The 144,179-nt window shown below is 43.5% G+C and overlaps 1 protein-coding gene across 3 annotated transcripts; it reads right to left on the minus strand.

Moving 5' to 3' along the window:
- Window positions 1-12,985: 12,985 nt before the first annotated feature.
- On the minus strand, window positions 12,986-103,157 carry LOC117512622 (fibulin-2-like). Of its 3 annotated transcripts, XM_034172765.1 has the most exons (17): window positions 103,056-103,157; window positions 93,325-94,726; window positions 58,467-58,581; window positions 57,434-57,563; window positions 53,934-54,135; window positions 51,549-51,767; window positions 49,660-49,770; window positions 46,136-46,237; window positions 39,091-39,222; window positions 34,011-34,148; window positions 31,451-31,591; window positions 27,261-27,389; window positions 26,821-26,946; window positions 15,603-15,719; window positions 15,389-15,517; window positions 15,061-15,184; window positions 12,986-13,424 (listed from the first exon to the last, which is right to left on the minus strand). In XM_034172765.1, the coding sequence occupies exons 2-17, from the start codon at window positions 94,631-94,633 to the stop codon at window positions 13,067-13,069; spliced, it is 3,582 nt and encodes a 1,193-aa protein (XP_034028656.1). In that variant the 5' UTR covers window positions 94,634-94,726; window positions 103,056-103,157; the 3' UTR covers window positions 12,986-13,066. The 3 variants fall into 3 exon arrangements, with proteins under 3 accessions (XP_034028656.1, XP_034028657.1, XP_034028658.1); XM_034172766.1 differs by lacking the exon at window positions 39,091-39,222; XM_034172767.1 differs by lacking the exon at window positions 31,451-31,591.
- Between the last annotated feature and the right edge of the window lie 41,022 nt (window positions 103,158-144,179).

Genomic DNA, 144,179 nt, shown 5'->3' on the forward strand with positions numbered 1-144,179 from the left:
GCCAGTGGCTGAAGACACCTGGCTGTTATGGGCATACTCGATCCAGGCCAAATGGGTACTCCAGGCCGCCGGGTGCGCGGCAGTCACGCAGCGCAAGGCCTGTTCCACCTCCTGGTTTACCCGTTCTGCTTGCCCGTTGGTCTGAGGGTGGTACCCGGACGAGAGACTCACCGTGGCCCCCAGTTCCCGGCAGAAGCTCCTCCAGACTTGCGAGGAGAACTGGGGACTGCGATCGGAGACGATGTCTGTTGGAATCCCATGCAGCCGGACGACGTGGTGGACCAGGAGGTCCGCTGTCTCCTGGGCTGTTGGGAGCTTCGGGAGGGCCACGAAGTGGGCCGCCTTGGAGAATCGGTCCACTATCGTGAGGATGGTGGTGTTACCCTGGGACGGTGGGAGGCCCGTGACAAAATCCAGGCCGATGTGGGACCAGGGGCGATGAGGCACAGGCAGCGGCTGGAGTAGTCCTGATGCCCTGCGATGGTCAGCCTTGCCCCTGGCGCAGGTGGTGCAGGCCTGGATATAATCCCGGACGTCGGCCTCTAGGGACGCCCACCAGAAGCACTGCCGGACAACTGCCACGGTTCTTCGCACCCCTGGATGACAGGAGAGCTTGGAGCTGTGACAGAAGTCCAGGACTGCAGCCCTAGCTTCTGGTGGGACGTATAGTTTGTTCTTCGGCCCAGTTTGGGGTCCGGGCTTCGTGCCAGGGCCTCCCGGACGGTTCTGTCTACGTCCCAGGTGAGGGTGGCCACGATAGTGGACTCCGGGATGATGGGTTCCGGTGGATCCGACAACTCCGCTTTGACTTCATCTTCATGTACCCGGGACAAGGCATCCGATCTCTGGTTTTTGGTCCCGGGACGGTAGGTGATCCGGAAGTCAAAACGGCCGAAGAACAGTGACCAGCGGGCTTGCCTGGGGTTCAGCCGCTTGGCGGTCCTGATATACTCCAGGTTCCGGTGGTCAGTGAAAACCGTGAATGGCACGGACGTTCACTCCAACAGATGTCTCCACTCTTCAAGAGCCTCTTTCACCGCAAGGAGTTCTCGATTGCCGACGTCATAGTTCCGTTCGGCCGGGGTCAACCTGCGGGAGAAATAGGCACACGGGTGAAGGACCTTATCGGCCTCTCCGCTCTGGGAAAGCACAGCTCCTATCCCTGAGTCCGAGGCGTCCACTTCAACCACTAACTGGTGACTAGGATCGGGCTGCACCAGAACGGGTGCAGACGAGAAGCGCCGTTTCAACTCCTTGAACGCGGCATCGCAACGATCCGACCAGGTGAAGGGGACTTTTGGTGAGGTCAGGGCTGTCAGGGGGCTAACTACCTGACTGTAGCCCTTAATGAACCTCCTGTAGAAATTTGCAAAGCCGAGGAACTGTTGCAGCTTCCTATGGCTAGTGGGTTGGGGCCAGTCTCTCACCGCCGCAACCTTGGCCGGATCAGGAGCGACGGAGTTGGGGGAGATGATAAACCCCAGGAAGGACAAAGATGTGCGGTGAAACTCACACTTCTCGCCCTTCACAAACAGCCGGTTCTCCAACAACCGCTGCAGGACCTGACGTACATGCCGGACATGAGTCTCAGAATCCGGAGAAAAGATGAGTATATCGTCTAGATATACGAAGACGAATCGGTGCAGGAAATCCCGCAAGACATCATTAACTAATGCTTGGAACGTCGCGGGGGCGTTTGTGAGGCCGAACGGCATGACCAGGTACTCAAAGTGACCTAAGGGGGTGTTAAATGCCGTCTTCCACTCGTCTCCCTTCCGGATCCGAACCAGGTGATACGCATTTCTAAGATCTAGCTTAGTGAATATTTGGGCTCCATGCAGGGGCATGAACACTGAATCCAACAGGGGCAACGGGTATCGATTACGAACCGTGATTTCGTTCAGCCCCCTATAACCAATGCATGGACGAAGTCCGCCGTCTTTTTTACCCACAAAAAAGAAACCTGCACCCATCGGGGAGGTGGAATTCCGGATCAACCCGGCGGCTAAAGAGTCCCGGATGTAGGTCTCCATTGATTCGTGCTCAGGTCGTGAGAGGTTGTACAGCCTGCTGGACGGGAACTCAACGCCTGGAACCAAATCAATGGCACAATCGTACGGACGGTGGGGGGGAAGGGTGAGCGCCAGATCCTTACTGAACACATCCACAAGGTCATGGTACTCCACCGGCACCGTCCCTAGATTGGGCGGGACTCTGACCTCCTCCTTAGCCTGGGAACCGGGAGGAACCGAGGAACCTAAACATGCCCGATGGCAGGTCTCGCTCCACTGAACCACTACCCCGGACGGCCAATCGATCCGGGGATTGTGTTTTAACATCCAGGGGAACCCTAGAATCACACGGGAGGTGGCAGGAGTCACAAAAAACTCGATCTCCTCCCGGTGATTTCCTGACACCACCAGAGTTACTGGTGGTGTCTTATGTGTGATTAGAGGGAGTAGGGAGCCATCTAGTGCCCGCACCTGCACAGGCGAGGTAAGCGCCACCAGAGGGAGCCCTATCTCCCTGGCCCATCTGCTGTCTAACAGATTCCCCTCAGAGCCCGTGTCCACCAGTGCTGGGGCCTTCAGGGTTAAATCCTCATAAAGGATTGTCACTGGGAGTCGTGTGGCAATATGGGTATGTCCCACGTGAATGTTTTGGCCCACCCCTAACCCAGTGTCTAGGGGCGGGCGTTGGTGTTTTAACCGCTCGGGGCAGTCCCTCACTTGATGCTCTATTGAGCCACAAACAAAGCACGCTCCGCGGGCCAGCCTCCTCTATCTATCTGGTGCCCTAAATGTGGCCCTGCTCGTGTCCATAGCTTCGTCAGCAGGGGGAGCTGTCACCACACGGAGCATAGAGGCCGTGGAGTGTGGGGAGGGCGGAACTCGGTCGGAACCGGAAAGGAGAGGGACGGCGCGTGCCCGGCCACGCCCTTCGTCTCGTTCCCGACGGCGTTCTTCTAACCGATTGTCTAATCGTATAACGAGATCAATAAGCCCGTCTAAATCCCGCGGTTCGTCCTTGGCCACCAGGTGCTCCTTCAGGACTAACGATAGTCCGTTTACGAAGGCGGCGCGGAGGGCAGTGCTATTCCAGCCGGACCTCGCAGCCGCGATGCGGAAGTCGACTGCATAAGCAGCTGCGCTCCGGTGCCCCTGTCTCATTGACAGCAGCACGGCTGAAGCGGTCTCTCCTCTCTTTGGGTGATCGAACACTGTTCTGAACTCCCTCACAAACCCATCATATGTCAGAAGGAGCCGTGAATTTTGCTCCCAGAGCGCTGTAGCCCAAGCGCGTGCCTCGCCGCGAAGCAGATTAATCACATAAGCTATCTTACTAACATCAGTCGCGTACATGACGGGACGTTGTGCGAAGACGAGCGAACACTGCATAAGAAAGTCCGCGCATGTCTCCACACAACCCCCGTACGGTTCTGGAGGGCTTATGTATGCTTCAGGGGAAGGTGGGAGGGGTCGTTGAACGACCTGTGGAACGTCACTATTGCGCACAGGATCGACAGGAGGGGGAGCCGCAGCAGCGCCCTGAGGGCGCGCTTCCACCTGCGCGGCGAGAGCCTCCACCCTGCGGTTAAGGAGGACGTTCTGCTCGGTCATCAGATCCAGCCGAGCCGTAAAAGCGGTGAGGATTCGCTGCAACTCACCGATCATTCCTCCTGCAGACGCCTGTGCGCCCTGCTCTTCCATTGGCCGTTCAACGGCCGGTTGACGCCCCTCGGGGTCCATGACGTTGGCCGAGATATCCTGTTGGGAAAGTGTAGGTACACGGACCCACAACAGGGGGCGCAAATGAACGGACAATGGAGGAAGTCAAATAACAACACTTTACTGTTGTGAATGGGCACAACAAACACAACAGATTACAACAATAGACAAAAAGCCAAATCACAAAAGGTGTCGTGTGGGCAGGCTCGAAGATAGAAGACGTCTGTCCAAAGTAGAACCAGAACCACACGATTTCCTCCGCCACCAGACCCCGGGAATACTGGAGCCACCAAGTCCCGAACTCCCAGGTGGCCACTGCCTCCGCGTGTCGGACCTGGTACTGCTGGCGAGGAACAAAAAAACAATTAAATGTGGGCGCGTTTGCACCCAGCAATCCACACGGCAGGAAAACTACCTCCACCTCTCGTTGGAAAAAGAGTCTGCTATACAATGCACAAAAGTCACAAAAGGTTACTGTCGAAAGATCACACAGTCGGCTGAGAACGTTACCTTCCAGGTAGAGCGATATCTCGGCAAAGAGGTGGAGACGTCATCCTGCTGATGTACCCCTGCTGATCAGGTGATTGGTAACAGCTGTTGCAGGTGATGCGTGACAGCTGTCACCCTGGCTGCTCCTGTGAGGCGGCTGCGCCCCCTGGTGCCTGGAGCCCGCACTCCAGACAGGGCGCCCTCTGGTGGTGGGCCAGCAGTACCTCCTCTTTTGGCGGCCCACACAACAAGCCCTATCAGTTTTCAGTTGTTCATGTCTAACTTTTGTAGGTGTCATTTTTAAAAGTTGTCTCTAATATTATATGGTTTTAGCAACATGTACTCTATGGGTAAGGGTGAAAAAAATGAAAAGATATAATACAGTGCTGTAACACCAGCCTTAAAACAAACCTTTGATCTCACAGAACAGCAACAAAAATATAAATTAAAAGATTAACAAAGAAGTATTTATAGTTGTTGGGTAGGATTGTATTAGAATAAGCAGGTGTTCCTATTTTTCCGCTCACTGAGGGCACGTTTAGTGAAAGGTTTTTGTTGCAAAGACTCAAAACTGTAGAGCAACACGCATCCTGTAGGTGGGAGTGTAACTCTTTCATTACATATGTGCCCAACTGAACATAAATTTAAGGAGAATATAATAATAATAATAATAATAACTATATTAATAACTGCTCAGATTGACCAGACTTATGACTGCCCCAAGTTCAAGAGATGAACTCATAAGAGAAAAAAGCAGGAATTCAAAGAAAATTTTTTTTATATATATATATATATATGTGTGTGTGTGTGTGTGTGTGTGTGTATGTATGTATGTGGAAAATCTGCAAGTATCACTCCAGATTTCTCCTTATATCAGATGTGTGTATGTATAAAGTAAAAATCACTGACAACAGTGGATTATCAAATTTAATGATATTTATAGTTTTAATTATATTTGTAGTGCATGATCTATGTTTGGCAAATTCAAAATCATTCAGAAATTTACTTTAAAAAACAGACAGAAAGAAAGAAAATCGAAAAAGTGCAGTATTGTGTCGTTAAACACACAAGACCAGTTTGGCATTTAAAAAAATATCTCTATTTGACTAAAACAGTTTTAGCATAAAAATGTTACATCCAAACACACTACAATAAGCATGGTTACATGAATATACAAGAATAATACAAAATGCACAATATAAAGTGATATTAAATTAGCTTTTAAAATACTGTGAAGAAAACACACTGAAGACATGCTAATACACTATTTTAGTTGCTTTCATCAGTGTTGCCTAATCATGCCTTCAGATTACAGAGTGATGAGAGACAGAGAGATGTTATGAACAAAAAAAGAGGAATGAAGAAGGTAATTGCTGCCTATTTTAATACATGTGGTTCAAATCAATTATAGTGGCAAAATTCTCATTGATTCTGATCCATTTTGGGGTCCAAACATTTTGGATGAGATTGTTTACACTTCTAAAATACTCTCTTCATTACAGTGTGGAAAATGCACTTTCATATGCCATTAAGTAACACTGTCCTCACAAAATCTGATTATAGGCCTTGAAGCTTGTTGGTGGTCGGTGACACTGAAAACAATAATAAAAAATGAAACAAACATTTAAAAAATACCTAACTTTAAAATCAGGTGGACGTCCCTTGGACGTCCCCGGCCGAGGCAGGTACCCATTTGCAGCTGGGTGAACTGAGACAACGCAGATGAGGTGTCTTGTTCAATGGCATGGAGAGTTAGCATGACTGGGAATCAAACCCAGCCCTACATGTTAACACTGTCAAAGAGTTCATATCAGAAGTGTAACTTTAACTCAGAACCAGTGAGAATTATACAAACTCATGTATGTTCTTTTGGCTTCATCAGATGGATCACATCTTTATTTGGTACAAGATTTATACCAGATGCCACTTATGACCCATTGCCACATTACACCAAGAATAAGCAGCCTTGACCCCAGAACCTCCTGTTTTAGAAGCACGTACACTGACACCTTCGCCATCATGCTGCCAAATTACAAAGCCTCATGAATAGCGACAACTTCATTACTGTGTGAGTTGGAGGACTTTGATGAGAGCAATTACAGGCAACAAACACACAAAATGACAATTTCTTATCAAATATACTCTTAAACTAATGTGATAATATTAACAACACCTGGACATACGCAACATTAATTACAAACCCATTATGGTTTGGCAGTGATGCATTAAGTGACATCAGTCAGACAACGCTGATCAGAACTGCAATGTTGAGTTGTCTGTTCCTCGTGCACATTCTGCTGTGCTTGAGCAGTTTGAGCCCATTTTTTTCATCCCTTGCTGAAGTTGTGAAACACATAAAACCTACAAGTTGTCCTTTAGATGTTGTTCCAGCTAAGGTGTTGAAAGAGGTTTTTAGTACTGTTGGGGCGGGCCTCTTAACTTTAATCAATGCTTGTCTTAGATCAGGGTTTGTTCCAGCTGCTTTTTAAACATGCTGTGATTCGACCTCGTCTTAAAAAGCCTCACCTGGACTCATCAGTTTTATCCAATTTTAGACCTGTGTCTCATCTGCCATTTCTGAATAAGGTTTTAGAAAAGGTTGTCTTTTCACAGTTAGTCATTTTTAGAAGACAATCACATCCTTGAAAAATTCTGATCCCAGTTTAGATCGCGACACAGCACTGACATCATTTTGTGGATAGATGCAGGGAATCCTGCTGTGCTGGTTCTGTTGGACCTCACAGCAGCCTTTGATACTGTGGATCACACAGTACTTGTTTCCCGGTTAGAACATTTTATTGGCATTCAGGGTACTGCACTTAAGTGGTTTAGATCATATTTGGCTGAAAGATACTTTTCTGTTATGATTGGGGACCTCTCCTCATCAACTGCTCCTCTGTGCTGTGGAGTGCCGCAGGGTTCTGTTCTTGGGCCTATTCTATTTTCTTTGTACATTCTGCCATTGGGGTCAATTATAACCCAGCACAACCTGTCCTTTCATTGCTATGCGGATAATCTGCAAATCTATCTGCCTGTGAGGACTAATGGGAGTGATGCTTTGTCATAATTTTTTAACTGTATCCACGATGTAAAGCAGTGGCTGTCCCAGAACGTCCTTTACCTGAATGATGGTAAAATGGAGATCATGGTGTTTGAGCGCTCTGGCATACCAAATGTGGTAACACCAATTTTTGGTGCTTTGGCCTACTATGTAAAACCAGCTGTCAAGAATTTGGGAGTGATATTTGACAGCTGCTTGAGGTTCGATCAACAGATAAACTTTTCCAGCTTAATTTTTTGGCTAAAATAAAGCACTTTCTCAGTAGACGTGATCTTGAGACGGCCATTCATGCTTTCATCAGCTCCAGACTTGATTATTGTAATGCACTTTATTCTGGCATTAATCAGTCTTCTCTTGCACGTCTCCAGTTGGTGCAGAATGATGCTGCTCGTCTTTTAACAAACACTTTTAGATGTGAGCATATTACGCCCATCCTGTACTCACTCCACTGGCTTCCAGTTTGTTTTAGAATTGATTTTAAAATTTTAATGTTTGTTTTTAAAGCTGTTTATGGCCTTGCACCTCCCTACTTGTCTGAAATTTTAACTTTGCGCACCTACAGTAGGACGTTACGGGCATCTGGCCAGCTTTACTTAGATGTTCTAAGGTCAAGATACAAACGCTGGGGTGGTCATGCTTTCGCGGTAGCTGGCCCCAGACTGTGGAATAAGTTACCTCTTGAGTTACTTACTATTCCTGACCTAGCATTTTTTAAATCTAAGTTAAAGACTTATTTATTTAAAAAGGCTTTTAACACCTAGTGGGGAGGTGACATGTTCTGTTTGTTATGTGCTGCTTTAAAATTTTATTGTATATGTGTTTTATTTTTGTGACTTTGTGTTTTTGATGTTAAGCGCTCTGGACACCAGTCGGTGCTGTAAAGCGCTCTATAATCTATTGTTAGACTCGATTGGCTTTGCTCAAAATGTAAATGAGTCCACCCACCACTTTAATCATACCTTAGACCTTGTTCTGACTTATGGTATGGAAATTGAAGACTTAACAGTATTCCCTGAAAACCCCATTCTATCTGATCATTTCTTAATAACATTTACATTTACTCTGATGGACTACCCAGCAGTGGGGAATAAGTTTCATTACAGTAGAAGTCTTTCAGAAAGCGCTGTAACTAGGTTTAAGGATATGATTCCTTCTTTATGTTCTCCAATGCCATATACCAACACAGAGCAGAGTAGCTACCTAAACTCTGTGAGTGAGATAGATTATCTCGTCAATAGTTTTATATCGTCATTGAGGACAACTTTGGATGCTGTAGCTCCTCTGAAAAAGAGAGCCTTAAATCAGAAGTGCCTGACTCCGTGGTATAACTCACAAACTCGCAGCTTAAAGCAGATAACCCGTAAGTTGGAGAGGAAATGGCGTCTCACTAATTTAGAAGATCTTCACTTAGCCTGTAAAAAGAGTCTGTTGCTCTATAAAAAAAAAAGCCATCCGTAAAGCTAGGACATCTTACTACTCATCACTAATTGAAGAAAATAAGAACAACCCCAGGTTTCTTTTCAGCACTGTAGCCAGGCTGACAAAGAGTCAGAGCTCTATTGAGCCGAGTATTCCTTTAACTAGTAATGACTTCATGACTTTCTTTGCTAATAAAATTTTAACTATTAGAGAAAAAATTACTCATAACCATCCCAAAGACATATCGTTCTCTTTGGCTGCTTTCAGTGATGCCGGTATTTGGTTAGACTCTTTCTCTCCGATTGTTCTGTCTGAGTTATTTTCATTAGTTACTTCCTCCAAACCATCAACATGTGTATTAGACCCCATTCCTACCAGGCTGCTCAAGGAAGCCCTACCATTAATTAATGCTTCGATCTTAAATATGATCAATCTATGTTTATTAGTTGGCTATGTACCACAGGCTTTTAAGGTGGCAAATTAAATTACAGACATAAAGACATGGATGACCTCTAATTTCCTGCTTTTAAACTCAGATAAAACTGAAGTTATTGCACTTGGCCCCACAAATCTTAGAAACATGGAGTCTAACCAGATCCTTACTCTGGATGGCATTACCCTGGCCTCTAGTAATACTGAGAGAAATCTTGGAATCATTTTTGATCAGGATATGTCAATGCGCATATTAAACAAATATGTAGGCCTGCTTTTTTGCATTTGCGCAATATCTCTAAAATTAGAAAGGTCTTGTCTCAGAGTGATGCTGAAAAACTAATTCATGCATTTATTTCCTCTAGGCTGGACTATTGTAATTCATTATTATCAGGTTGTCCTAAAAGTTCCCTGAAAAGCCTTCAGTTAATTCAAAATGCTGCAGCTAGAGTGCTGACAGGGACTAGAAGGAGAGAGCATATCTCACCCATATTGGCCTCTCTTCATTGGCTTCCTGTTAATTCTAGAATAGAATTTAAAATTCTTCTTCTTACTTATAAGGTTTTGAATAATCAGGTCCCATCTTATCTTAGGGACCTCATAGTACCATATCACCCCAATAGAGCGCTTCGCTCTCAGACTGCAGGCTTACTGTAGTTCCTAGGGTTTGTAAGAGTAGAATGGGAGGCAAAGCCTTCAGCTTTCAGGCTCCTCTCCTCTGGAACCAGCTCCCAATTTGGATCAGGGAGACAGACACCCTCTCTACTTTTAAGATTAGGCTTAAAACTTTCCTTTTTGCTAAAGCTTATAGTTAGGGCTGGATCAGGTGACCCTGAACCATCCCTTAGTTATGCTGCTATAGACTTAGACTGCTGGGGGGTTCCCATGATGCACTGAGTGTTTCTTTCTCTTTTTGCTCTGTATGCACCACTCTGCATTTAATCATTAGTGATTGATCTCTGCTCCCCTCCACAGCATGTCTTTTTCCTGGTTCTCTCCCTCAGCCCCAACCAGTCCCAGCAGGAGACTGCCCCTCCCTGAGCCTGGTTCTGCTGGAGGTTTCTTCCTGTTAAAAGGGAGTTTTTCCTTCCACTGTTGCCAAGTGCTTGCTCACAGGGGGTCGTTTTGACCGTTGGGGTTTTTCCGTAATTATTGTATGGCTTTGCCTTACAATATAAAGCGCCTTGGGGCAACTGTTTGTTGTGATTTGGCACTATATAAATAAAACTGATTTGATTTGATTTATAAATAATTGTTGATTGATTGATTGATTATATGACACAGATGTAAATAGATCCTTGTTATTTGACTGATGGATCACCTGACATCATTTGTTCTATTGCATTAAAAAAAATAGTTCACTGTATGACTGACGCCATTTTTCGTGCATTTTGTTTCCATAAATTTTGCTCCATTGAATGACTGCACTACCTTTATCAGTCTAGTACACTGTAAACTGATTGAAGTTTGCATGGTCTTTTTGCGGACATCTCTAGAGGCTTTCAGTTTTTGTTGGATTAAGGAAAGCAAAGGTGTGCTTCTACACACTCTGCTTCAGTACTCAGTTGTGCTCAACGGTACGTTGGCACCTTGCGCGCCGTGCAGATTGAACTGCTGTTCGGACACAAAGCTGTCTTTGCCCTGTTGCTTTCAGCTTCCTGTTCCAAGATGAAACAGCAGTGTAATTTTAAGTAAAAAAAAAATAAATCTAATGACAAGGAACTATTTAGGTACAAAATTAAAAAAAAAAAACAAAAAAAAACGGCCTGATTTACTAAAATTGTAACAAGTGCATGATTTTGTGAGTTGGGTTGGTGAACGTTTTGTGGATGATTTGCTCAGAATAATTGGGCACATGACAGTGGGCATTAACACGATGTAACCAGCAGGATTTTGCATGTGTTAATGACATAACACAATTATGGGCAGCATAACACAACCACATTTTAACTGAAAATGTAATTTATTAAATATTTACCAAATCAAAAATGAATGTGCCTTGAAAACGGTTTGTCTACTCTTTCACGGGAGATGCAACGTGTGTGGCACAAGCCCAGATTCAGCACCACTGCTGTGAAAAGCACCTGCCTGCACAAACAAAGATGATTTCGATTTTATTAATTTAAGTCATCCTGGTTTAAATAAACTCAGTGTCCATTTCTTGTGTTTTGATACTGTGACAAACTAGTATATCTTGAATAAATATATTTATTTTTATCATTATTAATATTATTATTAAACAGGGCAGCACAGAGGCTTAATATTGTTACCTCACAGCAAGAAGGCCCCAAGTTCACGTCCAACCTGGTCGTTTTTGTGTGGAGTTTGTTCTCCTCAGGTTTGTGTGGGTTCCCTCTGCGTGCTCCGGCTACCTCCCACTTCACAACACAGGTTAGGTGAGGTGGTGTCTCTAAATTGACAGTAGGTGTGAGTATACATGTGAATGAGTTTGTCTGTCTATATGTGTTGGCTCTGTGCTAGACTGGTGGACTGTCCAGGATGTATCCTGCCTCTCACCCAGTGACAGATATCTGGGGGTTTACTTCGATAACAACTTAAGCTGGCACATGCAAGTGTCAAGCGTTTGTGCCCGAATCCACTAGCACATGCACTTTCTTCGTCAACTCCGACTGTTTGGTGTATGTAGGAATATTATGCTGATTTTCTACAGAGCAACGATTGAGTCTGTGTTACGGTATGGTATTACTAGCTGGTTTTGTAATTTAATGGTTAAATCAAAAACTCAAATATTAAATCTGATTAAGACAGCTGGTAAAATCATGGGTATGGTGGTACCTGTAACTCCCCAAGAGTTGTTTGAACAGGCAGTTCTCAGATGTGCTGACAATATTTTAACCGATGCGTCTCATGTACTGCACTCTGAATATACTTTACTTAACTCAACTCAGGAAGGAGGTACAGGGTTCCTATTTGTAAATAGAATCAATATAAACATTTCATTTATTCCATTATCAGTGAAGCTCATAAATCAGCAGATAGTTCAGGGAAGATAGCATAAGGGTATGTATTGCGGAATTTGCACAAAAATGTTGTGTATTTATATTTTCTCCTTTGATTTACTGTGTTGTTGTTTTTGATGTATGGGTGCTATGTACTGGATGTGTTGTTGTGTAGCAGACCCTGTCCAAGGCAAATTTCTCCTTAGGGAGACAAATAAAGACACTTTGACTTTGACCACTGAGATGGGCTTTAACAGGCTTCTGTGATTGTGGTCGGACAAACTGTTATAAAATGATGAGAATCATTTGGAAGTGGCTGTCTGTAGGGCTGACACACAGAGCTAACAGATGCACAGGACAAACTGGACAGATGTGCACAGGACTTTCTACCTATAGTTCTGTTACACAGAAAGACATAATAAATGTCAAATTCTGTCTTATTTATGCAGTGGATGTTTCATTAAAAGCAGGTCGATATATACGTGTTGTATAATCATAGCGTTTTCTGTGTTCAATTAGATTATTGACTGAAAATAAAGAAATGCATACACAAACAGCTCATGAGGAATGACTTTGAATCAGACTTGTGTATGTGTCTGAATTGAGTGCAGTAGTGGGTAAGCTTATGTTCAACACCCACAATTTGGTGCACTCATGTGGACACACCCCAAATTGCATGTTCACGAAGGCAAACATGTTAAATGCCCTATTTTGCACAGTTGGAAATTGCAGTTCTCAATGCACACTGTTAGTAAATAAGTATGCATATTTTTGTGGGAGCTGTGGTGTTTGCACAGGATTTTCACAAGAATGTTTACCAGTCATGTAATGGAAAGAATATTGACATGCATTTGAACGCATGCAAATATTTTTACCATTGCACCCATAAACATACATTTTTTACTGTTAGGCAGCAATATGAAAAGTTCATATGAACTGTATTAAGGTCCATCATGGCCACAGAGTAGCTCTGGCTGTTACAGTGAGTTGGCTGTGATGAAGACATAGATTTTGGCCTGAAAAGTAGTAAATGTCCCCTGTCTCCACAGCTTCATCTCAACATTAATCAGGAAGTCCTTGGGACCCTCAACCTGTCGGTGCAAGTACACAGCGCCTGTGTAAGCATTCAGCTTCCGAGTGCTGAAGTAGTTTTCCTCATTTCCTTGAGGGATACTGATGATAACGTTGTCTCCAGAGTAGGCAGGAGACGGTCCAATGCGGAAGATCTGAGCAGGAATAACAATGTTGGACTGGAAACTGAGGTAGTAGTAGGTGATTCTGAGAGGGGACTTTTGACACTCCAGGTAGTTTGGACAGCTGATTCGCTCACAGCGCCTATGAGATAGATAACAGCATTCAGAGATTCATTCCAGCTTTAGAAATCCCCACATTCATCATTAAGAATAATAAAAATCACCTCCAAAATTAAGACTGATTATATTTTGTCTCCCACACAGAATCCTTTCCTAGCCAGACTAGGAAAGGATTCAATCACTTATCTCTTAAACACAATGATAGGTGACAACCTGATTAATAAATTTCATATTATGCCCAAAACATGCAAATTGCCCTGCTGGACTCTCCTCAATTTCCCTCAGGGAGTCTTCCCAAGGGATTAATAAAATTCTATGTAATCTAATCTAATCTAAATGACTAATTAAGGGACTAACTACAACCCCTTTGCACCATATGCTTTACTTTGCACTGAAATTATGCTTCCTATATAAATAGGAAAGTGGAACTGGACATAAACCAAATGCACTTGCATTGTAAACTGTGCACTATACATCACCAAGATATGGTGCCATTATCACTCCAATCCTTGATGGCCTTCATGAGTTACTTTTAGAGTTGATTTGAAATGGTTTTGTTTGTTTTAAAAGCCCAATGTGGTCAGGCACCTTTTTATTTACTTATGAGCCTGACTGCTGCTTGAGATTGCCTGGCAGGAACATTTTGCCATACAAAATCTTCATGGGTGTGTTTTAGTATTACAGAAATTTCTTTTTGTCAATTTGTCTTGGCTTTTATGTGACTATCCTGTTGTTGTTTTATCTTGATTTTTACAATTATTTGAATTATTTTCCCAGTTTTCATCTCTTGCATGTAATTTTACAATTATTGTTTATATTAAATTGTATTGTGGTTAGCACTGTTGCCTCACAGTGAGAAGGTCATGGGTTCAGTTCCCACCTGTGGCCTTTCTGTGTGGAGTTTGCATGTTCTCCCCGTGTTTGCGTGGGTTTCCTCCGGGTGCTCCGGTTTCCTTCCACATCCAAAGACATGCAGGTTAGGTGGATTGGAATCTTTAAATTGTCAGGTGTGCGAGTGGGTGTGAATGTGTTTGTATGTCTGTTTGTGGCCCTGCAACAGACTGGCATCCTGTCCTGGGTGTACCCTGCCTCACGCTCTATGACTGCTGGGATAGGCTCCAGCCCCCCGTGACCCTTAATTGGACTAAGCGTGTGTGTGTGTGTGTGTGTGTGTGTGTGCGTATTGTATTGTATTCTAAAGCACCTATTCACCTTGGATTTGAAATGCCCTATATACAGTAAATAAAGTTAAAACGAGGATCCTCAGTTCAAATCCCAGCCTGACCGGAAAATCACTAAGGGCTCTTGGACAAGGTCTTTAATCCCCTAGTTGCTCCCAGTGTGTAGTGAGTGCCTTGTATAGCAGCACACTCACATCGGGGTGAATGTGAGGCATCATTTGTAAAGCGCTTTGAGCGTCTGATGCAGATGGAAATGCGCTATATAAATGCAGTCCATTTACCATTTACTCCATTTTAAATAATTTAAAAAAACTGAAAAAGCAGTTACACTAAACTGATTCATAAACATTTCAGAGTGGAAAACAGGGTTCCAGCATCTGTCTCTCTAAAAAAAAAAAATCAGCTCTGCGGCATCTTAGACACCCAGTGAGGTACAAATGTAGAACTTCAAGCTTTTAAATCGATGTCATAACTTACGTGTCAGACACTTTGCGGTAGTTTTGCGGACAGTTGAACGCAAGGCAGTGGTAACTTCCTTGGATGTTGTAGCAGGTCTCAGCTAGAGAGCAGTTATGGACCCCAGTGGCACACTCGTCAATATCTAAAACACATAAAAGCTGCATTTACAAAGGAAAATGTCTAATTAAGTAAGATAAAATTGTGGAAAATGCACAACTGACAAAATGGCCAAGGCAGAAAACTTAAAACAATGAAACTGCATATGCTCTGTGTTTATTAAGTCATTTTAAATTGAGTGATACACACGTATAAACTTTTGCGCAACGTGGTGCGATTTTGGGCTTACCTCGACACGCGTGGCCTTTAGCAGACATGGTGTAGCCATGTTCAGGACATGCACACTTATAACTGCCAGGAACGTTGACACACTTATAGCTACACAGATGGCCGATGCTCTGGGAGCATTCATCAATATCTGGAAAATTACGAGAAACTGATTCACAAACATGTCCAAATGTAAGCGTGCTATGACGATTAAAGTGTTGAAACACGTGGCACACCTTCACAGGTCTGCCCATCCTCCCTCAGGTAGTAGCCCTCTCTGCAGTAACACTGATATGACCCATAGATGTTGGTGCACTCCTGACTGCATGGGCTGGTCAAGCACTCATTCACATCTGCAGATTAGAGATGAAGGCTCATTACTGTCACTGGATCAAAGTACTGTAATACCATAATACTATAATTCTGTAATGGCTCAAACCACCATCCAGTACACAGCAGGACACTGTGCACATGCCAATTTGGAAATCAGTCAAAATTGTTTGGGCTTTTTTTTGGGGGGGGGGGGGGGGGGGGGGTAGTGTAGGAATTTTGCATCAACTTCATGTTAAATAAACAAATAAAGTACAAAACACCCTTACCCGAATTCACCTTAATTTTACTTAAACGCTGACCAAACCTTACTTGTACCCCAAAATATTAGTATTTATGTCATCAGGGCTTGATTTGTGTCTGGAGTTTGGTACAGGAGCTTGTGCTGGTGCCACATCAACTACACACAAACCACCTTGGGTCATGGATGGCTGACAAATGATACCTCCCAAAAGTAACCATCTATCTACCACAGCCAGGTGATACACGGATGTCCCCTTGGCCTTCTCCAGCCACTGTGGTCCTCAACACTGAGGCAACTGCATGCTGGGACAACTCACCGCATATCCAATATCAATCAATCAATCAATCAATTTTTTTATATAGCGCCAAATCACAACAAACAGTTGCCCCAAGGCGCTTTATATTGTAAGGCAAGGCCATACAATAATTATGTAAAACCCCAACGGTCAAAATGACCCCCTGTGAGCAAGCACTTGGCTACAGTGGGAAGGAAAAACTCCCTTTTAACAGGAAGAAACCTCCAGCAGAACCAGGCTCAGGGAGGGGCAGTCTTCTGCTGGGACTGGTTGGGGCTGAGGGAGAGAACCAGGAAAAAGACATGCTGTGGAGGGGAGCAGAGATCGATCACTAATGATTAAATGCAGAGTGGTGCATACAGAGCAAAAAGAGAAAGAAACAGTGCATCATGGGAACCCCCCAGCAGTCTACGTCTATAGCAGCATAACTAAGGGATGGTTCAGGGTCACCTGATCCAGCCCTAACTATAAGCTTTAGCAAAAAGGAAAGTTTTAAGCCTAATCTTAAAAGTAGAGAGAGTGTCTGTCTCCCTGATCTGAATTGGGAGCTGGTTCCATAGGAGAGGAGCCTGAAAGCTGAAGGCTCTGCCTCCCATTCTACTCTTACAAACCCTAGGAACTACAAGTAAGCCTGCAGTCTGAGAGCGAAGCGCTCTATTGGGGTGATATGGTACTACGAGGTCCCTAAGATAAGATGGGACCTGATTATTCAAAACCTTATAAGTAAGAAGAAGAATTTTAAATTCTATTCTAGAATTAACAGGAAGCCAATGAAGAGAGGCCAATATGGGTGAGATATGCTCTCTCCTTCTAGTCCCCGTCAGTACTCTAGCTGCAGCATTTTGAATTAACTGAAGGCTTTTTAGGGAACTTTTAGGACAACCTGATAATAATGAATTACAATAGTCCAGCCTAGAGGAAATAAATGCATGAATTAGTTTTTCAGCATCACTCTGAGACAAGACCTTTCTGATTTTAGAGATATTGCGTAAATGCAAAAAAGCAGTCCTACATATTTGTTTAATATGCGCTTTGAATGACATATCCTGATCAAAAATGACTCCAAGATTTCTCACAGTATTACTAGAGGTCAGGGTAATGCCATCCAGAGTAAGGATCTGGTTAGACACCATGTTTCTAAGATTTGTGGGGCCAAGTACAATAACTTCAGTTTTATCTGAGTTTAAAAGCAGGAAATTAGAGGTCATCCATGTCTTTATGTCTGTAAGACAATCCTGCAGTTTAGCTAATTGGTGTGTGTCCTCTGGCTTCATGGATAGATAAAGCTGGGTATCATCTGCGTAACAATGAAAATTTAAGCAATACCGTCTAATAATACTGCCTAAGGGAAGCATGTATAAAGTGAATAAAATTGGTCCTAGCACAGAACCTTGTGGAATTCCATAATTAACTTTAGTCTGTGAAGAAGATTCCCCATTTACATGAACAAATTGTAATCTATTAGACAAATATGATTCAAACCACCGCAGCGCAGTGCCTTTAATACCTATGGCATGCTCTAATCTCTGTAATAAAATTTTATGGTCAACAGTATCAAAAGCAGCACTGAGGTCTAACAGAACAAGCACAGAGATGAGTCCACTGTCCGAGGCCATAAGAAGATCATTTGTAACCTTCACTAATGCTGTTTCTGTACTATGATGAATTCTAAAACCTGACTGAAACTCTTCAAATAGACCATTCCTCTGCAGATGATCAGTTAGCTGTTTTACAACTACCCTTTCAAGAATTTTGAGAGAAAAGGAAGGTTGGAGATTGGCCTATAATTAGCTAAGATAGCTGGGTCAAGTGATGGCTTTTTAAGTAATGGTTTAATTACTGCCACCTTAAAAGCCTGTGGTACATAGCCAACTAACAAAGATAGATTGATCATATTTAAGATCGAAGCATTAAATAATGGTAGGGCTTCCTTGAGCAGCCTGGTAGGAATGGGGTCTAATAAACACGTTGATGGTTTGGATGAAGTAACTAATGAAAATAACTCAGAACAATCGGAGAGAAAGAGAGAATATAACAAAGGTGACGCGATACTCCTCATCTTAGTCTCCCTAAGTAACAGTTTGTTTGATACAAAGTCATTTCAGCGGTACACAAGAATCCTCTGAAGAGACCTAGCAGCAAAAAACATCTAGTCATTGCCTGGTTAGCATCCAAATCTGACAACCATATACAACCTTAAACACTTCAGCCTTTGTTCTCCAGCAAAGATATTAGCATTGCCAAACAACTCGGTCCAGTGACCTCATGATTTCACAAGCCATTCCCAGACATCTCTCTATGGTAACGGCTGAGGGCTCAGAGACATCAATGTCACTGCCACAGTCTCTGACAGTTGAACACTTTCAGCACATACAGATGCACCCCTGATGGACCAGTCCAGGAAGTCCTTGATAGCCTGGATGATCACAAACCAGACACAGCAATTCCTCACTCAACTTCACAAGTGCTGCAATCAGGGTGTTTGCTGATTGTGAAAGGATCACAGCATTGTCCACAAAGTTAAGGTCAGGAAACCTTTTCTCACAAACAAAGGCACTGAATCCACTGGTTTACACAACCCTATCCAATACCCAGTCCATGCAAGCACTGAATAATGTGACAAATGTCAGATTTCACTGAGAAAATTTCAGACATTTTGTCCCTACTCCACTCAACACTGGCAGCACCTCTGTAGAGCCTGGCTATGATGTCCAGCAACGTTTTGGGAATCCTATAAATTCTCAGGATGTCCCACAAAGACACGCAAGTCCCAGAAATACCTGTCTGAGTCTCCACTGCAACAAATTGAGTGAACCCATCAGCTAATTCTGGAAGACACTTGAGGTGCCTTGCTATACCTTCAGTTGTCGTACCTTCAGTTCTCTTCTCATAATCTACCAAACACTTCCTGCAGTTTGGGCAGGCTATTTAAACCCCGGTCACACGGCACTAACGAAGGACACCTAAGCCAAAAAGAAACAAGAAATCTGGACTTATGCTGACTTTCAGAGACATCGTTTAACTGTCGTCCAGCTTCGTTCCTGTAGTTGGCTCTTCGTTAGAATTTTCAAACTGTTGAAAAATGTGAACGAATCCAGACGACAACCTCAATTTGTCTGTATTCCAGTTTGCTTTCTGTGTTGATGGTTCCTCATCATTTGCGTAGTTCCTGTACTGCCAGCGTTCTGTTTGATTGTTGTCCAACTTCGTCCAACCTCCCAAGTGCGACTTTTTGCAAGAACATTAACAATATCTGAACGGGTCAATAACTAAAACTCAGATGAGCAGAATGTGACTCGTCCATGTGTGGGACAAAGAGCAACATTGTCATACAGAAACAATAGCTGCAAGAACATTTGATCAACTACTTTAACTATTTACGTTCCAGCCATTTGTCTCTGGAACGTGCGTGTGCGCACCCACGTTCCAGCCATTTGTGGTTGGGATGTGCGTGTGCGCACACGTTGTTGTGAAGACAAACCTGTTTTCAAGACAGCCAGATCCTGCACCTGCAGGTGATGCGGACAGCACAGGCCGGCTGCAAGCGTGAGTTATGGGGTTAAAATAGCAAAAAATGGTGACAAAGGTCAATTTCAGTTTGTACAGAGGTCAAAAGTTAAAGTTGCTCCAATTTCAGTAAAAAATGATGCAAATTATTGTTGGGTTGATAGGATTTTAAAAAGGAATAGTTTGCACCATCTGTCATGCTTAGTTATTACGTTACAGGGTAACATATGTCACATGTCATAGAATCCAATGGACGTCGACCATGTTTGACCTTTACTTTGTAACCAAACATTCAACACAGTCAAAACTATTCCAATTATTAATTTTTTTATTTAAACCAATAATTTGCATCACTGTTTTTTTTTTTTACTGAAATTGGAGCAACTTTAACTTTTGACCCCTGTACAAACTGAAACTGACCTTTGTCACCATTTTTGCTGTTTTTACCCCATAACTGTTGGGAAAGTGTAGGAACACGGACCCACAACAGGGGGCGAAAATGAACGGACAATGGAGAAAGTCAAATCACAAAGTTTTACTGTTGTGAATTCACACAACAAACACAACAGATTACAAATACAGCAGTAACCGAATTCCAAAGGTGTCGTGTGGGCAGGCTCGACGATAGGAGACGTCTGTCCGAGTCGAACCGGAACCACCCGATTTCCTCTGCCACCGAACCCCGGGGATACTGGAGCCGCCAAGTCCCGAACCCCAGGTGGCCACTGCCTCTGCTCGTCGGATCCGGTACTGCTGGCAAGGAACAGAAACAGTCAGGTGTGGGTGCGGCTGCACCCAGTAACACACAGGGTGGAACACCACCTCCACCTCTTGTCAGGAAAACACTAAAGTGCAGGAGTGTGAGTACTTATCCAAATACTGTTTCCTGCTGCTCTTCTCTCTCTCTGTATAAAGGCAAAAGGTAATTAAGGTTGATATAATCGGCTGGATACGTTACCTCCTTGGTAAAGCGATATCTCGGCAATGAGGTGGAGATGCCGTCCTGCTGATATACCTCCCTGTTGATTGATATCAGCTGTCTCGTCTCAGGTGATGGGTGACAGCTGTCACCCTGGCTGCTCCTGTGAGGCGACAGCGCCCTCTGGTGCCTGGAGCCCGCACTCCAGACAGGGCGCCCTCTGGTGGTGGTGGGCCAGCAGTACCTCCTCTTCGGCGGCCCACACAACAGGACCCCCCCCTCAACGGGCGCCTCCTGGCGCACGACCAGGCTTGTCCGGGTGGCGACGGTAGAAGTCGGCCAGGAGGGCCGGATCCAGGATGAAGCTCCTCTTCACCCAGGAGCGCTCTTCGGGGCCATACCCTTCCCAGTCCACCAGATACTGCAAACCCCGGCCCATCCGTCGGACGTCCAGGAGCCGGCGTACAGTCCAAGCCGGCTCGCCGTCGATGATCCGGGCAGGAGGTGGTGCCGGACCCGGAGTGCAGAGGGGTGAGGTGTGATGAGGTTTTATCCTGGAAACATGGAACACTGGATGAATCCGCAGTGAGGCCGGGAGCTGAAGCCTCACTGCGGCGGGATTGATGACCTTGAGAATTTTAAACGGACCAATGTATCTTTCCTGCAGTTTTGGGGAGTCCACTTGTAGGGGAATGTCCTTGGTGGACAACCACACTTCCTGCCCAGGACGATACGTAGGAGCCGGGGTCCGCCGCCGGTCTGCATGGTTCTTCGCCCTCGTCCGGGCCTTCAACAAAGCAGAACGGGCGGCACGCCACACCCGACGGCACTTCCGTAGGTGGGCCTGGACCGAGGGCACACCGACCTCTCCCTCAACCACCGGAAACAACGGGGGCTGATACCCCAAACACACCTCAAAAGGGGAGAGGCCGGTGGCTGATGATACCTGACTGTTGTGGGCGTACTCGATCCAGGCCAGGTGGGTACTCCAGGCCGTCGGGTGCGCGGCTGTCACACAACGTAGGGTCTGCTCCATCTCTTGGTTGGCCCGTTCTGCTTGCCCGTTGGTCTGGGGGTGATACCCGGACGAGAGACTGACCGTGGCCCCCAGTTCCCGGCAGAAGCTCCTCCAGACATGCGAGGAGAACTGGGGACCGCGATCGGAGACGATGTCTGATGGTATCCCATGCAGACGGACGACGTGGTGGACCAGGAGGTCCGCTGTCTCCTGGGCCGTTGGTAGCTTCGGGAGGGCCCCGAAGTGGGCCGCCTTGGAGAATCGGTCCACTATCGTGAGGATGACGGTGTTTCCCTGGGACGGCGGGAGGCCCGTGACAAAATCCAGGCCGATGTGAGACCAGGGGCGATGAGGCACGGGCAGCGGCTGTAGCAATCCCGATGTCTTGCGGTGGTCGGCCTTGCCCCTGGCGCAGGTGGTACAGGCCTGGATGTAACCCCGGACGTCGGCCTCCAGGGACGCCCACCAGAAGCGCTGCCGGACGACTGCCACGGTTCTTCACACCCCAGGATGACAGGAGAGCTTAGAACCGTGACAGAAGTCCAGGACTGCAGCCCTAGCTTCTGGTGGGACGTAGAGTTTGTTTTTCGGTCCGGTTCCGGGGTCCGGGTCTCGTGTCAGGGCCTCCCGGACGGTCTTCTCCACGTCCCAGGTGAGGGCGGCCACGATAGCGGACTCCGGGATGATGGGATCCGGGGGATCCGACGACTCCGTTTTGACCTCATCTTCATGTACCCGGGACAAGGCATCCGATCTTTGATTTTTGGTCCCGGGACGGTAGGTGATCCGGAAGTCAAAACGGCCGAAGAACAGTGACCAGCGGGCTTGCCTGGGATTCAGCCGCTTGGCGGTCCTGATATACTCCAGGTTCCGGTGGTCAGTGAAAACCGTGAACGGCACGGACGTTCCCTCCAACAGATGTCTCCACTCCTCAAGAGCCTCTTTCACCGCAAGGAGCTCTCGATTGCCGACGTCATAGTTCCGTTCGGCTGGGGTCAACCTGCGGGAAAAATAGGCACACGGGTGAAGGACCTTATCGGTCTTCCCGCTCTGGGACAGCACAGCTCCTATCCCTGAGTCCGAGGCGTCCACTTCAACCACTAACTGGCGACTAGGATCGGGCTGCACCAGAACAGGTGCAGACGAGAAGCGCCGTTTCAACTCCTTGAACGCGGCATCGCAACGATCCGACCAGGTGAAGGGGACTTTTGGTGAGGTCAGGGCTGTCAGGGGGCTAACTACCTGACTGTAGCCCTTAATGAACCTCCTGTAGAAATTAGCAAAGCCTAGGAACTGTTGCAACTTCCTACGGCTTGTGGGTTGGGGCCAGTCTCTCACCGCCGCAACCTTGGCCGGATCAGGAGCGACGGAGTTGGAGGAGATAATGAACTCCAAGAAGGACAAAGATGTGCAGTGGAACTCACACTTCTCGCCCTTCACAAACAGCCGGTTCTCCAACAACCGCTGCAGGACCTGACGTACATGCTGGACATGGGTCTCAGGATCCGGAGAAAAGACGAGTATATCGTCTAGATATACAAAGATGAACCGGTGCAGGAAATCCCGCAAGACATCGTTAACCAACGCTTGGAAAGTCGCGGGAGCGTTTGTGAGACCGAACGGCATGACCAGGTACTCAAAGTGCCCTAAGGGGGTGTTAAATGCCGTCTTCCACTCGTCTCCCTTCCGGATCCGAACCAGGTGGTACGCATTTCTAAGATCGAGCTTAGTGAATATTTGGGCTCCATGCAGGGGCGTGAACACTGAATCCAACAGGGGCAACGGGTATCGATTGCGAACCGTGATCTCGTTCAGCCCCCTATAATCAATGCATGGACGAAGACCGCCGTCTTTTTTACCCACAAAAAAGAAACCTGCACCCATCGGGGAGGTGGAATTCCGGATCAACCCGGCGGCTAACGAGTCCCGGATGTAGGTCTCCATTGATTCGCGCTCAGGCCGTGAGAGGTTGTACAGCCTGCTGGACGGGAACTCAACGCCTGGAACCAAATCAATGGCACAATCATAAGGACGGTGGGGGGGAAGGGTGAGCGCCAGATCCTTGCTGAACACGTCGACAAGGTCATGGTACTCCACCGGCACTGCCCCCAGATTGGGCGGGACTCTGACCTCCTCCTTAGCTCGGGAGCCGGGAGGAACCGAGGAACCTAGACACACCCGATGGCAGGTCTCGCTCCACTGAACCACTACCCCGGACGGCCAATCAATCCGGGGATTGTGCTTCAACATCCAGGGAAATCCTAAAACCACACGGGAGGTGGCCTGAGTCACAAAAAACTCGATCACCTCCCGGTGATTCCCTGACACCACCAGAGTTACAGGTGGTGTCTTATGCGTGATCGGAGGGAGTAGGGAGCCATCTAGTGCCCGAACCTGTACAGGCGAGGTAAGCGCCACCAGAGGGAGCCCTATCTCCCTAGCCCATCTGCTATCCAACAGATTCCCCTCAGAGCCCGTGTCCACCAGTGCTGGGGCCTTCAGGGTTGAGTCCTCATAAAGGATCGTGACTGGGAGTCGTGTGGCAATGTGGGTGTGTCCCACGTGAATGTCTCGGCCCACCCCTAGCCCTGTCTCTAGGGGCGGGCGTTTGGAGTTTGACCGCTCGGGGCAGTCTCTTACGTGGTGCTCTGTCGAGCCACAAACAAAACAAGCTCCGTGGGCCTGCCTCCTCTGTGCATCTGGTGCCCTAAATGTTGCCCTACTCGTGTCTTTAGCTTCGTCAGCAGGGGGAGCTGTGGCCCCACGGAGCGCAGGGGCCGTGGAGCGTGGGGAAGGCGGAGTGCGGTCGGATCCGGAAGGGAGAGGGACGGCGCGTGCCCGGCCACGCCCTTCGTCTCGTTCCCGCCGACGTTCTTCTAACCGGTTGTCTAATCGTATGACAAGATCCCGCGGTTCGTCCTTAGCCACCAGGTGCTCCTTAAGAACCAATGACAGTCCGTTTACAAAGGCGGCGCGGAGGGCAGTGCTATTCCAGCCGGACCTCGCAGCCGCGATGCGGAAGTCGACTGCATAGGCAGCTGCGCGCCGACGCCCCTGTCTCATTGACAGTAGCACAGTTGAAGCGGTTTCTCCTCTATTGGGGTGATCGAACACGGTTCTGAACTCCCTCACAAACCCATCATATGTCTGAAGAAGCCGTGACTTTTGCTCCCAGAGCGCTGTAGCCCAAGCGCGTGCCTCGCCGCGAAGCAGGTTTATTACATAAGCTACCTTGCTAGCATCGGTCGCGTACATAACTGGACGCTGTGCGAAGACGAGCGAACACTGCATAAGGAAATCCGAACCCCAGGTGGCCACTGCCTCCGCTCGTCGGATCCGGTACTGCTGGCAAGGAACAGAAACAGTCAGGTGTGGGTGCGGCTGCACCCAGTAACACACAGGGTGGAACACCACCTCCACCTCTTGTCAGGAAAACACTAAAGTGCAGGAGTGTGAGTACTTATCCAAATACTGTTTCCTGCTGCTCTTCTCTCTCTCTGTATAAAGGCAAAAGGTAATTAAGGTTGATATAATCGGCTGGATACGTTACCTCCTTGCTAAAGCGATATCTCGGCAATGAGGTGGAGATGCCGTCCTGCTGATATACCTCCCTGTTGATTGATATCAGCTGTCTCGTCTCAGGTGATGGGTGACAGCTGTCACCCTGGCTGCTCCTGTGAGGCGACAGCGCCCTCTGGTGCCTGGAGCCTGCACTCCAGACAGGGCGCCCTCTGGTGGTGGTGGGCCAGCAGTACCTCCTCTTCGGCGGCCCACACAACAATAACTCCAGAACATTCCATCACATCACATCACAGATCGTCCGAATGATACCTTTTTGGAATTGTTATGATCAGACAAATAATATGAAATAGTTTTCAACATGATTGGAGCATTTTTACATTTGTGTAATTCTTCATTGACCCCTAGCTGGCTACAGCTACCACCCTGTGATGTTATCATACATTTTTTTGTAGGCCATGGTACACTGAGGCTGGATTCTAAGTGTTGTTTGGTCACCTTCAGTGGTACCAATCAGGTCAAAATTGATGACTGGCTCCTGGACTAATACCCGCTGTCCAGTCACGTCACCATGAATGTCTTGTTTTGATTTCGTTTAAAGCGTCGAGGTCGCCGTTCACTTCGTTTTTCTTTTGTTAGTTTCAGTTTTGTTTCGTTCTTTTATGCGCTCTGGACTTGCAGGCTTTTCGGTCATGGGAGAAGTGCAGGCTCATTCGTGCACTTTTTCTCAACGATTTGTGACTTTTTTCCTTCGTTCAGCTGTTGTCGTGTGCCGTGTGACCAGGCCCTAAGATGTAATTTCCCAACTCTTCTCTCTGCCTGTGAATCCCACCACTGCTACATCAGCATCGCTACCTGCTGTCAGCCTCATCTCCCCCTCAGCATCCACCTGTGGGCTCCAAGTCCCCAGTATCTCAAATAATAGTCTGTGGGGGTGAGGAGGTGAGATCTTAAAATAATTATTTTCATTCTAAATTAGTTTCTCGGTTAATTTTAAGAGTAATTGGTTAATCATTTGGCTTATAAAACATAGGCAAATATAAAAAACCATGCCTGTCACAACTGACAGAAACCAAGTGGTCAAAACCACCTCATTAGTGAGGTGCAACTTGTTAGTCCATTTTTATGTAATGCATAAATAGATCCTTGTCACCGTAGTTTGACAGTTTAATGTTTATTTTAGTTCTATATATTTTGCTCCATTGAACCACTCTGTCTTTTTTTAAAAATGCATCCACGACACAAGGAAGCCATCCATAGCGGGTGCTTTGCCTTGACTATGATCTTTTTAGGTGTTATATAAAACAAATAATGAATGTTTTTCATTCATATAACAGAATGAATATTTACATTCACTGAATAAAACATTCCATCTTCCAACCCATGCAAATATTCTTACCACTGCACTCATAAACATTCATTATTTGTATAATCACCAATATATCATCACATTTTCCTCATTTGAAAACACATAAATGCGCACATTGTTCCACTTTCATAACTTAACTTCTGTTTTCTGCCTGGCACTCATAACGCTGCCGTGTCTCTCATTATGCCTCTGAGTTTGCATCTCAGTCATTTCTTCTAAATCCAGACACACAAACACATGCACACACACTCACCTTCACAGTTCTTTCCATCTGCAGATATGCGGAAGCCGACCGTACAGGAGCATTGGTATGATCCTGGAGTGTTCTCACAGGTCTGGGCACACAGGCGTCCTGGGTAGTGCCAGCACTCATTTACATCTGAAAGATGTAGAGTCATCACATAAACGTGCACTAAGCGTACGTGGCTGCATGCATGTGCACAGTTGCATGTGTGCAGCCGAGCATGCAGGAGTTAGTTGCCTTGCACCTCTGTGTGCGTGCCTGCGCATGCGAATGAGAGTGTGGTGTGACCAGCTGCCCGCTTATATTTGGGGTTTGCTCTTTGTGGGTCACAAATCAGATCTTCATAATAATGCAGGGTATTGAAAAGTGAGAGTGTTAGAGAGACGGACTTAAAAAAAAACCTCCTTGTAAATGTTGAGTTTGTGGTGCAAGTGATGAGTCCAACCCACCCACACACATCTTTCTGAACGCGTCGTACTGGTAGCCCGTCTGGCAGTCGCAGCGATAGGAACCAGGCATATTGTGGCACAGCTGGCCCTCTCCACATCGATGGAGATGACTCTGACACTCGTCCACATCTATGAAAGACAAGGAAAAGAGGAAGAGGCGGACAAATTCATAGCATGACAAATGTCTTTGCAGTTTCAGTGCAATCAATTTCAAATTCAACCACATTTCTCTCTACAATAAACTTTATCTGTTTTACGGCTGGACAATAAATTAAAGCTACACTGTGTTGGATTTAGTGTCATCTAGTGGGGAGGTGGCAGATTGCATTTGTTTTGGTTTCTTGTCACATTTTTGCACCTTTGATGAATGGGATTCAAGTGCCCTTTCTTTGTGTTGTGATAAGCAACATGTTACACAAAACATCCCTAAAGTCCCACAATTCTTTGTATGTATACATTCTTCAGCTCTAAACAAAAATTTAGGCCTGAATCACATTGTACCATATTTTTGTGAGACATGTGACATCAGAGACATCAGGACGGTCTGTGGGACAGACACTGAGAGAAGCGCCCGCTGTAAATGGAGAAAGGGCGTGGCAACCAACAACTACATTGCATTTAAAGCAACGTGCACAAAAATGGGTTGTTTCTTCAGATGTTTTCAGAACAAAAAGCTCATGTTTGTTTGTTGTGTTTTTGTGCATATTTGTTTCACATTGCACTCATGCACTATACTGCAAACGATAACTGGAAAAATCTTTCAAAAGGTGACGCAAGCACCAAATTTGACACAAATACACCTTTGACATCACCCTTTTGAAAAGGCAAGGTATCCACTTGGATTTTCAATAGGCACCCAGGTAAAGGCCAATTGAAGAATTACACAGGGGTCAAAATTAAAAATGCTCCAATCATATTGAAAACTATACCACATAATTTGTCTGATCACAGAGATTCCAAAAAGGTATAGTTTGGACTATTTGTGACTGAATGTTATGGAGTTATGGGGTAAAAACAGCAGGAATGGTGACAAAGGTCAAAAGATGAAGTTGCTCTAATTTTGGAAAGAATTTATGCAAATTAATGGCTGAGTTAATAGGGTTTTAAAAAGGAATAGTTTGCATCATGTGTCATGCTTAGTTATCATGTTACAGAGTCACATATGTCACATGTCATAGAATCCAATGCACGTCAACATTGTTTAACTGTTACTTTGCAGACCAAGCACTCACACACACAGTCAGAACTATTACATTTATTAATCCTATTAGCTCAACCAATAATTTGCACCACGTTTTACCAAAACTGGAGCAACTTTAACTTTTGACCCCTGCACAAACTGAAATTGACCTTTCTCACCATTTTTGATATTTTTTTTACCCCATAACTCCATAGAATTTAGTGATAGTTGGGCCAAACTACACCTTTTTGGAATCTTTATGATCAGACAAATAATATGGAATACACGTACCTCTCAATATGATTGGAGCATCTTTTACTTTTAATTTTCAATTGACCCCTACGTGGCTGCCTATAGAAAATTCAAGTGGACACGCTTTTTCAAAAGAGTAACGCCTAAGGAGTATTTGAGCCAAATTCGGTTCTTGCATCACCACGTGAAGGATTCCTCTGTAAATATTCTCTTATCTGCTGCACTATAACTTATGTCCAGACATACAGCTGTCCTGTCGTCCTGAAACTTATGAGCTGCAGCACTTTGTTTAATTCCTAGATGAAGGTCAAGCTGATATCAGTGTGTTGTCAACTCCAAGTGCACTAGTCTGACTGAATCCAGAGAGATTTATGTGACTTCATTTTAGCTCTTACTACCAGCAGCACTTCGGCTCAGTGGTTGGCTGAAGGCCTGGGGTTTAATTCCACCCATGCCCAGTTCCTTTGTGGATGGAGTTTGCATGTTCTTCCTCAGTGTTAAATATAATTATGACTCCAGAACAATGTTCCAAAACACAGGTATTGCAAAATTTTGAAATGATTCAGAACTGTAATTTGTAGTACTGACGAAAAGCTTTGGTATCATCCGCAAACCACACTTTCAAATCCTTATTTAATTCTGGAATTACTTTGCCATTCTGATGTATATTCCATTCCGCATTTGACCTTGGAGTGAGCATCATTTCTCCCCTTGGTTGCTAGCCTAACTTCTGAGACAACACTAACCTGAAGGTGGACACCACAGCCAGCAGGGGGCAGTCATGGCTAAGGAGTGCCTAAATTGAGGGAGCAGCGACATAACGAGTTGATTTAAAAAAAAAAAATGGTCACGTGACTCCTGGTGCCATCTTGGGATCAAAATAGTGTTCGCTGTTAATCTGTCTGCATGTAAATCCAACTATTTTATTTATTTATTCACTGAAAACGCCGGGTTGTGCATTTGGATGCACAAATAGACACAACAAGGGCTTCAAGATGTACAGATTCCCTTCAGATCCAAACATTAGAAAAATCTGGGTAAATAAAGTCAGCTGTGTGGGATAGAAGTGACTTCATCGTCAAAGTTTGAGAGGTAAATTTATTGTTCAGTCCCATGTACAGTAAAACTCACCTAAACTGTCATCATATAAACCGGATATTCACAGTCACCTGAAAAAAAGTCCCAAAGTTTATGTATAAACACTGTATATAACGGATTTTGTACAATGGCTTTTCACTCACATTGGATAAAATGTCCCGTCCAATTGCAATGAATTTCCATTAAACCCCTCTCATGTGGGACCAGAGTCATTTCCGTGATTAAAAGTCTGACCATTTTTTTTTCCCACACCGTGCTCAGACTCGGAGCCACAGCCTGAATGTGCACCTGTTAAATCAGACACAGCAAAAGGCTATGATTTGATACTTTGCTGCTTTCACTGCTTCATATTATAATAGTTTTTTGCAGTGCGCACACTGATAACATTTTGATAATGGATCAAATACATTTGGGAGAAAAAAAATTCAGAGGAAATTTTGACCTGGTCATTAAATGAGGTGCACGTCCCGATGCAGGATTCCCTGTAGATGTTCGGCGCCTCCTGACTGTAACTAATCGGTTACATACATACCGCTCACATCGGATCGCAATGTATTTCCATTAACAACCCCGAGCAGTCTGGACGTGCAGAGGTACAAATTAAAGGTCAGCACTCTGACACTCGCCGATTTGAGGAAAGTGGGACCGGAGTAATTTCTGTGATTAAAAGTCTGACCGTTTATTTTTTTCAATCCGTGTTCAGACTGGGACCTGAACCTTGACGTCTACCTGTTAAATCAAACACAAAAGGCTGTGATTTGACACTTTTCTGCTTTGAATCCTTCGTCTCCTATCATATTATAATAGTTTTTGCAGTGCACACGCTAATAAATGGATCAGAAAAGTCCACAAATTTACAGTCAGAAAAAGACGAAATTGTACAGCTTACCTTTGATTACCTTTGGGGTCAAATTAATCCAGAATAAAGTATAATCCAGTCATGGAGAATTTTAAAACTGTCACGCACGTCAATGTATGACACAGAGTTACAGAGCAGCAGCTGCATAAATCAGGCTTTTAATTAATAAAATAAATCATCAGAAATTGTAAATTTATGTAAATTTGATATCTTAACTATTTTTATATTTATTTTGATAGCACCTGTACCTGGATGTGTTGCTGTATGTGGTTAAATGATTTTAAAAAATGTTGAAACCGCTAAAGGTCCATTCAGTAGTTCAGCACAGTTGGAAACAAAATGGCGCCATGTTCGAAGTTGACACCACTCTCTCAATTAAGGCACACTAAGGAATACAACATAGACAAAACAAAGTTGCTTTTTTGACAGACCTGGTGTATCAAAGCTAACCACCGTCTCATCACTTCTTTGTCATTATGTGCTCTTCTAGTTTGGTGGGTTACAAGAAGATAATGTTTTTTGTTTTTAGTCATTGCTGACACTCACCCTCACCCACTCATCAACATTTTTGCTATGCAAGTCGTACCTTGCTACCAATTCAGGGAATAATTAAAATGAACTGACAGAAAATACCTTAGTGGAGTTAATAACCAAACATGACATTCATCACATATTATCTAATATTTTGTGTAAATACGAGCATGCACGCACACGCAAACTATCTAAGCTCATATCAAGCCTTTTTTTTTTTTTTTTTTTTGCAGTTTCATCACCAGCTGCTCATTCCTTGCAGTTTTTTACCAATGCATCTGGATCCATCAGGACTGGCGTGATAGCCTCGACTGCATATTATCCTGCGTTGACAGTTGTAGGACCCTATCGTGTTGATGCAACTGAATCCTGGATTACACGGCTGGACCGCGGCATCGCATTCATCAACGTCTGGAAGAGTGAGAGATGAAGTAAATTACAACCCAACGGCACAATTCAGACGGTGTGATATCAAAGCTGTTTCCCTCTCCTGCATAACTTTGTTGTGTGCGAGTCAGACATTTTCTCTATTTTGTTATTTCTCTTTCGTTCACACTCCCTTTACAGTGGAGTCAGCTGTCTTGACATGTCCTGGTTCCTGTCCCTGGGGGCTAATTCCACAGCATCAGTTTGTACTGGAAGAGGACAGAGGATTGGCTTTTATCCACCCCTCTAAAGCCTCTAACAGCAACATCTCTGATCTCCTGTCTGTGTGGCATTTAACCCTTTTGTCACAGTTACGCTACGGATTCACCTGTGTGCCATACAACCCCCCACCCACTCTTATTATGAACCTCCCTCTGCCCCAAAAGTCCTTTGTTCGGTTAAGTGCCTTCTTCAGTGTCCGTCTGGGCAGGTGCCATCGAGGATCCATAGTGCAGTGTTCAGGATGATGCGTGGCGGCACCAGCGTGCACTCCCAGGCCAGACCTGGCCTTGCTCAGGGACACTCAGCTGCCACCACCGGCTCATGTAGCATTAAGAATTTTCTAAGCTTAAGAAGGTCATTTGGCCTCTAAACCATCCAGCTGCTGTGACTCCCACTGCAACATAAGGTCATGCTCATACTCACTGCTTTTATAGTGCAGCACATGAAAGAATATTTACAGAGGAATCCGTCAAATGGCGATGCAAGCACCAAATTTGGCACAAATACTCCTTTGACATTACTCTTTTGAAAAAGCAGAGTGTCCATTTGAATTTTCAGTAGGCGGTCAGATAGAGGTCAATTGAAGAATCACACAGGGGCCGAAATTTAAAAATGCTCCAATCATATTGAAAAGTATTCCATATTATTTGTCTGATCATAACAATTTCAAAAAAGGTATAGTTTGGACCACCTATGACCAGATTCTATGGAGTTACAGGGTAAAATATAGTAAGAATAGTGAGAAAGGTTCATTTCAGTTTGTACAGAGGTCAAAATTTAAAGTTGCTCCAATATGGTAAAAAGTGGTGCATATTATTAGTTGAGCTAACAGGATTAATAAATGGAATAGTTTTGACTGTTTTGAGTGCTTGGTCTGTAAATTAAAGGTTAAACAAGGTCGATGTCCATTGGATTCTATGGCATCTGACATATGTGACCCCGTAACATGATAACTAAGCATGACACATGATGCAAACTTTTACTTTTTAAAACCCCATTAAATCACCCAAAAATGTACATTAATTTTTTTCCCAAATTGGAGCAACTTTAACTTTTGACCCCTGTACAAACTAAAATCGACCTTTGTCACCACTCTTGCTGTTTTACCCCATAACTCTATAGAATTAAGTCACAGATATTCCAAACTAGACCTTTTTGGAGACTCTGTGATCAGACAAATAATGTGGTATAGTTTTCAATATGATTGGAGCATCTTTTAATTTTGACCCCTGTGTAATTCCTCAATTGACCCCTACCTGGCTGCCTATGGGAAATCCAAGTGGACACCCTGCCTTTTCAAAAGAGTAATGTTTAAGGTGTATTTGTGCCAAATTTGGTGCTTGCATCACCATTTTAAAGATTTTTTCAGTTATCTACTGCACTATGACTGCAAAACTTCATTATTTCAATGTCTCTATTACTTGCCCTGCTTTCCCTATAACTGCATGAGAATACTCACTATATAATAACCAACTAACCAATCAGGCTGTAATATGTACTAGAGCAAGTAGTAGCGAGTACCAGAAACACAATTCAGATGTATTTCTCTGCTGTGAAATTTTCTGTTCCAGCTGATTTTTTTTAAATGATTCCCTGTACTTAATAATGTATATCTGTACAGTGGCACCGCCCCTTGGATACCACTACCATTTTCATCTATATCTGCAATCTTCTTTGAAATTTCCCAGGAAGTTCTCCTTTGGTTATCAGGCTCCATCTGTCTCATGGAAGAGCGCAGTGTACTTTGTGGAAGTAGTCGATCCTCCAGGAACTGTTCAACCAGTACTAAATGCCTACTGAGCATTCACATTACCCTGCAGACTGCAAAATACAGCTCCCCCAACCCCCTATATAGCAACCTAGTCTGAGTATCTGAATGGGCTTCTAGGACTTCTTTTGTAACTTCCACAGAGTAGAACAACAGACAGGACACATGTCCTGTCTGTTGGACAGGACATGTGTCCTCTGTTGGACACATGTCCAACAGAGGACACATTTCCAAATTAAGGCAACACAAGCAAATGCAAAAGACACTAGTGTCAATCCAACAACATGTGACTCAATAATCAGCATGTGACTCAATAATCAGCTTGAATTTAAACCTCCTTTATCACCGGGCCTTCTGTCTAACAACAGCATTAATACTGGATATTTAACTGAAAAACAAATTGTTTTCTCTTACCAATACAGCTGCCTTGTGCATCTTGGGTAAAGCCCACAGAACAGCGAGGCTTCTGGTTGCACCTGAACGAGCCCTCAGTATTCACACAGTCAAAGCCAAAACCACAGTTGTGGCTCCTTTGCACACACTCGTTGATATCTGTGAAATATCATAATAAATGAAAGAATTAGTACAGGAAAATCAAATATAATGGCTTCAGTCAAACATCTGACTTGTATTTGTCTTTCGTGTGAAATACAGGGGTAAAGCTGTGTTTTACCACTGGATGGCAGTAGTGTTAAAGAAGAGATTGTGCATCTCACTTCAGCTGCTATACATCGTCAGGCTAACTGCAGGGGATCAAGACTTTAAATTGCAGAAACAAGGATCCCACAAATCTTAATGGTAATAATCACTGTCATTACTGCACGCTGTAGCTGGATGGTGCACAGGCTGTGGTGGAAACAGGCCTGAATGCATCCTGTACAGTGTGGCTTTGTGTTTCTTAGAGAACAGTGAGGTAGTTTCCCACAGATTCCTCCGGCACCTGCCTACTAATGGACCCAGATTCAGTCAATCACGTTGACACATCTGCTGCTGAGTCATGAGCCAACACTGCCGGGAAATCAATAATGTGAAAACAAAACAAGGCACAGAGCACATGTGGGTGCGTAATGCACAGGTTTGTTATTACCCTATGCAGGTGTTTTGGGCCCCATGAAAAGAACCCTTACTGGGCTACCCCCCCATATTATTTTGTCAGTATTATAACTGTATTAAGGGCATCTCTGGGCCCTTGTCATATCATGGGCCCCTAGAATCCTTCTCCTTATTCTCGCCTTTTTGGCACCCCTGACCTTATGTGCCAGCGAAACAGCAGCAAAGCAGGGTATTGTTTTCACTTCTGTGTGTGTTTACAAGATAACTCAATAACAGTTGGACGTATTTCATTCTAACTTGGTGGGAATATTACTTGGACAGATATCTAGATGTGATTAGATTTTGAAGTAGTTTAGTCAATGGTCAATATCAAGGAAACATGGTTTTATATATATATATATATATATATATATATATATATATATATATATATATACACAACCCCAATTCCATTGGAGTTGGGACATTGTGCAAAATGTAAATAAAACAGAATACAATGATTTGAAAATCCACTTCAACCTATATTCAATTGAATACACCACAAAGACAAGATATTTAATGTTCAAACTGATAGACTTTGTTTCTGTGCAAATATTTGCTCATTTTGAAATGGATGCGTGCAACACATTTAAAAAATGAACATGTTTTCACTATTATTTGATTTCTTTGTGCGACTGACATCATTATTCAAGCATTCAAAAGGAGACTGCTATCACCACACAACTCCAACCACACACGAGAAAGTTTTTTGACAGTTCTTGTTATTGAAAGAAACCTCGTCTCCGTAACCGGATAGAGTTATGATGTCATCACGCGTGCGCTTAGGCGCTGTCTAGCGGGATCTTGAAAATTTCTTTCTTTTTTTTATAGAAATGGAAAAAAATGACATTTTGCAAAAGTACATTTATTTGTAAACACCAACACATGTTACATTGATTCACGTGTGTTGGTTTTTACATAGAATGAATGAATCAAGCAATCAGTATGAGTGGAGGCTTAGTTACCCATAATCCCTTTGGGCATCTATGTGTTAATGGTCAAATCTTCAGAATTAGTGCATTATTTTAAAATTAACAGATATGTGTTTCCAATAAGTTTTTAGGCAGTTTATTGGTTTACCAGTTATTGAAGCTAACTTTTTGGTTAGCTGTGCCCACTACTGCTGTTAGGTGATTAGAGTATGGAGTTGTTTGGTCAAGTATTTGTTGTATATCTCAACAATCAAGCAGACTTGATGGATGAACTCAAGCATATATTGATCAGCAAAATATCTGTGATTGACTGGTCTGAATGACTTCATAATGAAGACACACAGAAGTCATACAGATAGTCAAAAACACCCTTACAGACACAAATATTTGCATGTACAGTGATATCATGGTGTGTACAGCGCAGGAGGCTATGCATCAGCCCTCTGACACCTTTTACATTTTTATGCGCGCGTGTGTGATTTCAACAACTTCACTGGCAGTCGATCAGTGTGAGGCAGCCCTGAAGCTGCACAGGAGGTTTCAGAACGGATTTAGAATATGGAACCTGTAGATGTTGGCTTGATGTCAGTAAAAACATTCAGCCTGACACAGACAGAAAGGTCAAGGAGGATTTATGTGTGAGAGATGCCCGGCGGAGGCAGTGAAGCAAAACTGATCCTAAAAGGGTCGAAGGGTCAAGTCAGAGACAGTGACTATTGATGCAGCAGTGGGCGGTTCTTTCCCGGAGTCATAATAAAACTGAGCTTCTCGCTGTGTGGTAAACGTGCTTCATTTGTGAGACAATGCAAGAACATGAATAGGCAACAGGGGCCAGCTCGCAGAAAGAAAACTGTCAAAGGACTGACGATGCCTCAGTGTGGCGGATTACTGTAAAACCTGCAAAATTGTACACAAAGGGCATTATACTATCTACTTTAGTGCACATTACGCCACATCACAGGCAGATCTTCAGTTCAAATTAGACATGCCAAGTTTCTGTTTGTTTCGATGACCATTTTCCCTGAAACCTTTCAAGTGAAAAAATAGCTCTGACCTTTGACCCCAATGAAATGACCCTTCTTTATAAATGCTAAATTAGCACTGAGGCCAGAGGGCGCATTTTGTGCTTTAAGGCCAAACACTTGTGTTTGTTCCAAATGAACAGTTTTCCTGGAAATAACCAGAAGCACCCGACTGAACCTTTGACCCTGGACAAATAACGCCTCGCTGTATCTCAGTGAGAGCTGAAGCAGCAGCACACATTTGGCCTTAAATGGCTCGAGGACCACGCGTTTCTATTTGTTGCAATGAAACATTTTCTATGGAAAATGAAGGAAAACTCTTGTTTTGACTTTGACCTGATGAAATGAGTCCTCGCTGTATTTTGGTAACGGGTCACCAAAATTATTCAGTAAGAGATAAAACTGACAGAATGTACTAGAATATAAAGAACACAAGCAATCAGAAATTTCTGACGTTCGTCAGTCCAGATCCAGATCACCTCCAAAATTCAGTGGACTCTTCCATGGCTTAATATCTATCTGTGGTGAAAATTTTGTGCAGTAGTTTTGACATAATCCTGCTAACAGTAATCCTTCAAAGCATAAAGTGAAATTTGATCCAGAATCCAGATCTGGTTCACCTCTGAAATTTAAAGGAGTCTGCCATGGCCTGATCATCATACCTATCTGTGGTGAAAATGTCGTCAAAATCCGTGTAGTAGTTTTGATGTAATCTTGCTAACAGACAGACAGACGGGCAGACGGTCAACTAAATAAATGCCAATGATTTTATTACACCTTTGGCAGATGTAATAATAGAAGAATAGCAATCTTTAAATGTATGGTGGCATAATGCAGAAGGGAAATATTTTGAGTTTTTTTTATGTTTGAAATAATCTCACATTAAAGACACTCCAGTCCGAGCTAGTTTGGCGCTGTATTGCATAATAACACTGGTACAAGTTTATTAGAGGTTGTCTTCTTCAGAAATAAAATGTGCTATTTATTTTGGATTTTGGCATGCTGAATGCAAATATGACAATACAAATCACTGACTGGCTACTGTTCCTAAGACATTTAAGCTTTTAATATTAAATTTATTTTTTAACAAAACAGACAAAGCAAAAAACAAAAACAACACTATTTAAATACAGAGATCAGTTCTGGCTGTAGACCAGTGTAACGGGCCGAGCTACACCCTCCGATTGCCTCAGAGCAGTTCCCACTTGGCTGTGTTTCGTACTGACTTCTCCTGAACAGGGGCACCACTTGGAAAAAGTCAGGAAAGTAATTTTTTCCAGCGCTCGGTCGACTCCCAGCCACCTCAGCCACACTTACATTCAGCTCGAGATGGCACCGTCCTCAACTGCTGACATCTCTGAGTAATTTTTCTATGCTCACCATGAAAACTGCACCGAGTCAAAGCAAGCTCCACAAAATTTTGAACATGTTCAAAATCGGCACGAGTTTAACCCAACTCTTCCGAGTTGTGCTGATCTGTGCCGGAGACACAAATCCCAGCCTGACCGGAAACGATGGGGCGAGGAAACCATTGTCAGTTAACACAGTTCATTGCTATACATCTACAAGTACAAGTTAAAAAGGGGAGATGATGGTCTAGTGGTTAAAGCAGTGGGCTTGAGACCAGAAGATCCTGAGTTCAAATCCCAGCCTGACTGGGAAATCACTAAGGGCCCTTGGGCAAGGTCTTTAATACCCTAGTTGCTCCCGGTGTGTAGTGAGCACTTTGTGTGGCAGCACACTGACATGAATGTGTGGCATTACTGTTAAGCGCTTTGAGCGTCTCAAGCAGATGGAAAAGCGCTATATAAATGCAGTCCATTTATTTTACCATTTAAGTGATGATGTATTGGGGATCAGGAAGATTTTGCCTGGTCATTCCGTTATTTGAGAGTGCACATGTTGCTTGATTAAATGTTTGTTAATGTTCACACATAGCTGCAAATTTATGTCCTTGTCCATATAGCTGCAGCTGCAAACAGCGCATTCAGCACATTTAATATCCATCTTGTTGAATGCTGCTGCTGCTGCACTGTGAAAGTGAACTCGACACAGGCCAAGTTTATGATGCATGGAAATAATAAGCCATGCTGGGAGTTTTGCTGCAGCATCTCAGAGTTGCACAGCGCCCACACGGGGATCAACCAAGCAGCTCGGAAAGAAAGGGCAGGAGGTACTTCTGATTACCCCCTCCCACTGTGTTTGCTCATTTATGAAATTACACAATGAATGGTTGAAAAAAAAAAAAAAAAAGAACAGAAAAGAAAAGAAATCAATACTTAATCTCAAGGTCAGCGAGCGAAAGAGATTGTTTGGCTGAACAATGTGCTTTCCTTGCATTGTGAGCGTTCACTAACACGAGTGTTCTCCAGACTCTTGCTGGCATTTACGACACAGTGTGGGAGGGAACGCTTTGATGCTGCTTGGCGCTGATAAGGCGCGGCGTACCTGCACAGATGCCGTTGTTGATCTGGTATCCCGGGGGACAGCTGATCAGTCTCTGGCATGTAAAACTCCCCGCAGTGTTTGTGCAGCGCTCGTTCGGCTGGCAGGTGTGTGCAGACAAACACTCGTTTATATCTAAACAAAGATGTGTGAGAGTTAAGAATTAAAAAGTGCACAGCAGAAGTACGTGAAGGGTAACACAAAAAAAAAGAACAGTCACTGGATGAGAAAGAGAAAAACTGAGTTCTGTTTTGGATGCACTCTTTATTTAGATGTTGACTGAGTTTCTACCATGCTTTTATTTTGAAACCCTTCACTAATGTCACAGTCATGGTTTAGATTTTTCTGCACAGATTTTTCTGTCACAGTCACCTGCAGGTTCCTTATTGATTTACTCGGTCTTTAATATCCCATTATTCACATTATTGAATGTGTTTGCTTCTTCTTTTTTTTTTTGCAAAGTAGATTCCGCAGTGTCAAATTAACACTGCACAGTCCTCAATTAGTGTCGTCGACTTGATTTAATACCCTACTAGAGTATGAGAGAGAGTCGGCGTGGATCTGCATGTTGATTTTGGAACACGTTTTACACCAGAGGCCCTTCCTGATGCAACTCCAATTGGAGATTGGGACACAGATGACTTTGAACCAGAAAGAACATCAGCTTGCATGACATTTTTGCATTTTCTCAGACACTTTGACTACTAATCACCTGACTTTGGCATGGATTTTTTATAAGTCTCTGTACTTTGCATTTTCTTCCCTGAGCCAGTTGGGTAAACTTGACCTCACTGATTATACAGCCTGCAGTTTTACTTTAGAAAAGAACTGTGAATTTTACCTCTGTGTCCAAGGTTTACTTTCAGTTTCACCAACTCATATATTCATGTTTTCACACTATCTGCACATAGTTCTCAGCATTTGATCTGTTGTAATCCAGTCCATTTCATTTTTCATTAAGAACATCCACCTTTGTTAGAAATCCAAACCAGACTTTCTCAAGATACAAAGACCTCAATGCACAAACAATGCTTTTATTGTGAAAAGCAAGTCAAATGTATTTCAGTTTAACAGTGGAGTTTTTTTTTTTTGTAACTAAATTAACATCCTGGTCATTATGGTTATGATTTGAGCTTCACACTGTAACAAGTAGCTTCACTCTGGTTTTTAATCGTATCAAATGGATCTTCTCAGTGAAAAATGACTGAATTTAAAAACAAGATTCTAATATTTTATGTACTGAAATGACAATAACAATAAAAAATATATACTTTTTAATGTACCAAACCAAAGCTGTACCTACTTCTTGTTGTAGTTCATTCTTCAATGAGAACAACAAGGATAAATCTCAGTGACTATTACATCGACATCGATGCTCTGAGGTACCACTACAGTGGACTAGTGAAGGACTTTGCTGTCTGGTGCCACACAAACCATCTACAGCTCAACACCACAAAGACAAAGGAGCTGTTCATTGACTTTCGGAAGTTAAGACCAAGTCCGCGACCAGTTCTGATCCAGGGAGCTGAGGGTGAGGCTACAAGTACCTGCGGCTGTGAATGGACAGCAAACTGGACTGGACAACCCACACCAACCACCTGTACAGGAAGGGACAGAGCAGGCTGGACTTCTTGAGGAGGTTGCAGTCATTAAACATCTGCAGGAAACTCCTGTGGATGTTCTACCAGTCCGTAGTGGCCATTGCCCCCCTTTATACCGTGGTGTGCTGGCAGGGGTGGGGGGGGGCAGCATATCCAAGCAGGACACATCCAGGCTGGACAAAGTGATCAGACGGGTTGGCTCTGTGGCTGGCATGAAGCTGGACTCTCTGGTGCCGGTGGCTGAGAAGAGAACACTGGACAAACTGTTGGACATTATGGATGATGCCAGTCACCCTCTGCACACAGTCACCAGCAACCAGAGGAGCCTCTTCAGCCACAGACTGCTCCTTCCCAAGTGCAGGAACAGCAGACTGAAAAACTCCTTTGTCCCTCAGGCCATCAGACTGTACAGCTCCTCACTCAGGGGGAGGAGGAGTAACAGGAAGACAGAGGACGGGAATGAGAGGAACAGTAGTAGCCAGTAAACCAGTACTGATCCGTATGCCTGGTATTTATATTGTGTATTTGTATTTATATTTTCAAACTGTTTTTCTTTTTTCCACTTTTGATACTCTTACCCTGTGCTTCTTACCCTGTGTTCTGCTATACAATGCTGCTGGAATGTCAATTTCCCTGAGGGAGTCTTCCCAAGGGATCAATAACGTTACAGTGAGGAAAATAAGTATTTGAACACACTGTGATTTTGCAAGTTCTCCCACTTAGAAATCATGGAGGGGTCTGAAATTTTCATCTTAGGTGCATGTCCACTGTGAGAGACATAATCTAAAAAAAAAATCTGGAAATGACAATGTATGATTTTTTAATAATTTATTTGTATGTTACTGCTGCAAATAAGTATTTGAACACCTGTGAAAATCAATGTTAATATTTGGTACAGTAGCCTTTGTTTGCAATTACAGAGGTCAAATGTTTCCTGTAGTTTTTTACCAGGTTTTTGTTATGTGTCGGACGCAGGCGGAGGACCGACCAGCGTTTGAAGTAGGACCCAGTATAAAATAAGCAGAGCACGGTACAAAGGATAACAGAATTTAATAACATAACAGTGAGTGCTGAATAATAACAAATGAGTGCGTGGTCTGGCGAGGTAGAATAACGGTGCGCTCCCAGCAGCACAAACGGTCCGGAGCCAGAACAGTTCGGACCCAAGGACCCCGCCGACACCCCCCAGGTGGCCGCGACCAACCGAGTCTGTGAAAGAAGAAACCATCATGTGAGTCCACCACTCCACACACAGAGAGACCACTCAAATGTGTACATAAACAGCAAACATTTCCTGGCTTAATCACCAATCAGCTTCCCACCCTGCAGGCATGGAACACCCAGTTCAATTCTCCACTGCAGTGGAAGCTGATTAAACGACTAACATAACAGCTCAATATAACAAGGTGTGAGGGACACCACATTTACTGACTGTACTCATGTTAGTCACAAAACCTAAAGTACCTTAGGAAGTGTGCTGACGAGCGTGAGACCTCACCCCCTCCTCTTTCACAGACCATGGCATCAAACCTGGCACGGTCTCTGCATCCATGATGATGAGATGGCTGTCTAGACGACGATCTCACCCGTCTGGTCACAAGGTCGAGTCTCTGGCAAATACACACTGTGTACTCCAGACTTAAATGCAACCATGCCCCAATCCATAAAGATGCACCACAGCTGTGAGTCCTGACGAGCTGCACATGACAAGCTTCAGGTGATCAGGGTGAGGTCCTAATAACTCAGCCACACATCCACTCAGTCCTGAACGCATGCCACCTGGAAGGAAAAACAAAAGACAGAAAACAGAGGACAGAAACAAAAGCCAGCCAGGCACCCCAGCCACAACAGTTTTCACACACTGCAGCAGGGATTTTGGTCCACTCCTCCATACAGATCTTCTCTAGATCTTTCAGGTTTGGAGTTTCAGCTCCCTCCAAAAATTTTCTATTGAGTTCAGGTCTGGAGACTGGCCAGGCCACTCCAGGACCTATAAATGCTTCTTACGGAGCCCCTCCTTAGTTGTCCTGGCTCTGTTTGGGGTCATTGTCATGCTGGAAGACCCAGCCATGACCCATTTTCAATGCTCTTACTGAGGGAAGGAGGTTGTTTGCCAAAATCTCACAATACATGACCCCATCCATCCTCCCTTCAATACGGTGCAGTCGTCCTGTCCCCTTTACAGAAGAGCACCCCCAGAGTATGATGTTTCCACCCCCATGCTTCACGGTTGGGATGGTTTTCTTGGGGTTGTTCTCATCCTCCAAACATGGTAAGTGGAGTTGATTCCAAAAAGCTCTATTCTGGTCTCATCTGACCACATGAGCTTCTCCCATGCCTCCTCTGGATCATCCAGATGGTCACTGGTGAACTTCAAATGGGCCAGGACATGTGCTGGCCTGAGCAGGGGGGCCTTGCTGCCCTGCAGGGTTTTAAACCATGACAGCATCATGTGTTACTAATGTAATCTTTGTGACTGTGGTCCCAGCTCTCTTCAGGTCATTGACCAGGTCCTCCTGTGTAGTTCTGAGCCTTCTCAGAATCATCCTTACCCCACAAAGTGAGATCTTGCATGGGATCCCAGACCGAGGGAGATTGACAGTCATCTTGTGTTTCTTCCACTTTCTAATAAATAATCATAACAGTTGTTGTCTTCTACCAAGCTGCTTGCCTGTTGTCCTGTAGTCCATTCCAGCCTTCTGCAGGTCAACAGTTTTGTCCCTGGTGTCCTTAGACAGCTCTTTGGTCTTGGCTATGGTGGACAAGTTGGAGTGTGATTGATTGAGTGTGTGAACAGATGTCTTTTATACAGGTAACAAGTTCAAACAGGTGCCATTAATACAGGTAAAGAGTGCAGAATAAGAGGGCTTCTTAAAGAAAAATTAACAGGTCTGTGTGAGCCAGAATTCTTGCTGGTTGGCAGGTGTTCAAATACTTATTTGCAGCAGTAACATACAAATAAATTATTTAAAAAAAATCATACATTGTGATTTCCAGATTTTTTCTTTTTTTAGATTATGTCTCTCACAGTGGACATGCACCTAAGATGAAAATTTCAAACCCCTCCATGATTTCTAAGTGGGAGAACTAACAAAACCGCAGGGTGTTCAAATACTTATTTTCCTCACTGTGTATATATATATATATGTGTGTGTGTGTGTGTGTGTGTGTGTGTGTGTGTGTGTGTGTGTGTGTGTCTGTGTGTTTTTGAGTAAAAAATTTTTCACTTGGGCCAAAAATGATACATGTATATTTTATACAATCTAAGCATGTGGGACAAGCTAAAATCCTGACAGTAAATCCCTTCTTATCCTAAAGAATAAGCAGAAAAGCTTACAATACAAGCTTGGGACCCCGACGAGGGCGGTCGCATCTCCTCCACTCTCCCTTATCTTTGTTCTCTGCTTTAACCTTCAAGTCCCTACTTCACCAGACTGTGAATTCCTCAAATTATATTGGATTAACCATGGAACTGATCAGCTGGTCTCTGAACGCTATTGACACCATTTTTTCTACAAGAAGGTCAGGACGGGGGGATGCTGCCTGCCCAGATGGAACGTATCCTGCGGGCTATGTTCTCGACTCCTGGGGCTCTTGGCGTATTGCATGCTTGGCTCCTTTCTCCATTGAGAACGTCGAGGATTATTCATTTTTGGTCTTATGGTAGCAGGGCTGGTACTTTTTGGCTTATGTGCTGCCCTGATCTACCGGAAAATTGGCAAGACGGCGGCATCAAGAACCACGGCCCCTCGATTCATTAACGAGGTTGGCAAGGCAATGCATTCTCAGACTGCGATGACTCTTGAACTCAGATGCAAACTGGATGATATCTTGAAGCAGATGCGTGCCTTGCAGTTGAAGTTGAAACATTTCAGAGGCTGGTGAATATTCTTAATTCATAAATGGGATTTGGTTGTTCAAGTGGAACTGTAAAAAATGTTTTTCACTGTTCAAACCATAACACTACAGGCTTATCAAGCCTGAAGGTCAAATTGCCTGACTGTTTACCCTCCAGAGGAATTTCTTCGGCCTGGGGATCATTTGGCTGTTTCTTATCTCAACTCACAAAGACAATAAACTGCTTTTCACAAGACTGAAGCATGCTCCATTCCTTCCCCCCACCCCCCCTCCTATCCCCCACCAAACACTCCCCACTCCAGCGTCTGCTCACGTCACTCCTTTCCCCTTCTGCGGGGGTGGTGCAGTTTCAGCTGCAGCCCCCGTTCCTCCCCCGAAGCTGACGGTGGCGCATCTTAGGGTTGCTGCATGACCTTCACCCACTTGCCTCAATTAGGAGAACGGACTTCTTCAAACTTAGTGCACATAAACAATGTCAAATGTGTATGTGCTGTCTTTAATTCTGATGTGTGCCATTATTATGGTAAACAAGTAATAATTGTGGACTAATTGCTGTCTGAGGTAACTGGAGTGTAAACATAATTTCTCCACTGTGAGATCAATAAAGTATATCTCATCTCAAAATGTCATGAGAAGTGTCTGGTAGCACAGAGAGAATACAAACAAATGTACATGTGTATATTTACCTCAGTAAAACTTTTTTAAATGATTGTTTGCGCAGTGCCTCACGCCCTATGACTGCTGGGATAAACTCCAGCACCCCTGTGACCCCTAACTGGAGTAAGCAGGTTTATACAGTTAGCAACTTCCATTAGTGTCTTACATTTTGCTATTTTGGAGATGCCGCTCTCCACTGAGGGGACTTGTTCTTCTGCTGATCTCCTCATCGTCAATCGGCCTGTGTGGACTTCATAGAGAGTGGCGGTGCCAAACAGCTTTATGTTGTATAGCTGTTTAGCCTATGACGGTGTTAGCATTCAAACTTAATACTGGACCAATTAAAAGCATTTTTGACCCAGGTTGAAAAAAAATCCCAGAGTACCACTTTAATTTGAGAGTTATGGGATTAAACTGATTGGCATCATGAGAAATCAACAGTGCAGCGTTTCCCAATCCTGGTCTTCAGGACCCAACATACCCCACATTTTCAATTTGTCTGTGAATTAATGAGAGCAGATCAACTCAGTCATGTGTTGATTAGCAGAACCCACCTGGCTATACTGATCTGATCTCATTAGTTTACAGACAAATGGAAAACGTGGAATACTTTGGGTCCTGAGGACCAGGATTGGGAAACACTGTCGTAGTCCATCCATCCATTTTCTCTACTAGTTTATTCCAGTTAAGGGTCACTGGGGAGCTGGAGCTTATTGCAGCAGTCATTGGGGAGAGGTGGGATACACCCTGGACAGGATGCCAGCCCATCCCAAGGCAATGACAAAGATGCACAATGCCAGTGGAATCTTTAAATGTGTGCTGCAAAACAAATCTAATCTCAGATGAAACATGCTGGAATTTGTCATTTTTGTTATTGCACAATATTTCCAATTTTGCCTTCATTTTTTTCTGCTCTGTCTTTCAGTTCTTACCTTCACAGGAGTGTCCATCAGTACTAAGGGAGAATCCGGGGAAACATGAACATTGCACTCTTCCTCCGACTGGGGTGCACTGTTGCTCACATGGGCTGTTTCCTGAACAAAATAAAAATAAAGTTATATCACGGACCCAATTTACCCCCAGTGGGAGGTGTCGTCCCATACATACAATAAACACAGGTGTCACTTTCACACCCCCTGTAAAGTCGTGTAAAATGGGTGAGTTGATCTTAAAGTGAGGTGTGGTCAGGTACAGTGATGGTTGAATGCTATCCCGAGGAAACATAAAGTGACTGACCACAGGCCACCCAAAACCTGATCTGAAGTTCAGACCAGAGTTGTTCTGGTATTTACAGTCAGGTCCATAAGACAGTGAGCGTTTTGCATTAAAATTAGATAGTCAAAGTGTGCCTGTAGCATGGAATAGCTAAATAGTATAGATAAGAGTAATCCAAGATTTCTGACGTCTGCCAATCCGGGTCCGGATCACCTCCAAATTTCTATGGAGTCTTCCATGGCCTAATATCTATCTGTAGTGCAAATTTGATGAGAATCTGTCAAGTAGTTTTGACGTAATCCTTCAAAGCCTATATAAAGTGAAATCTTGAAAATTCAGTGGAGTCTTCCATGCCCTAATATCTATCTGTGGTGAAAATTTCGTCAAAATCCGTGCAGTAGTTTTGACATAATCCTGCTAACAGACAGACATGCTGAAGATTTTATTATGTCCTTGGTGGACGTAACCAAATATAAAGATTATTCTTAGTACAAATCGTCACTTTTACAGCCAGTTTTTTAAACAAGTCAGGGGACAGATGCATGAACATTCCAACATCACTGAATATGTCTCTGACTTCATTTACATCAGTCATTAAGAAATATAAACAGTGTGGCAGTGGATAGTAATCTTTTAGGATTTGGCAGTGTGGAAAATCTGATTTTGTGAGGGAAACCACCAAGACATCCATGACAACTTTGAAGAACTTATAGACTTATAGGCTGTTATTGGAGAAACTGCATAGAGCAAATTTTGTCTGTCACATCACTACTGATACAGCTTCATGGTGGAGCGGCACAAAGAAGGACCTTAATCCAATAAAACAGATCAAATCCTGGATCAAGTCTTCCGTGCACATTCTTCCAGAGCACCCAGGCTCTTACAGGGGATAGCAGGTGACATTTTTGGGTTATGGTGCACTGCAAAAACTGATATCTAAGAAAGTAAAAAAAAAAAAAAAAAGACTTGTTGAAAGAAAATTTGACTAAATCTTTGTCTAAATAGAAAAAATAATCTTGAAAAGCATTTTTTTACATAAAAAAAAAATCTTATTTTGGGAAAATGTATCTCACGTTTTCTTAATAGGTTTTTCCAGCTAATATCAAGCTGCGTTTAACCACTAACAAGGAAAAACAATGGAACAAGATTGTTTTGCTTATTTTAAGACAGACACTAATCTTAAAATAAGAATAATGTCCAGTTTTAAGGCACATTTTGCTTATTCAGTGCCTGGAGATTTTGCTAGTTTTGAGAATTCTAACTGTTGGATGGAATATCTCATGACACCTGTCCTCAGACCACTTCTTGTTACAGACTTCGCTCACCACATCCGCGGCATGGCACCATATTTGTAGGGGATTTTCTGCCTGTTGATCCCCTTCCATTAGTTTTATGTGGTGAGCGAGCTCAAAAACTGACAGGACACGGATTTCAAAAACCAGATGTTGTACTGAAAAGATGCCTACACTGAATAACAGAGTCAGCTAAGGCCTGGTTCACACGTCAGGATAATTAGGCCAATACTGGACCCGATCTTCCCCTTCCGACAATCTTAAGGACGCCCAGACAATTGTGATGACGCTAAAGATAATCTTATCAGATATTCCTGCCGTGTGTGGTGTGTTCAGAGCACTCTGATCTGCTCGGAAGGGTGTCAGGAACGCTCTGATCGCAAATCGGGGATATTCAACATGTTGGATTTTTTTGGCCCGATATCGCAGCGTGTGTTGTGTACTCCGACCAAAACAAGCACACAGCCTGCTGAATGTGACGTGCAAATAAAATCAAAACAGCTGTTCTGACTTAGCAGAAAGTCCAGTGGTCGCGCTGTATCCACTCCTTTAAGGAACGCCTTTTCTTTTTCTTTTTGTATTGTTTTTTTCCCTCTGTTTTAAATAGTCCACAAAGTACCTCCGTTTGTTTACTCTGAAGTCACATTTAATCTCGAGAGATATTGCAAGATTTCCTGTCTGAGCTGGGAATGTTCATGTGTGAAATCTGCTCGTGTGTGATGTTGTTGTCCTTACTGTGTGGCTGAACACCACACACTGTACGACCAAAATTGTCAAATCTATGATTTTTTTTATCTTCACATGTGTGGTATCTCAGGTTTTCGAAACCTAAAGATAATTTTAGAATTCTGTCGTGTGAACCAGGTCTTAGACTGGGATCTTGGAACAAAACGTCACATGTACTGTTGTAAACAACAGCCTCGACATTAAGGTTAGCCTGATTTTTAAGCCTGCATTTGATCCACCCTTAGGTGGGCAGGCCTTGCCCTGCTGTGTGGATCAGTGGAGCTATGCAATTGGTTGAAGAGTGTTGCACTTGACATTGTAAGCGGGTGACCATGATCGTGTTGTTATATACAAGCGGTATGTGTTATATCAAAACTTTGTGATGAATGTGTTTGTGTCAGCGTGATAAGCAAAGAATGAAGATGTTTGTTTTATCAGTTTAGACTGTACGCAAAGGATGACATTTTTGGGCATGCGTCAGAGCTGCACGCAAAGCAATCAGGTCACATCCAGTCTGTAACATGAAGTGGTCTGAGGAAAGGTGTCATGGAACGTTCCATCCAACATAACCAAGTAAATTTTTCTTACCCCATTGCCAGATTTTTTGCTTAATACAAGACAATTTGGTTAGATTTCAGATTATTTGGCTTATTTTGAGAGGCACAGTTTTTGCAGTGTTTACTATGTAAATAGAAAACATGCCCCAAATGTTCTTACACCGTACATTATGGGTCATCAAGATAGGGCCCCGTAAATGCTGAATACACTGTACCACAGCTCTATTCATCAGGACTTAAGTGGCATGAGAATTGTGCGTGGGAGTAATGAACTGTATCACTGTTTACAAATTTCCAGTTTCCAGGTCGATCCCTGACCCTGTCATATTGTGTTTCCTAAGGTTGGCCAGCAGTGTTGGACCTCCACCCTGGTGTTATGGAAACCAAACAGCCAAAAAAAAACACCCTTCTCACATCAGGACTTATAGAAAGTCACTTGTTAAAGGTTATTCTGACAACTTGTGTTTGAAAGCTGCACCACACTTATACTCCATGGAAGTGTTCCGGTTCAATCTACTGCAGCCGGTGGGCAAGTTTCTCTTCTAAACATGTGAGACTGCGTGGAGACGCACGTTCCACTCTCTGATTAAAACATAGGGATGAATGAAAGTGCTCATTGTGTGCCCTCCACCTCCTTCTCTCCTCATTAATCTAAAGGTGCCTAACCTTCACAGGGGTTGAGTAGGACTTGGGGTTGGGTGGGGAGCGGAGGGGGTGAGGTCTGTTCCACCGCTGCTCTGTCACTTTCTTTCACTCTGTTCTCCTTGTCCGGTGTCGCTGCAAAAAACATGAATAATCTCACTGGAGTTAACAATCTCAATGGAGATAATCTCACATCTGTCTGCTGTAGCCTTAGAAACATCAGCTGTATACTGTACATGCTGGACAAACTCTCCGTCATGCCAAGCGGAGGTTTTCTGAAGAGCTAATTCTACGTTCAAATGGGGCAGTTCCCAGTGTCACCATCTTGAAAGTTCTTGATTCTGCCTTAAGACATGAAGTCGTGAAGTGGCTGACGCTAGCCGATGTGGTAGATTCTTAAAACTCTTTGTAAAGGCTGGCTCCAGGGTTCCCGATTTCCTGTCTTCAACGTAGGTTGGCGTAGCTCAGCAGTGAGAGGTTTTACTGGCTGAGCTCCACGTTTGGCGACAGTCCACTGACTTACGATAGGACATTGTTCAACTTTCGGTGTCGGAGGGTGGACGCAATGGTAGTGGACTCAACAGAGCAGTAGTCTACTAACTAATGGTACTAAGATACAAATTAAGTAATAAAACTAATAACACTGCAATGGAAATATGCTTAAATGTGAAGATAAATGATAGCAAATAAAAGATATGTAGACTGTACCCCACCTCTCGCCCTGTTTCTGCTGGGATGGGCTCTAGCCCTCCGGTGACCCTTGATTGGAGTAAGTGGGGATTAAAAAAAATAAAAGAAAGAATGAGAATACTGGAGCACCGACTTCTTAGATCATTTTTTTGTACAATTTACTGCACTACAAGGCATATTATCTCAGATATTTCTAATAAAATACTCAGAAAGGACAAACGCGGTCGACTTCAAAGTAGCTATCAGATACTGCTAGGATCTAGCGGCCTTGATCCGGCACACTAGGTATCACTTAAACAGACCACAATTCTAATTATTCATAACTTTGTGGTTTAAAATAGCTACAAATGAGTTATATAACCCCCCCCCCCACACACACACACACACAGTTGTCATGAGGGGAAAACTAGCTACAGAGACCAAAACTGGGTTTTTTTTTGTTTGTTTGTTTTTGCTTTTCAAACAGGCTGTAAATATGTTTCTTTGTGCTTTAAAATTGCAGTTTTTAATATGGGGTTCTATAGGGAGTGACTTCCTTTTGGAGCGTGCCTCAAATGGCTATTTAACTTCACGATTTGGCATTTCCGGATTGTCTTCATTTTTCAGCACTTGAGGTTGGGGGTTAGCTACAAGCTTAAAACTTGTCCTATTCCATCCAGCTACATGAGCCTAGTGGCTACAGATGAAAGTAGCAACAGCGGTGAAGGTGAGACAGGAAAAAATACTGCCCGCAGACAAACGTTTTTTTATTAGTGAGCTCCATCGCTCACTGTAATTTGCAGAGAACTATGGCATTAGAATCCTGTTGGGACAAGCTCGTGTTGATCAAAGCCTGGCACACTGCAGCGCTACCAGAAGAAGCTTCTCTTAGTGCACATCTGAGCAGGGAAAAAAGAACCCGTGCAAGCCGAGTGTTAATGCATTTTCTTCGACTGGAAACGGGAGAGAGATATGATTAGCTGAAGCCTGCAGTCGGCACAGGAAAGGGATGTTTGTGCACGATTAGAAAAAACTATTATTAGGGTGTATCAGGTCTGGTACACAGGAAGGAACACTCAAGGAGATGGAGAAAATAATACACTTTAAATGTGAAGACAAATGATGACAAATGAAAGGTATGGAGACTGTAAATTATATTTCAAAGACTAAATGGCAGAGGGTCACTTTCCTGCTCTTTAATAATCTGTGACATGGTGAGGAAAAGCGGGTGGTCCTCACGTTACCTTGTGCACAAGTGAATCCGTCCTCCTGCAGGACATATCCAGGGAAACATTCACACCTGAAGGAACCAGGTGTGTTGACACATCTGTGGTTACAGATGCGTCCCTCGTATATAAGACACTCGTCTATATCCTCCCCCGCTGCAGGGACCTCCACCGCGTTCTCCGCTTCTTGCTCCTCGCCGATGGAGAAAGCCTCTTTAGGGAAAGACCTGTCAAACACTGCAGGACACGAAGAGAACGGTTTGCATAATCGCCAGAACACAGCATCAAAACCGTGCCGCAAAACATCCCATTCAACATCTGAGCAAGTGTGCAACAAACTCTCCTGAAGAGTGTTTTTCAAAAACAACCATGCAAATAAGACAGAGCGCACAAGCACATATAGTGAGACCCTTCGGCCGCTCCCTCATTTTCACTCGGGGTTGCCACAGGAGATCCAAGGTGGACCTGCATGTTGATTTGGCACAAGTTTTACACTGGATGTCCTTTCTGAGGCAACTCCACATTACATGGAGAAATGGGGCGGGGGTGAGGCTTGAACTGGGAACCTTCTGAATGGAAACCAAGTGCACAAACCACTTGGCCACCACCCCTACATGTAAGAATTAAAAGGGTTACTTAGAGGGTGCAACACCTGCACCTCAGATATTTGGTACTGATTCATGATAATTCATTAATTCCTCATTCAGTGATGCTGTAATACAGTTAATTGTGACACAATTTTTGTGATTTCTGACTGTGCGCCACCAGAATTAAATTGAACTGAATGATGTGGGAGCTCACCACTCTGAGACTCTAAAAATTAGAAGTGCACATGTTACATAAAGTGATATTAACTCACTTTTAGTGGACAATCAAAATTAAGTAAAAAGGTGCACAACATTCAGACATACCCCACATATTCCTCAGGCTGTAATAACATCAAAGAATGTTTTCTGAACACTAAATGGGCTTATTCATGGGAATATGCATGAAATTATAAGATAATAAACTCAAGCAACTAGTAAAGTTTTATGTGTGAAAGTTCATTCACTGAACAATAATATGAATGCAACACTTTTGTTCTTGCTCCCATTTTCCATGAACTGAACTCAAAGATCTAAAACATTTTCTACACAAAAGACCTATTTCTCTCAAATATTGTTCACAAATCTGTGTAAATCTGTGTTCTCCTTAGCCAAGATAATCCAACCATCCTCACAGGTGTGGCATATTAAGATGCTGATTAGACAGCATGATTATTGCACAGGTGTGCCTTAGGCTGGCCACAATAAAAGGCCACTCAATAAAGGAGCATTTCCCGGGCGGGGCGGGGGGGGTTCAGTCTAAATGGGGGCTGTAAGTGAAAAAGGTTGGAACCCACTTCTAGTCCCTTACAGTAAGTCCTACAGTGGCACTGAGGCCCACTGGTGCTGGTGCTTGTCACCACATTCCATAGTGTGAAGAGAGTCTACAACTCCCTCTGGACAGGATGCAGCTCTCTCACATGTTACTTCCCCAGACGGGGAAGTAAGACGGGAACAAGACAGACGAAGTGCTTTCAAGGACAAAACGGGTATTGTAACTGGGAATCAAATCCAGGTTCATGTTTTGGAAGCTCAACTCCTATTCCACTGAGTTGTCTGCTCTGCAATCATCACTTTTACAGTCGGTTTTCTTTAGACAAGTCAGGGGGTGGAGACATGAACATTTACAAGTCACTGCGTATGTTCTGGACTTCACTTACATCAACCATTATTAAATACAGTATGGTACTGCATGACGATTCTGTCTGCAGTAGGCAGGAGTGAGGGAAGACAACAATGACAACTCTGATTCAATTCAAATGATTTAATTTATATAGCGCCAAATAGGGGGTCTAGAGCCTATTCCAGCGGTCACTGGGTGAGAGGCAGGGTACATCCTGGACGGGCCGCCAATCTGTCGCAGGGCCAGACAGGATCATCAATCTTGTAAAACCTTTTCAATCTGAATTTAAATTGATCCCAGTTTTTCAAAGCAGCCAAACCAAATAAGTGTAAACACACACCACTTTTTCAACAAAATGCTTTACTAAAGCCAAAAGTCAGGCATCAGACGTTTTACAATTACAGCAGAGGAGCAAATTCAGCTATTATACTTTGTTCTGGCAGGAAAAATGAGGTGCACTCTTTTTCCAGCAGGGGTGGGGGACATTATTACAGTACTTCCTTTAACAACCAGGCTAAAGTAATTGGCTTGTCTGTTGTGCAAATCTCTACTTTCCATTGGCAGTGCACTCGTGTGCATTACATCCCCCTTCACCCCACCCATGGTACGACATGTGCAAAACATTGTAGGTTTGTGCATTTGTGTGCATGTGTGTGTGTGTGTGTGTGTCTGTGTGTGACTGCTGCTTGACAATACATTTGGTTGGTGGGGCAGTGGAGTGGAGAACCGGCCTCTTTCTGACGGTATTCCAACCATCCTGACTCCTGGCTTGGTCCTCGTTTCCCTGGCAGCAGGTGACAAAAGCGTGCCTGCAGCGGTAGCTGAGGTACTGGTGGGGTTTGCAACGGAGTCCTTCGCTTCGAAACTGCAACCCCAAAGAGCAGCAGCCGCAGCAGTCCTGCACAGCATTAACACAAACACGGCAGTGAGGCACAGTAACGGATCCCCAGCTCCCCCCATGCTTCCTGCTGCGCTCGGAAAACTGTTGAAAAGTCCAGTTTATGAAAAAGGCCACACACGCTTTCCCGTAACGCTTGCAAACTTTGTACCCTCGCGCACACTGTTTCCTCATTTCTCTCAGCAAGGTCACCACTGAGAGAGCATGTGGTTATAAGGCAAAACATAAAACTGAAGTAATGACCGGTGTAATCTGGAGCAGTTCTCTGTGGCATTTTATTACACAGTCTGCAGGGGTCTTATGGAAAGGTGGTGAAAGCCAATATTTATAACTGTGCTGTGGAGGACAGTCGATAATAGCCTCACGCTGCTTATGAGGCGCTGTGCAGGTCCTGTGCATAATCCTACTGTACTTAACATGGTAAATGAGCAGCTGTGGAAATCTGAACTAACATGATTGTGTTACATAATCAGTATGATCTGACCCTCATTTATCATCGACATCAGTAACAGTTTACTGCTGCTGTTGTAGCACAGCACTTATCAGACTGTTGATATCTGATATTTCCATTTTGTTCTTAGAAGGTTTTTAGAATTATGATAATTTGAAGTTATAGCCTCAAAATCATTTACTTCTTCACATTTTCCCACTTCTCTGTGGGGTCCATGTGTCCATTTCTCCGTGCAGCCTGGTGTCACATCCAATTTTCGCAACTTCGCATTTTGTACAGTGCATCCTGAAAGTATTCACAACGCTTCACCTTTTCCACATTTTGCTATGTTGCAGCCTTATTCCAAAATTGCACACACAATACCCCGTAATGACAATGTGATTTTTTTTTTTTTTTAGCACGTTGGCTTGGTGGCTAGCACTGTTGCCTCACAGCAAGAAGGCCATAGAGGATTAATTCCCACTTGTGGCCTTTCTGTGTGGAGTTTCCATATTCTCACAGTGTTTGCGTGGGTTTTCTCCGGGTGCTATGGCTTCCTCTCACATCCAAATATATGCAGGTTAGATGGATTAGAATCTTTAAATTGTCCGTAGGTGTGCGTGAGCATGTGAATGCATTTGATTGTGTATTTGTGGGCCTGCAACAGACTGGCGTACTGTCAAGGGTGTATCTCGCCTCATGGCCTATCACTGTTGGGATAGGTTCCACCTCTCCTTTACACTTAGTTGGAGTAAGCGGTTGAAGATGAGTGAGTGGTTAAAAAAATAAATATCTAGGAAATTACATGTACATAAGTATTCACAGCCTTTGCCATGAAGCCTGTTTCCACTGATCATCCTTGATGTTTCTACAGCTTAAGTGGAGTCCACCTGGGGTAAATTCAGTTGACAGTGCATGTCAGAGCACAGACCAAACATGAAGTCAAAGGAATTGTCTGTAGACCTCTGAGACAGGATTGTCTCGATACACAAATCTGGGGAAGGGCACAGAAACATTTATGGTGCATTGAAGGTCCCAATGAGCACAGTGGCCTCCATCATTCATAAATGGAAGAAGTTCGGATCCACCAGGACTCTTCCTAGAGCTGGACACCTGTCTAAAGTGGGAGAAGGGCCTTAGTCAGGGAGGTGACTCAGAGCCTGATGGAGAGAGGAGAACCTTCCAGAAGGACAACCATCTCTGCAGTCATGTTTGGAAGAAACCAGGCACCATCCCTACAGTGAAGCATGGTGGTGGCAGCATCATGCTGTGGGGATGTTTTTCAGTAGCAGGAGCTGGGAGACTAGTCAGGATTGAGGGAACGATGAATGCAGCAATGTACAGAGACATCCTGGATGAAAACCTGCTCCAGAGCGCTCTTGACCTCAGACTGGGGTGACGGTTCATCTTTCATCAGGACAATGACCTTAAGCACACAGCTACGATTTCAAAGGAGTGACTTCAGGACAACTTTGTGAATGTCCTTGAGTGGCCCAGCCAGAGCCCAGACCTGAATCTGATTGAACATCTCTGGAGAGATCTGAAAATGGCTGCTGTGAATCAACACTCCCCATCCATCCTGATGGAGCTTGAGAGGTGCTGCAAAGAGGAATGGGCAAAACTGCCCAAAGATAGGTGCGCCACGTTTGTGGCATCATATTCAAGAAGACTTGAGGCTGTAATTTCTGTCAAAGGAGCATCAACAAAGTACTTTGTTGTTAGCAGTAGCTTCAGCTAAATGTTTTAGGGGCTTTTCGGTTGCGTGTTATCAGAGTTAACCTTTAAGCTAGCCAGTTAGCAGCTACGTTTTAGGTTAGCTGTACTCAGCACTGGCCTTAGTGCATAATTAATCACCTATAATGACAAATGGACTTGTTTGAATGAGACCTTCCTATTTACATGGGCCCCTCGTGGGGGCAGCCATGTTACAGCGCCATGTTGACACAGTAGCCCAAAAGGGACATACCACCCTGCTCAGTGTGCTGCTCTCCTTGGAGCGACATCTCTGCTATTTTGGCATTGTGGGATAGCTCGCCGGACTACTTTCGGCTGACCCAGCTCTGAATTTGCTGACATGAGAAGATGCTGCTGGATGAATGTGTGTATTGACTTGCGATTAATGAGGCGTAAAAACACACAAGATACACTAGTCCTTGTGCCAAATATACTCCTGATGTTTTTGTTACCCATGAAAATGCACTGTCATCGCAAATACAGCATTGTTTTGGAACTACGCGTCCGCGGCACACAGAATATACAAAAACTGTATAGTTGGTTGGGCAAAACGAGAACGTCCACTTTTAGCTTGCTATAAGCTAAGCTAGTGGCGCTCGTGAGAGTATGGGGACATACTGACTCCCTCTTTCACATTTTCCAGTGTGGCCTTGAAGACTGAAGAAAAAAAGAAGAGGAAACACTGTTTGCTTCTGTACGCTGAAGGAAAAACATGAAGAAAAAGAAATATGCAAACTGCGGCAGTGCAGCAGTATAATGCAGTCTGCAACCTCGCCGCTAAATTCTGCACACTGTAGCTTTAAACTTAAATATTTCCATCCCTGCTTTCTTGTTTATGTCTGTGAGAGGGAGCATATTCAGGTTGGGAGTTAACCCTGCCCTGCATAATAACTGTATTTGGTCATGCATGTCTCACAGGAACGTATGGGGTTAGTAAATTTTGGAAAGTTGCCCATGACACAGGTCTATGTCAAAATCTTCTGATTAAATGGTGTATGTTTTCAGCTTTGCTGTGACAAATGGAGCCCTTAATGTGTAATTCAAAGACCATAGGAGGTGTAATTGATCATTTACAATGTGGGCCTCATGCACTCAGTATGCCCTTTGTAACACTGTCTGGTCACAGATTCTTGCCTTGTAGGAATTAGCTTCACATTTATCACTGGTGTCATCTTCACACATTTTTCCTCCTCTGGCTGCTTTAATTCCAGCCAAACACCGTTTTTCTCTCAGGGAAGCCCAGCAGCACTGTTGTTGAGCGGTCCTGGCACAGAAAAACACACAGAAGAAAAGAGGTGCATGAGGTTTTCAACTATGGCCCCTCCAGGAACTACTTGGCTGTTCTCATGAATGCTGAGTTCAATGAAGTTCCTTTGAAATTTAATTTGAAGGAGGGCGGAGGTGAGCATGTGTGCTGCAGAAAATGAAAGATGAATAGCTTATTGTTATTTTTATTATTACTAAATGATCCAACCTTTAGCCTGCAAGAAAATACTGAATTACTCATTATTTCTAAAAGGAAATATTTAACAAATTTACAGTTTTGACAATGTAACTTTGAAAATGAGGATAAGCCAACTGAAATGAATCAACAGGCAACAAGAAATTAATTAAAGATGATGTTTGATTTAAAGGACAAATTTGTCATATTTAAAACATGTTGACTCTGCTCACCTTTGGGAATTGCTTCATAGGAGCAAAATTCCCTTTTCCAATAACTGCTGAAAAGGAAATGCATAGGTGTCAAGGGGTACGTGTAGTAGTAGTAGTAGTAGCACACTCAAACAACCACCTGTGGTGCTGAAAAATGGAAGCTAACATGAAGTGGCAAACCCTGCAAATCTGTGAATGTCCACTTGAGGCTGGGTCCAAAACCGAGTCCATCTCCATAAACCCCCATGTTAAAATTCCCAATTTTACAGCAGAAATAGCAAAGAAGGGTTTTCATTCTGTAGTTAGTTTCCTTGTTCATGACTGAACTTTTACTTTATATAACTAATCAGTTTAAGCAATTTTAAGACATAAAGTTATGAATAATATAAGGGGCGTGGTTGTTTTAACTTGCTTATAACCCTTTATAGGGCAAGTGAATATTTTTACGATATTTGTACGATTGCAGAGTATATCAGAATTAAGCCAAATAATGTGAAGTAGAATTTGACCTTACCAGCAGATGGAGTGCCTGTCGCTTGTGGGTGGACTCATGTTGGTGCAGTGACCGTTAGCTGAAGCCCAGTTTTCACCTGTCTCACAGCAGGTCTTCACCAGTTCTGCAGCAGAAACTGTACAGACACACGAACACAATCCACATTTATCCTCATCAGTCCAGCCAGTGTTCAGAAACAGGTTAGATTTAGATGGAGGATATTTTATAACATTGAATTCTCTTGCAGAATTTTGAGCTTGTGTGAAAAACAGTTCTCCATAATTTTATTTTGTTATTTTTTATGTTAATCTGAGCTGGAGTAGAGGAGAAAGTACCAGATGTAAGAGCACTTCATTTCTAAGTGGGTCAGGGATCAGGCAGAGAAAAACACATTATCCCGATTACATGGGGAAAAAACATAGGTGTTATTTGAATAACAGAACCGTGCATTCCAGCTCTGATTTGTGGCTTCTGCAATGTAAAAAACATAATTCCTGGCATTCTCTCTCTGACTACAAAGACATGAATGCCATGGATTAAAACAAGTGAGAAGTTTTTTTACATTCACGTCAATTACATTCATACTTCAAATTCAGTGTAGCGTGTTGATATTTGCTGAAATTTGACTGCTGTAGCGTAAAAATTGCCTTCAAGCGATGACAGTGAAGGAGCAAATAAAAAAAAAAAAAAAAATCAGTGGCAATGAGATGAAGCTGAACACAGATGTCTGAAAACACACAGAAAGCTCCAAGTGCCGAAGGTCATTCCATCATTTTAACTTCCGCTTTCACTTTGCTGTCCTCAAAGAGCTGTTTCCCTGATGAACCTGTACATAATAACGCTGATGCAATTATTTAGAGGCGAGTGAGTGACAGAGTGCGTAATTTAATGGATTTGAAATGACAAAATTAAATCTGGGAAAACACAATAAATCTACAATACATCATGACAATATGTGTGCCAGCTGCACATTTCACCCTCAAGTGACCAAGTGGGTGCATTTATGACCCCAGGCATATATTTTTGTGCAACTTTAATCAGAGAAAGGTTTCCTACTATGAATTTGTCAATCTATTTGTCCTGCATTTGTTCATAGAATTGATCGGCTGATCCGTTTGGCAAGTATAATCCAAACTTGTGCGGGGTCACTTATGACCCCGGGAACATCGAACATCGATGAAATTTTCAACATTATAGCTTCAAATGGTATTGTAATTTGCCAACTCTAATCATTATATTTCACTGTTTTGCAGGGAAACATGACCAACAGACCTAGAATAGCAAGATTTACAGCTGCACAAGCATTGAGACTAATTCTTGATGCCCAGAGTGAAGATGAAAAGGATGATGGACAAATATATTAGAGAGTGAAATAAATATGAAGAACCCTAAAACAATCATTTAGATAGAGGTATTCCAATATAAAGTCAATGCCATAAATAATATGCCATAGTCAAAGCCATAAATAACCCCACTCCGTCATATTAGTCGCTAAAATAGCTTGGTCGCTTGAGGGTTTAACAAGTCTCACTGAACCTGAGTGACAGGGAATATAATCTTCCTTCACTGCTTCCTATTCATTTTCTCCGGGTGGAATCAGTTCATTTGTTGTGGATGTTGTGCAGTTTTCCTCTAGGTGTCCTCCTACAAGGTGACATGTTAAACAAGAGCAATCTGAAATCTCTGACGTCCACTAAGGGCTGACGAAGACTCAAAATAAAAGATATGTGATTCACATCGTGACCTGGACTTTACCTGGATCCGGATTCCACAACACAATGCAAAAATTACATACTGATCCAGAATGGTCCAACTGATTGGCTAACACCAACGTGTGGTGAAAATTTGTTGAAAATCCGTTAAGTAGTTTTGACGTAATTCTCAAAATCCGACAAAGTAAAGTGTACAAATTGAAATATTGATGCGGATTACCTCCAAAATTCAGTGGAGTCTTCCATGGCCTAATATGCGTCTGTAGTTCAGATTTGGTGAGAATCCGCAACGTAGTTTTGACGTAATTCTTAAAAGCTGATACGGAGTAAAATTTTGATCCAGAATCCGGATCCGGATCACCTCCAAAATTTAATGGAGTCTTCCATGGCTTAATATCTATCTGTAGTGAAAATTTCATCAAAATCAGATTTTTTTAAGTTCACTGAGCTGATTTATCCTGTATGCATGTTAGTGGCACTCAGGTGGTGCCTAATTGGGTTACAGCCCCACCAAGAATTTCAATACCCTCATCATAAACCCACCAAAATTATTTCACATTTGTCTTTCACGATGTGATATTTGCCTCCATTTTCTGAATGATTAAAGTCCTATAGTACCCCTTTTGTGGGGCAGCTGGTCTGCTTTTCTCATGGTTGCTCCTCACATTTTGGTGGCATGGGGTACATGTTCTATTGCTGTGTGTGTGCTATCCTGTGAGAGTAGGAGGCTTCTGTGCCAAAGGGTTCACACAGATTCACATTTATTCCTGTTATTACACATCTGATTTGATCAGTTATACTCGTCACATCTATATTATAATAGCCAAGTTGGCTCTGTGTGTGTGTATATGTGCGTGCGTGTGTATGGCCTTGATCACAGAGAAACTGGGGAGAGCTGACATTTTCCTTTTGATAAGCTTATGTATTTTGGTTCAAGGTTGAACACTGCAAAATGGAAAGTTGGTAGGACAAATTTTTTTGGAGAAATTAGTGATATTAACTAACTACAGTGAACAATGGACATTGTGCTGCAATGCACCATGGGATTTCAGGTTTTGGGGTTTTAAATGTTGTTACTGTGGTTCATGTTAGTTGAACAATGTTGTTAGTGGTATTAATTCATTGTGTTTTTTGTAGTTCAATTGATTAGTCAGTTTAATTAAATGTCATGTTACCATTACCATGAGTCAGAACTGTACTGCGTTTGATGTCTTCCGCCATTGTTTCTGTTTGTGGGTATGTAAAGATAAAAGCACCTGCTTGCATCAAAAAGCAGAAAAGACAAAAAGCTCCCTGTTCATACACGCGTGCGTGCGTGTGTATAACTTCGATCACAGACAAACTGGGGAGAGCTGACATTTGCCTTCTAGTATGGTTATGTATTTTGGGTCAACAATGAACGCCGCCAAAACGGTATGTTGATAGGACTAATATTTTTGCAGAAACTACAGATATTAGCTGCCTATTTTAGAAACACTACCCAATCTAGAGCCTGTGAATCCCCATGGGCAACACATGCCAGTTTATTTATATCTCCTTCGCACACACACACACACAAACATATATATATATATATATACATATATATATATATACATATATATATACATATATACACTCAACAAAAATATAAACGCAACACTTTTGGTTTTGCTCCCATTTTGTATGAGATGAACTCAAAGATCTAAAACTTTTTCCACATACACAATATCACCATTTCCCTCAAATATTGTTCACAAACCAGTCTAAATCTGTGATAGTGAGCACTTCTCCTTTGCTGAGATAATCCATCCCACCTCACAGGTGTGCCATATCAAGATGCTGATTAGACACCATGATTAGTGCACAGGTGTGCCTTAGACTGCCCACAATAAAAGGCCACTCTGAAAGGTGCAGTTTTATCACACAGCACAATGCCACAGATGTCGCAAGATTTGAGGGAGCATGCAATTGGCATGCTGACAGCAGGAATGTCAACCAGAGCTATTGCTCGTGTATTGAATGTTCATGTCTCTACCATAAGCCGTCTCCAAAGGCGTTTCAGAGAATTTGGCAGTACATCCAACCAGCCTCACAACCGCAGACCACGTGTAACTACACCAGCCCAGGACCTCCACATCCAGCATGTTCACCTCCAAGATCGTCTGAGACCAGCCATTCAGACAGCTGCTGAAACAATCGGTTTGCATAACCAAAGAATTTCTGCACAAACTGTCAGAAACCGTCTCAGGGAAGCTCATCTGCATGCTCGTCGTCCTCATCGGGGTCTCGACCTGACTCCAGTTCGTCGTCGTAACCGACTTGAGTGAGCAAATGCTCACATTCGCTGGCGTTTGGCACGTTGGAGAGGTGTTCTCTTCACAGATGATGCGAAGGAGATGTGTTGCACTGCATGAGGCAAATGGTGGTCACACCAGATACTGACTGGCATCCCCCCCCAATAAATCAAAACTGCACCTTTCAGAGAGGCCTTTTATTGTGGGCAGTCTAAGGCACACCTGTGCACCAATAATGGTGTCTAATCAGCATCTTGGTATGGCACACCTGTGAGGTGGGATGGATTATGTCAGCAAAGGAGAAGTGCTCACTATCACAGATTTAGACTGGTTTGTGAACAATATTTGAGGGAAATGCTAATATTGTGTATGTGGAAAAAGTTTTAGATCTTTGAGTTCATCTCATACAAAATGGGAGCAAAACCAAAAGTGTTGCGTTTATATTTTTGTTGAGTATATATATATATACATATATATATATATATATATACATATATATATATATACATATATATATATATATATATATATATATATATATATATATATATATACATATATATATACATATATATATATATATATATATATATATACATATATATATATATATATATATATATATATGTATATATATATATATATATATATATATATATATATATATATATATATATATATATATACTCAACAAAAATATAAACGCAACACTTTTGGTTTTGCTCCCATTTTGTATGAGATGAACTCAAAGATCTAAAACTTTTTCCACATACACAATATCACCATTTCCCTCAAATATTGTTCACAAACCAGTCTAAATCTGTGATAGTGAGCACTTCTCCTTTGCTGAGATAATCCATCCCACCTCACAGGTGTGCCATATCAAGATGCTGATTAGACACCATGATTAGTGCACAGGTGTGCCTTAGACTGTCCACAATAAAAGGCCACTCTGAAAGGTTTAGCCGCATGTTCTCCTTGAATTGCTGGCTGTCTGAGTGGTGTCCAAAAAATGAGGTGGGCTTCATAGATAATTGGCAAAGCTTCTGGGGAAAACCTGGTCTTGTTAGGAGAGACGGCATCCATCCCACTTTGGATGGAGCAGCTCTCATTTCTAGAAATCTGGCCAATTTTCTTAAATCCTCCAAACCGTGACTATCCAGGGTTGGGACCAGGAAGCAGAGTTGTAGTCTTACACACCTCTCTGCAGCTTCTCTCCCCCTGCCATCCCCTCATTACCCCATCCCCGTAGAGACGGTGCCTGCTCCCAGACCACCAATAACCAGCAAAAATCGATTTAAGCATAAAAATTCAAAAAGAAAAAATAATATAGCACCTTCAACTGCACCACAGACTAAAACAGTTAAATGTGGTCTATTAAACATTAGGTCTCTCTCTTCTAAGTCCCTGTTGGTAAATGATATAATAATTGATCAACATATTGATTTATTCTGCCTAACAGAAACCTGGTTACAGCAGGATGAATATGTTAGTTTAAATGAGTCAACACCCCCGAGTCACACTAACTGTCAGAATGCTCGTAGCACGGGCCGGGGCGGAGGATTAGCAGCAATCTTCCATTCCAGCTTATTAATTAATCAAAAACCCAGACAGAGCTTTAATTCATTTGAAAGCTTGTCTCTTAGTCTTGTCCATCCAAATTGGAAGTCCCAAAAACCAGTTTTATTTGTTATTATCTATCGTCCACCTGGTCGTTACTGTGAGTTTCTCTGTGAATTTTCAGACCTTTTGTCTGACTTAGTGCTTAGCTCAGATAAGATAATTATAGTGGGCGATTTTAACATCCACACAGATGCTGAGAATGACAGCCTCAACACTGCATTTAATCTATTATTAGACTCTATTGGCTTTGCTCAAAAAGTAAATGAGTCCACCCACCACTTTAATCATATCTTAGATCTTGTTCTGACTTATGGTATGGAAATAGAAGACTTAACAGTATTCCCTGAAAACTCCCTTCTGTCTGATCATTTCTTAATAACATTTACATTTACTCTGATGGACTACCCAGCAGTAGGGAATAAGTTTCATTACACTAGAAGTCTTTCAGAAAGCGCTGTAACTAGGTTTAAGGATATGATTCCTTCTTTATGTTCTCTAATGCCATATAACAACACAGTGCAGAGTAGCTACCTAAACTCTGTAAGGGAGATAGAGTATCTCGTCAATAGTTTTACATCCTCATTGAAGACAACTTTGGATGCTGTAGCTCCTCTGAAAAAGAGAGCTTTAAATCAGAAGTGTCTGACTCCGTGGTATAACTCACAAACTCGTAGCTTAAAGCAGATAACCCGTAAGTTGGAGAGGAAATGGCGTCTCACTAATTTAGAAGATCTTCACTTAGCCTGGAAAAAGAGTCTGTTGCTCTATAAAAAAGCCCTCCGTAAAGCTAGGACATCTTTCTACTCATCACTAATTGAAGAAAATAAGAACAACCCCAGGTTTCTTTTCAGCACTGTAGCCAGGCTGACAAAGAGTCAGAGCTCTATTGAGCTGAGTATTCCATTAACTTTAACTAGTAATGACTTCATGACTTTCTTTGCTAACAAAATTTTAACTATTAGAGAAAAAATTACTCATAACCATCCCAAAGACGTATCGTTATCTTTGGCTGCTTTCAGTGATGCCGGTATTTGGTTAGACTCTTTCTCTCCGATTGTTCTGTCTGAGTTATTTTCATTAGTTACTTCATCCAAACCATCAACATGTTTATTAGACCCCATTCCTACCAGGCTGCTCAAGGAAGCCCTACCATTATTTAATGCTTCGATCTTAAATATGATCAATCTATCTTTGTTAGTTGGCTATGTACCACAGGCTTTTAAGGTGGCAGTAATTAAACCATTACTTAAAAAGCCATCACTTGACCCAGCTATCTTAGCTAATTATAGGCCAATCTCCAACCTTCCTTTTCTCTCAAAAATTCTTGAAAGGGTAGTTGTAAAACAGCTAACTGATCATCTGCAGAGGAATGGTCTATTTGAAGAGTTTCAGTCAGGTTTAGAATTCATCATAGTACAGAAACAGCATTAGTGAAGGTTACAAATGATCTTCTTATGGCCTCGGACAGTGGACTCATCTCTGTGCTTGTTCTGTTAGACCTCAGTGCTGCTTTTGATACTGTTGACCATAAAATTTTATTACAGAGATTAGAGCATGCCATAGGTATTAAAGGCACTGCGCTGCGGTGGTTTGAATCATATTTGTCTAATAGATTACAATTTGTTCATGTAAATGGGGAATCTTCTTCACAGACTAAAGTTAATTATGGAGTTCCACAAGGTTCTGTGCTAGGACCAATTTTATTCACTTTATATATGCTTCCCTTAGGCAGTATTATTAGACGGTATTGCTTAAATTTTCATTGTTACGCAGATGATACCCAGCTTTATCTATCCATGAAGCCAGAGGACACACACCAATTAGCTAAACTGCAGGATTGTCTTACAGACATAAAGACATGGATGACCTCTAATTTCCTGCTTTTAAACTCAGATAAAACTGAAGTTATTGTACTTGGCCCCACAAATCTTAGAAACATGGTGTCTAACCAGATCCTTACTCTGGATGGCATTACCCTGACCTCTAGTAATACTGTGAGAAATCTTGGAGTCATTTTTGATCAGGATATGTCATTCAAAGCGCATATTAAACAAATATGTAGGACTGCTTTTTTGCATTTACGCAATATCTCTAAAATCAGAAAGGTCTTGTCTCAGAGTGATGCTGAAAAACTAATTCATGCATTTATTTCCTCTAGGCTGGACTATTGTAATTCATTATTATCAGGTTGTCCTAAAAGTTCCCTAAAAAGCCTTCAGTTAATTCAAAATGCTGCAGCTAGAGTACTGACGGGGACTAGAAGGAGAGAGCATATCTCACCCATATTGGCCTCTCTTCATTGGCTTCCTGTTAATTCTAGAATAGAATTTAAAATTCTTCTTCTTACTTATAAGGTTTTGAATAATCAGGTTCCATCTTATCTTAGGGACCTCGTAGTACCATATCACCCCAATAGAGCGCTTCGCTCTCAGACTGCAGGCTTACTTGTAGTTCCTAGGGTTTGTAAGAGTAGAATGGGAGGCAGAGCCTTCAGCTTTCAGGCTCCTCTCCTGTGGAACCAGCTCCCAATTCAGATCAGGGAGACAGACACCCTCTCTACTTTTAAGATTAGGCTTAAAACTTTCCTTTTGCTAAAGCTTATAGTTAGGGCTGGATCAGGTGACCCTGAACCATCCCTTAGTTATGCTGCTATAGACGTAGACTGCTGGGGGGTTCCCATGATGCACTGTTTCTTTCTCTTTTTGCTCTGTATGCACCACTCTGCATTTAATCATTAGTGATCGGTCTCTGCTCCCCTCCACAGCATGTCTTTTTCCTGGTTCTCTCCCTCAGCCCCAACCAGTCCCAGCAGAAGACTGCCCCTCCCTGAGCCTGGTTCTGCTGGAGGTTTCTTCCTGTTAAAAGGGAGTTTTTTCCTTCCCACTGTAGCCAAGTGCTTGCTCACAGGGGGTCGTTTTGACCGTTGGGGTTTTACATAATTATTGTATGGCCTTGCCTTACAATATAAAGCGCCTTGGGGCAACTGTTTGTTGTGATTTGGCGCTATATAAAAAAATTGATTGATTGATTGATTGATTGAAAGGTGCAGTTTTATCACACAGCACAATGCCACAGATGTCGCAAGATTTGAGGGAGCGTGCAATTGGCATGCTGACAGCAGGAATGTCAACCAGAGCTGTTGCTCGTGTATTGAATGTTCATTTCTCTACCATAAGCCGTCTCCAAAGGCGTTTCAGAGAATTTGGCAGTACATCCAACCAGCCTCACAACCGCAGACCACGTGTAACCACACCAGCCCAGGACCTCCACATCCAGCATGTTCACCTCCAAGATCATCTGAGACCAGCCACTCGGACAGCTGCTGAAACAATCGGTTTGCATAACCAAAGAATTTCTGCACAAACTGTCAGAAACCGTCTCAGGGAAGCTCATCTGCATGCTCGTCGTCCTCATCGGGGTCTCGACCTGACTCCAGTTCGTCGTCGTAACCGACTTGAGTGAGCAAATGCTCACATTTGCTGGCGTTTGGCACTTTGGAGAGGTGCTCTCTTCACGGATGAATCCCGGTTCACACTGTCCAGGGCAGATGGCAGACAACGTGTGTGGCGTCGTGTGGGTGAGCGGTTTTCTGATGTCAATGTTGTGGATCGAGTGGCCCATGGTGGCGGTGGGGTTATGGTATGGGCAGGCGTCTGTTATGGACGAAGAACACAGGCGCATTTTATTGATGGCATTTTGAATGCACAGAGATACCGTGACAAGATCCTGAGGCCCATTGTTGTACCATACATCCAAGAACATGACCTCATGTTGCAGCAGGATAATGCACGGATGGCCCCGTGTTGCAAGGAGCTGTACACAATTCTTGGAAGCTGAAAACATCCCAGTTCTTGCATGGCCGGCATACTCACCGGACATGTCACCCATTGAGCATGTTTGGGATGCTCTGGACCGGCATATACGACAGCGTGTACCAGTTCCTGCCAATATCCAGCAACTTCGCACAGCCATTGAAGAGGAGTGGACCAATATTCCACAGGCCACAATTGACAACCTGATCAACTCTATGCGAAGGAGATGTGTTGCACTGCATGAGGCAAATGGTGGTCACACCAGATACTGACTGGTATCCCCCCAATAAAACAAAACTGCACCTTTCAGAGTGGCCTTTTATTGTGGGCAGTCTAAGGCACATCTGTGCACTAATCATGGTGTCTAATCAGCATCTTGGTATGGCACACCTGTGAGGTGGGATGGATTATCTCAGCAAAGGAGAAGTGCTCACTATCACAGATTTAGACTGGTTTGTGAACAATATTTGAGGGAAATGGTGATATTGTGTATGTGGAAAAAGTTTTAGATCTTTGAGTTCATCTCATACAAAATGGGAGCAAAACCAAAAGTGTTTATATTTTTGTTGAGTGTATATATATATATATATATATATATATATATATATATATATACGAGGGCTGTCAATAAAGTAACGGTCCTTTTTATTTTTTTCAAAAACTATATGGATTTCATTCATATGTTTTTACATCAGACATGCTTGAACCCTCGTGCGCATGCGTGAGTTTTTCCACGCCTGTCGGTGACGTCATTCGCCTGTGAGCACTCCTTGTGGGAGGAGTCGTCCAGCCCCTCGTCGGAATTCCTTTGTCTGAGAAGTTGCTGAGAGACTGGTGCGTTGTTTGATCAAAATTTTTTCTAAACCTGTGAGACACATCGAAGTGGACACGGTTCGAAAAATTAAGCTGGTTTTCAGTGAAAATTTTAACGGCTGATGAGAGATTTTGAGGTGATTCTGTCGCTTTAAGGACTTCCCACGGTGCGAGACGTCGCTCAGCGCTCTCAGCCGCCGTCGTCAGCCTGTTCAAGCTGAAAACCTCCACATTTCAGGCTCTATTGATCCAGGACGTCGTGAGAGAACAGAGAAGTTTCAGGTTTCAGCATTTTATCCGGATATTCCACTGTTAAAGGAGATTTTTTTAATGAAAGACGTGCGGACGGGTCCGCGCGCCCTGTTGAAAGCCTTAAGGACAAGGTGGAACATGTCCTGCTGTTAAACAATTTCTCATATACTCACTCCACTGAAAGCCATCAAAAGCCGCCTGGATTTTACAAATGGCCCGCACGTCTTTCATTAAAAAAATCTCCTTTAACAGTGGAATATCCAGATAAAATGCTGAAACCGACTTCTTTTGAAACTTCTCTGTTCTCTCACGACGTCCTGGATCAATAGAGCCTGAAATGTGGAGGTTTTCAGCTTGAACAGGCTGATGACGGCGGCTGAGAGCGCTGAGCGACGTCTCGCACCGTGGGAAGTCCTTAAAGCGACAGAATCACCTCAAAATCTCTCATCAGCCGTTAAAATTTTCACTGAAAACCAGCTTAATTTTTCGAACCGTGTCCACTTCGATGTGTCTCACAGGTTTAGAAAAAATTTTGATCAAACAACGCGCCAGTCTCTCAGCAACTTCTCAGACAAAGGAATTCCGACGAGGGGCTGGACGACTCCTCCCACAAGGAGTGCTCACAGGCGAATGACGTCACCGACAGGCGTGGAAAAACTCACGCATGCGCACGAGGGTTCAAGCATGTCTGACGTAATAACATATGAATGAAATCCATATAGTTTTTGAAAAAAATAAAAAGGACCGTTGCTTTATTGACAGACCTCGTATATATATAAACCCACCAAAATTATTTCACATTTGTCTTTCACGATGTGATATTTGCCTTCATTTTCTGAATGATTAAAGTCCTATAGTACCCCTTTTTGTATATATATATATATATGTGTGTGTGTGTGTGTGTGTGTGTGTGTACATACATTCATGTAACTCACATGCAATCAATATAGCTGCCAACTCACGCAAGACTGCATATGTATACTGCTTGATACATGTCACGGCGACTTTGGTGTATTTCTGGTTTACACCGTAAATTTACGCCACAAGTGCGCAACATTGATACATGAGGCCCATTGAGTGTTCTTGTTCAATCTTTTAAAAATGCTGTATGATTGTTCTATAACTATCAAACTTGTGCTGTTTCATAACAGTGTTAAGATATTAATTGTAGGTTTTCATTGTTTTATTTTTCATTTTGTTTAATGTTCTGTATTGTATTGACTTAGATTTGTTGTGTGGGCCGCTGAAGAGGAGGTACTGCTGGCCCACCACCACCAGAGGGCGCCCTGCCTGGAGTGCGGGCTCCAGGCACTAGAGGGCGCTGCCGCCTTGCAGGAGCAGCCAGAGTGACAGCTGTCACCCATCACCTGCGACAGCTGTCATCAATCATCGGATCTGCAGGGGTATATCAGCAGGACGGCATCTCCACCTCATCGCCGAGATATCATTTCTACTGAGAAGGTAACGTGCTCAGCTGACTGTTTAACAGTGATCTTTGTGACTTTTGTGTTTTGCTCTGAGTATTTTCCAACGAGAGGTGGAGGTAACTTACCTGCCGTTCGGATTCCTGGGTGCGAACGCGCCCTCCTTTAATTGTCCTTTGTTCCTCGCCAGCAGTACCAGGTCCGACACGCGGAGGCAGTGGCCACCTGGGAGTTCGGGACTTGGCGGCTCCAGTATTCCCGGGGTCTGGTGGCGGAGGAAACCGTGTGGTTCCGGTTCTACTTTGGAGAGGCGTCTCCTATCTTCGAGCCTGCCCACACGACACCTGTGTGAATTCGACTTTGTCTATTATTGTAATCTGTTGTACTTGTTGTGCATATTCACAACAGTAAAGTGTGTTATTTGACCTATTCCATTGTCCGTTCATTTGCGCCCCCTGTTGTGGGTCCGTGTACTTACACTTTCACAACAGGATATCTCGGCCAACGTCATGGATCCCGAGGGGCGTCAACCGGCTGTTGAACGGCCAATGGAAGAACAGGGCGCACAGGCGCCCGCAGGAGGAATGATCGGTGAGTTGCAGCGGATCCTCACCGTTTTCACGGCTCGGTTGGATTTAATGACCGAGCAGAACGTCCTCCTTAACCGCAGGGTGGAGGCTCTCGCCGCGCAGGTGGAGGTGTGCCCTCAGGGCGCTGCTGCGGCTCTCCCTCCTGTCGACCCTGTGCGTAACAGTGACGTTCCACTGGTCGTTCAACGACCCCTCCCACCTTCCCCGGAAGCATATGTAAGCCCTCCAGAGCCGTACGGAGGTTGTGTGGAGACGTGCGCGGACTTCCTTATGCAGTGTTCGCTCGTCTTCGCACAACGTCCTGTCATGTACGCGACTGATTCTAGCAAGATAGCTTATGTGATTAATCTGCTTCGAGGCAAGGCACGCGCTTGGGCTACAGCGCTTTGGGAGCAAAATTCACGGCTCCTTCTGACATATGATGGGTTTGTGAGGGAGTTCAGAACAGTGTTCGATCACCCAAATAGAGGAGAGACCGCTTCAGTCGTGCTGCTGTCAATGAGACAGGGGCGCCGGAGCGCAGCTGCTTATGCAGTCGACTTCCGCATCGCGGCTGCGAGGTCCGGCTGGAATAACACTGCCCTCCGCGCCGCCTTCGTAAACGGACTGTCGTTGGTCCTGAAGGAGCTCCTGGTGGCTAAGGACAAACCGCGGGATTTAGACGGGCTTATCGATCTCGTTATACGATTAGACAATCGGTTAGAGGAACGCCGTCGGGAGCGAGGCGAAGGACGTGACCAGATACGCGCCGCCCCTCTCCCTTCCGGGTTCGAAAAGGGGCCGCCCTCCCCACGCTCCACAGCCGCAGCGCTTTGTGGGGCAACAGCTCCCCCTGTTGACGTTGTTAGGGAGACGCACAGGGCCAAAATGGGGAGCATGATCCGTGGATGAGTGCAGCTCAACAGAGCACACACAGAGAGACTGCCCCAAACGGCCAAAACGTCAACACTCGCCCTTAGAGACTGGGCTAAGGGGGGGTCAAGACATTCAAGTGAGACACACACAAATTGCCACACGACTCCCAGTCACAATCCTGAGCGGGGATTTAACCCTTCAAGCCCGAGCACTGGTGGACACGGGGTCAGAAGGGAATCTGCTAGACAGCAGATGGGCAAAGGAGGTAGGGCTCCCTCTGGTGGCGCTTCCTACGCCATTGCAGGTGCGGGCACTAGATGGCACCCTCCTCCCTTTACTCACACACAAGACACCACCAGTTTTTTGTAACTCCTTCTACCTCCCGCGTGATTTTGGGCATCCCATGGATGTTAAAGCACAATCCCCGGATCGATTGGCCGTCTGGGGTGGTGGTTCAGTGGAGCGAAACCTGCCATCGGGTGTGTTTAGGATCCTCGGTTCCTCCCGGTTCCCAGGCTAAGGAGGAGGTCAAAGTCCCTCCCAATCTGACGGCAGTGCCGGTTGACTACCACGATCTTGCTGACGTCTTCAGCAAGGATCTGGCACTCACCCTTCCCCCGCACCGTCCGTACGATTGTGCCATTGATTTGGTTCCAGGCGTTGAGTTCCCGTCCAGCAGGCTGTACAACCTCTCACGACCTGAGCGCGAATCAATGGAGACCTACATCCGGGACTCATTAGCTGCCGGGCTGATCCGGAACTCCACCTCCCCGATGGGGGCAGGTTTCTTTTTTGTGGGCAAGAAAGATGGCGGACTTCGTCCATGTATTGATTACAGGGGGCTGAATGAGATTACGGTTCGCAACCGATACCCGTTGCCATTATTAGATTCCGTGTTCACCCCCCTGCATGGAGCCAAAATCTTTACTAAGCTGGATCTTAGAAATGCGTATCACCTGGTTCGGATCCGGAAAGGAGACGAATGGAAGACGGCATTCAACACCCCATTAGGTCACTTTGAGTACCTGGTCATGCCGTTCTGCCTCACAAACGCCCCAGCGACGTTCCAAGCATTAGTTAATGATGTCTTGCGGGATTTCCTGCACCGATTCGTCTTCGTATATCTAGACGATATACTCATCTTTTCTCCGGATCCTGAGACTCATGTCCGGCATGTACGTCAGGTCCTGCAGCGGTTGTTGGAGAACCGGCTGTTTGTGAAGGGCGAGAAGTGTGAGTTTCACCGCACATCTTTGTCCTTCCTGGGGTTTATCATCTCCCCCAATTCCGTCGCTCCTGATCCGGCCAAGGTTGCGGCGGTGAGAGACTGGCCCCAACCCACTAGCCGTAGGAAGCTGCAACAGTTCCTAGGCTTTGCAAATTTCTACAGGAGGTTCATTAAGGGCTACAGTCAGGTAGTTAGCCCCCTGACAGCCCTGACCTCACCAAAAGTCCCCTTCACCTGGTCGGATCGTTGCGATGCCGCGTTCAAGGAGTTGAAACGGCGCTTCTCGTCTGCACCCGTTCTGGTGCAGCCCGATCCTAGTCGCCAGTTAGTGGTTGAAGTGGACGCCTCGGACTCAGGGATAGGAGCTGTGCTTTCCCAGAGCGGGAAGACCGATAAGGTCCTTCACCCGTGTGCCTATTTTTCCCGCAGGTTGACCCCGGCCGAACGGAACTATGACGTCGGCAATCGAGAGCTCCTTGCGGTGAAAGAGGCCCTTGAAGAGTGGAGACATCTGTTGGAGGGAACGTCCGTGCCATTCACGGTTTTCACTGACCACCGGAACCCTGGAGTATATCAGGACCGCCAAGCGGCTGAACCCCAGGCAAGCCCGCTGGTCACTGTTCTTCGGCCGTTTTGACTTCCGGATCACCTACCGTCCCGGGACCAAAAACCAGAGATCGGATGCCTTGTCCCGGGTACATGAAGACGAAGTCAAAACGGAGTTGTCGGATCCACCGGAACCCATCATCCCGGAGTCCACTATCGTGGCCACCCTCACCTGGGACGTAGAGAGAACCGTCCGGGAGGCCCTGGCACGAAGCCCGGACCCCAGAACCGGGCCGAAGAATAGACTTTACGTCCCACCAGAAGCTCGGGCTGCAGTCCTGGACTTCTGTCACGGCTCTAAGCTCTCCTGTCATCCAGGGGTGCGAAGAACCGTGGCAGTTGTCCGGCAGCGCTTCTGGTGGGCGTCCCTGGAGGCCGACGTCCGGGATTATATCCAGGCCTGTACCACCTGCGCCAGGGGCAAGGCCGACCATCGCAAGGTATCGGGATTGCTACAGCCGCTGCCCGTGCCTCATGCCCCTGGTCTCACATCAGCCTGGATTTTGTCACGGGCCTCCTGCCGTCCCAGGGCAACACCGTCATCCTCACGATAGTGGACTGATTCTCCAAGGTGGCCCACTTCGTGGCCCTCCCGAAGCTACCAACGGCCCAGGAGACAGCGGACCTCCTGGTCCACCACGTCGTCCGGCTGCATGGGATCCCAACAGACATCGTCTCCGATCGCGGTCCCCAGTTCTCCTCGCACGTCTGGAGGAGCTTCTGCCAGGAACTGGGGGCCACGGTCAGTCTCTCATCTGGGTATCATCCCCAAACCAACGGGCAAGCAGAACGGGCCAACCAAGAGATGGAGCAGACCCTGCATTGTGTGACAGCCGTGCACCCGGCGGCCTGGAGTACCCATCTGGCCTGGATCGAGTATGCCCACAACAGCCAAGTGTCGTCAGCCACCGGCCTCTCCCCTTTTGAGGTATGTCTAGGGTATCAGCCCCCGTTGTTTCCGGTGGTTGAGGGAGAGGTCGGTGTGCCCTCGGTCCAGGCCCACCTGCGGAAGTGCCGTCGGGTGTGGCGAGCCGCCCGTTCTGCTTTGCTGAAGGCCCGGATGAGGGCAAAGGCCCATGCAGACCGTCGGCGGACCCCGGCCCCTACGTATCGTCCAGGGCAGGAGGTGTGGTTGTCAACCAAGGACATTCCACTCCAAGTAGCCTCCCCGAAACTACAGGAACGGTACATAGGTCCCTTTAAAATCCTCAAGGTCATCAGTCCTGCCGCAGTGAGGCTTCAGCTTCCGGCCTCACTGCGGATCCATCCCGTGTTTCACTTGTCAAGGATCAAACCACATCACACCTCACCCCTCTGTACTCCGGGTCCGGCACCACCTCCTGCCCGGATCATCGATGGCGAGCCGGCTTGGACTGTGCGCCGGCTTTTGGATGTCCGACGGATGGGCCGGGGCTTCCAGTATTTGGTGGACTGGGAGGGGTACGGCCCCGAAGAACGCTCCTGGGTGAAGAGGAGCTTCATCCTGGACCCGGCCCTCCTGGCCGACTTCTACCGCCGCCACCCGGACAAGCCTGGTCGGGCGCCAGGAGGCGCCCGTTGAGGGGGGGATCCTGTTGTGTGGGCCGCTGAAGAGGAGGTACTGCTGGCCCACCACCACCAGAGGGCGCCCTGCCTGGAGTGCGGGCTCCAGGCACTAGAGGGCGCTGCCGCCTTGCAGGAGCAGCCAGAGTGACAGCTGTCACCCATCACCTGCGACAGCTGTCATCAATCATCGGATCTGCAGGGGTATATCAGCAGGACGACATCTCCACCTCATCGCCGAGATATCGTTTCTACTGAGAAGGTAACGTGCTCAGCTGACTGTTTAACAGTGATCTTTGTGACTTTTGTGTTTTGCTCTGAGTATTTTCCAACGAGAGGTGGAGGTAACTTACCTGCCGTTCGGATTCCTGGGTGCGAACGCGCCCTCCTTTAATTGTCCTTTGTTCCTCGCCAGCAGTACCAGGTCCGACACGCGGAGGCAGTGGCCACCTGGGAGTTCGGGACTTGGCGGCTCCAGTATTCCCGGGGTCTGGTGGCGGAGGAAACCGTGTGGTTCCGGTTCTACTTTGGAGAGGCGTCTCCTATCTTCGAGCCTGCCCACACGACACTTTGAATTCGACTTTGTCTATTATTGTAATCTGTTGTACTTGTTGTGCATATTCACAACAGTAAAGTGTGTTATTTGACCTATTCCACTGTCCGTTCATTTGCGCCCCCTGTTGTGGGTCCGTGTACTTACACTTTCACAACAAGATTAATTAAAACCATGATTCCACACACTACAATACCGTAAGTGGTGCACCTCTAAATCTGGTGTGTGGTCTTCCTATAAACAAAAAGAAGTTTTACAATTTATTTACCGTACTTTTCAGCATATAAGTTACATTTGGGGTTTTTTGTTTGTTTGTTTGTTTGTTTGTTTTACTAGTTTGGGAGGCCCTGTGAGTTGTATTCAGGTGTGACTTATATCCTAAAAAAATGCATTTGTTATTCATACAATAATTATAGAAATTATTTGGATACGACTGTCACAGAAATGAAAGCACAAAACAAAATAAACTCCAACATTAAAAGAATATATGCCAGTAATAAGAAGTACACTTCAGCAATGCACAAAAATCCCAAATTTATGCTGTAATAATACAGAAAAAGGTGTGACTTATACTCCAGTATGACTTATATCTGGGTTTTTCCTCTTCAAGAGGATGTTTTTAACAGGTGGGACTTATATTCCAGAAAATACAGTATTTATGTGTTAAGTTTATTTTCAGACTGTGGCTGACGATGTGACCAAGGTGCGCGCCTTTAAAGCAGTGATTCATAATGGATTTCATTGTTTACGTTAGTTGAAAACAATGCCATCTTGTAGAAGTTGCTAGCAAGGGCAAATGGCTCCTCTGTCATCATGTTATTACAAATATCTGCAGTATACCATAAAGGACTTTATGTGTACGGCTCTGTACTTTTCCTTTGAGTGAGGTGGCGGCTTACACACACAGAAACCAACTGCGCTAAATACACATACAGAGTAATAAAGCCACATATGTAAGGTTGATTATATTAAGGATTCTTAATGGTGTGATCCAGCTGTGACTCATTCTAGGATAATATATACAGACATGGGGGCACCATGGGATAGAACCCACACTGTAAAAAAAAGTCTGTGAAATTAACAGGGAACTCCTGTAAAATCATGACATAAAAACTGTAAAAAGAAAAATAATGTAATGTTTAATTTACAGCAATAATTTGTAAAATGTGGAGCAAACCTGAACTGTGAATTCAACAGTACATACGAGGGCTGTCCGTAAAGTATAGGTCCTTTTTATTTTTTTCAAAAACTATATGGATTTCATTCATATCTTTTTACGTCAGACATGCTTGCACCCTCGTGCGCATGCGTGAGTTTTTCCATGCCTGTCGGTGACGTCATTCGCCTGTGAGCACTCCTTGTGGGAGGAGTCGTCCAGCCCCTCGTCGGAATTCCTTTGTCTGAGAAGTTGCTGAGAGACTGGCAACTTTTTTCATTAAAAAAATCTCCTTTAACAGTGGAATATCCGGATAAAATGCTGAAACCGACTTCTTCTGAAACTTCTCTGTTCTCTCACGACGTCCTGGATCAACAGAGCCTGAAATGTGGAGGTTTTAAGCTTGAAACAGGCTGATGACGCTGCCTGAGAGCGCTGAGCGATGTCTCGCACCGTGAAAAGTCCTTAAAGCGACAGAATCACCTCAAAATCTCTCATCAGCTGTTAAAATTTTCACTGAAGACCAGCTTAATTTTTCGAACCATGTCCACTTCGATGTGTCTCACAGGTTTAGAAAAAATTTTGATCAAACGAAGCGCCAGTCTCTCAGCAACTTCTCAGACAAAGGAATTCCGACGAGGGGCTGGACGACTCCTCCCACAAGGAGTGCTCACAGGCGAATGACATCACCGACAGGCGTGGAAAAACTCACGCATGCGCACGAGGGTTCAAGCATGTCTGACGTAAAAACATATGAATGAAATCCATATAGTTTTAGAAAAAAATAAAAAGGACCTATACTTTACGGACAGACCTCGTATATGTTAAAATAATCATATTCCATTGTAGAATTTACAAATGACTGTAGCTTAAACACAAAAAAATGTAATACCAAAAGCTGTACAATACAGTTAAAATTACAACATGGCACTGTTAAAATAATGTTTTTTTCTGTTAGTTTTAATTTTACTATTGTTTTTGAATTTACAGATAAGAATTTTCACAAATACAGTAAAATACTGTAAATTAAGAGTTTGAAAAAACATAAGGTGACCCTTTTGCAGATTTTATCTTCTAAATAGACAATTAATATCTTATCTGTTCCACATATTTGCACAGTAATTATTAGCATGCAAATATAAAGAACATATTAATTTTGCATTGTAACAATTGTTAATTAATAAGATAGGTAGATTGACAGACAGACAGACAACATTACCTGTATGTGTTAGTAGGTAACACACTTTTAAACATGACAGGTACAACATTTAATCTGTGTTCATGTACTTGTAATGTTACAGCAAAAAAACAACATTTGTGTTTGAATTTCAAACTGGAGGTGCTGGTTGTTGTCAAATCTGTGTGACATGTACTGATTCTGTTCTCTCAGGCCAAGTGGTTAGTGCACTTGGTTTCAGTGCAGAAGGGTCCCGGTTCAAACCCCACCCCTGCCAGATTTCTCCATGTGATACGGAGTTGCGTCAGGAAGGGTATCTGGCATAAAACTTGTGCCAAAACAACATGCAGACTCACCTTAGATCTGCTCTGGTGACCCTGAGTGAAAACAAGGGAGCAGCTGAAGGGACTTACTATATGTGTGAATATTATAGAAAAAAATCTTTTAATAACAGCATGGCCATGCTAATTCAATGGGAAAGGACCATTAAAATTACAGTTTAAAAATGTTTTTCTTCTTTTTTTTTAAAAAAACTGTAAAAAAAAAAGTTTAAACTGGAAAATTTATGTAATTTATGTAAAAGCATTTACATATTCACTGTAATTTTTACAGAATTCCTCTGGAAACCACAGCTGCCAGAAATATTCTGAAAAAACAACATAATTTTTTTACAGTGCAGTTTCTGCCCATTCCAAGCCCATTCATTTCAGTTTTCTTTACACAGTGCCAAATCACAACAAACATCAGCCCAAGGCATTACACGTGAGTAAGGTTTAAACCTTACCCACCTAATGAGGAAATAATTTGGCAACAGTGGGGAGAGAAAACTCACTCTAGTAGTGTTTTTTGATAATAGAAAGAAACCTCAAGCAGAACAATCTCATTGGGGTGACCATGTGATTTGGCGATACTAATGAAATACAACAAAACACAGATAAAAAAAAAACTAGGGAAAAAAACTAGGGAAAAACTAGGGATAAAAAAAGGGACTGTCAAATATGCAGTAACAAGAATGTTGCAGCTCAGCAAAGAGTCCAGTGATCATAATGGCTGATAGCTGAAAACAGCAGAGTCCCAGTAAAATGGACTAAAATTAGCGATTAACTAAAATTATTTGTCTTGATGCCAGATCAGATATTATTAAAACATTCCCCAGTTTTCACCCCAACCCAATACATGTCCACCCCCCAGATGAAGGTGCTTTGTCCCACAGCCAAGTTCTGGATTTTAAATAGCTCCCTCATACACCAGTCTTGGGAAGGATCTCTCACACATGTACTTCCAAGCCATACTTTAGACTGTTATTAGCACCAGTTATTCTTATCCAAGCCCAAAACTGGTGACATCACACTTTCTGAAAATATGGACTTAGTGTAGCAACCAAAGAGGGCCACTGCTGACAACTCTGAGGGGTCATAAACCATTCTGCTGACACAAACAAGCTCCCCGTGCCTCTGTGGACGTGGCAATGATTTAAAATACAGCTGAGTTGTAGAACAGCACCAACAGAAATGAGTAATAACACACGCCATGAATCTACCACAGACATGTGGACTGATGGTGAGAAGGTCAATAAGTGTTCTTCATGTTTGTCCATCTGTGAGACTACTGACTATAGGACATGTTTAGAGAGGGAAGACAAGATTTTTCTTCTTATCTTCAGCAGCAGTAATTTCAGATATTTTGTCTTCTGCTTGATTCTCTTCACAAATTCAATATCTGGTTTCAGTCGTTGGTACTGGCTCACGTCTGAAATCAGGCATGAACTAATAGGCATAATCCATTTTTTGCAGTATTGATACTCTTTGGTTACTTAGCTGATTGTTATGACTTTAAAACTGACATTTGAAGAGTTAAAATGTAAAACTCTACAAGTCCATTTCATTAACTGTGGAAAAATGCAACTGATTTGTGGTTTTGGACGGATACCATTTTACATTTAATTTCTTCTACTATTTACATGACGTTATCTCGTGCAGGATCACAGAGGGTTGGCAGAATATACAATATGGACTTCCCAATTTTGACAGTCTGGAGTCACAAGGGCGGCTTTGATTTTATTTTAAGTCTTTTTTCCACATATGTCTGTATGTATTTATCAATTTTTGTTTTCATTATCCAGTCTCTGCTATATCCGTATATGAATTTCCATTGCATATTACATTGGTTAATTGATTGCCTTGTGTATGTTAAGGCTGTTTTCAAACCAGAATGCATAATTTGCTCATTTCATGCTGGAGGAAATCAGTCTAAATTCAGGTTTTGGAAAATTGAATGTGAATGACGTAACTTCAAATAATACATATGTTGAGAGCAGAGGTACCCATTTTTATATTAAGAGTGTCAAAAGTAAATGTTAATGTGTTAATTACATACATACAATCAAATGGATTAAATTTTATAGGTTTATGTAGTAATGTATTAATTTTCAGAGAATTTTTCAATTTCCCTGGTGGGTCAACACAAAGTGACGGTAGGCCAAATATGGCCTACAGGTGTTGGGAAGGTGTCGTAACACGGACCCACAACAGGGGGCGCTAATGAACGGACAATGGATAAGGGAAGGAGTAACAATTTAATGTTGCACAAGAACACAACGTAAAATAAACAAGGTACTGCCAATCACACACAAGAGGATTGCGGGCAGGCTCGAAGATAGGAGACCTCAGATGAACGAAGAGCCGGGACCCACACCGCTTCTACCACCAACGGCCTGAAGAACACCGAAGCCGCCAAGCCCCGAGTCCCCAGGTGGTCTCTGTCCTCCGTTGTCGGCCCTGGTACTGCTGGCAGAAAAAACAGAAGGTAGTGAGTGTGAATCCTCACACCCAGCAACCTTGATTATTGATTCTTGTGGAGGGAGAGCCTCCACCTCCAATCATACACACGTGCAGCTCCGAAAATCCAGTCAAGGAAATACCACCAGGAAAAAACAGCTGCAAAACAGATCAGATTATTATTTGACGGATAAGTCAGCAGAGAGATTACCTTGTATCGTAGGAGATTTCTCGGCGAGGAGGTGGAGTCGCCACCCGGCCTTTATGGTGATGGTGATGATGAGATGATGAGTGACAGCTGGTGTTGAGGATGATTGACGGCTGTCACTCCCAGTGGTTCTGGCGCCCTCTTGTGCTTGAAGCCCGCACTCCAAGCAGGGCGCCATCCGGTGGTGGTGAGCCAGCAGTACCTCCTCTTCAGCGGCCCACACAACAGGCTCCACATTGGATAGCCCATAGAGAGAGAGTGAGGGAAGAAATCTGATTCAGCTACAAAATCCTACATGTGGGGTTATTTGTGGCTATCTTGTTTGAGTTTTAGACTGCAACTGCCCTTAAACAATAATAAAAATATATATATATATATATATATATATATCTCCAGTGAAGCACATTTCTAAACAGAAAGGCTCTCACTCTCGCTCTCTCTCCCACGGCCCACATTCACTGTGTACCTTCCTTTACCTTTACCTCCATGGCTAAATTTGTACAAAATCCATTCTGCTGGATTGTTTGGAGGTATAACCATGCCGAGTGAGAATTAACTGGTGTCAAACAGTCAGAAAATGATGGTTTAATTTTCAGGTTTAGTACATTTCTGTACAGAAACTGCTTCACTGGGTGATGAGCGCTGCTACAACTAATCCATCATCAATCCAGCATTCATGAATTTGGCAGGGGCAGACTTATTTATGCGATATTACGCTATATAAGCAACACAAAGTTGCTTTTTCCATTGATCTGGTGCATCAAAGTTCACTATATGTAAAAGTGGTTTAATTTGGCGATTTACAAGATTATAGCATTTATTGTTTCAATTTATTATGTAAATGATACATGGATTCATTTATCTATTCACGTTCTGTATTTCAGAGGGTACAAGCTGAGGCTTTTCCAAAGCCTGCGAACAAGAACACAGCAAAAGCGATAATATCACATCATTGTTGGTTTATGTTTCTGTATTAAAAATCATGATTATCAATAAAGTGTAGCAAACACACAGAACTTAGTGTTAGAATTTCACTGTACTTGGACAAAACGAATGATCTCTGTTATTGCATGTTTGAAAATAGCTGTATGCACTTTGCCAGTATTTTAATGGCACAAATGCAGATGGATCTCTCTCTGTCTCTCTCTCTCTCTCTCTCTCTCTCTCTCTCTCTCTCTCTCGTAAGTGGTTTTCTGCATCTGGTGCATATGGCATTTTATTTGTGTGCACGGTGTAATTTGGATCAAGTGGTTTTTCAAAAACGACATGTTACAAACTTGAGATATTGCAAAATTACTGGAGGTGACTCAGAAAGTACCCTACCCTAGAACAGCCAACTCCTTTAAACTAACGCACACAGCAGTGGCACTGTAGAAATTCGCTCTCACGTGGTCCGATATGGAATTCACCCTCCTTTTAAACTTCTGGGAAATTATACATCAGTTCAGCTCACTCTGTTTTGCCTCAAGTTGTGACAGCACTGCTGATAAAAACAAGTGCAGCATCACTAATTCCACACTTTCACCAAGCGCGGTCTTTTACTTCAACATGAGGGTCTTTGCCTGAAAAGGTAATAAAGTTTCTGAAGAAAGTAAATGTGAGGAAGAGCGTTTCTGTTGGGGTGATTACTAGGAGTACTGGGAAACCTACCGTCTCACAGGAGCCTGGTAATCACACTGGCTCATGATGAAAACAGTGAGAAGCATCGAGCAATCTAGCCCCAACACTGCTCTCATTCATCACATGGGTATTATACTGCTCACAGGTACAACCCCCAAGTAATCCTATACCGGGTCCGGCCCAGACTCAGGAAGCCTAAACAATTCCATTCCCCTTCTGAGTGCACACTGCTACTAGTGGATGGAGAACGAGGAGTTCTCCACTGAAAGAAAACAGAATTTATCTCTTGTTGTTTTCCTCTACAAAAGCGTGCTTAGTATTTGTGCTTCCTCTTTTTGTCGAGAAATCAACTTGGCATTCTTGGCTAATGGCACTGATAAAGAGTTATTAGTCAAAGACTTTATCACTGGATTCTTCCAGCAAGTGCTTAAACATGCCACCGCTCTGGAGCTCTTCTCTTAGTCCAATGACCTTCACAGTGTCATTTTTGTTCTAAGAAGACAGATCAGCTACATCATGCAGCTTCTCACAGGAGAAAAGCTATAATTTCTACTATTCAGGCTTGACAAGTAATAAGTTACGTGTAAGAACAGAAGTTATATACCACCAAAGTTATGCAGGGGAAAAAAAAACTGCAATCTGATCACCAATACAGTTGAATAAAAAATGAAGTTAAATGCAAGATTAGATTTACAAACTGTTAATTCAGGTTAGGATTGTGAGCATATGCTAGTGCCGCATGTTGCCGCACCCATCACACAACACAACTGCCCTGGGACATGGATGGCAATCACCCAGGAAGACAACTCTTCCATCCCCACTTAACAGGCAAGAGAAAGGTGATCCCAAAATATCCTGTATATTCGTACTGTCAACTGTGTCAGTTGCATGGCCCAAGCAGAGGGTCACCCCTTTGAGTCTAGTCTGCTTGAGGTTTCTTCCTCAAATCGTCAGAGGGAGTTTTTCCTTACCACTGTCACCTGTGTGCTTGCTCTGGGGGTTGGTAAGGTTAGACCTTACTTGTCTGAAGCGCCTTGAGGCAACGTTGTTGTGATTTGGCACTATATAAATGAAATAAACTGAATTGAAATTAAGCGTCCCCTTGGCCTTCTCCAGCAGATGAGGTCCTCAACACTGAGGCCCCTCATGGCGCGGCGCCACAGCAAAACACCTCCGTGTTGATAACCATTCGTAAGATTCAGGTTGTTTTCGATGGCTTTCAGTCGAGTGAGTATCCGAGAAATTGTTTAACAGCTGGGCATGTTCAAACTTGTCCTGTAATGCTTCCAACGGAGGTGTTTTTCTGTGGCGCCGCGCGATGAGCGGCTGGGTGGCGACGCGCGAATCCGTCCGCACGTCTTTCATTACAAAATCTCCTTTAACAGTGGAATGTCCGGATAAACTGCTGATCCCGACCTCTTCTGAAACTTCTCTGCTCTCTCACGACATCCTGGTTCAACAGAGGCTTAAATTTGGAAGTTTTCAGCTCGAAACAGACTGACGACGGCGGCTCGGGGCGCGGCGCGCCATCCAGCTCTGTGGGCTGTCCTTAAAGCGATAGTAACACGCCTTAATCTCTCATCAGCCGTTAAAATTTTCACCGAAAACCGTCTGAATTTCTCAAATGGTGTCCACTTGGATGTGCCTTACAGTTTCTGAAAAAATTTTGATCAAGCAAAGCGCCAGTCTCTCAGGAAGAAGTCAGACAAAGGAATTCCGACGAGGGGGGTGGACCAGTGCTCACTCAAAGCCTGCCCACAGGCGAATGACGCAACCGACAGGCGTGAAAAAACTCACGCATGCGCACGAGGGTTCAAGCTTGTCTGACGCAATCACACGTGATTCAAATCCATATGGTTTTTGAAAAAAATAATAAGGTCGGATACTTTTCTAATAGACCTTTGGGGTGACCAAAAATACTGGCACATGAGAGTGACAGGTGTAGTTCAAAAGTAATAAAAATAAATCAGGCTGTATTACTTTAATATGATACTTTATCTAACCAACTGCATTTTTAATGTAATGTATAAGCAGCTCTCTAAGCCCTGATTATATATTCTACAGTGCTTTAATTTTTGAAGGAATAGCTGGACTTTATCCGAATGCACTAAGAAACAGCGTGGAAATCAGTTGAGACCACATCATTCGAAAAAAAAAACATTTTTCCATTGAACAAAGAGCTTGCTAATCAACATTTGGTCTGTTTTACATTTTACCCAGACTTGACCTGAGCCTGAAGCATTCCTTCACACAGTGTGAAGGCCACAGCAGCAGCAATCAGCTAAAACTACATTCTACAACTTTAAGATTGTAAATAAACTTGACAGGCACCTCTGGCATTCCAACAGCAGATATACTGTACATGCCTATGGAGGCTGGTGACAGGCACTGAAATGGAAGAAAAATCCTAACAGGTCTCAACAAAAATGAAACAGCTCCATATAGCTGCTCACAGAACAAAAGAGAAAAATAAAAAACCAACACAGCCTTATTCCCAAATAGATGAAATTCTTTTTTTTTCCTCAAAATTCTACACACAATACCCCATAATGACAGTGAGATAAAGGCTTTTTGAGATTTTTGCAATTAAAAAAAAACAAACAAGAAATCACGTGTACATACGTATTCACAGCCTTTGCCATGTTTCCACTGATCATCCTTGAGATGTTTCTACAGCTTAACTGGAGTCCACCTGGGGTAAATTCAGTTGATTGGACATGATTACGTTGGTCACTCTGTCAGAGCTCCAGCATTTGTCTTTGGAGAGAGGACAGCCTTCTAGAAGGACAACCACCTCTGCAGTAATCCACCAATCAGGCCTGTATGGTAGAGTGGCCAGATGGAAGCCACTCCTTAATAAAAGGCACATGGCAGCCCACCTGGAGTTTGCCAAAAGTCACTTGAAGGACTCTCAGATCATGAGAAACAAAATTCTCAGGTTGGATGAGAAAAAGATTGAACTCTTTGGCGTGAATGTAAAGCATCATGTTTGGAGGAAACCAGGCACCATCTCTACAGTAAAGCATGGTGGTGGCAGCATCATGCTGTGGGAATGTTTTTCAGCAGCAGGAACTAGGAGACTAGTCAGTATTGACATAGAGACATCCTGGATGAAAACCTGCTAAAGAGCGCTCTTGACTTCAGACTGAGGCAACGGTTCATCTTTCAGCAGGACAGTGACCCTAAGCACACAACCAAGATATCAAAGGAGTGGCTTCAGGACAACTCTGTGAATGTCTCTGAGTGACCAAGCCAGAGCCCAGACCTGAATTTGGTTGACATCTCTGCAGAGATCTGACAATGGCTGTACACCAACACTCTCCATTCAACCTGATGGAGCTTGTGAGGTGCTGCAAAGAGGAATGAGCAAAACTGCCCAAAGATAGGTGCACCAAGCTTGTGGCATCATATTCAAGAAGACTTGAGGTTGTATTTGCTGCCAAAGGAGCAACAAGTATTGAGCAAAGGGTGTGAATACTTATGTACATGTGATTTCTTAGTTTTTTATTTTTAATAAATTTGAAAAAAAAAATTCAAAAAATGTTTTTCATGTTGTCATTATGGGGTGTTGTGAGTAGAATTTTGAGGGAATAATATTAATTTACTCCATTTTGGAATAAGGTTGTAATATAACAAAATTTGGAAAAAGTGAATACTTTCCAGATGCACTGCATATACCACTTGCACCCAGCATGTTCAATACAGATTCATGCAAATCACCTCTTTGTGATTTACGGAGAGCATAATATATGGTTCTGTGTGGCTGTGGTACTCGATTAATTCTAAAATTTGACCACTTTAACCTTGACTGATATAAAGCTCTTCCGCCATGTTTAATTTGTAATGTTAAACAGTTATGACCTTGAGTTTGACCTTTCCAAGTCATCCAAGGTCTAATGTGACAAAGAGAGAGATTTATATGTGGATATTTTTTCTCAAAATCAAATCACTTTGCCCTTGGCTGACCCTCTGTCATTTCACCAAATGTGGCCCAAATTGGACAGACACACAAGATGGAAAACAATTCCCTGCTGTGTGGATACTATCACAGCTTTATTTAGTAATTCAGTCACCAAGGCATGTATAAGGGCATTGAATATATTAACCTTGTCCATCCATCCATCCATTTTCTTCCGCTTTATCCGGAGTCGGGTCGCAGGGGCAGCAGCTCAAGCAAAGCCGCCCAGACCTCCCGATCCACACACACTTCCCCCAGCTCCTCCGGGGGAACCCCAAGGCATTCCCAAGCCAGCTGAGAGATGTAGTCCCTCCAGCGTGTCCTGGGTCTTCCCCGGGGCCTCCTCCCAATGGGACGTGCCCGGAACACCTCTCCAGCGAGGCGTCCAGGGGGCATCCGGAAAAGATGCCTGAGCCACCTCAACTGACTCCTTTCGATGTGGAGGAGCAGCGGCTCGACTCCGAGCTCCTCTCGAGTGACCGAGCTCCTCACCCTATCTCTAAGGGAGCACCCAGCCACCCTGCGGAGGAAACTCATCTCGGCCGCTTGTACTCGCGATCTCGTTCTTTCAGTCATGAGCCAAATCTCATGACCATAGGTGAGGATCGGAACGTAGATCGATCGGTAAATCGAGAGCTTTGCCCCCCTACTCAGCTCTCTCTTCACCACGATGGTCCGATACAGCGACCGCATCACTGCAGATGCTGCACCGATCCGTCTATCGATCTCACGCTCCATCCGTCCCTCACTCGTGAATAAGACCCCGAGATACTTAAACTCCTCCACTTGAGGCAAGGACACTCCACCGACCTGAAGAGGGCAAAGCACCTTTTTCCGGTCGAGAACCATGGCCTCGGATTTTGAGGTGCTGATTTCATCCCGGACGCTTCACACTCGGCTGCAAACCGCCCCAGTGCACGCTGAAGGTCCTGATTTGATGAAGCCAACAGAACCACATCGTCCGCAAATAGCAGAGACGAGATTCTGTGGTTCCCAAACCAGACCCCCTCTACACCCTGGCTGCGCCTAGAAATTCTGTCCATAAAAATAATGAACAGAACCGGTGACAAAGGGCAGCCCTGGCGGAGGCCAACATGCACTGGAAACAGGTTTGACTTACTACCGGCAATGCGAACCATGCTCCTGCTGCGGTCGTACAGGGACCGGATAGCCCTTAGCAAAGGACCCCGCATCCCGTACTACCGGAGCACTCCCCACAGGGTGCCCCGAGAGACACAGTCGAACGCCTTCTCCAGATCCACAAAACACATGTGGACTGGTTGGGTGAACTCCCATGAACCCTCGATCACCCGATAGAGTGTTTAGAGCTGGTCCAGTGTGCCGCGACCAGGACGAAAACCACACTGCTCCTCCTGAATCCGAGGTTCGACCATCGGTCGAATTCTCCTCTCCAGTACCCTGGAATAGACCTTACCGGGGAGGCTGAGGAGTGTGATCCCCCTATAGTTGGAACACACCCTCCGGTCCCCCTTCTTAAACGGAGGGACCACCACCCCGGTCTGCCAATCCAGAGGCACTGTCCCCAATTGCCAAGCGATGTTACAGAGGCGTGTCAGCCAAGACAGTCCCACAACATCCAGAGACTTAAGGTACTCAGGACGGATTTCATCCACCCCAGGAGCCTTGCCACCGAGGAGCTTTCTAACCACCTCGGTGACTTCGGCCTGGGTAATGGATGAGTCCGCCTCTGAGTCCCCAGTCTCTGCTTCCTCTTCGGAAGACCTTGTTTTCAGTTTAATTAACTGACTTCTTGGGGAAGTATTACAATACATACAAGATCATCTTACTTATTATTAAGCAAATACGAGTGTTTGCCAGCATGAGCAGTTAGAATTTAGTTAAAGTTAGATTTACATGGAGGTAAAGCATTGCAAATTTGGATTAAGATTATTAAGGTTGTGTGTCTGTAATTTCTCTTGATACTTTGTAGATGGCACTTTCCTTTCACCCAGAAAGAATGTTCTTAGATTTTGCAGTGTATGAGGCCAGCCACTTGATAGCCTAATTACTTGGTTCCTAATCACATTTCATGCTGGAGATCTTTGGTTAAATTATAAATTAAATGAGGTCACTATCCACTAATTGTCTTTGCCTGGTGTCCCAGCATCACAGAGCTCCTCAGTGTATTTTACACACCTAATGGAAATGCCATGCTTTTTTAAGATTTAATGTTTTAACTCTGTGACTCCACTTGTGTGTTTGTCTATCAGCAGGACTATACCAGAACCAGTCAAGAAATATACAATAAATTTGCATGGTGATCTGGATCTAGTCAAGAAAATTATCAAACCTGGGACACATGTTGACCCCACAAATATATAGTGGAGAAAAGCACTGAAATAAAGAGACATAATATTGAAGAAAAGAGCACATTTATCATAATTTCTTTGAAATAACCTTATTAAATCATATATCACATTGCATATCAGTGATTCCCAAAGTGTGGGTCGCATCCCCCCTGTTGGGCTGTGAAGGTACTGTGGTTGGATTGAAAATAAAAATAAAAATTAAATAAAAATTGAAAAACTCTGATTTTGAAATTGTCCAAAGATATCCATGATTATTTTAAAAAAGTACTCCAAAGTATAGATAGATAGATAGATAGATAGATAGATAGATAGATAGATAGATAGATAGATAGATAGATAGATAGATAGATAGATAGATAGATAGATAGATAGATAGATAGATAGATAGATAGATAGATAGACAGACAGACAGACAGACAGACAGACAGACAGACAGATAGATAGATAGATAGATAGATATACCTTATCACATGTCTGTTTATGCATCATGCCTCGATGTATCTGTACTCAGCCCGAGTCCGAAGGACGAGCAGATACGAGGTCTATTAGAAAAGTATCCGACCTTATTATTTTTTTCAAAAACCATATGGATTTGAATCACGTGTGATTACATCAGACATGCTTGAACCCTCGTGGGCATGCGAGAGTTTTTTCACGCCTGTCGGTTACGTCATTCGCCTGTGGGCAGTGTTTGAGTGAGGAGTGGCCCACACTCTCGTCGATTTTTTCATTGTTTAGGAATGGCTCAGAGACTGCTGCTTTGTTTGATCAAAATGTTTTCAAAACTGTAAGGCACAACTGAGTGGACACCATTCGATAAATTCAGCTGCTTTTCAGTAAAAATTTTAACGGCTGATGAGAGATTTTGGTCTGGTAGTGTCGCCGTAAGGACGGCCCACGGTGCCTGACGGTGATCTGCGCTTCGAGGCGGCAGCGTCTCACCGTTTCAAATTGAAAACTTCCACATTTCAGGCTCTGTTGACCCAGTAAGTCGTCAGAGAACAGAGAACTTTCAGAAGAAGTTGGCATGAGGAGTTTATTCGGACATTCCATTGTTAACGGACATTTTGTAATGAAAGAACGTGCGGGCAGAGTCGCATGTCGGGCCGGACCCGACCGCGGGGGGTCGCGACAGGAAAAACACCTCCATTGGAAACCTTAACGGGCAAGTTGGAACATGCCCAAGCTGTTAAACAATTTCTCAGTTACTCACTTGTTGAAAGCCATCAAAAGCCGCCTGAATTTCACAAATGGTTTTCAACACGGAGGTGTTTTTCCTGTCGCGGCGCACACAGATTTGCTGAGTCGTCACGGAAACGACTCAGGGAATTTGCGCGCATGTCTTTCATTAAAAAATGTCCTTAAACAGTGGAATAGGATAGGAACAGGATATATATATGGGGCTTGGCGTAATGGCTGTAGCACTTTAAACGCTGACTGAGATATACGAGGTCTGTTTTTTTAAAAAACTATATGGATTTGAATCATGTGCGCTTGCATCAGGCAAGCTTGAACCTTCGTGCGCATGTGTGGGTTTTTTCACGCCTGTCGCTTGCGTCATTCGCCTGTGAGCAGGCTTTGAAAGAGCACTGGTCCACCCCCCTCGTCGGATTTTCATTGTCAGGGAAATGGCTGAGCGATTGGAGCAGCGCTGAATCAAATTTTTCCAGAAACTGTGAGAGACAGTCAGATGGAAACCATTCGGAAGATTCAGACGGCTTTCAGTGAGGATACTCTGGGCGTCACACAGATTAAGGACCATTACAACCGGATTAAAGACGGCCCACAGCGGCGCAGGGTGCGCGGCGGTCCGAGCGGCCATCGTCAGGCTGAAACGACCAGATCATTTCCAAAGTGAAGGCTGTGTTGATCCGGGACATTGTCTGACTACAAGAGAAATTGCAGAAGAGGTGGACATCAGCACTTTTGCAGCACGCTCCACTGTTACAGGAGATTTTGTAATGAAAGACGTGCGGAGGAATTCGCGCGTTGGGATGGAGCCGTGTAATGGTGCACAACAAAAAGCATGTCCGTGTTGGAAGTCTCACAGGACAAGTTGTGACATGCCCAGCTGTTACACAATTTCTCGGATACTCACTCGACTGAAAAGCCACTGAAAGCCGTCTGAATCTTCCGAATGGTTTCCAACACGGAGGTGTTTTTTGTTGTGCGCATGATTCAAATCCATATAGTTTTTTAAAAAAATAAAAATGTTGGATAGTTTTCTAACAGACCTCGTATGCTATTTTAAAAAAAGAGAGAAGTAATCAAATGTTTTCATTTATAAAGTGCCATGACATTGTGATAATTTACAGTCTAGCAATGACAGTGTTAGGTTGTAACACGTTGTTCTTTTCCCTCTCTCACATCCTGTCGTTTGAGGAGGAATTCATAATCACTTGCTACAAGCTGGCAGTAATCCAGGAAAAACAATCACCCATGGAAATGCTGTGTTCCCTAGATAGCTCTTATCTACCTCAGAAGTGAAAAGGATGTGTTCAGTGTCTGATTAGTGTGCAGGGAATGCTTTGTTAATGTCTCCAAATCTCTGCAACCAAGTTTGCTGTTGTCCATAAATAGTGCAGCACAAAATTATAAGCACAATTGTGCAATTATACAAGCACATCCTTATAAGTATTAATCTGTTATATATGCACATTTTTGACATGGATGAAATTGCATGTCTGGACAATCAGTTGAAATGCAGACATTCTTTCATGCATATCAGTTTTTCAATTATTCTTTAAAATAATTCTAGTAACTAGAAGAATAAGAGGTTTTTGGGTTTATTGTCAGGAATGCTTCAACACTCGTCCCTTTGATGTCTATTAAATTGTTGTTTTGGAATGTGGGGTGGGTGGGGGACGTACCTGCACAAAGTAAAGCTTTGAGAAGTGGTGGTGTAGTGTGCTGTATTCTGTTCGGCCGTTCATATTTGCTGACATAGATGTTGTCATTCAACTGTAATTTTAGTGTGGAATTATTCACACGTTACAAGTTTCTATAGACTCTAATGGAACACTTTGACAGAAAGTGACGGGTTGCTGTGGTAATGACCAAACACAACAAAACTCACCCGAACTCAGTAACAAGGATGGCATATTTTGGGCTGAAATTACAGACTCCAAGTTTCTCTTTCGTCCAAAAAACATTTTGTCCTAAATATGACCAGAAACACCTGTTCTGATCTTTGACCCACATGAAATGATCGTTGGCTGTGTGTCAGTAACCACTGAGGCCACAGAGCATATTTTGGGATTAAATTACTCAAGGATTCCAAGTTCCTATTTGCTCAGTTTTTCTTTAAAAATGCCCCCCCCCCCCCCCCCCCCCCCCCAAAAAAAAAACGTTTTGACCTCTGACTGGTGAAATTATCCCTAACTGTGTTCTGTGTTTCAGAAAAAAATATCAAAAAAATAAACTTTACAAAATGTCAACACAGATCATGTCTACGTTCAACTTATGTTGATGTAATGCAGAAGATAACTGGGTTTTATATGACGACTGAGTGGATCCTTGTCATTTGATGGGTGCTTTGTATGTCACGTGACATGATTTAGTTGTTCCATTTACCGTGCAAATTTGGTTCCATACATTTTGTACCATTGCACGCTGCGAACCCCGCCCACACACACACTAGTGGGGGCGGTGTTTAGCTAAACATGGCAGAGTTTGTTTTGCTGACAGACGATGATTTGAATTAGCTAATTGACGCTGCTAATTCTAACACACACACACACACACACACACACACACACACAAAAATACAAATCCAGTACGCCATAAGTCATATGGAGGTATGAAGAGCTGTTAGGATGAAAAGCTGGACAAATTTCTGACGTGATTTTTCGCTGGACTGAGGACGTACACAAGGTCTTTTTTTGCAAGTATCATGGACTACATCGTCAGAATTATTTTGGAACAATCTAACTGTTTTTCCAAGTTGACTGAGGACAATTTTGGACTCCTATGTAAAGTTCATGTTGGACTGTCCAGTACTGTCAAAGCAGCAGTGATGCACCAAAATGTAAGTCCCTTTTCATTTGTTTATAAATTAATATAATATCAAATGACAAGGATCTATTTTAGCAATTATATAAAACAAATAATGAATGTTTTTACATTCTTTTAAATGGTACGAATATTCAATGTGGTGAAATATGAAATGTACCATTCAACGAGGCAAAATATTCATGAAATATTCGTACCATTGAACTCATAAACATTCATTATTTGTATATTATATGTTATATACTAAAATCAAAATTATACAACCGCTCCAAACAAATCTGCTCAGGATCAGATTGTTCCATCGTGGGTTGTGCACCACTGGAAGAACTGGCCTTGTGATTTCTATTCAAACATACCTTCTGTGTATCTTTCCACATCCTGGGCCTGGTAGTTGTTCAGGGTGTGAGACTGTCTGTGCGGCTGCTCTCCTTCCGCCATGACTCTTTCTAGAGTTCTGCTGGTAGAACCTTGCTGGACTATGAGATATGCTCCTTGCTTCACTTTACTAACATCCTGCCTGTGTTCCTCTGAGACTTTATTTTGTTGTTTCTGGCCTACTGAGGGAGACCCGTGACTACCCTGGCCGTGTTTGCGATGGCCAATGTGTCTGACGCTCTTGTTGCCATGGGCAGTTGCTGTTTCCTGCACCACGCTGTCCCTGTTATGTCTAATGGTCTGTTCACCACCTTCTTGTTGGGTCCGGTGGTTCTCTGTGGTGACTGTAGTTGTAGTTAGTGGGGTCGATGTTTCTTTCTGAGCTCCAGTAGTAGTTGGATCTATGTTGAATTTGACCTCATCCTTTCCATCCCTGTCTTGATGGGAGTTTTTTTGTTTGCCTCTCAACTCTTGCCTCCTGTCATCATGGGAGATAAAGGAACTGGAGCTTGACTCTGGGTAGGTTTGTGGTACTGCAGTAGATTCCAGTGGTTGGGCCCGATCTTGGACAGTGGAAGATGTAGGCTCCACCAGTGTGTAGTCATAATCCTCTGTGCCAGAACTGGGTGGGTCCGGCTTATATAGGGGCAGAGTGTTTCCCAGCGGCAGCTTGGAAAGTGGTTCTAGAGGACTCATGTGTCGGCTGTCACGATTGTCTGACAAAGGGTTGTTGTTCTTGGTGGTGGTAACTCGTTGGGGCTCATGTGCACCTTGTAGGTGACAGCCAGGGATGGGTAAGCACATCAGCTGCCCACCTTCATTTGGACAGTGGCACACCTGGCATGGGTCGATCTGAAAAGAGTGACCTGCATCATACTTCTTGTTGCCATGGATACAGCCAACTCGTCTACATTGTGGGCATCCATCTGCAGGTTGGGAGACATCAATGCAGTTTTGTGGAATTTCAGGGCAGGGAATGAAATGACAGGTTATCTTTCCTCCTCCCTGAGGACAAGAACATTCAGTGCTTCCGAAGTCCACAAAGTAAGATTCCCCTTCAGGGACTTTCCCTTTCTGGAACCCAGCTTGGACACAATCATAGTACTGGTAGCCCTCACAGGTGCAGCCCCTCTGTATACAGGTGGGGCAACAGGGGGCTTTACCAACAACCATCTCGATGCAGTTCTCCAGAACAGGACAGTTTGCACCTGTGCAGTCTCTCTGGCTCAGACAAACGTGCACCCGCAGCACAAGCCAACATAAAAACAGTGCTGCACTCTGAATGTACATTTTTCAGCGTCTAAACAGGATATAAATCGAAACAGAATTCTCCTCTTCAGGCTTGATTGTGATCCAGATGAGAAAGAATTAGTGTCTTTCAACCTGTGAAAGTAGAGTGATGATAGATACAGAGGAATTATAACTGTTTCATGGTGCACTGCCTGATAACAATCAGCGTCGTACTATTATTTTGTTTTTTATTATTTTAACACACGTGATTAAAATCACCTTTTAGGCTTCATAACCCTTTGACCACCTTCCAAATGTTCATTTTTCCATGCCTACTCTTGGAAATGTGGCCAAAGTAAATCCGACTGAGGTAAGGGAATTGTACACAATAATAACCCAACCAAAATTACCAGCTGTTGAAAAAACAGTGCTGCAATAACAAAGCCTCCCTTCTGTAGGAACACTGCCTGCCATATGAACACAGCTTCTAATTGAGGCGAACAGAAAACTGATTATCTGAGGTACAATTTTCAGTATTTGTAACTCTCCTAAAAACAAGTGTGTTTCCTTGGAATGCAGTAGTAGACATACTAGTTAACCTAAAGGTCAGCTTTGCCAACCACTAATCTGCTGAAATATTACCTGTGATTACACTAAACAAACAAACCAAAAAAAAAAAAAAAATTAGCTGAAGCTAACCACTAATTTTTATGATATGAATTTAGATCAGATAATAATCAAGATATAGAAAATTTATTAACTGAACAAATAAGATTAAACAGTAGTTTACATTCAACATATTCCCAGTACAGAAAATATTAAATTAATTTACTAATATAAGCAACAGGTTGGTCATCATCATGTCCCACAGCAGGCTGTACTCAAGGTTCTTGAAATGGAGCAACAGTTCCACCTGGTGGAGATTTACCAATAATGCCAGTCCAAAAGAATTTTGCCACGATTTCTAGTAAGAAATATTATGAAATAAAAATACACATGGCTAAATAATTTTAAGAATGTAATTAATGCATTTATTCTGGCTTGACCTCTTGCTCCTCCACCTCCTCGAGGTGATGCCTGTTCATTTATTGGATTAGTGTATTAAACTCCAATAGGAACTTTACAGTTTAATGTTTTTCAATATTACACTTGATTAAAAAATGCTTGCGGAACTAATATTAGCATAACAAAATTTAGTGGAAGCTAACTGGTCCACTAACGGTTTTTAAAGTAAATTGAAAAGCTAATCCACTCATGAAAAATTTGGCTTTGCTAATTAACTGTCAGCTGATTAGCTGAACTATGCCCACCACTGAGGACACCTGCTAACATTCACAATGAGTATTTCCTCATGCCCACCTTTGCAATAAAATAGAAGAAAATAGAGTGAATAAAAAATAACATTTGCCAATGTTTCCAGCTTTCTTGTATACAGTGTATCCAGAATGTATTAACAGTGCTTCACTTTTTCTACATTTTGTCATGTTACAGCCTTATTGCAAAATGGATGAAATTCATTTTTCCCCTCAAAATTCTACACACAATACCCTGTAATGACAATATGAAAAAATTTTGCATATATATATATATATATATATATATATATATATATATATATATATATATATATATACACCCACACACATACACATACATACAGTTGTGCTCAAAAAGTTTATATACCCTGGCAGAATTTTTGCTTTTTTGGCCATTTTTAAGAGAATATTAATGACAACACAAAAGTTTTTTTTTTCACTCATGGTTAGTGGGTGAAGCCATTTATTGTCAAACAATTGTGTTTCCTCTTTTTAAATCAAAATGACAAGATAACTACCCAAATTAACCTGATCCAAAGTTTACATACCCCTGTTATTAATACTTTGTATTGCCCCCTTTAACATCAGTGACAGCTTGGAGCCTTTTGTGATAGTTGTGGACGAGGCTCTCTGATGGTAAAGCTGCCACTGAATTTACATAAATTACAAAGAAATACAAACAATATGGCACTCTATCGTAAATCTGCATGGAGTAGCCAGTTCTCAAAAACACAGTGACTGTGCAAGAAGGAGAAGAGTGAGGAAAGCCACCAAGACACCCAGACAACCCAGGAGAAGCTTTGGGCTTATGTGGCTGTGATTGGAGAAATTGTGCACAGTGCAAGCTTCTGTCTGACCCTTGTCGAGAGGGTCAGACAGAAGTCAGACTACCAGAGCAAAAAATTTTAGCTGAGGAAGCTTCTGCGATTTGAAGCGAAACGTCCTTGCGTCAAGCAACCCAGTCCAGTCAAAGATTCAAGCTTCTCTACTATTTGATACCAAAGGTTTCCCACTTTGTCTCTTGTTTTCCGCACAGTTCCATAATTGATGACATGTTCAATCTACACTCCTCTTCTTTGGATTACAGCTGCAACACGCACAAGAGGGATGAAAAAGAAATTCAGAGAATCCCTCTTGAGATGTGTGGCAGTGTCATCACAAACTTCAATGTGTGTGTTGCAGCTGTAATCCAAAGAAGAGGAACGTGGATTGAACATGTCATCAATTATTAAACTGTGCGGAAAACAAGAGACAAAGTGGGAAACCTTTGGTATCAAATGTTAATTTGATGCTTCTGTTACAAGTCTGTAAATAAAATTTTCCAATAAGATCTTATTTCAAAAACTTGTATACGATCAAAAAGTAGTAACACTTTATTGGCCCACCCTGTACTGTATATAAAATCCTAAGAAATCATATGGTCATAAGTATTCACAGCCTTTGCCATGAAGCTGGAAATTGAGCTCAGGTGGGGCAACAGGGAGACTTTCAAGTCCAGACTTAAGACGCACTTATTTTCCCTTTCATATGGCTAGCATACTGGTACAGTTTTGTTTTACGCTTTTTACTCTTTTAATTTATTCATTAGTAATTGGAGCGGGCTGCGGCCTCAACTTTACCTAAATTCTGGGTCTTTTAGTGAAGTTTAGGGCTAGTGACCGGTGATCACCTTAGTATTTCTCTGTTTTTCTTGTTGTTTAATGCTGACAAATTATACAGTATTTTTTGTCTTTCTGATGCCTGATTGTTTATTCCTCTCTGTTTAAGGTGCAGCTCCATCCATAGATGGGAGCTGTATTCGTGTTGGCGATCCTCCTGTCCTGTGCGCCAATAGCATTTCTTGTATATTCGTCCATGAAGTTTTCTATAATTTATGTTTTGTAGCATGGCCCAAGCAGAGGGTCACCCCTTTGCGTCTGGTCTTCTTGAGGTTTCTTCCTCAGAGGGAGTTTTTCCTTACCACTGTTGCTCTGGAGGTTGGTAAGGTTAGACCTTACCTGTGTGAAGCGCTTTGAGGCAATTCTGTGGTGATTTGACGCTATATAAATGAAAATAAATTGGAAAATTGAAAATCCTGTTTCCACTGATCATCCTTGAGATGTCTGTACAGCTTAATTGGAGTCAGTTGATTGGACATGATTTAGAAAGGCACATACCTGTCTACATATAAGGTCCCACAGTTGACAGTGTATGTCAGAGCACAAACCAAGCATGAAGTCAAAGGAATTGTCTGTAGACCTCTGAGCTAGGATTGTCTCGAGGTACAAATCTAGGGAAGGATACCAAAACATTTCTGCTGCTTTGAAGGTACCAATGAGCACAGTGGCCTCCATTGTCTGTAAATGGAAGAAGGTCAGATCCACCAGGACTCTTCCTAGAGCTGGACGCCCATCTAAACTGAGCATTCGGGGGAGAAGGGCCTTAGTCAGGGAGGTGACCAAGAACCCAATGGTCACTCTGTCAGAGCTCCAGCATTCAGGAGAACCTTCCAAAAGGACAAAGATCTCTGCAGCAATCCACCAATCAGGCCTGTATGGCAGAGTGGCCAGATGGAAGCCACTCCTTAGTAAAAGGCACATGGCAGCCAGCCTGGACTTTGAAAAAGCCACCTAAAGGACTTTCAGACCATGAGAAACAACATTCAGCAAAGATTGAACTCTTTGGTGTGAATACCAGACGTCATGTTTGGAGGAAACAAGACACCATCCCTATAGTGAAGCATGGTGGTGGCAGCATCATGCTGTGGGGATGTTTTTCAGCAGCAGGAACTGGGAGACTAGTCAGGATTGAAGGAAGGTTCAGTGCAGCAATGTACAGAGACATCCTGGATGAAAACCTGCTCCAGAGCGCTCTTGCCCTCAGACTGGGGCGATGGTTCATCTTTCAGCAGGACAATGACCCTAAGCACACAGCTAAGACATCAAAAGAGCAGCTTCAGGACAACTCTGTGAATGTCCTTGAGTGGACCAGCCAGAGCCCAGACCATTCAACCTGATGGAGCTTGAGATGGATGTGCTGTAAAGAGGAATGAGCAAAAACTGCCCAAAGATAGGTGCACCAAGCTTATGGGATCATATTCAAGAAGACTTGAGGCTGTAATTGCTTCCAAAAGTGCATCAGCAAAGTATTGAGCAAAGGGTGTGAATACTTATGTACACGTGATTTCTTAGTAATTTAATTTTTAATAAATTTCCAAAAAAAAAAAAAAAAACTTGAATAACTGGAATAAGGCTGTAACATAACAAAATGTGGTAAAAGTGAAGTGCTGTGAATACTTTCCAGGTGCACCGCATCACGACTTGCCGTGAGACCAGGTTGGAACACATGTTGTCTATTCGACTTTTTCTTCCTTTCCCCATTGCTTGCATTTGTGACCTTTGTACCCGCCAGTGTGGCATTTCATGCTAAAATGTCTAGATCAAAGATCACCTCAGAATTGTCCTACATGACACAAGTGTCAAACTATTTTGATAATTCCTGTTGAAATGCTTCTAGTTTTGTGGCACCTAGCTCTCATCATGAGCTGGTATTACATTGTTTCCTAAACTGTACAACCTTGGGACATGCTGAGTGATTCCTGTTTACAAGGGAGTCACAGAAGTCAAAGAATTTAACAAATGTTCTTCAAGTAAAACTGGACTCAAGGTCTCTGGGGTATAATGGAGATAACTGCTGCAACAGATGTGAAAGCATTTTCCTACAAGTTGTAATTTCTGATGTTCGCACAAAAATGTAAAGACCTGTTGACAGTGGCGGCTCCAGAGATTTTTATTTTTACTTGATGGGGCCAGATGACATTATTATTTTGTTAAACATGGATTATTAAACATGGAACGGTGCATTTTTTAAATAAATGTCATTCAGTCTTCCAACAGGACACAAATGCAAATTTGTAAAATTGGTGAAAACATACAGGCAGAACCACAGACTATATATATATATATATATATATATATATATATATATATATATATATATATATATATATATATATATATATATATATATACACACACACACCATAGACTGAGTTAGCTATTACCAAGATGTAGCTATCTTGGCAATAGCTAACTTTATCTAACTTCTGGCCAATCCCTAAATGGGTAAAGGGCTGAAACTTGGCCAAGACTGACTGACAAGACCTGTGCGGGATGAATGAAACCCAAAAATACTTACTTATCTCATAGTTACCAATTTTTTCAATTTTCAATTCAATTTCAATTTATTTTCATTTGTATAGCGCCAAATCACAACAGAGTTGCCTCAAGCTAACTAAGGCTAACAGGCTATGTAAACGTGGTTAAGGTTTACACATATTTTTGTGGATTGAGTGTTAATTTTCATAACAGGTGGCTTGGGTGCAGGTATTAAAGACTATGACCAGCATAAAACCTCAGTAACTGGGACACAATCACTGGAGCTAACATCACCAAGCTATTGATTGCTGCTAATTAGTGCTACTGGCATTAACAAAAAAAATTAATAATACTGAAATTTAACTCAATAATAAAAATACTGGACTACAGATTTCTTAGGTGGTCTGTTAGTACAATTAACCACACAGTAAGCCATATCATCTCAGATATTTGTCACGATATGTCCAGAAAGGACAAATGCATTAGTCTACAGTAGCTAGTGGCTGGCCTGACACAGTAACTGCCACTCAAAGTGACCGAATCCCTTAATATTCATAAATTTATGGAAAAAATAGCTTTGTAAAAATTAAAATAATATGAGGTCTGTGAGAAAAGTAACGGACCTTTTTATTTTTTTCAAAAACTATATGGATTTGATTCATATGTTTTTACGTCAGCCAAGCTTGAACCTTCGTGCGCATGCGTGAGTTTTTCCACGCCTGTCGGTTGCGTCATTCGCCTGTGGGCACGCCTTGTGGGAGGAGTGGTCCAGCCCCCTCGTTGGATTTTCATTGTCAGGAAATGGCGGAATGATTTGGGCTTTTTTTCCCATCAGAATTTTTTCAGAAACTGTTAGAGACAAGCAGCTGGAAACCATTTGAAAAATTTATCTGGCTTTCTGTGAAAATTTTACGGGCTTCACAGAGAATAAGGAGTGTTACTACAGCTTTAAGGACACCCCCACAATGGCGCAGTTGGAAACTTTAACACTGAGCTCCATGAAGATAAACTCTCTTTTAGAGCCATCATCAAGTGTCCAAGTGATCAGAACTGCATGTTTTGATACTTCCGTGTTGGCTTCATATTTCAGCAACAGATTGTTCATTGTGAGAAACAGAGGCTGGATTTCAAAGGGTAAATATTTATAGTATGGCGGTGTTATGATCGGGTGAAGGAAATTCTTTGGGGGGGGGGTATTTTATGTCCACAAGCACTAACAATCGGCACATTTTGTCATCAGTGGAGTGAAGCTGGAACAACAGAAAGTGTAAGCAGCTACATTTAGGACCAAATGATGTCTTTGCAGACATTACATCTTCCTACCAAATCCTGCAAAGTTTAAATAGCACATGTGCGTATAACTGCAGATTTGCCACTGCTGACCTGTAAAAGTGAACCCAGATTCAGAATACGTGCGTGTTTTATTAGTCTGAAAATTCATAATAAAGACAAACATGAAAGAAAACATGCATTGAACTGAACCTTAAAATACTGCAAGCACGTGACATTCCAACAGCAATATATATATATATATATATATATATATATATATATATATATATATATATATATATATATATATATATATATATATACTCAACAAAAATATAAACGCAACACTTTTGGTTTTGCTCCCATTTTGTATGAGATGAACTCAAAGATCTAAAACTTTTTCCACATACACAATATCACCATTTCTCTCAAATATTGCTCACAAACCAGTATAAATCTGTGATAGTGAGCACTTCTCCTTTGCTGAGATAATCCATCCCACCTCACAGGTGTGCCATACCAAGATGCTGATTAGACACCATGATTACTGCACAGGTGTGCCTTAGACTGCCCACAATAAAAGGCCACTCTGAAAGGTGCAGTTTTATCACACAGCACAATGCCACAGATGTCGCAAGATTTGAGGGAGCGTGCAATTGGCATGCTGACAGCAGGAATGTCAACCAGAGCTGTTGCTCGTGTATTGAATGTTCATTTCTCTACCATAAGCCGTCTCCAAAGGCGTTTCAGAGAATTTGGCAGTACATCCAACCAGCCTCACAACCGCAGACCACGTGTAACCACACCAGCCCAGGACCTCCACATCCAGCATGTTCACCTCCAAGATCGTCTGAGACCAGCCACTCGGACCGCTGCTGAAACAATCGTTTTGCATAACCAAAGAATTTCTGCACAAACTGTCAGAAACCGTCTCAGGGAAGCTCATCTGCATGCTCATCGTCCTCATCGGGGTCTCGACCTGACTCCAGTTCGTCGTCGTAACCGACTTGAGTGGGCAAATGCTCACATTCACTGGCATTTGGCACATTGGAAAGGTGTTCTCTTCACGGATGATGCGAAGGAGATGTGTTGCACTGCATGAGGCAAATGGTGGTCACACCAGATACTGACTGTTATCCCCCCCCCCCCCCCCCCCCCCCCCAGTAAAATAAAACTGCACCTTTCAGAGTGGCCTTTTATTGTGGGCAGTCTAAGGCACACCTGTGCACTAATCATGGTGTCTAATCAGCATCTTGATATGGCACACCTGTGAGGTGGGATGGATTATCTCAGCAAAGAAGTGCTCACTATCACAGATTTAAACTGGTTTGTGAACAATATTTGAGGGAAATGGTGATATTGTGTATGTGGAAAAAGTTTTAGATCTTTGACTTCATCTCATACAAAATGGGAGCAAAACCAAAAGTGTTGCGTTTATATTTTGTTGTTTCACGCCGCGCGTGCACGTGCAAGCACACTAATCACTGCAAATAGGAATTTTTTCGTGGATTATCGCTAAATGATGCGCGTCACTGTGTGACCTGAACAAAGCAGGAAATTTCACACGCTGAATAAAGAATAATCCTCGCCTTCTTTTCCTCGTGACGTCACGGTATCAACCGATCTAATATTAGATCAAACGAGAAATATATAAAATTAAATATTTTCTTTGGCTGTGCCTCGCAAGACGACCCTGATGGGGAAAATCAGACAAAGCTGTGATCTGATTAAAACATATAAAGTTGCTGTATTGCCTACCTTCGGTGCTTGATCTTGCAGCGTTGGTCTGCTGGAAAAGAAAACTTGTAAAGTTTCGGGGCTCCATCGGATCGATGTGGGAGGCGGGGAACCCCCCCCCCCTCACTTTTTTTTTTTTTTTTTTTTAAGAGGGCGGGACAAACTTGTGAATGGAAATATATTCCCAACTCCTTGGGAATAAATTCTAACACTTGTCTCTGAATTAAAATCATATATACTTCTTCTCTTTAAAAAAAAAGGAGGCGGGGAACCCCCCCTCCCTTTTTTTTTAATTTTATTTTTATTTTTTTAAGAGGGCGGGCCAAGCTTGTGAATGGAAATATATTCCCAACTCTTTGGGAATAAATTCTAACACTTGTCCCTGAATTAAAATCATACATACTTCTTTTCTTTAAAAATAAATAAATAAATAAATAAGTGTGTTCCATCTCAAATCGTGTCAGCATTTTTTTTTTTTTTATCTTACATCCACGTTGGCAAAACTTGCACCGAAATGATTCCAGGCTGTTTTTCCTAAAGCATCCAATCCTTATTGACAGACTTAATGAAACTCATGCAAGTTGTCATTACACAACTGTGATAACTTATTTAATTATGTGAATTGAATGTCCTGCTGCACAGGAGTCACACTGCAAGCTACACTTTGGCTGTTTCTGGGTTGGGCTTGTTCTTTCTTCTTTCTTTATTGTTTATTTGATGAGGACAATGCACGTTAATGAACACTTTGTACAGTTTCATACCATTGTGTAAATACGCCAGATTTAACTAAAAGCTACTTTCCATCTGTAGTCCTCAGACACACAACAACCAATAATTATATTAAATACACAACATTATACACATCTTACCTGTGTTGACAGGTCTGATTGTTTTTGAGCCATTTTTTTTAAGTTCATTTTTAAAAGCACTCAGGGTGGGACTGTCTCGTATAGTTGTTGGAAGGCTGTTCCAGTTTGTACAACCCTTCAGAGAAATGGCGTTTTATCCTGTGGCAGTTCGTCTAAAGTTGGAAATCAGGTCAGCGCATTTATGGGAGCATGCAGTGGTTCTGGGTCCTGGATATCAACCACCCAGCCACACAAGAAGTCCATCACCACTATTTAGAAGTATAAATGGGCAGAATTTATATAGCACTTTTCCATCTGCATTAGATGCTCAAAATGCTTTACACATCAATGCCTCACATTCACCCCGATGTGAGGGTGCTACCATACAGGGCGCCCACCGGGAGCAACGAGGGGATTAAGGACCTTGCCCAAGGGCCCTTAGTGATTTTCTGGTCAGGCTGGGATTTGAACCAAGGATCCTTTGGTCTCAAGCCCAACGCTTAACCACTAGACCAGGGGTGGCCAAGTTCGGTCCTCGAGAGCCACCTTCCTGACACTCTTAGTTGTCTCCCTGCTCCAACACACCTGAATCCAGACTCCTTTCATTGGATTCAGGTGTGTTGGAGCAGGGAGACAACTAAGAGTGTCAGTGGATTCAGGTGTGTTGGAGCAGGGAGACAACTAAGAGTGTCAGGAAGGTGGCTCTCGAGGACCGAACTTGGCCACCCCTGCACTAGACCATCACCTCCCCAACTATCCATCTGTCTGCTGCAGCCAGGTTGGCCTTCTCCAGCTGATAGGGATCTGAGGCACTTGTGTCCAGGATCATTCCCAGAGAAACAGATGGCCAAAATGTCATAGCTGATGTTCCTTCACAATGCAAGTGACACTCCTCAATTCAATGCAGTTTCAATGTGCAATGGCTTGCAAAAGTATTCAGCCCCTTGGTATTTCACAAATTTTAATTTGTTTATGGCATTTCAAATACAAAAAGTAAATCAGGCTTCTCGATCTAAAAATTTCTAAAATTTTCTTTCTTAGACTCAAACTGAAAGCAAATCTCTACAATGTGATATAAATTAATTAAAAATAGAAAAGTCAAGATGATGGGTCGCATAAGTAATTGGTCCCTTTGGTATAATACCTCTAAATAATCAGTTTAATTACCAGTTTCCTTCAGATAAGTCAGGGGATGGATGCATGAACATTTCCAAGTCACTGAACATTTCTTGAACTTTAATTACATCAGTTATGAAGAAATACAAATAGTATGGCACTCTATGGCAAATCTGTGTGGATTAGACAGTTCTCAAAAACTGACTGTGCAAGAAGGAGAGAGTGAGGAAAGCCACCAAGACACCCAGACAACCCAGATGAAGTTACAGGCTTCTGTGGCTGTGATTGGGGAAATTGTGCATGCAAGTTTTGCATTTTGTATCCCAAGTTATGTCAAGCACATTCCCAGCAATCCCAAAGTGATTCTCCAACTTATGGAGTAGTATCTTAGTCTCCCTAAGTAACCGTTCCTTTGACACAAAGTAATTCCAGTGATAATCAAAGATCCTCCCAGCCTAATACCAAAGATATCTATTTGTAGTCTTATAGGTCACTCATTAGTCTCACAGCCATACAGCAAGACCAGAGGCACCAGGACATGACTTTAACCCTCATTCTCTTCCAAAGATATTGGAATCACTAAACGCGTCCACCAGCTCTTTCCACGTATCTCTTGATCTCAAAGGCTGAGGATGCAAAGACTTGAATGTCACAGATAAGGTAAGTGTCTCTGCAAGTTTGACACTTTCAGCACGTACAGATCTACTTCTGATAGCCTAGTTGAAGCCTTGGATCTTAGTCTCGTTGCAGGACAGTTGCAAACCCAGACACTCCAACTCCTCACTGAGCTTCTCAAGCACTGTGGGGACCATCCATTGACAATCACAGTCTTGTCCATGAAGTCAAAGTAAACCTTTCCTCACCAACAAAAGCACCCAAGAAGCTGGTTTCCACAGCCTTGCTCAGTATATCCAATCCATGCAAGCACAACTGTGACATATGTCACAGACGTCTGAAACGAATGGTTTCAGGCAAAAATTCTGCATAGGGCAGGAGAATTTCTGCATGCACAGGGACGGACAAAGTTCGACCTTCAGGCTTATTGTGTGACTGTTGTGAATGAATACTGATAAAAGCTGCTTCTGCAGACGCATAGATTGATCACACAGACACAAAGGATGGCGAGCCTATTTTTTTCAGAGGTCTCCCCTGACTAATCAATGACAGATGAGCCAGTGGATCCATTATTTGCTTTCTACATTCATTAAAATGGATGAAAAAAACAGCTGCGCAAGTCTCAGATGCATAAGACCCCCCCCCAACCCTGAGATATCAATGTCTCTCATCTAAATAACTCACAATAACAGTTCAATTCAAACTGATGAAGGAGGCTGCTGTCACCCTTTCCCTTCATTTTGCAAAAATATTTTGCATGTCAAGATGATCAAGATATACAAATTTAATGAAATGAACAAATTAAAGTAAACAATAGTAGAGTATTGGGACTCAGCACAAAGCAGTGAACGTGTCATTGCTAGTTTCCAACCAACATACTTGCCTTTTTTTACATTCAGTGCACACGTTCTTTAAACAGCGTGTATGCAGATGTTCCTGCTGAGGTAAGTGAATCTCTACCTAAGTTCAACAGTTTTCACTGCATACACATACACTCCCGATGGCCGAGTCAAAGCATCGTTGAATGCCTCGATATAAGTCTTGATCCAGGACAAATGCAAAGTTTATGAAGTCATGAGGTTGTTGGGCAAAGGTGTTTGGCAAAGCCAGTGTCTTTGCAGGAGAGCAATGGTACAAGTCTTTAAAGTCGTGGTGCTTCCTGTCTTATTGTATGTTTATGAGATCTGGACACTACCCAGTGACTTCAGGCGAAGACTAGACAGGGTTCCTGCAGGTCCTTAAAAAGTCTTACTGTATTCATTACTCTAACAATAAGGCCTTAAATGGTATTAAAATGTCTAAACCATTCTTTCAAAAGTCTTAACAATGCCAACACATAGGAAGTAGGATTTTAGTTTAGCTTTGATAACCATTAATCTGCTAACTGAAAATTTAACTGATCCGGCATGATCCAGCACTGAAGTGGCTCAGTGTTGAGGGCCCCAATGGCTGATAAAGCCAAGGGACACCCATGTTTCACCTGGCAATGACAGATACATGGTTACTCTTGAGAGGCGGGGATGGATCAGTTGTTTGTCTGGGCGGTTATCACCCACGACCGATGGGTGTCTCTGTGGTGTGGTGGATACAGGGATGTGCTTTGCCAGCACATGCTCCAAGAATTGACTTAACAGTGCTGGAAAGTGCTCCGAAGTGCTGGTGGACTGTTATTGTGAGACAGCAGAAAGCAATTGCACCATAGACCAACAATAAAACCTCAGTCTTAAGTCCACTGCAGGGTTTTTCTGCTATTAATCTGGTATGGTATTCAGATGCACCTTACATAGGTGGGTTCATGATGTGCAAATAAACTGTGTACCCGTAACAAAACTGAATTAAATACAGCAATTAAATGGAAAACTTCGCCTTCACTGTTTTACCTCAGGGAGCTTTGGTGGCTGATCTCTGCTCGCACGCTTTCATACACTGTGTGCAGATCAGTTAACTTGCCAGAAAACCTCTTGCATGAGTCCGCTGTCAAAATAACGGTGCACGTGATTCCAGTGCAATGCAGCTCTTAAAGGTGATCACATGCGACTCTGATTGGTGTATTTGTATGACACAATTGAGGGTGGAAATATATTTTCTTTTAAACTCATGTAGACAACTGGCTACGTCATAAACGTACGCGGGTCGGCTGAAACATTTTGCCTCATGGCCAATTATTTCCAAGCAAGCAAGATCCTCACATGAGTCACATATCTGCTTGGAATGTTCTCTGTCAGACAGTGTCATAACATTTCCACATGGTCACCTTCCCTCACCACACTACTTACACCAATGTCAGACAAATTTTGGCATCGGGTGTCTTTTCTCGACACCAGCGACACACAGCTGCTTGCAGCTCTACATCATTAGTGTCGGAGGGTGCGAGATGCGGATTGTACTGCAGATGTGGAAAGATGTCATAAATTTGAGCTACTGCGATGTACATCTCCATTTTTTGCAGACTACTGTGATTATGTGTTAATTCTAAGGTGATTCTGTGCATGCCTGAAATGGCAAATGAAAAAACTGGGGGGTGTAGCGGTACTCAATAAGCAACCAGTTGGAATCAGTTTCACTTTGATATTATGCTTGCTAGTGAAATAACTACATTGGGGCAGCGTGGTGGCCAAGCGGTCAGTGTGCTTCTTCTCACAATGGAAGGTTCCTTATTCACGTCTCCATGTAATGTGGAGATGCATCAGGAAGGGCATCTGGTGTAAAACCTGTGCCAAATCAACAGGTAAGAAAAACATCAACTTGTACATGAAAATCCCAGTAGATCAGCAGTTTCTGAAATACTCAGACCAGCCCATCTGGCACAACAACAACCACATCACGTTCAAAGTTACTTAAATCCCCTTTCTTCCCCCATTCTGATGGTCGGTTTGAACAACAGCAAGTCATCTTCACCACATCTAGATACCTAAATGCATTGAATTGCTGCCATGTGACTGGCTCATTAGCTGTTTGTGTTAACAAGCAGTTGAACAAATGTACCTATAAAGTGGCAAGTGAATGTATGTGTTACTGGAGGATTCCACCAGAGGGTGTCTCTGTGGTGTGGTGGATACAGGGATGTGCTTTGCCAGCACATGCTCCAAGAATTGACTTAACAGTGCTGGAAAGTGCTCCGAAGTGCTGGTGGACTGTTATTGTGAGACAGCAGAAAGCAATTGCACCATAGACCAACAATAAAACCTCAGTCTTAAGTCCACTGCAGGGTTTTTCTGCTATTAATCTGGTATGGTATTCAGATGCACCTTACATAGGTGGGTTCATGATGTGCAAATAAACTGTGTACCCGTAACAAAACTGAATTAAATACAGCAATTAAATGGAAATCTTCGCCTTCACTGTTTTACCTCAGGGAGCTTTGGTGGCTGATCTCTGCTCGCACGCTTTCATACACTGTGTGCAGATCAGTTAACTTGCCAGAAAACCTCTTGCATGAGTCCGCTGTCAAAATAACGGTGCACGTGATTCCAGTGCAATGCAGCTCTTAAAGGTGATCACATGTGACTCTGATTGGTGTATTTGCATGACACAATTGAGGGTGGAAATATATTTTCTTTTAAACTCATGTAGACAAATGGCTACGTCATAAACGTACGCGGGTCGGCTGAAACGTTTTGCCTCATGGCCAATTATTTCCAAGCAAGCAAGATCCTCACGAGTCACATATCTGCTTGGAATGTTCTCTGTCAGACAGTGCAGTGATGCCGATAACGCGTCTCTTAGTAACGCGTTACTCTAATCTGACCACTTTTATAGTAACGAGTAATCGAACGCGTTAATCTTTCCAAATCAGTAATCAGATTAAAGTTACTTCTCCATGTCACTGTGCGTTACTATTATTTTTCATTGTGGGTCGATAGCAGCATTAAACTTGGTCCGTGGGCAGGAGGTCGGGGTTCGACTGAACTGCCCACTTTAAGTGAGCTGTGAGCTTTTCATCCGCGTTTTTTTGCAGCTGCTCGACTCGTCTCTTAAAGCACGGTGATCAGCACACCTGCACTGAGCTTTACAAAGACATTTTTATACTTTTTTTCCTCCTTTATTTAGAATTCTGAGCTGAGCCGCTCCATATCTGCACGTTAAAACAGCTGATCCTCCGCGACGCGTCAACAACTAACACTATTTTCCACTCAAATGCACCTAAACTCTCTTTCTGAGGACCACATGATGTGAAAACACAATAAAACTTTCTTACCTGTAAATCTGGTCACGTTTTCTGCATAAATAAATGTTATCCATTCTTTGTGCTCAAATCAATCAATCAATCAACATTTATTTATAAAGCGCTTTACAGCACCGACTGGTGTCCAAAGTGCTTAACATTAAAAACACAAATTTACAAAATAAAACACATATAAAATAAAATTTTAAAACAACACATAAAAAAAGAACATAAAAATAACAGAACATGTCACCTCCCCACTAAGTGTTAAAAGCCAGTTTAAATAAATAAGTCTTTAACTTAGATTTAAAAAGTGCTAGGTCAGGAATAGTACGTAACTCAAGAGGTAGCTCATTCCACAGTCTGGGGCCAGCTACCGTGAAAGCATGATCACCCCAGCGTTTATATCTTGACCTTGGAACATCTAAGTAAAGCTGGCCAGATGCCCTTAACGTCCTACTGTAGGTGCGCAAAGTTAAAATTTCAGACAAGTAGGGAGGTGCAAGGCCATAAATAGCTTTAAAAACAAACATTAAAATTTTAAAATCAATTCTAAAACGAACTGGAAGCCAGTGGAGTGAGTATAGGATGGGCGCAATATGCTCACGTCTAGAAGTGTTTGTCAAAAGACGAGCAGCAGCATTCTGCACCAACTGGAGACGCACAAGAGACGACTGATTAATGCCCGCATAAAGTGCATTACGATAATCAAGTCTGGAGCTGATGAAAACATGAATGGCCGTCTCAAGATCACGTCTACTGAGAAAGTGCTTTATTGTAGCCAAGAGGCGAAGTTGGAAAAAACTAGCTTTGACAACAGAATTTATCTGTTGATCGAACCTCAAACAGCTGTCAAATATCACTCCCAAATTCTTGACAGCTGGTTTTGCATAGTTAGCCAAAGCACCAAAATTTGGTGTTACCACATTTGGTATGCCAGTGCGCTCAAACACCATGATCTCAGTTTTACCATCATTCAGGTAAAGGAAGTTTCGGGACAGCCACTGCTTTACATCACGAATACAATTAAATAATGATGACAAAGCATCACTCCCATTAGTCCTCACAGGCAGATAGATTTGCAGATCATCTGCATAACAATGAAAGGACAAATTGTGCTGGGTTATAATTGACCCCAATGGCAGAATGTACAAAGAAAATAGAATCGGCCCAAGGACAGATCCCTGCGGCACTCCACAGCACAGAGGAGCAGTTGATGAGGAAAGGTCCCCAATCATGACAGAAAAGCTCCTTTCAGCCAATATGATCTAAACCACTCAAGTGCAGTACCATGAATGCCAATAAAATGTTCCAACCGGGAAACAAGTACTGTGTGATCCACAGTATCAAAGGCTGCTGTGAGGTCCAACAGAAACGCCAAAGTAGGGGCGAATCCAGATGGAATGGGGGCGTGGGGGAGGGATGTGCCCCCCTCACAACACCCCTAGATTAAAGGTCCAGTTTTGAAGCCTTTTTTTTACTACAACTACTAATACTACTTAAAATAATATTAATTTCTACAAGTAAAATATTTAGAGAGAATTTAAATGTTAGAAAAATGCTAGAATGAATTTAATAGTTACATTTATAAACAATGTAGGTTCGAAATTGCAAGTTTTACTGTTACAGTGCTGTCAACAGTTAAATATGAGGTCAAGAAAGAGGTCTTTATTTTACTTTTTATAAAACAAGTATTTATTTTCATTGAAGTCAAGAAAGGGTGACTATAAAGTAAGTTTTGGCAAAACAGGTATCATTGTCATGTTGAGATGGCAGAGGGTTGTTGTCGGCAGCTGGGAAAAGTAACTAAAAAAGTAACTAGTAATCTAACTTAGTTACTTTTACAATTGAGTAATCAGTAAAGTAACTGTTACTTTTTCAAGGAGTAATCAGTAATCAGTAATTGGATTACTTTTTCAAAGTAACTGTGGCAACACTGAGACAGTGTCATAACATTTCCACATGGTCACCTTCCCTCACCACACTACTTACACCAATGTCAGACAAATTTTGGCATCGGGTGTCTTTTCTCGACACCAGCGACACACAGCTGCTTGCACCTCTACATCATTAGTGTCGGAGGGTGCGAGATGCGGATTGTACTGCAGATGTGGAAAGATGTCATAAATTTGAGCTACTGCGATGTACATCTCCATTTTTTGCAGACTACTGTGATTATGTGTTAATTCTAAGGTGATTCTGTGCATGCCTGAAATGGCAAATGAAAAAACTGGGGGGGGGGGGGGGGGGTGTGTAGCAGTACTCAATAAGCAACCAGTTGGAATCAGTTTCACTTTGATATTCTGCTTGCTAGTGAAATAACTACATTGGGGCAGCGTGGTGGCCAAGCGGTCAGTGTGCTTCTTCTCACAATGGAAGGTTCCTTATTCACATCTCCATGTAATGTGGAGATGCATCAGGAAGGGCATCTGGTGTAAAACCTGTGCCAAATCAACAGGTAAGAAAAACATCAACTTGTACATGAAAATCCCAGTAGATCAGCAGTTTCTGAAATACTCAGACCAGCCCATCTGGCACAACAACAACCACATCACGTTCAAAGTTACTTAAATCCCCTTTCTTCCCCCATTCTGATGGTCGGTTTGAACAACAGCAAGTCATCTTCACCACATCTAGATACCTAAATGCATTGAATTGCTGCCATGTGATTGGCTCATTAGCTCTTTGTGTTAACAAGCAGTTGAACAAATGTACCTATAAAGCGGCAAGTGAATGTATGTTACTGGAGGATTCCACCAGAGGGCACTGCAGCATACTCAGACCATAGACTTTCTGCTCAGAAATATTACTGATCACTTGCTAACTCTCCTGACAATCTTTTTAAAAACTTTTGTTGTTGTTGTTGTTGCTGCCCATTCAGGTCATGTGTATATTGCATTTGGGGATTCATTTCTGAGGATGTGTACTACCAATGTACCAAGCAAACACAGAATCGTGTGTTTGTGAATGAGTAATTCAAACTACGAGGTCTGTGAGAAAAGTATCGTACCTTTTTATTTTTTTCAAAAACTATATGGATTTGATTCATATGTTTTTACGTCAGCCAAGCTTGAACCTACGTGCACATGCGTGAGTTTTTCCACACCTGTCGGTTGCGTCATTCGCCTGTGGGCAGGCTTTGAGTGAGCACTGGTCCACCCCTCTCGTCGTTGTTTCATTGTCAGGAAATGGCGGAATGATTTGGGCCCAAATCATTCCGCCATTTCCTCGCAATGAAACAATGACGAGAGGGGTGGACCACTGCTCACTCAAAGCCTGCCCACAGGCGAATGACACAACCAACAGGTGTGGAAAAACTCACGCATACGCACGAAGGTTCAAGCTTGGCTGACGTAAAAACATATGAATCAAATCCATATAGTTTTTGAAAAAATAAAAAGGTCCGTTACTTTTCTCACAAACCTCGTAAGTATATTTCCGCCCTTAGGCTGTATAGCGCGTACAGATAGGGCCCTAACTTAACAACCCAGATATCAGAGCAGCAGATAAGTTAAAAGATCAATCACAATCACAGGAAATGTCTTCACTGGGTTTGTTCCACAGATGTTGTGTAAGGAACGTGGCCACCTGCAGTAATACGCCTGTCGCACTAGAGAATTTTAGAAGTGACCAAAATTGAAAGACTTCCTTTGTGTGTTAAGATTTTCCTTTTGGCTATGCACATTTCGAACGTGTCTAAAAATACATCTGTAATTTCCATTATGAAATATGTGTTGATAGCTCATTGAATGTTTGAGGCACTTTGACCCCTGAGAGGCGTCACCGTGTTGGAAGCAGTGACTGAACGACCTGTTCCGTCACAGTGGGTGACTTCTTCCTCTGTTTCCAGGCCCAGAAAAATCCCTGTGCAGTTGTTTCTCTCAGCCTGTGAGATAATGGCACCTGACACGCACTGATTTGGGAGAGGTAATTGCCCCCTACAGTGTTGTAATTTCTTATTCATGCATGTGTGAATGGTGACTTATGTCACTGCTAATTGTTCGAGTGCACTGACTGTATTCTTACTTTGGAACGATCCACCGAAAGGACACTTGGACCTCACATGAAGAATATGTCATTCAACTTTTAAAAAGTCAGATACTTTCTGTTTATAACTGTCCTCCCAGCAGAATGACATCATTCATTCATAATATTTTTGACCATGCTGATGTCAGTGATAGCGATGTCATTGGTTATTTAAGTTTGTAAGGCAGCAGACATTAACATTATTTTATGACCCCCCAATTAAAGGGGACATGTTGTGGAAAGTCTCCTTTTACAGTTACCCAGGATCAAGATTCAAGATTCAATCAACTTTATTGATCCCTAAAAGGGCAATTCATCTTCACACCCAATTAACTCAAACAAAAATACAGCAATTAATCCACAATTATTACTAGTTGAACATAATAATGGCACATATACATTTGATTTGTTTATGTATGCTAAGCTTTGAAACAGTCCGTCATATGAATTGAGGCAATGAGTGTGTGGGGGCTGCAGCAGCATTTCCACCGCATGGCCAAGCTCGGGGGGAGTGGCAGAGTGGAGGCCGGGGTGGGGTCAGAAACACAAGGGGGGTAGGGGTGGGGGGAGCGTATATCATGTGTGCAGATGAGTTCATATTAGTAACTGTCCATGTATGCGTAGAGTCTGGAGTGGCCTTGATGACAACCGCAGACTGTAGTGGAGGGTAAATGAAGAGGGAGCCAAATGCTTCGCCAAGGCCATTGAAATCCTTCTGGAGGAAAACAAACAGGGCATTTTGGCCTTCGGTAGCTGATAAGGCTTCCATGTTTGGGTTAGGCAGAGAAGCACAGCGCTCCAATATGGCCTCTCTTTGTCATCCAGATCCAATTGTGAATATTCACTGGTTTCCAACATCAATTCCTTTGCAGGGCAGACTTTTGCTCCGAGATGATTTCCAATTTGCATTTAAGTTCAAGAGTTAACGCAGTCTGAGATTGTACCGCCTTGCCCACCTTATTAATCATGATGGACAGGTGTGGGGTTGTGGTTTTGGTGGTAGCCGTCTTGCCAATTTTCCAGTAGGTCAGGGCAGAGCCTAATCCAAGCAGCAAAAGCCCTCCTGCCATAAAAGCAAATAAGAATAGATCCTCAACGTCTTCCATGGAGAGTGGTGCCAAGCATGCCATGCGCCACTTTCCCAGGCGTCAAGAGCATCTGGGCACGCGGGGTCCCCTAGCCCTGATTTCCTTGTTGAAAAGATGGTGTCAATAGCGTTGAGAGACCAGCTGATCAATTCCATGGTTATTCCAAATATAGTTCGAGGAATTCACAGTCTGGTGAAGTTGGGACTTGTGAAGGTTGGGGCAGAGACAGAGAAACACAGAAAGAGAGGAGAGAGGAGGAGATGCGACCGCCCTCGCTGGAGTCTCAACCGAAACTGATCAGGAGTTCATGTTACATTCTTCACAATCATATTACTGTCCTCGTAGGCATTATTCTGGTTTTACAGTAATTTAGCCCTCAATCAGATCATTGAAGACTTTTGTGACATATGTAACAAAAGCCTATATGTGGATTTGGGTTGTTCTTGTGAGAGACATCCACAAGGTCTGAGAAGTGGTGCCCCCTGCTGGGAGTCTCCATGGACACAAATGATGTATGCACAAATCTAAAGTCACCTAAACATGTGACCTCTAAACAAACCATGGATTTCATAGATGGAAACAATAAATTATGCATTTTGCTTCTCTCTCTCTCTTTCTCTTTCTCTCCCTCTCTCTCTCTCCATGATTATTTTTTAAGTTCTGTGGACTTGTTTAGATTTGAAGTCGTTCCACAGAGATGTTTAAGAAATTACTGTAATTTATTGAAATGGTTTCAGAACAAATTAGCACTTGCAGGTTCAAATAAAATCCTAAACCAGTGCCTTTTCATCCATTTTCTTGCCCTTTTCAACATTTTTTCAGGGTTTCAACACATGATGTACTAAAATACACTGCCAGTGTACATATGATGTACTAAAATACACTGCCAGTGTACATATGGTCCTACTCTTCTCAGAGTGAGACCATATGTTCACTGTCAGTGTTCATTTAACACTGGTGATTTTACTATATTCACAGGAAACCCTGCAGTCTGCATCACCTTCCTTCACAGAATTAACCTGCAAAATGAAATAGCTCATTGCTTTTCTCAAGTGAGAAATGCACATCTATGCTAAGTTCATCAGATTGCTAAGCAGTGGTGTCAAAAGTACACACATTTGTTACTTAAGTAGAAGTATAGATACTGCAGTTTAAAAACACTCTGGTAAAAGTTGAAGTATCAACTTGACCTCTTTACTCAAGTAAAAGTGAAAATGTATGTGCTCCAAAACCTACTTAAAGTATAAAAGTATAAAGTAACCTTTAAAAAGAAAAAAAAAAAGGTTGATGCCACTATATGAATTGAAAGCTTAATTTAAAAACTGATTCATTCTACATGTGGCCCAAGACCTAAAACTACCCCCCCAACACCACCTGCATGAAAATGTTTCAATTCTAGAAGCTCTGAAATGCAATCTGGGACTATTCCAGACAATAAACTGCAGTGAGTGCAGCATCCATTTAGTGAAGGAAAAAACAAAACAAAACACAACTTTCCTTATTCAAATTCATTCCAGTAGTATTCTGCTCTTACTAGGATGCAGCAGTTTTCTAGTTTAGCAGATAGTTCTGGAGAAAATCACTGAAGAAATTAACAAATTGAAAATATGGTTTGACCGAAACAAACTGTCATTAAATAAGACAGGGATGAAGTGGAGGTGTAAGAGTCACTAGGTGTTCACAGGAAACACTTATGTATGTATGTATGTATGTATGTATGTATGTATTTATTTATGTATGTTCATTGTTAGTCGCTTTTATATTTTCTGTTGTGTTTCTATTCAGGTTCTTTTTGCCTCTTTCTCTAAAACTGTATATAATAATTAGATTAGATTATTAATATATAAACAAAAATAAATTTAAGAAATATTACAATTTGAAAACAAATGCACCCGAACGTGATGAGAGCTGCAATTGCTTAATGCTAAGTTTTAACATTGAAAATGCCATAGACATGCTAACGCGTTAGCGTCGCTCCCGTTTTTAAGTTATAAAACACATCTATCAACTATTTCAGAAGACCATAACAGGTCGGTTTAACACAGAAAAGGTAAATAATACTCACAGAAGTATGCTCTTTAGGGTTTTAGCGGGGGGAAATTAAGCGAAAGAAACAATAAACGAAGCAATAGGTCGAAGCATTGCTTCAATCTGCGAACCACTGCTTTGATTGGTTCACGGTTCAAAGCAAAGCCGTGCTGCAGAGAATTACAGGCGCACATGACATGAAATATATATATAAACATTAAACTGAAGCCAAGAGTAACGAGGCCGTTTGTTTTAAAAATGTAAGGAATAGAAAGTACAGATATACTTGTGTGAAAATGTAATAAGTAGAAGTAGGCAGAAAAATAAGTAATGGAGTAAAGTATAGATACCTAAAAAGTGTACTTAAGTACAGTAACGAAGTATATGTACTTCATTACTTGACACCTCTGTTGCTAAGAAAACTCTGGACTCAGTGTACATTGGATGTCTTATTGTTTCACGTATGATATTCCTTTCATTTCACACAAATCAGCTCTGTGAGGTGTGTTGTGAGGGTGTAGTGACACGGACCCACAACAGGGGGCGTGAATGAACGGACAATGGATGAGCCAAAAAGTAACAATTTAATGTTGTGAATTGCACAACGGAATACAGACAATAACGATAGAGGAGTACAGTCAGTCATACACAAGGTGACGTGTGGGCAGGCTCGAGGACAGAAGACGTCTATCCAGAGAAGAGCCGGATCCCACATGGCTTCCACCGCCAGCGGATCTGAAGAACACCGGAGCCGCCAAGTCCCGAGTCCCAGGTGGCCACCGTCTCCAGCTGTCACACCAGGTACTGCTGGCAGAAACAGAAACAGTTAATGGTGGGTGTGTGAAGACACACCCAGTAATCGTCCCTTGATCAGTTCCTCCGGGAGGGAGAACCTCCACCTCCAGAAACAATTTCACCCGTGCAGCTCCTGTCAGTCTCTTCCCTGGAAGGAGTGAGAGGCGAAAAACGTTGCACTCCCACTATCCACCAATCCAGCTTCAGACTGAGTCCACAGGAACACGGCTGCACACAGAACAATGTTTAGTTACAATAATAACCACCGCAGAAAAGGTTACCTCGATTGGTAGCTGATTTCTCAGCGAGGAGGTGGAGTTGCAGTCCGGCTTTTATGGTGATGAGTTGAATGAGTGACAGCTGGTGCTGATGAGTGACAGCTGTCACTCCCAGCGGCTCCAACGCCCTCTCGTGCTTGAAGCCCGCACTCCAAGCAGGGCGCCATCTGGTGGTGGTGGGCCAGCAGTACCTCCTCTTCAGCAGCCCACACAACAAGGTGAAGACTGAGTTTATTTCTTTTTATTGTAGTCACCATTTCAGAGCATGTTCATTCATTTTTAAAGTCAGTGATGAAGCCTTCTGCAGACACCTGTTTGGACCAAGTGGTGGCCAAGAAAAGTTCCCATCTACACACAGGAAAGGATGTAACGTCTGATGCATACAGGATGAGGAGATGCTGGACAGAAATGCAAAGCAGGTGATAAAGGAACAAAATCCTCCGGAGCAGCATGTTGCTCCCAGGAATAACAGGCAGACACACTTTGATAGTTTTGACCAGTGGATGAGGTTTATTTATCGTTGGGGATATAGGTGGGATTGTGACCGTAAGATTTCTTGTATATTTGCAAATATGCATTTTCAAATGAGTTTCCATGGAATCCTGGTTGGTATTATTGGCAGCTTTGATTTTTAAGTGCATACTTGAAAATATAGTGAGAAATAAATGAGAATTAACCAATTTGGTGTCATTAGAATATTTAGTCAAACGTCTGAAGTTACTGAACAACAACAACGCTTTCAATATAGTGAAAAAAACTTATATGTATAAAATATGCATGTGACACACTTACCATCACACTTCAATTAATTTACACAAATCATCACAGTATTAAGAAACAGCTGTGTTATTAGCACTGTTGGAAAACATATAAATTATGTTAAATCTAAAATGTCAAAGACTGTATAAAGTGCAGGACTTCCTCCCCCAACACTCATTAGTTACCTTATATCAATTACGACTTGCTCCATACATGATCTACAGCATAGAAGTTTGGGGATCCACCTACAAAACTAATACAAATCCCATATTTTTACTCCAAAAGAAAGCTATAAGAATTATTAATAAGGAACCATATCGGGAGCCAACAAATCCAATCTTCATCCGTTCGCATATTTTGAAATTTTGGGACATGATTGATTATATCATAATACAATTCATGGTCAAAGTGCAAAACAAACTTCTGCCCCAACATGTCCAGGACCTGTTTAAAATGAGAGACTCCAGTTGTAATATTCAAGGGACACTGTTATTTCAGAAATCAAAGTTTCGAACCATTGTAAAAGTCATTGCGTTTCTGTTAAAGGTGTCAATATTTGGAACAATTGCCCAGATAACATAAAAGCTCCTGGTATTTTGGTTGGCCTTAAAAGCCTCTACAGGAACTATTTGATTGTTTTCTAAAAACTGAGTGACTGTATAAGTAGGTGAAGAGTGAGGAAAGCCACTAAGACACCAGGACACCCCTGAATAAGTTATAGATTTTTGTGGCTGTGATTGAAGAGATTGTGCATAGTGCAAGTTTTGCATTTTGAGAATAATTTTCTTTCAACAAAACATCAAATCTATGCTTGAATCTCCAGTGTGCCTTCTGGTAAATTGTAGCTGAACTTTCAAGTGTTTTTTTTTCTTTCTTTTTTATAGAAACCTTCTCTATACCACTTCATCATGAAGCTGTCTAACTGGTGATGCAACACTCAAAACCTTGCACAATTTATTCAATCACAGCCACATAAATCTATAACTTCTTCAGGGTTGTCCTGGTGTCTTGGTGGCTTTCCTCACTCTTCACCTTCTTATACAGTCACTCAGTTTTTGAGAACTATCTACTCCACACAGATTTACCATAGAGTGCTATACTGTTTGTATTTCTTCATAATTCATGTAAATAATGTCCAAGACATAGTCAGTGTCTTGGGAATGTTCACGTATCCATCCCCTGACTTGTCCGAAGAAAAATGTATATAAAAGTGATGGTTTACATGTACTATACTAAAGGGGGCACTTACTTATTCACACCATCATTTTGGCTTTTAGATTTTTAATTAATTCATATCAAACTGTAGAGATTTACTTTCACTGTGAGTTTAAAGAGCATGATTTAGGAAATTCTAATATACAAGGCCTGAATTTTTGTTTTGTTTTTTGATGTCCTAATAAAAATCTAACATGTAAAGGGTCAAGGGGGCAAACACTTTTTCAAAGCACTGTAAATGTGGGTGTGTTTGCATTGCATTGGACATGCAACACACTAATTAAACATTATTTATATACTTCAGGGTTTTTTTTATCTATAGTTCATGACTGCTGAGGCACAACACAAACAATTTGAGAAAACTATGTTCAAATGTTAGCTCTAACCAAAGCATACAAACACTTCTACCTTGTCCACTGGATTAGTTCAGTCTTGTGTTGCACATTGTGTTTACATTGAGGTATTGTCTTCCAAATTCCCAGACATTACATCATTCTCTAATAAACTGACTTGTATATCCACCGCTTGTACCCAGAGCACAAAGATGCTGTGCCTGTCAGAAAAAATAAAAATGATCGTGTCAGCTCAGGTTATATCAGCAGTGTACTGAGGTAAGAAACAGCTCATTCTATTCCATGCGAGTCAGAACAGTCATCCCTTTGGACTAGATTACCTCTTTAGTGTCAATATACCATATATCATGCCTATTGTTGCTGTCATTAAGACCAGCCTGTTGGAACAACGCACTCACCAGTAATTAGGGTTAATTGGTAATGTACTCTGACTCATGCAATATGTCACATTTGGCACAATGAGGAATTATGTAAAGCAGGAACCCATCTGCTGTTCAAACTGTGCATCTAAACTCGCAGTCATGTTCTAGTCAGGGCACTGCTTTATGACATCACAATGAAAGATGAAGCCAATTACACTCAGAAAAAAGGACTTGCTCAGAATTTATCACTGCTATAATTAGAAGCACTTAAAATGAAAAGACGTGAAGTCAGACAGATCCATGAATACAGGTCCACCTACTGTCAGAAGCAATTATTTCAGTTTAGTGGAAAAAAAAAATAGGCGAGTTCCTCAGATAGGGTCTGTTAGAGTCCATTCTCTTCTACGCTATCATTTAATCTTCAATTCCAGTGATCTTCAACCAGGCTTTGTGAAGCTCTGAACATATTTGAACCACTGGCTCAGTACTCAGATTCCTCCACAGTGCTCATTGACGCCATCTGCTGGAAGTGTTTGTGCATTGCGTTGAAATGTCATTTTCTGTCACATTTGTTATTTTGTACCTCGAGTATCTGTTTGTTTTGCTGGTGCTGAATCTGAGACTGAGACAGTATGTACCATGTACAATGTGCAGTATATTATGTTGTAAAATCACAACTATTTGCAGGTACAGAATCGGTACACTGTTCTACTTCTAGTACTATAGTACTCCAGGCAGATCATTGTGATGTTACTGTGGATATGACAATGGCCTCCAATAGAAACGTACATGAAAATCACCACTGGAACTTAAAATTCATGCACTGGACTCTGAAGGCACCATATAGTTAAGACCATAAATGTATATACATCTACCTAAAAAATTCAAAGTACTTCAACTGAATTGGATTGTCTGTTTTATTTCTGTAAAAGTATATTATGTAATAATTCAGAGTCTGTCGCATCACAGCAAAGATGTGTGTGTGCTGTATCACAGCCTACAGCTTCATGGTGTAGTGGAACAGAAGAGGGTTTATACACACAGGTTCAAATCTTTTGCAGCTGAAATTTCATGACCTTCTTGAAGAACCTTCTTCTCTGATCCACTCCACTCTGTAGCTGTATAAGTGGTAGTTTATCCACAGTTTTGTTTGTTTTGTTTTTTTTTATGGTAGAAGGAAACCCGCACAAACAGAACATGCAAATTCAACACAGAAAGGAAATGGGCATGGGTGCATTTTAACCACAGACCTTCTTGCTGTGAGGCAAGAGTGCCAACCATTATGCCAGCCAGAATGATTATAGATAATGCAAATAATATTCTTGTCATTAATATGATTATTGTTGTTGTTTTTATGTGAAAGTACCCATGGGCATGAAGACAGTGGGGGCTATGACAAACTGACATTTGACCCCCATGATCTTGACCTCTGTCTGAGTTTACTGGCCAGTTCCAGAAGTCACCTCCATATGTGCACCATGTTTGGAATAAATCATAGTGAAGAACTTAAATTTATACTTTTGACTCCAATAACCTTGATGCCAAAGACTGGCCTTTGGTGAATGGGATCTCACCTGGGCAATTACAGAACCCATCTTCATATGTTTGGCAGATTTGGTAGACATCGGAAAGAAAAATCTAAAATTTTGGTCTTTGGCACTAATGACCTTGACCCCATTGATTGACATTTACTAGACTTGATCTCTCCTGGGCAAAAGTTCATAAATCACCAACATATGTGTGTCATGTTTGGGGGACATCAAACTGAAAAAAAAAAAAATCTAAATTTTGACCTTTGACCTCAATGATCTTATCCTTTGCCAAAACGAACCCTATAAGGGCAGGACAACACACACACACAAATGTTGAAATTATAGCATGATGATGATGATGAGGATGATGATGATTATAATAATGATGATGCTGCTGCTGCTGCTGATGATGATGATGAGAATGATGATGATGCTGCTGATGATGATAATGATGATGCTGCTGCTGCTGATAATAATAATGATGATGCTGCGGCTGGTGATGATGATGATAATGATGCTGCTGCTGCTGATGATGATAAAGATGCTGCTGCTGCTGTTGCTACTGATGATGATGATGATGATGCTGATGATGATGCTGATAATGATGATGATAATAATGATAATGATGCTACTACTGCTGCTGATGATGATAATGAAGATGATAATGATGATGCTGATGATGATGATGCTGCTGCTGATGATGATTCTGCTGCTGATGATAATGATAATGATGATGCTGCTGATGATGATAATGATGATGCTGCTGATGATGCTGATTATGATGATAATGATGATGCTGCTGCTGCTGATGATGATAATGATGATGATGATGCTGATGATAATGACGATGATAATAATGATGCTGCTGCTGATGATGATGATGCTGATGCTGATGCTGATGATAATGACGATGCTGCTGCTGGTGATGATGATGATGATAATGATGATGCTGCTGCTGCTGGTGATGATGATGATGATGATGATGCTGATGATGATAAAGATGCTGCTGCTGCTGCTGGTGATGATGATGATGATAATGATGCCACTGCTGCTGCTGCTGATGATGATGCTGATGATGATGATAATGACAATGCTGCTGCTGCTGCTGCTGATGATGATGATGAATGGGAGGCAGAGCCTTCAGCTTTCAGGCTCCTCTCCTCTGGAACCAGCTCCCAATTCAGATCAGGGAGACAGACACCCTCTCTACTTTTAAGATTAGACTTAAAACTTTCCTTTTTGCTAAAGCTTATAGTTAGGGCTGGATCAGGTGACCCTGAACCATCCCTTAGTTATGCTGCTATAGACTTAGACTGCTGGGGGGTTCCCATGATGCACTGAGTGTTTCTTTCTCTTTTTGCTCTGTATGCACCACTCTGCATTTAATCATTAGTGATTGATCTCTGCTCCCCTCCACAGCATGTCTTTTTCCTGGTTCTCTCCCTCAGCCCCAACCAGTCCCAGCAGAAGACTGCCCCTCCCTGAGCCTGGTTCTGCTGGAGGTTCCTTCCTGTTAAAAGGGAGTTTTTCCTTCCCACTGTTAAATGGACTGCATTTATATAGCGCTTTTCCATCTGCATCAGACGCTCAAAGCGCTTTACAATTATGTCTCACATTCACCCCGATGTCAGGGTGCTGCCATACAAGATGCTCACTACACACCGGGAGCAATAGGGGATTAAAGGCCTTGCCCAAGGGCCCTTAGTGATTTTCCACTGTTGCCAAGTGCTTGCTCACAGGGGGTCGTTTTGACCGTTGGGGTTTTTCCGTAATTATTGTATGGCCTCGCCTTACAATATGAAGCGCCTTGGGGCAACTGTTTGTTGTGATTTGGCGCTATATAAATAAAATTGATTTGATAATGTTGATGCTGCTGCTGCTGCTGCTGGTGATGATAATGATGCTGATGCTGATGATGCTGCTGATGCTGATGATGATAATGATGCTGATGCTGATGCTGCTGATGATAAAAATTAGCACCATTACTATAGTTTATATTGACTATGTTCAGATTTTCTGTTGGTCAAAGGTTTACATGCACCAGGTTGCGTGCCTCTTTAAAGAGCTTGGGAGATTTCAGAAGAGGTCAGTAATTGATGTAATTACTTTTGGAAGCTTCTGATTGGCTAATTGCCATAATTAGGGGCCAACTGTGGTTGTATAGAAGAGCCTAGAATCAGAGCTTGAATCAGAGCTCCAGAGCCTGATACCAACCTAAAGAATTACAGCAAGGCCTCCAGAGAAAAACTGTGGATATCCACAAGTCCAGTTTCTTTTTCAGAACAATTTGCAAAAGATTCAAGGAGTCATGATCAACTACTTCACTGTACAATAAATGTAAGAATCTTTAGGCCATAAATAAGCGACCCCAGGACCTGCATGCAGTGAAGCAAATATGTGTACAGGTGTGTGATGCTGACAGAAATCTACACTTTTGATCCTATTAACCACATATTTGATGTGGTGGTAGTTTGGGCCACTGCGCTCTGTATGAGCATATGTAAAATACTGGTAACACTTTACTTGAAGGTATCGTCATAACAGTGACATGACACTGTCATAACTGTTACATGACACAGTCATGAATGTGTCATAAACATTATGTCAATGTCATAGACATTTATGACTGCTGTCATTAAGTGTCATTCAGTTTTTATAATGACAAGTTGACATTTTTTGGGTTGTCTGATTATAACAACTTGACTTTAATCAAAGTGACATGACCAGAAGTTGTCTTTGGCCTGTTTGGTGTTTAGTCACATGCCAATTTGTCAACTTGTCATTACAAAAACCGAATGACACTTAATAACAGTAGTTATAAATGTTTATGACATTGATATAATGTTTATGACACATTCATGTCTGTGTCCTGTAACAGTTACGACAGTGTCATTATTATGACAATACCTTCAAGTAAAGTGTTAAAATAGTTTATTGCATATTTAAAAAAATATTCATATTTGATATGGCCAACCCATAAATGGATAAGGACGTGAATCGTAGGCCAGACCCCACGTGACCAATTTTTTGTGAACAAAGCTGTGGTTTTATTTGATTATTGCCTCAGTAATGGTGGACTGTGACAGTAAAACTTTGATTCTTTCCTTTTTTTTCAAAAGTCAACAGAATCTTGCAACATTATTAACAACAGCAATCAGAGATTTCTGACGTCCTCCAACCCAGATCACCTCCAAAATTCAGTGAAGTCTTCCACATGCCCTAGTACTTATCCGCAGTGCAAATTTGATGAGAATCCGTGAAGCAGTTTTGAAATAATCCTTCAAAGTCTATATAACGGGAAATTTTGATCCAGAATCTGAATCCAGATCTGGATCCAAAATTCAGTGGAGTATTCCATGCCTTAGTATACAGGTGAGGTCAAATTTGTCAGATGTCAATTATTGGGGTCAAGGTCATGTCTGGCCCTCTGTTTGCTGGCCTGCTTGTCCCAGGTCCTTTTTGCTGAGTTCAGCTATCTTGATTTATCAGTACAGGCTGACCCCAAAATTGGACACACTTACAGTAGATGGATTCTTTTTCATGCTATCCACTTCAGACTTGAGTTGATATTACCAATAGCTTTTTGTAATATGACTCCATCTTCCCTTTGATTTGAACCCATATTTCATTGCTTATTGCTGCTCTAAAGATTTCTAAAGAGTGAAAATGAGCTGGACGCAGACAGCGGCTTCTCTCAACTCAGGTTGCTGCTGTGAGACGGTTCAGTTTGTTCTGTTCCATTGGTTCCATTTAGGGCAGAAACACTTAGATTAATGAGCTGTAGCTGCAGCCTGATTCCTTCTGATGACGGCTCCAGGGTGTGATGCTTGTTTTTGTTTGCACTGGCCAAAAGGTTCACTTTAGCTATCCCTGATGGAGGAGATTGTGAAAGAGTGGCATCTGTCCTCTAATGAAATGCCTGTTGGTTTTGTTTCAGTTATTCAACTTCCAGGAGCTTTCACGCAATTGTGTTCAGCATTATACACTCAGTGGCAGTGGGTTAAATCTCTGAGGTCAGATTTGTAAAGGTTTATGCAAATTGCCTCTTCAGCACGTTTTTGCATATAGGTGCGTTTAATCTCACGGTAAATATAAGGTTGTGATTTAAGGAAATTGCAAATCTGCCTCCTGTCTTATTTTATGTTGCAAGGAGTACCTTCAGGAGAATATCAAATGTATTCTTAGGCTGATGTTACTCACACAAAGTTAAAATATTAAACTATATTTCCAGTCAAACACACACCTAAGGTGGTCTAGTAGAATAAGTTCTTTTGAAATGGTATCCCGAGGGGTTGATTTCTAAAAATAGGAGGTGGTTGCGTAATAGTACAGACTTTTTCCTGCATTATCTATTAGGTTAGAGTGATACCAACGGTTTGTAACATCAGAGAAGTACTCTTTTTGGAAGTGTGTGTGTGTGTGTGTGTGTGTGGGGGGGGGGGGGGGGGGGGGGGGGGGGGGGGGGGGGGCAAGCTAGTGTAAAAATCTTTGTGCATTTTGACACCAGAAAAGATCAACTGTTCTTTCTGGACTCTGTGGGAGTAACTCTGTTGCCGCCATCTATCAGATGACAGCATGTGTTCTGAAAGGGACAGCAGTGGGAGAAATTTGGCTCTTCATCCACGGAAAAGAAGAACCCTACCAGACAGCTAGGGACCTGTCTCCAAAGTGTGGGTACTGGCGCAGTGCTGACAGCTCATCCATTACATGGCGGCACCCTTAAAACACAGGATTGAAAACACCACAAACAAGTCAGCTGGAAAGCAATGAAGCACTTGTTTTGTATCACCTGGTGATGTATTGAGACCCTATTTAGCACAGCTTCTTCCTTTTGATTAATCATTGTCCAGCTGCTATTGATTTTTTGTTCTGGTTCTGATATTAAGGAGTTAAGAAATTATGATACAATATATCTGACAATATATACATAAATAAGAGCAATCCAAGATTTCTGACATCCGCCAATCCGGATCCGGATCACCTCCAACATTTAATGGAGTCTTCCATGACCTAATATCTATCTGTGGTGCAAATTTGGTGAGAATCCATGAAGAAATTTTGATGTAATCCTTCAAAGCCAATATGAAGTGAAATCTTGATCCAGGATCTAAATCCGAATCTGGATCCGCATCACCACCAAAATTCAGTGGAGTCTTCCATTCCCTCATATCTACCTTTGGTGCAAATTTGGCAAGAATCTGTGAAATAGTTTTGACATAATCCTTCAAAGCCAATATAAAGTGAAACCTTGATCCAGGATCCAAATCCGAATCCAGATCTGCATCACCACCAAAATTCAGTGGAGTCTTCCATTCCCTAATATCTACCTGTGGTGCAAATTTGGCGAGAATCTGTGAATAATTACAATAACTATAACCAACCACCAACAAACATATAACACACTGCCATCATGCTGCATTCACTGCATTGTTGAAAGCCTTAAGGACAAGTTGGAACATGTCCTGCCTGTTAAACAATTTCTCATATACTCACTCCACTGAAAGCCATCAAAAACCGCCTGGATTTTACAAATGGTTATCAACACGGAGGTGTTTTTCCTGTGCCGCTGCACCGCACCGGCTGCGTCCCGACGCGCGGATCCGTCCGCACGTCTTTCATTAAAAAAATCTCCTTTAACAGTGGAATATCCGGATAAAATGCTGAAACCGACTTCTTCTGAAACTTCTCTGTTCTCTCACGACGTCCTGGATCAATAGAGCCTGAAATGTGGAGGTTTTCAGCTTGAACAGGCTGATGACGCCGCCTGAGAGTGCTGCGCGACGTCCTTAAAGTCCTTAAAGCGACAGAATCACCTCAAAATCTCTCATCAGCCGTTAAAATTTTCACTGAAAACCAGCTTAATTTTTCGAACCGTGTCCACTTCGATGTGTCTCACAGGTTTAGAAAAAATTTTGATCAAACAACGCGCCAGTCTCTCAGCAACTTCTCAGACAAAGGAATTCCGACGAGGGGCTGGACGACTCCTCCCACAAGGAGTGCTCACAGGCGAATGACATCACCGACAGGCGTGGAAAAACTCACGCATGCGCACGAGGGTTCAAGCATGTCTGACGTAAAAACATATGAATGAAATCCATATAGTTTTTGAAAAAAATAAAAAGGACCGTTACTTTATTGACAGCCCTCGTATAACAAAATAGACATCTATTTTGGCCCCGCCTAGCTGGCAGAATAGCAACCACTTGTCTCTTGTAAAAAGCCCAATCTGGTTTAAGATAATAGTAGCCGATTTCTTTACCTCTGTCTCCTGTAGCGTATGTGACCAAGGGGTGATGGGGTCCCAGCCATGCTTGACAACATTGTAAACAATACTGTAGGAACAATCTCTGTTAGAGAAACTATGTAATGACACCATTTCCAACAGCCAATGTTTTTTCTGCATTGCTTATTTGGTAAACCAACTAATATAGCCTCTATAAGGTCAGGAACTTTTGATACCAACTCCAGAACAGTGTTCATAACAGGTTTTGACATATTCTGAGGCAGTATTTTGTGAGGAAGAGCAGAAATAGGAAGAGTGTAAGAATAAAGAGAAGGTACTGGGATGTAGTGAAGGAGGATCTGCAAGTTGTAGCCAGGAAGGAGGATGAGGACTAAATTAGAGAGGGATGACAGGGAAAAATTCACTATGGCAACCCTTAACTGTAGGGAAAAGCTGAAAGAGAGAAAGAGCAGACAAAATTTAGGTACAGACTTGCACATGCAGACTGAGTACAAGGGTTATCAACACAAGAGCACTTGGCTACGAAGGGATTTTAAGCAGTGAGGGCGTGCTGACAAGGATGACAGAAAGTCTTTATGCAGAGCGTATGAATGAATCAGTCGTGCAATGATGAGTGAGAGCAGCACACTGACATGGCAGTGACAAATGTCCAAGCAAGATACGAACAAAATGAACGGCTGCTCAAAAATGTTCAGCAGCTAACAGAGCAATCATGTCACAAATTATTTTCCAGAGAAAAGCATATTTGAAATAATGCAATGAGATATAATACAAAAATGTGACAAGAAATGAATTACAGCATGGATGTCGGCCAGCTCCGAGAACTCCCAGAGTCCCATCACCATAGTAACTAGGTGCAGTGCAAGACAATGACATGAGAATCTTTTGTTGCCATTAGCAATGCATATACAACAGTTTCTAAAGTCAATCAATAAATACAACTATACTCTGTATTTTTACCTCCGCCAAGGAGGTTACGTTTTCGGTCGCGTTTGTTTGTTTGTTTGTCTGTCTGTTTGTCAGCAAGATAACTCAAAACGTTTTGAACGGATTTTGATGAAATTTTGTGGAGTGGTTGGAAATGACAAATTGAAATGACAATTATTTATTGTCAGTGTCAACAGTAAATTAGGAAAAAATGCAAACAGTATGATCCTCATGGTAAATCTATGTGGAGTAGTCACTTCTCAAAAACTACGTGACTGTGTGAAGAGACTAGTGAGGGAAGCCACAAAGTCAACCATGACAACAATGAAGGAGTTACAGGCTTCTGTAGCTGTGGTGGGAGAAACTGCGCATTGTGCAACATTTGCACCACCACTCACAGCCTCGAGGTGGAGCTGAACAAAGAAAGATTTTCTAAAAAAGAAGTGTAGTTTGTCAGAAGGCATTTGCGAGACTCTAGCCTAGATTTGATGTTTTCTTGTGTAAAAATCCTTTTCTGTTTCAATCCATCATGAAGCTGTAACTGGTGATGTGCAAGAGACAAACACTGGACTCTGCAGACTCTCCAGTCACAGCCACAGAAGGCTGTAACTCATTCAGAGATGTTATTGGTGTCTTGTTGACTTTCCTTACTAGTCTCCTTCTTGCACAGTCACTCAGTTTTTGTGAACTGCCCACTCCAGACAAATTTACTATACGGTACCATTTATATCACTGGGGAGCGCTGATATTTGCCATTTGGTATGCTTAAGCCTTTGTCCCACCGAATAACAAGCCATGAATAATGACCCACGCATGGGTGTGTCAGCGATTATTTGAAGAATGATCCACAATTTAAGCCGTCACGTATCCACTACTAAGGCACCTCTATGTGCCTCTCTGTACCTCACATGTGCCAGGTATCAGCCTCTAGTGAGCCACGACTGACCTGTCATTTGAGCCCCATCCAGCCTCAAATGACATGTGTCACCGCATATGATCCACGTCAAGCCACATATGATCCTTGTAGCACCATGTAATGTGATGTTGCACTTTTAGGCAGGGGTTTGGTCCAAACCTCCAGCCCTCCCACACTTGGTCCCTTTTAAAGTGTGGGTTTTCAATTCACAGCATCCATTTAAGATGTTGTCACATTTTTTAAGTGCAGTCAGAAAGAAGATGCTCCTGCACAGTCTGGCCAGTGTGCACGTCCATGTGCCAGGCTGCTGTTCACCTGTGTTCCAGAGTCATTAAATGCAGCAGTTTTGCATCTTCATGTTGGGAAAGTGTAGGAACACGGACCCACAACAGGGGGCGCAAATGAACGGACAATGGAGAAAGTCAAATCACAAAGTTTTACTGTTGTGAATTCACACAACAAACACAACAGATTACAAATACAGCAGTAACCGAATTCCAATGGTGTCGTGTGGGCAGGCTCGACGATAGGAGACGTCTGTCCGAGTCGAACCGGAACCACCCGATTTCCTCTGCCACCGAACCACGGGGATACTGGAGCCGCCAAGTCCCGAACCCCAGGTGGCCACTGCCTCCGCTCGTCGGATCCGGTACTGCTGGCAAGGAACAGAAACAGTCAGGTGTGGGTGCGGCTGCACCCAGCAACACACAGGGTGGAAACACCACCTCCACCTCTTGTCAGGAAAATACTGGTGAGTGCAGGAGTGTGAGTACTTATCCAAGAAGTCCAATACAATCTCCCGCTGTACTACTCACTATCTGCTATCCAACACACAAGCAACAAAGTATTATCGTCAAGAATACAATCGGCTGAGTACGTTACCTCCTTAGTAGAGCGATATCTCGGCAATGAGGTGGAGATGCCATCCTGCTGATATACCTCCCTGTTGATTGATATCAGCTGTCAGGTGATGGGTGACAGCTGTCACCCTGGCTGCTCCTGTGAGGCGGCAGCGCCCTCCGGTGCCTGGAGCCCGCACTCCAGGCAGGGCGCCCTCTGGTGGTGGTGGGCCAGCAGTACCTCCTCTTCAGCGGCCCACACAACACTTCACCCAGCTCTCTGTGACCAAAAAGGCACCACAATGAAGTGGCCGCTGTGGATCCACCCCCCCCCAAAAAAAAAAAAAAAAAACTAAAAACACACAACACAACACAAAACACATCCATAACCAGACCAGCTACAACCTAGCCACGGGTTCCTGGACAGTTGCCTCTGCAGTTTTTCTCGCTGGCTTTGTTTCTTCTGTGGCTTACAGACATTTTCACATCGTGATCCAACTTTGAAAGAATGAACATGCAACTGTTTTACCAAGCTATTAAAACATTACAAATAATTACATTTTAGGCTGTTCCAAATATGTTCTCCACCTCAGTACACGAAAGCGAGACAGAGAGGGGAATAAAGAGTGCAGATGAAACAGTCCTCTGTGATTCCAGAAGCAATTAGAGGTGTTTTCAACTGCCAAACTGTGACAGAAAATGATTAATCTGCTACAAAATAATTATTTTATATACAGTGTCCAGCGCACAAAGCAACTCAGCCACATGGGGTGTGCAGCCAGTACACTGTGAGTGCCGGTCCCAAGCCTGGATAAATGATGTGGGTTGCGTCAGGAAGGGCATCCAGCCAACCCAACTATGCAGACTAAGAATCGAATTCCCATACCGGATTGGTTACAGCCCGGGTCAACAACGTCCGCCACCTGTGCTGTTGCCCAACAGGGTGCCGGTGGAAATTGGGCTACTGCTGGGTGAAGACAATGAAGAAAAGGAGGAGAACGTTTCCACAAACAGTGGAGAAGAAAACTAGAAGGGTGGAAATGAGAGTGGGGACTTTGAATGTTGGTAGTATGAGTGGTAAAGGGAGAGAGCTGGCTGATATAATGGAGAGGAGAAAGGTAGACATATTGTGTGTGCAAGAGACCAAGTGGAAGGGAAGTAAGAGCAGGAGCACCGGCGGTGGGTACAAGTTGTTGTACCATGGTTCGGACAGGAAGAGAAATGGTGTTGGGGTCATTTTAAAGGAAGAGTATGTTAAAAGTGTGTTGAAGGTTAAATGAGTATCTGACAGGGTGATGAGTGTGAAGTTGGAAATTGAAGGGGTGATGATGAATATCATCAGTGCATATGCCCCACAGATAGGTTGTGAGATGAAGGAGAAAGAAGATGTCTGGAGTGTGTTAGATGAGGTGGTGGAGAGTGTGCCCAAGTATGAAAGAGTGGTGATAGGAACAGACTTCAGTGGGCATGTTGGTGAAGGGAACAGAGGTGATGAGGAAGTAATGGGTAGATATGGTATCAAGGATAGGAATGGGGAAGGACAGATAGTAGTTGATGTTGCAAAAAGGATGGAAATGGCTGTGGTGAATACCTACTTTAAGAAAAGGGAGGAGCACAGGGTAACATATAAGAGTGGAGGAAGGTGCACACAGGTGGACTACATTCTTTATAGGAGATGCAAGCTAAAAGAAATCAGACAAACTGTAAGGTGGTGGCAGGAGAGAGTGTCATTAGACAGCATAGGATGGTTGTTTGTAGGATGACTTTAGAGGGAAAGAAGAAGAAGAGAGTGAGAGCTCAACAAAGGATCAGATGGTGGAAGCTGAAGGAGGAAGACTGTTGAGTAAAATTTAGCGAGCAGGTGAGAGAAGCACTGGTTGGAGGGGAAGCAATTTTGGACAACTGGAAAAGCATTGCAGATGTGGTGAGGGAGACAGCTAGGACAGTACTGGGTATGACATCTGGATAGTGGAAGGAAGACAAGGAGACTTGGTGGTGGAATGAAGAGGAAAGCATAAGGAGAAAGAGGTTGGTGAAAAAGACTTGGGATAGTCAGAGAGATGAAGAAAGTAGACAGGAGTACAAGGAGATGCGGCGTAAGGCGACAATAGAAGTGGCAAAAGCAAAGGAAAAGGCATATTGCAAGCTGTACAAGAAGTTGAATAGTAAGGAAGGAGAAAAGGACTTGTACCGGGACAGAGCTGGAAAGGATGTGCAGCAGGTTAGGGTGGTAAAAGATGCACATGGTAATATGGTGACAAGTGAGGAGTGTGTGCTGAGAAGATGGAGGGAATATTTTGAAGAGCTGATGAATAAAGAAAATGAGTGAGAGAAAAGGCTGGATGATGTGGTGAGAGTAAATCAGGAAGTATAAGAGATTAGCAAGGAAGAAGTGAGGGCTGCTATGAAGAGGATGAAGAGTGGAAAGGCAGTTGGTCGAGATGACATTCCAGTGGAGGCATGGAAATGTCTAGCAGAGATGGCAGTAGATTTTCTAACCAGATTGTTTAATAAAATCTTGGAAAGTGAGAGGATGCATGAGGAGTGGAGATGAAGTGTGCTGGTTCCTATTTTCAAGAACAAGGGTGATGTGCAGAGCTGCAGTAACTACAGAGGCATAAAGCTGATCAGTCACAGCATGAAGATATGGGAAAGAGTAGTAGAAGCTAGGCTTAGAAAACAGGTGAATATCTGTGAGCAGCAATATGGTTTCATGCCGAGAAAGAGCACTACAGATGCAATGTTTGCTCTGAGAATACTGTTGGAGAAGTACAGAGAAGGACAGAAAGAGTTACATTGTGTGTTTGTGGACTTAGAAAAAGCTTATGACAGGGTGCCAAGAGAAGAGCTGTGGTATTGTATGATGAAGTCTGGAGTGGCAGAGAAGTATGTTAGGGTAGTGCAGGACATGTACAAGAATAGTGTGACAGCAGTGAGATGCACAGTCGGAATGACAGACTCATTCAAGGTGGAGGTGGGATTACACCAAGGGTCAGCTCTGAGTCCTTTCTTGTTTGCAGTGGTAATGGACAGGTTGACGGATGAGATCAGACAGGAGTCCCCATGGACTATGATGTTTGCAGATGACATTGTGATCTGCAGTGAGAGTACAGAGCAAGTTGAGTCTAGTCTGGAGAGGTGGAGATATACTTTGGAAAGAAGGGGAATGAAAGTCAGTAGAAGCGAGACTGAGTACATGTGTGTGAATGGGAGGGAGCCCAGTGGAATAGTGCAGTTACAAGGAGTAGAAGTGGTGAAAGTAGATGAGTTTAAATATTTGGGGTCAGCTGTTCAAAGTAATGGAGTAAAGAGGTGAAGAAGAGAGTGCAGGCAGGGTGGATTGGGTACAGAAAGGTGGCAACAGTGATTTGTGACCGAAGAATATCAGCAAGAGTGAAAGGGAAAGTTTACAAGACAGTAGTGAGACCAGCTATGTTGTGTTGTGTGGGCCGCTGAAGAGGAGGTACTGCTGGCCCACCACCACCAGAGGGCACCCTGCCTGGAGTGCGGGCTCCAGGCACCAGAGGGCGCTGCCGCCTCACAGGAGCAGCCGGGGTGACAGCTGACACTCATCACCTGTGACAGCTGTCACCACTCATCTGATCTGCATCGGTATATCAGCAAGACGTCATCTCCACCTCTTTCCCGAGATATCGTTCTACCTGAAAGGTAATATCCTCAGCCTGACTGCTTGATAGAAAGCCCTTTTTGTGATTTTTGTGAGTGATAACAGACTTTTTCTCCAACGAGAGGTGGAGGTAGCTTCCCTGCCGTGCAGATTGCTGGGTGCAGACGCACCCACGTTTAATTGTGTTTTGTTCCTCGCCAGCAGTACCAGGTCCGACACGCGGAGGCAGTGGCCACCTGGGAGTTCGGGACTTGGCGGCTCCAGTATTCCCGGGGTCTGGTGGCGGAGGAAATCGTGTGGTTCCGGTTCTGCTTTGGACAGGCGTCTCCTATCTTCGAGCCTGCCCACACGACACCTTGTAATTTGACCTCTGATCTATTGTGTAATCTGTTGTGTTTGTTGTGCACGGTCGCAACAGTAAAGTGTTGTTATTTGACCTATTCCATTGTCCGTTCATTTGCGCCCCCTGTTGTGGGTCCGTGTACTTACACTTTCCCAACAGGATATCTCGGCCAACGTCATGGATCCCGAGGGGCGTCAACCGGCTGTTGAACGGCCAATGGAAGAACAGGGTGCACAGGCGCCCGCAGGAGGAATGATCGGTGAGTTGCAGCGGATCCTCACCGTTTTCACGGCTCGGTTGGATTTAATGACCGAGCAGAACGTCCTCCTTAACCGCAGGGTGGAGGCTCTCGCCGCGCAGGTGGAGGCGCGCCCTCAGGGCGCTGCTGCGGCTCTCCCTCCTGTCGACCCTGTGCGTAACAGTGACGTTCCACTGGTCGTTCAATGACCCCTCCCACCTTCCCCGGAAGCATACATAAGCCCTCCAGAGCCGTACGGAGGTTGTGTGGAGACGTGCGCGGACTTCCTTATGCAGTGTTCGCTCGTCTTCGCACAACGTCCTGTCATGTACGCGACTGATTCTAGCAAGATAGCTTATGTAATTAATCTGCTTCGCGGCAAGGCACGCGCTTGGGCTACAGCGCTTTGGGAGCAAAATTCACGGCTCCTTCTGACATATGATGGGTTTGTGAGGGAGTTCAGAACAGTGTTCGATCACCCAAATAGAGGAGAGACCGCTTCAGCCGTGCTGCTGTCAATGAGACAGGGGCGCCGGAGCGCAGCTGCTTATGCAGTCGACTTCCGCATCGCGGCTGCGAGGTCCGGCTGGAATAACACTGCCCTCCGTGCCGCCTTCGTAAACGGACTGTCGTTGGTCCTAAAGGAGCTCCTGGTGGCTAAGGACGAACCGCGGGATTTAGACGGGCTTATTGATCTCGTTATACGATTAGACAATCGGTTAGAGGAACGCCGTCGGGAGCGAGGCGAAGGACGTGACCTGATACGCGCCGCCCCTCTCCCTTCCGGGTTCGAAAAGGGGCCGCCCTCCCCACGCTCCACAGCCGCAGCGCTTTGTGGGGCAACAGCTCCCCCTGTTGACGTTGTTAGGGAGACGCACAGGGCCAAAATGGGAAGGCTGATCCGTGGAGAGTGTTTTCTCTGCAGCTCAACAGAGCACACACAGAGAGACTGCCCCAAACGGCCAAAACGTCAACACTCGCCCTTAGAGACTGGGCTAAGGGGGGGTCAAGACATTCAAGTGAGACACACACAAATTGCCACACGACTCCCAGTCACAATCCTGAGCGGGGATTTAACCCTTCAAGCCCGAGCACTGGTGGACACGGGGTCAGAAGGGAATCTGCTAGACAGCAGATGGGCAAAGGAGGTAGGGCTCCCTCTGGTGGCGCTTCCTACGCCATTGCAGGTGCGGGCACTAGATGGCACCCTCCTCCCTTTACTCACACACAAGACACCACCAGTAACTCTGGTGGTGTCTGGAAACCACCGGGAGGAGATAGAGTTTTTTGTAACTCCTGCCACCTCCCGCGTGATTTTGGGCATCCCATGGATGTTAAAGCACAATCCCCGGATCGATTGGCCGTCTGGGGTGGTGGTTCAGTGGAGCGAAACCTGCCATCGGGTGTGTTTAGGATCCTCGGTTCCTCCCGGTTCCCAGGCTAAGGAGGAGGTCAAAGTCCCGCCCAATCTGACGGCAGTGCCAGTTGAGTACCACGATCTTGCTGACGTCTTCAGCAAGGATCTGGCACTCACCCTTCCCCCGCACCGTCCGTACGATTGTGCCATTGATTTGGTTCCAGGCGCTGAGTTCCCGTCCAGCAGGCTGTACAACCTCTCACGACCTGAGCGCGAATCAATGGAGACCTACATCCGGGACTCATTAGCTGCCGGGCTGATCCGGAACTCCACCTCCCCGATGGGGGCAGGTTTCTTTTGTGTGGGCAAGAAAGATGGCGGACTTCGTCCATGTATTGATTACAGGGGGCTGAATGAGATTACGGTTCGCAACCGATACCCGTGTGCCTATTTTTCCCGCAGGTTGACCCCGGCCGAACGGAACTATGATGTCGGCAATCGAGAACTCCTTGCGGTGAAAGAGGCTCTTGAAGAGTGGAGACATCTGTTGGAGGGAACGTCCGTGCCATTCACGGTTTTCACTGACCACCGGAACCTGGAGTATATCAGGACCGCCAAGCGGCTGAATCCCAGGCAAGCCCGCTGGTCACTGTTCTTCGGCCGTTTTGACTTCCGGATCACCTACCGTCCCGGGACCAAGAACCAGAGATCGGATGCCTTGTCCCGGGTACATGAAGATGAAGTCAAAACGGAGTTGTCGGATCCACCGGAACCCATCATCCCGGAGTCCACTATCGTGGCCACCCTCACCTGGACGTAGAGAGAACCGTCCGGGAGGCCCTGGCACGAAGCCCGGACCCCGGAACTGGGCCGAAGAACAGACTTTACGTCCCACCAGAAGCTAGGGCTGCAGTCCTGGACTTCTGTCACGGCTCTAAGCTCTCCTGTCATCCAGGGGTGCGAAGAACCGTGGCAGTTGTCCGGCAGCGCTTCTGGTGGGCGTCCCTAGAGGCCGACGTCCGGGATTATATCCAGGCCTGCACCACCTGCGCCAGGGGCAAGGCTGACCATCGTAGGGCTTCGGGTCTGCTCCAGCCGCTGCCCGTGCCCCATCGCCCCTGGTCCCACATCGGCCTGGATTTTGTCACAGGTCTCCCGCCGTCCCAGGGCAACACCACCATCTTCACGATAGTGGACCGATTCTCCAAGGTGGCCCACTTCGTGGCCCTCCCGAAGCTCCCGACGGCCCAGGAGACAGTGGACCTCCTGGTTCACCACGTCGTCCGGCTGCATGGGATCCCAATAGACATTGTCTCAGATCGCGGTCCCCAGTTCTCCTCGCACGTCTGGAGGAGCTTCTGCCGGGAACTGGGGGCCACGGTGAGTCTCTCATCCGGGTACCATCCCCAGACCAACAGGCAAGCAGAACGGGCCAATCAGGAGATGGAGCAGGCCCTGCGTTGCGTGACAGCCGCGCACCCGGCGGCCTGGAGTACCCATCTGGCCTGGATCGAGTATGCCCATAACAGCCAGGTGTCGTCAGCCACCGGCCTCTCCCCTTTCGAGGTATGTCTGGGGTACCAACCGCCTTTGTTTCCAGTGGTTGAGGGAGAGGTCAGTGTGCCCTCGGTCCAGGCCCACCTACGGAAGTGCCGTCGGGTGTGGCGTGCCGCCCGTTCTGCCTTGCTGAGGGCCCGGATGAGGTCAAAGGCCCATGCAGACCGTCGGCGGACCCCGGCCCCTGCGTATCGGCCAGGGCAGGAGGTGTGGTTGTCGACAAAGGACATCCCCCTCAAAGTGGACTCCCCCAAGTTACAGGACCGTTACATCGGCCCCTTCAAAATCCAGAAGGTCATCAGTCCAGCCGCAGTGAGGCTTCAGCTGCCGGCCTCACTGCGGATCCATCCTGTATTTCACGTGTCCAGAATCAAACCACATCACACCTCACCCCTCTGTACTCCGGGTCCGGCACCGCCTCCTGCCCGGATCATCGATGGCGAGCCGGCTTGGACTGTGCGCCGGCTTTTGGATGTCCGTAGGATGGGCCGGGGCTTCCAGTATTTGGTGGACTGGGAGGGGTACGGACCTGAAGAACGCTCCTGGGTGAAGAGGAGCTTCATTCTGGACCCAGGAGGGCCGATTTCTACCGCCGCCACCCGGACAAGCCTGGTCGGGCGCCAGGAGGCGCCCGTTGAGGGGGGGGTCCTGTTGTGTGGGCCGCTGAAGAGGAGGTACTGCTGGCCCACCACCACCAGAGGGCACCCTGCCTGGAGTGCGGGCTCCAGGCACTAGAGGGCGCTGCCGCCTCACAGGAGCAGCCGGGGTGACAGCTGACACTCATCACCTGTGACAGCTGTCACCACTCATCTGATCTGCATCGGTATATCAGCAAGACGTCATCTCCACCTCTTTGCCGAGATATCGTTCTACCTGAAAGGTAATATCCTCAGCCTGACTGCTTGATAGAAAGCCCTTTTTGTGATTTTTGTGAGTGATAACAGACTTTTTCTCCAACGAGAGGTGGAGGTAGCTTCCCTGCCGTGCAGATTGCTGGGTGCAGACGCACCCACGTTTAATTGTGTTTTTGTTCCTCGCCAGCAGTACCAGGTCCGACACGCGGAGGCAGTGGCCACCTGGGAGTTCGGGACTTGGCGGCTCCAGTATTCCCGGGGTCTGGTGGCGGAGGAAATCGTGTGGTTCCGGTTCTGCTTTGGACAGGCGTCTCCTATCTTCGAGCCTGCCCACACGACACCTTGTAATTTGACCTCTGATCTATTGTGTAATCTGTTGTGTTTGTTGTGCACGTTCGCAACAGTAAAGTGTTGTTATTTGACCTATTCCATTGTCCGTTCATTTGCGCCCCCTGTTGTGGGTCCGTGTACTTACACTTTCCCAACAATGTTGTATGGTTTAGAGACGGTGGCACTAACAAAAAAACAGGAGGCAGAGCTGGAGGTGGCAGAGCTGAAGATGTTGAGATTCTCTTTGGGAGTGACAAGAATGGACAAGATTAGGAATGAACATATCAGAGGGACAGCTCAGGTGGGACAGTTTGGAGACAAAGTCAGAGAGGTGAGATTGAGATGGTTTGGACATGTGCAGAGGAGGGACCCAGGGTATATAGGGAGAAGGATGCTGAGGATGGAACCACCAGGCAGGAGGAGAAGCGGAAGGCCAAAGAGGAGGATCATGGATGTGCTGAGGAAGGACATGCAGGTGGATGGTGTGACAGAGGAAGATACAGAGGACAGGGTGAAATGGAAACGATTGATCTGCTGTGGCAACCCCTAACGGGAACAGCAGAAAGACAAAGAAGAAGTTCAGCGCACAAAGAAGGTGGGATTGTTGCGATGAAGTGTGCAACAGGGCGGAGCCAAAATAGCCTGTCCAAAATAGACTGCCCTATGCTTGTAGCCGCCAGGTGCTCGAATAATAAGCTTTTAACAACCTCGTCCTCACAACAAACATCCCTCTAAAATCCTCCTTTGTCCTCGTAGTACCCCATACACAAACTGTCTCACTCTATTATTGCTAAATTTTGAACTACTTGAAATTAGCGCCACACTCAAGATGACCCTTGTTAGCCAAATATTCTCCCTCTAAGAGCCTCTCAGAGCCACTATTCTCCCACGATTGTTGAATAACGACTCATACCAAAAAAAAAATAAAAAAAAATCATTCTATGTGGCTCATTATTTATCCTTCAGTATTCAGTGGGATCAGGGGTTTATGTATTTTGGGTCAAGGATGAATGCTGCAAAAACAGAAAGCTGATAGTACTGGAGAAATTAGCGATACAAGCTAACAACAGGGAACAATGTATGTTGGTCCACCATGGGGGTTTTGGGGTTTTAAGTGTTGTTATTACGGTTCATATTAGTTTAACAGTGTTGTTAGTGTTATTGATTTATTGTGTTTTGTAGTTAAATTGCTTTAGTCAGTTTAGTTAAGTGTGATGTTGCCTTTACCATGATTGAAAAGTGTAGGGTGTTTGATGTCTTCTGCCACCATCTCTGTTTGTGGTGTGTAAAATGTAAAGCACCTGCTTGCGGTAGAATGCAGAAAAGACAAAAAGCTCTGTGTGTGTGCGTACGTGTGTGTGTAATTTCAATCACGGACAAACTGGGGAGAGAGCTGTTTGGTATGCTTATGTATTTTGGGTCATGGATGAATTTTGCTAAAGAGGAACATTGATAGGGGGAATATCTTTAGAAAAACTATGGTTATTAGGTAACAACACTGAACAATGGATCTTGACAGTTACATGCTGGACTCACACGCCACTCCAGCAGGGGCAATAAGTCATCTACATATTAAAAGTGTGAGTGTGTGATTTTGTTTAATAAGATCATTCTAAGTATATAATATAATTGTAAATATGTTAAAAATACATGGATGACGCAAAAAAGTGAAAACACTTATTTCCATTGTGGTCCATTTAAAAATAAAATGACAGAATGACAACTCGTTATACAAACTTTGCATAATTTATTACTACCCTTGAAAAATGTCAGCTACCTATTTCATAAACACTACCCAATCTAGAGCCTGTAGATCCCCACAGGCAACACACTAGTATTTATATTTCTTAACAACTGACACAAATGAAATCCATGACATTTTCAGCAACTTGGAAATGTTCTTGTATCCATCCTCTGACTTGTCGAAAGAAAACACGCTATGAAAGTGATTCATGTAAACAAAAATTCTTACATTTTTTTGTGCAATTACTTATGTCCTCTGAAAATGGAAGTGCTATGTCCAAAACATCTGCACTTGAAGCACATGTTGATTACTTCATTTCATCTCCATTGTGGTGGTACAGAAATGGCAAAAATTGTATCAATGTCCAAATACTTATGGACCTGACTTAATTTAAGGGGCAATCATGATGCTGCTCTTCTTTACGACTCATAAAATCAACCAATCTGACCCTCACTACCAGTGGCACTGCCAGAAATTTTGGGCTCTTTGACATTTTTGTAAGTGTAAAACCACAAAACCAAAGTTTTACGGAGGCCGTCCCCACATCAGGGCTCTGTGAAGACAAGTGCACCCCCCCTTCCCCCACCGACTGCAACACCCCTGCTTACTGATGTCATCCATTTGGTTTAGAATAAAATATTGCACGGGGACATCTAGGGGTGCAAAACATGGTTCTGCTGGACAGGAAAATTATGGTCGCATCCAGAAAGAATAATAGCATTTGTATGAGTGCCAGTGAGTTAACGGCCTGCCTTGTTTGCATGACTAGTGATATTAATCATTATTTTCCATGTTGACAGAAGAAACATTAAAATAAAAATCTAAATGATGCATTTCGCTAAAATAGAACATGTTGCAATTTTGCACTGGACCAAATAACAGGGCAGTGCTGTGAAGACAGCCTTTCTTATTCTCTTCCTCTATCTATTCACCCATGCAGACAATCCTCTATTCTTCCATCTAATCTACTTTGTGATGTTGCATTCTTCAGCAATAAATCCACCCATCCATCTTCTTGACTGCCTGTGCACATTGGCACACGCAAATTGAATTGTGCACTGCATAAATGCCATCATCCATCTATCCATCCAGTACCTGTGCAGGTGTATCCTGATAAGAGTTCCAAACAGGCGCAACAACACTCCAGTGCACATTGGGGCAACAGATGTACTGCATCCCAGAGAGGCCACAAGTCCAACATACAACCCCAATTCCAATGAAGTTGGGACGTTGTGTGAAATGTAAATAAAAACAGAATACAATGATTTGCAAATCCTCTTCAACCTATATTCAATTGAATACACCACAAAGACAAGATATTTAATGTTCAAACTGATAAACTTTATTGTTTTTGTGCAAATATTTGCTCATTTTGAAATGGATGCCTGCAACATGTTTCAAAAAATTTGGGACAGGGCAACAGAAGACTGGGAAAGTTTATGAATGCTCAAACACCTAACTAACACCTAACACCTAATTGGAAACAGGTGAGTGTCATGATTGGATATAAAAGGAGCATCCCCAAAAGGCTCAGCCATTCACAAGCAAAGATGGGCGAGGATCACCGCTTTGTGAACAACTGCATGAAAAAATAGTCCAACAGTTTAAGAACAATGTTTCCCAACTTTTAATTGCAAGGAATTTAGGGATTCCATCATCTACAGTCCATAATATCATCAGGGACAGCTCAGGTGGGACGGTTTGGAGACAAAGTCAGAGAGGTGAGATTGAGATGGTTTGGACATGTGCAGAGGAGGGACCCAAGGTATATAGGGAGAAGGATGCTGAGGATGGAGCCACCAGGCAGGAGGAGAAGCGGGAGGCCAAAGAGGAGGATCATGGATGTGCGGAGGAAGGACATGCAGGTGGATGGTGTGACAGAGGAAGATACAGAGGACAGGGTGAAATGGAAACGATTGATCTGCTGTGGCAACCCCTAACGGGAACAGCAGAAAGACAAAGAAGAAGTTCAGCGCACAAAGAAGGTGGGATTGTTGCGAATCAGAAGATTCAGAGAATCTGGAGAAATTTCTACACATAAGCGGCAAGGCCAAAAACCAACATTGAATGCCCGTGACCTTCGGTCCCTCAGTTGGCACTGCATTAAAAACCAACATCATTGTGTAAAGAATCTTACCACGTGGGCTCAGGAACACTTCAAAAAACCATTGTCAGTTAACACAGTTCGTCGCTACATCTACAAGTACAAGTTATGGCGAATGCATGGAGCGAGTGGAGTCCTTCAAGTTCCTAGGGGTTCACATCTCTGCTGACCTCTCCTGGTCAGTCAACACCGCAGCACTGGTCAAGAAGGCCCAGCAGCGACTACACTTCTTGAGGGTGCTTAGGAAGGAGCAATTAAGCACACCCCTGCTGGTGACCTTCTATCGCGCCACTATAGAGAGCCTGCTGACCTACGCAGTGTCAGTGTGGCACTCCAGCTGCACTGAAGCTGACATGAAGAGACTGCAGAGGGTAGCAAACACTGCCCAAAAAATCATTGGCTGTCCTCTGCCCTCCATTTCCACCATCTACACCTCCCGTTGTCTTAGTAGGGCCAAGAACATTCTCAAGGACAATACACACCCCAGCTTTCACCTCTTCAACCTGTTGCCCTCTGGCAGGTGCTACAGGTCCATACAGGCCAGGACAAACAGACTCAGAGACAGTTTCTTCCCCAAAACCATCACCATGTTGAACAATAATCTGCACTAAAAATGGACTATATTAGGTACTGAGCCGCACCATATCTATCTCATTTGTAGCACAGGACTTTTGCACATTTTTCAATTGTTACATTGTTTACATTGCCTATAGTTGTCATACAGTTTTACATTTCCTTTTGCACTCTCTCAATTGCTGCACTGTTTGCACTGTCCATATGTTACACAATTTTACATTTCGGCAAAGGACTTCGCGTGTTTCTTTATGTTATATTGTTGTTTATTTATGTTATATTGTCTAGTATTGCACTGCGTGCACATTTTA

The sequence above is a fragment of the Thalassophryne amazonica genome, chromosome 6 (genome assembly GCF_902500255.1).
Source record: "Thalassophryne amazonica chromosome 6, fThaAma1.1, whole genome shotgun sequence".
Classification (NCBI taxonomy): Eukaryota; Metazoa; Chordata; class Actinopteri; order Batrachoidiformes; family Batrachoididae; genus Thalassophryne; species Thalassophryne amazonica.

Excerpts from the sequence above, each read along its gene's own strand:
- LOC117512622 (XM_034172765.1), bottom strand. The coding sequence starts at position 94,633 with ATGTACATTCAGAGTGCAGCACTGTTTTTATGTTGGCTTGTGCTGCGG. Across the intron at positions 39,223-46,135 it reads TGATGGACACTCCTGTGAAG|ATATAAACGAGTGTTTGTCT; the intron begins GTAAGAACTGAA and ends ATCTTTGTTTAG. Across the intron at positions 13,425-15,060 it reads TACCGCAAAGTGTCTGACAC|GCGCTGTGAGCGAATCAGCT; the intron begins GTAAGTTATGAC and ends TCTATCTCATAG.